Source organism: Bos taurus, chromosome 23 (assembly GCF_002263795.3).
Source record: "Bos taurus isolate L1 Dominette 01449 registration number 42190680 breed Hereford chromosome 23, ARS-UCD2.0, whole genome shotgun sequence".
NCBI classification, from domain to species: Eukaryota; Metazoa; Chordata; class Mammalia; order Artiodactyla; family Bovidae; genus Bos; species Bos taurus.
The window spans coordinates 25,785,782-25,926,267 of NC_037350.1; the positions used below are offsets into that span (position 1 = coordinate 25,785,782).

The window sequence follows — 140,486 nt, forward strand, 5'->3', positions numbered from 1 at the left end:
CTGACTCGATGTGAGTCTGAGTGAACTCCGGGAGATGGTGATGGACAGGGAGGCCTGGTGTGCTGCGATTCATGGGGTTGCAAAGAGTCGAACACGACTGAGCAACTGAACTGAACTGAAGATAAACTCTATTCAACCCTGAGGTTACAACTTTATTTTCACATTGTTCTCTGAGAAGAAATGAGGTGTTATTTTATTTAATACCTTTGCTATGAAATTATAAGGTAGAATTAAAGTATATGGTATGAACATATCACTGAAGATGATTTTTGCCACTAGTAAAAGAAAATCCAATCTACTTTACTTTTCTTTATTGTCTCACATAACAGATTTGAGGTAAGGAATATCCAGAGATGGTTATCACCAACAATGTTAAATAAAGCTGGGAAAGAGAATTGCATCTTCTCCTGTGCTTTTAAAGGGAGCAACTGGGCTTTTACTAGAGTGTTCCCAGTAGACCCATTTCCCCATATACTGGGAGGACCCTGGATCACAATGGCAGCTCAGACAAGCTGTGATTTACCATTTGTCATGTGACCCTGTCTCCCCTGATACACATGGGAAGAGCAGGAGCAAAGCCATTTGTGTTAGAAAGAAAAGAATGGTAGATGGGGTAGGGAAAAATGATTTTAGGGTAAGAAAACTATAGTATCTGGTCCTTTTAGAGTGTATTTTTAATTATTTCCTCATGAAAGATGGTAGATTCTTTTTTCTAATTTTCATTTTAATTTATTTAAGATGATAGATTCTTGATAGACCACATCAATTCAAAGTTTTTTTTTTTAAACACTCAGTATTAAATTCCAGCCATACTCAAACCCCCAACTTCAAAAGCAAAAGGGTTATTATTTGTTTGTTTTAGAACTTAATATACTGACCCTAACCCTAATCCTAACCCTGCTTATTTAACTTATATGCAGAGTACATCATGAGAAATACTGAGCTGGATGAAGCACAAGCTGGAATCAAGATTGCCGGGAGAAACATCAATTACCTCAAATATGCAGATGACACCACCCTTATGGCAGAAAATGAAGAAGAACTAAAGAGCCTCTTGATGAAAGTGAGAGGAGAGTGAAAAAGTTGGCTTAAAGCTCAACATTCAGAAAATAAAGATCATGACATCCAGTCCCATCACTTCATGGGAAATAGATGGGGAAACAGTGGAAACAGTGGCTGACTTTATTTTTTGGGGCTCCAAAATCAGTACAGATGGTGATTGCAGCCATGAAATTAAACGACACTTAAGCTGTGGTGCTTTTGAGCTTTTGAGCTTAAGCTGTGTGTGCTTTTGAGCTGTGGTGTTGGAGAAGACTCTTGAGAGTCCCTTGGACTGCAAGGAGATCCAACCAGTCCATTCTAAAGAAGATCGGTCCTGGGTGTTCTTTGGAGGAATGATGCTAAAGCTGAAACTCCAGTAGGCCACCTCATGCGAAGAGTTGACTCATTGGAATGCTGGGAGGGATTGGGGGCAGGAGGAGAAGGGGACGACAGAGGATGAGATGGCTTGATGGCATCACTGACTCGATGGACGTGAGTCTGAGTGAACTCCAGGAGTTGGTGATGGACAGGGAGGCCTGGCGTGCTGCGATTCATGGGGTTGCAAAGAGTCGGACATGACTGAGCGACTGAACTGAACTGAACTGAAAATCACTGCAGCCATGAAATTAAAAGACCCTTGCTCCTTGGAAGGAAAGTTATGACCAACCTAGACAGCATATTAAAAAGCAGAGACAGTACTTTGCCAACAAAGATCCGTCTAGTCCAGGCTATGGTTTTTCCAGTTGTCATGTATGGATGTGAGAGTGGGACTGTAAAGAAAGCTGAGCGCCGAAGAATTGATGCTTTTGAACTGTGTTGTTGGAGAAGACTCTTGAGAGTCCCCTGGACTGTGAGGAGATCCAACCAGTCCATCCTAAAGGAGATCAGTCCTGAGTGTTCATTGGAAGGACTGATGTTGAAGCTGAAACTCCAATACTCTGGCTACCTGATGCGAAGAACTGACTCATTTAAAAAGGTGCTGATGCTGAGAAAGATTGAAGGCAGGAGGAGAAGGGGACAACAGAGGATGAGATGGTTGGATATTATCACTGATTTAATGGACATGAGTTTGGGTGAATTCTGCGAGTTGGTGATGGACAGGGAGGCCTGGCATGCTGCAGTCCATGGGATCACAAAGTGTCAGACACGACGGAGCGACTTAACTGAACTGAACTGAATCTTTATGAGGAAAGATGTATTTCCCAGAGAAATTTTTGAAAAAAGATACATAATGAGAAGTGACTAGCTTTTTTTTTTTTGTTTAGCTGCTAAGTCGTGTCTGACTCTTCTGCGACCTCATGGATGGTAGCCTGCCAAGCTCCTCTGTCCATGAGATCTCCCAGGTAAGAATACTGGAGTGGGTTGCCATTTCCTCCTCCAGGGTTCTTCCCTACCCAGTGATCAAGTCCATATCTTCTGCATTGGCAGGTGGATTCTTTACCACAGAGCCACCTGGGAAGCATGATTAGCTTTATGAGATGCTAAAACTTACTATATATCTATAGTAAGATGTATTTTCTTTTGCATTGATTCATTATTTCATTATATACACCAGTAATACAGAATCCAGATTATACCGCTGACCAACTGAGGTTTAGTTTAGTACAGAGAGCTTCAAGTTGTTGGTAATATATATCCCAAGCTCATTCCTTTCAACAAAATTGTTCCCTGATAAATAAAAATTGAGAAAGCAAAGAAAAAAAAAAAGAAAAATGAGAAAGAAAGAAAAAATTAATAAAATAATGGTTACTATTATTTCCATTACTTTCATTGTCATAATTCTGTTTGAAGCATCTAAGTCTTTATAATTCCTGATGGGTAGCTGCTGAGAATGTATAATATTGCAACTACTTTGAAAGACACTTTGACAATTTCTTGAAAAGTTAAAAGTTATATTTACCATATGATTGAGCAGTTCTTCTCCTTGGAATATCCTCAAGAGATATGAAAATATATGTCCTCACAGATAGATGTGTGCAAAAATTCATAGCCATATTACTCATAATCATCAAAACTGGAAACAATCCAAATATCCATCAGTTAGTGAGTGGATAAACAAAATGTGCCACATTCATTCGATGGAATAATTCAGCCATGAAGGAGAATAAATTATGTGAAATGACAATATTTAGAAGAAATGATGATACATGTTACAAAATGAATGAGCTTAGAGAATACTGTACTAAGTGAAATAAGCCAGGCACAAAAATCTATATGTCACATAATTCCATTTACATGAAGCATCTAGAAAAAGGTAAATTTATAGGCAGAGAAGTCAGATGAGGGAGGTATAAGGCTTTAAATATTTACTCTTACAATCTCCAAATGTGTAGTCTCATCATTTATATAAGACCCTTGATTTTTCCCAATAATGTGTTCCAGTTTTCAGTATAGAAGCCTTATTTATCTTTTTGGTGTATTCATTACTAGATACCCGTTATTCTTGGTTATTATTGTGAATGGTAGCATTATCTTGACTTTGATTTTGATTTGTTTCTGGTAAAGCAGAATATAATTGGTTTTATGTATCCAGATATATTGGTAGTTATTAATCTACAAAATTACCTATTATTTTTATAATCAAGATAATGGTAACTTTAATTCCTTTGCCACATCCTTGTATCTTTTTTTTTTTTTTTGACATTTTTTATTGTCAAATGATTCCCTGGTGGCTCACACGGTAAAGCATCTACCTGCAATGCAGGATACCTGGATTTGATCCCTGGGTAGGGAAGATCCCCTGGAGAAGGAAATGGCAACCCACTCCAGTACTCTTGCCTAGAAAATTCCGTGGATGGAGGAGCTTAGTGGGCTACAGTCCATGGGGTAACAAAGAGTCGGACACGACTGAGCGACTTCACTTTCTAACATCTCAAGTACTCTAGATATCATGGGGAAATTTTAAAATATTTCCCCATTGAGTCTGATATGTGCAATGGGGTAGCTATCCTTTCTTAGATTGAAAAAAATCACTCTTTGTTCTAGTTTTTAATGGAGTAAAAAATTAAATGCAAGTGTTGAATTCTGCCAATTGATATTTTATAATTTAATCAAAATGGTCATATGTCTTTTCTCCTTCTTTCAGTTAATATAGTGAATTACATTAATTTTCAATTGTTAAAGGAACCTTCATTCCTGGAATAGGCTCCATATGACATTGATGCATTTTGCTTTTAATAAAGCACCTGATTTAATTTGCTAATATCCTCTTAAAGTTTGACATCTATGGTTATAAGAATGATGAATCTGTAAATTTCTTTTTGTTTAGGTCCTTGCCAGTTTTTGACATAAAGACTATACAGGTTTCATAAAAGTATTTGAAGTGTCTTTTCTTTAGATGTTTGCATTAAATTAGCATGGTTTCTTTCTTAAATATTTAAAAAAATTTACTGAAGAACAGGCCATTTAAAAAATTATACAAAGAGAGACACCCAAGAGCACTATAAATAAATCAATGTATTCTAAAAAACATTCTAGTAACTCATAGGAGGCAGAGAAAAGAAAAAATACATATAAAATATAGAAGGAACAAATAGAAAACAATGATAAAATGGCAGATTTAAACCTCAGCTAACAACTACAATAAATGTAAATGTTTACCACAGTAGAGATAGTCCCCTACCACTTAATGATGGTTCAGCTTATGATTTTCTGACTTTTACAATGGTGCAAAAGTGATATACATTCATAGAAATTGTGGATTGAATTTTGATCTTTTTCTGGGTTATCAATATGCAGTATGATACTCTCTCAAAATGCTGGGCAGTGGCAGTGAGCTCCAGCTCCCAGTCAGCCACACTATCTTGAGGATAAACAATCAACACATTTACAACCATTCTACACCCATAAAACCATTCTGTTTCCACATTCAGTACAGGGCTCAATATATTACAAGAGGTATTAAACAACTGTTATAAAACAGGTTGTATGTTAGATGATTATACACAACTGGGGGCCAATATAACTGTCACATTTAAGTTCAGTTCAGTTGTTCGGTCGTGTCCAACTCTTTGCTACCCCATGGACTGTAGCACGCCAGGCCTCCCTGTCCATCACCAACTCCCAGAGCTTGCTCATACTCATGTCCATTGAGCTGGTGATGCCATCCAACCATCTCATCCTCTGTCGTCCCCTTCTCCTGCCTTCAATCTTTCCCAGCATCAGGGTCTTTTCCAATGAGTCAGTTCTCATCAGGTGGCCAAAGTATTAGAGTTTCAGCTTCAGCTTAACATTTAACATTTAAATTAGTTTAGGGTAAGCGATGATGTTTAGTCGGTTAGGTGTATTAAACACATTTTTGACATTTTCAACTTTTTTAAAATTGTTTTTGTTTTTGGTGTTTTGATATTTTCAACTAATCAGTAAATAACACTATCATAAATAGAGGAAAATCTGTAATCAAACTGCTAGGTGGATAAGATAATGACCCACTAATTAATGTCTATGAGAAGTTCACTTCAATTACAGCAATATAAGTATGTTGAATGAGAGGGCAATGGCACCCCGCTCCAGTGTTCTTGCCTGGAAAATCCCATGGATGGAGGAGCCTGGTGGGCTGCAGTCCATGGGGTCGCTAAGGGTTGGACACGACTGAGAAACTTCACTTTCACTTTTCACTTTCATGCATTGGAAATGGAAATGGCAACCCACTCCAGTTTCTTGGCTTGGAGAATCCCAGGGACCGGGGAGCCTGGTGGGCTGCCGTCTATGGGGTCACACAGAGTCGGACACGACTGAAGTGACTTAGCAGCAGCAATGCAAAAAAAAAAAAAAAAAAGGGTACAATGTGCAAATATTATCAAAACAGAGCAGAAGAGTCTGTATTAATATAAGATAAAGTAGATTTTAGAACAAATAAAATTACCAGGAACAGAGGAGGAACATTACATAAAGATAAAAATATTCTCCACCACGTAAACAATGCAATCCTGAATGTGTTGCACCCAACAACGGAGCTGAAAAATAGCTGAAGAAAAAACTGATCAAACTAAAATGAGAAAAAAACATATTCACAATTATAGCTGGAGATTTCACTATTCCTCTCAAAACAACTAAACAGAAACTCAAGAAGGATGGAAAAGAACTGAACACTATAAACAAATAGGATCTAATCAGTATTTAGAGAACAATATTTACAGACTGATGTTTATAACTAATCCAAAGATCTAAGTGGAGGTTTTATATTCCCAATAAAAATGTAAAAACAACACACCAAAATTTGTGAGATACAGCTAAAACAGTGCTTAGCAAGAAATTTACAGCACTAAATGTTGACTGTAGAGAAGCTGAGAAATCTTGTATTAATAAAGTAAGTTCCCACCTAAAGGAACTAAAATAAGAAAAGCAAAAAATTCAAGGCAGGCAGAAGGAAGGATTGAGATTCAGACATGTGCAGAAATTAGTGATATTGAAAACAGAACAATATAAAATATCAATAAAATGAAAATTGACCTTTTGAAAAGATCAGTAAAAATGACAAGCTTTTAGCAAGGCTGATAAAGAAAATAGTATTTGCAAGTATCAGGAAGAAAACAAGAGATACCCACAGACCCTACAGATACCAAAAAATAATAAAGTGATACTATAAACAACTTTATACACACAAATTTGATAACTTCTGCAAAATGAGCCAACTCCTCAAGAAGTATAAATATAAAAATTCTCACAAGATGGACTGGATAATCTGAACACCTCTACAACTATTTTAAAATTTTAATTCTTTATATTTAAACTCAAGAAAAAGAAATCTCCAGAGCCAGGTGGTTTCATAAAATGGATAGTTCTATAAAATGTTTAAAGACTTAAAAATATTTCTAAAATAACAACTGAGTTTAGCAGGGTCTCGGGATGCAAAATAAACCTACACACATCAATTCTATTTCTATATACTTGCAGTGAATACATGGAGTCAAATTTAACAGTAAAATATTATGACCAATCATTCAAAAATGGGATAAATACATAAAAACCTAACAAACATGTATAGAACTTGTATGCTTAAAGTGTTTTAAACACTTGCTTAAATAATCAAAAGTTGTAAGTATTTGGAGAGACATACTATGTTCTTGTATTGGTAGATTCAACATAGTAAACACACTAATTCTCCCCCTTCCCCAATGATCTTTAGGTTTAATGCAATTCCTATAGGTTTGTTTGACAACATTAGAAAGAGATGTCAAGACAAGGGGAGTAGCTCCTTTTCCTACCTGGTGAGAATGACTAGTAAATTTGTGATTTGAAGGTATAAACTTGTTTGTCTATGGTAACGAACTAATGGCAAAAGAACTGCTAAAATAATTCATTATTTATTTTGAAATAGACAACATTTCAGATGTACACCTGGGATCACTGGGCAGTTGCTAGTGGAAAACCAAGGTGGAGTTTTGAAAAATTATGTGGCCAGTAATTATAATGGATAAAGAGGTGTATATTTTGCTCTAGCACAATGAACACAAGATCTAGACCAAAGAGAGAGAAAAAAAAAACAAAAAACCGTCTTTCTACATATGACATTAATGGACAAGTCTATGAGAATTCTAGCTGATCTCTCTGTGACTACTTAATAGAAAATGTTTTGGTTCTACAGCTTCCCTGGTGGCTCAGACAGTAAAGAATCCACTTGCAATGTGGGAGACCTGGGTTCGATCCCTGGGTTGGGAAGATCCCTTGGAGAAGGGAATGGTTACCCACTCCAGCATTCTGGCCTAGAGAATTCTGTGGACAGAGGAGCCTAGAAGGTTATAGTCCATGAGGTCACAAAGAGTCAGACACAACTGAGCGACTTTCACTTCACTTCACTCACGATCCAATATTTGAACTTGTGTTATTTGGAGTCACATATATCTTGGTTCAGTCTGAAATGTGCCATTTTCTACTCCTGTATCCTTGCAAAGGTTATTTAACCTCCAACCATAATTTTACTCTTTTGTAGGATTAGAAAGAGTACTAAAATAACTGAAATGATGTGAGAATTATATTTCAGAAAGATGTATAAAAAGGTCCTTGTATAATTCTGGGTACAAGGTAAAGAGAGCAAAAATTGCTCAATTAATTATAGTCATTTTTATTGCCAAATGGTGAGTACTATCACTAGAACTATTAATGCACATAAAGGATAAATGCTTATCAGAACTGGGTTGGAGTGTAAATTAATGCTGAACTTTAGACAGATAGTTGGCCTCTAAAGTCCATTCTAAATCTGAGATATTACATTTATTCTAAAATAATGTGCAAGAATTATCTAATATAGATTTATTATTTTTTTTTTAAATTTTATTTTATTTTTAAACTTTACATAATTGTATTAGTTTTGCCAAATATCAAAATGAATCCATCACAGGTATACATGTGCTCCCCTTCCTGAACCTTCCTCCCTCCTCCCTCCCCATACCATCCCTCTGGGTCGTCCCAGTGCACTAGCCCCAAGCATCCAGTATCGTGCATTGAACCTGGACTGGCATCTCGTTTCATACATGATATTTTACATGTTTCAATGCCATTCTCCCAAATCTTCCCACCCTCTCCCTCTCCCACAGAGTCCATAAGACTGTTCCATACATCAGTGTCTCTTTTGCTGTCTTGTACACAGGGTTATTGTTATTATCTTTCTAAATTCCATATATATGCGTTAGTATACTGTATTGGTGTTTTTCCTTCTGGCTTACTTCACTCTGTATAATAGGCTCCAGTTTCATCCACCTCATTAGAACTCATTCAAATGAATTCTTTTTAATGGCTGAGTAATACTCCATTGTGTATATGTACCACAGCTTTCTTATCCATTCATCTGCTGATGGACATCTAGGTTGCTTCCATGTCCTGGCTATTATAAACAGTGCTGTGATGAACATTGGGGTACACGTGTCTCTTTCCCTTCTGGTTTCCTCAGTATGTATGCCCAGCAGTGGGATTGCTGGATCATAAGGCAGTTCTATTTCCAGTTTTTTAAGGAATCTCCACACTGTTCTCCATAGTGGCTGTACTAGATTTATATGTTTAAAATTATGTGATTATATCAGAAGATATAATTCATAGTTTTCCCATAGTGTTCTCTTTCCTAAACAGTCTGTAATGTTTTCATTAGCAAAGTCTTCTTTTCTTAGGATAAAGCAAGGGAAGTTGATAAATAAGGGACATATCCCCAGTAAAATGAGCAAATCCTAATGGGAAACAGGAATAAGGAACTCAACACTTTTTTAGGTAAGATATTACATTTTAAAGCTGAGTTATTGTGCCAATGGCTGACTTGAAGTCCTTTATCCATCTCTCAGTCTCTTGCATACTATGATGTGGGCAGTTGGTTTTATTACCTTGTTAGATAACATGCTATAAAAAACACCTTTAAGACCCTCCATTCTACATAGGTCACATCATATAAGTCCCCCTTTCTCTCTGTGTTTTCTGGAGGTGCCACTAAAGTCAATCATATTATCAGGGACAAACCTGAAGACATTTTCATTTACATTAAATTATTGACTAATATTTAATTTCCTGTAGTTTATCAGAGACAATCTTATCTGTAAGGAGGTACAGTCTATACTCTCCATACAACAGTTATAATTCTGTTACTAGGGACACTGTTCTTTCAGTTGTCCACAGAATTACAGCATTTTTCAGAATTGAAATACTTGAAAAATCAAAGTGCTTTGTTTTCAACAAGTTCAGTAATTTCCCCAAATCTACAACACTAAGTTATGATGCACAAAGGATGAGATCATAGGACTCTTAAAATGCAACAATTTTCTCTCCACTTCCTCAATTCCTCATACACTCACACCTACATTTGTGAAAGTATCTCAAGTAAGAGGAAAGATTTCCTAAAAGGCTCAAACTAGTGACACATCAGTGACCAGCACAGACTGGTGCCCAAGAGGGGCCCAATTAAAATATCTCAGATACAACTGGACCAAACCTTTAAAGTACTAAGTTAAAATAATCTTTTTAATGGAGAGAATTCTAAGTTTCAGAAGAGGACCTTCCTACTGAATCTCTGACCAGCAAATGATGATGCTATCCACCTCTGATGCTGATTGGTTTTTCTAACACTGAGATCACCCAATCCAGGAAGAAAGAGTTCATTGGTTAGTATTGTTTGGCCACGTGGGTTGAAGAGGGTCCTAGTCCTCACTGAGTGACTCTCAGCTGCTCCCTCACGCTCTGTGTTCTCCTGTATGATGTGTCTGTGGTTCACTGGATGGCAGCTTTGGCAGTGCTACTGATGGTGCTCAGCCTTCCCTTCTCTTGGGCCAGGGAAACCCAACGTAAGTGCACACCTTTGAGGGGAGGGTGAGCTATTATGGGTGGGAGAAGAAAGGGAGTTACCATTGTCTCTATGTCCAGACTACATCTCTTAAAAAACTGTGACATTCTCTTCAGTCATCACCAGTCCTTATCACATGGAGCCTTCGTTCCTTCCACAAGAAAAGGGCCTTGGATGCCTGCCTTCTGAATGCTGCTTAAGGTAACTCCATATACATGGGATAAGTCTTCTCAATTCTCCTCCAATAAAACCTCTCTAGTCTTACAACCCATTCCTCTAAGGATCTTAAGAGGATTGAGTCGCAAAGATACCCTGGAGGAGGAAATGGCAATCCACTCCAGTATTCTTGCCTGGAGAATTCCACGGACAGAGGACCCTGGTGAGCTACAGTCCATGGTATCACAAAGAGTTGGACACGAAAGAACACACACTCAACACACATATCAGAAAAAAGAAAACTTTCTCTGAAAATTTACAGGGACTCTCATGGAATTAGAACAGTCTCTCCTAGGAAGATGCTATGTTTGTCCTTAACAGAGTCTATGATGTTGCTGTCTCTCCCCAATATGTGAGAATGTATCAAAGAACACCCCTCACTATATCTTTTCCTATCTCCCTGAACCACAATGTTTAAAATGCCTATATCCCTGCCCTGGAGCTTCTCTGACAGAAGTTGGCGTTAATTTTCTCTCTTTCTCCTGGGTAAAGCATCTTGGAGCTAAACCAGGGATCTTTAACTACTTGGAATGACTCTGTAGATAAGGAGCATCCATAGGGTGTTCTTTAGTGCCTTAAAGAATTTATGGCATCTTCTGAAAACCTGATACAGGTTAGTGTTCTTTATAAATCTATTTTGAATCTTTCTACATGATTAGTTTCTCCTCTATCTCCCCATTCTCTGGTCTGAGCACATGCAAAGGGATTCAGCTAATAAAGGATAAATTACATGAAATTCTGTTTTTGTAAGTTACAAGTAGTCAAATATCAGCATTTTCATATGGCAAACCATAAACTCTGAGAAGAGTCCTGAGAATGTGAGGTTGTTTCCATCCTACTGGGTTGAAAGTCAAGAAGTAAGTCAAGGGAACTCATTGGCCTATCAGATATTGGCCCCAAACTTCGTAGGTTCACTAATAATGCCATTTAATTTCTTTAATTAGTCATGTTTGGTGTCCTCTCCTTTCTGGTTCTTCCCTATTCTTTCCTCAAGCTATGCCATGACCATTAGAAAAAATCCCCATTAGAGAAAAAAGTTTGCACAAACCCTCAGCACTATAACAGATCAATTGGATGAGATGAAACTTAATGAAAGTTTCCCTGAATCTTAAAATCACCTTTTCCTCTCTTGTGAATGTTTCTTCCAACTAGTAGGAGGAGCAAAAGGAAGTTTGCCTGAATTCCTCACAGGAAATGGAAAGGATATCATATGCCTACAGAATAAAAGAGTTTTAGAGCTGAGCTCTTTCTTGCCTTCCAGGAGTCACACAAAGACCCATTTCCAGAACACTGGGTGTATTCATTTTGAACTCACATGTCTTTTTCTGAGCAACTATTATATACTGGGTTCTGTTCTTGGCTCAGAGAATTCTATTTCAGCAACTTAGGAAAGTCCCTTGCAGTCATCAGCTTACCTAATGGCGGGAGAGGAAGACAACTCAGTAAACACTTAACAGGGAAAATCATTTCAGAGAGCAATAAATGTGCTGAAAGAACACTTCAGGGTTGTAGAACAGAGAGAACTGTATTCACCTGACTTCAGTTCAAGCGTCTAGGAAGCTCTCCCTGAGAAGGTGACAGTCGACTGAGACATAAACGATGAGAAGAAGCCAGACACGTGAGGGATCTTAAGGGACAAGTGCCCCAGGGAGACGGAGCAGAGGAGAGGCTGAAATGTGAGAAGGTGTTTGCTGTGTTTAAGGGACAGAATGAAGATTAGAGCGGCTGAAGCAAAGCAAGCTGGTTGGACAGTGAAATAAGATGAGATTGGAGAGGAAACTAGGAGCCAAATCGTATTAGGCTCTGGCGGTTGTGATGAGAACTTTAAAAAAAAAAAATTATTCATGTATTTATCTTTGGCTATGCTGGGTCTTTGTTGCCAAGCACGTTTTTCTCTAGCTGTGGTGCACAGGCTGCTCATTGCGGTGGGTTTTCCTGTTGCCGAGCGCAGGCTCTAGGGCAAACGGGTTTCAGTAGTTGTGGCTTCTGGGCTCTGGAGGACAGGCTCAATAGTTGTGGCGCACGGGCTTCATTGCTCCACAACACGTGGGATCCTCCCTGATCAGGGATTGAACCCATGTCTCCTGCGTTGGCAGGCAAATTCTTCACCACTGAGCCAACAGGAAAGCCCCCATGGTCCAAACTTTGACTTTTATTTATGGAGATATGTGAAACTACTGAGAGATTATAAGGAGAGTCAGTTTGTTTATTTTAAAAAATAATCTAGCTACCACGCGGAGACCGGACTCCAGAGGTTCACAAGTGGAGTGGAGGACACCATTTAAGAACATGGCAGAATTCTACAGGGCAGGTATACTGTGGCTTCACTTAGAGTGGTGGTGACAAAGACAATAGTAAAGATAAAGTGAACAGATTTGGGGAGATTGTTGTGTGACTTGCTCTTTTCAAACTTTATCATGTGACAAGAAGGTATTAGAGAATTCCTGAATAGTAAGTGGACCTAGTCTGACCCAGAGAACACTCCTCTCATTTCTAAGTGAAGGCCTGTATTCAAAGTCTGGGGACCTGTTCTTTTTTCTATAAGCTGTCTATATGAGAATGTTATTTTTTCTAACCTTCTCCTTTTCTAAGGGTTCAGTTCAGGTCAGTCGCTCAGTCGTGTCCGACTCTTTGCGACCCCATGAACCGTAGCATGCCAGGCCTCCCTGTCTATCACCAACTCCTGGAGTCTACCTAAACCCATGTCCATCGAGTCGGTGATGCCATCCAACCATCTCATCCTCTGTCATCCACTTCTCCTCCTGCCCTCAGTCTTTCCCAGCATCAGAGTCTTTTCAAATGAGTCAACTCTTCGCATGAGGTGGCCAAGTATTGGAGTTTCAGCTTCAACATCAGTCCTTCCAATGAACACCCAGGATTGATCTCCTTTAGGATGGACTGCTTGGATCTCCTTGCAGTCCAAAGGACTCTCAAGAGTCTTCTCCAACAACACAGTTCAAAGCATCAATTCTTCGGTGCTCAGCTTTCTTCACAGTCCCACTCTCACATCCATACATGACCACTGGAAAAACCATAGCCTTGGCTAGACAAACCTTTGTTGAAAAATTAATGTCTCTGCTTTTTAATATGCTGTCTAGGTTGGTCATAACTTTCCTTCCAAGGAGTAAGCGTCTTTTAATTTCATGGCTGCAATCACCATCTGCAGTGATTTTGGAGCCCAGAAAAATAAAGTCAGCCATTGTTTCCACTGTTTCCCCATCTATTTGCCATGAACTGATGGGACCAGATGCCATGATCTTCGTTTTCTGAATGTTGAGCTTTAAGCCAACTTTTTCACTCTCCTCTTTCACTTTCATCAAGAGGCTCTTTAGTTCTTCTTCACTTTCTGCCATAAGGGTGGTGTCATCTGCCTATCTGAGGTTATTGATATTTCTCCCGGCAATCTTGATTCCAGCTTGTGCTTCTTCCAGTCCAGGGTTTCTCAAGATGTACTCTGCATATAAGTTAAATAAGCAGGGTGACAATATACAGCCTTGACGTACTCCTTTTCCTATTTGGAACCAGTCTGTTGTTCCATGTCCAGTTCTAACTGTGGCTTCTTGACCTGCATAGAGGTTTCTCAAGAGGCAGGTCAGGTGGTCTGGTATCCCATCTCTTTCAGAATTTTCCACAGTTTATTGTGATCCACACAGTCAAAGGCTTTGGCATAGTCAATAAAGCAGAAATAGATGTTTTTCTGGAACTCTCTTGCTTTTTTGATGATCCAGCTAGTAATTCAATATTATTAATACCAATAATACTGGTATTATTGGGTGTACCAGGCAAAGTTAGAAATGAGTTATCTGGGGTTTTGAATAGGACTGAAATATCTGTAGTTGTAGTTTACTAATATAGATAAGTAGTGGACAAATGGCAGGGAAATTAAGAAGGAAGATGAATAAATTACATGTCTTTTTAATTGGCTGGTGAGGCAAAGAAATAAGTAAGTCATACTCAAATTTATTTTGCTGGAAAAATATCTCTTCATTGGGAGTGGATTCTTTAAAAACAGAAATTTCATATAGGAACAAGATTTTCAACAGATAAAATATTGGCAAAACTTTTAATGTAATTCTCAGTACTCCAAAATTAACCGTGGCTATTGACCACATATTTTCAGATGATTTATACTAGTTGAACTCATCCAGTGACAGATCACCAACACTTCCCCCAACTCCTTAACCCCGAGTATTTGGCAATATCTAGAGCCAGAAGCAGAAGCAGGAGATATTAAGAAGAGGTGGCAAGAATACACAGAACTATACAAAAAAGATCTTCATGACCCAGATAACCATGATGGTAATGATCACTCACCTAGATCCCGACATCCTGGAATGTGAAGTCAAGTGGGCCTTAGGAAGCATCACTACAAACAAAGCTAGTGGAGGTGATGGAATTCCAGTTGAGCTATTTCAAATCCTAAAACATGATGCTATGAAAGTGCTGCACTCAATATGCCAGCATATTGGGAAAACTCAGCAGTGGCCATAGGACTGGAAAAGGTCAGTTTTCATTCCAATCCCAAAGAAAGCTAATGCCAAAGAATGTTCAAACTACTGCACAATTGCACTCATCTCACATACCAGCAAAGTAATGCTCACAATTCTCCAAGCCAGGCTTCAACAGTACATGAACTGTGTAGTTCCAGATGTTTAAGCTGGGTTTAGAAAAGGCAGAGGAACCAGAGATCAAATTGCCAACATTCGTTGGATCATCAAAAAAGCAAGAGAGTTCCACAAAAACATCTGCTTTATTGACTACGCCAAAGCCTTTGACAGTGTGAATCACAACAAACTGTGGAAAATTCTGAAAGAGATGGGAATACCAGACCACCTGACCTGCCTCCTGAGAAACCTGTATACAGGTCAAGAAGCCACAGTTAGAACTGGACGTGGAACAACAGACTGGTTCCAAATCAGGAAAGGAGTATATCAAGGCTGTATATTGTCACCCTACTTATTTAAGTTATATGCAGAGTACATCATGTGAAATGCTGGGCTGGATGAAGCACAGTCTGGAATCAAGATTGCTGGGAGAAATATCAATAACCTCAGATATGCAGATGACACCACCCTTTATGGCAGAAAGTGAAGAAAAAGTAAAGAAAGAGCCTTTTGATGAAAGTGAAAGAGGAGAGTGAAAAAGTTAGCTTAAAATTCAACATTCAGAGAAGGAAATGGCAACTCACTCCAGTGTTCTTGCCTGGAGAATCCCAGGGATGGGGGAGCCTGGTAGGTGCCATCTATGGGGTCCTGTAGAGTCAGACATGACTGAAGCGACTTAGCAGCAGGAGCAGCAACATTCATAAAATGAAGATCATGGCATTTGGTCCCATCACTTCATGGCAAATAGATGGGGAAACAGTGGCAGACTTTATTTTTGGGGGCTCCAAAATCACTGCAGATGGTGACTGCAGCCATGAAATGACAAGATGCTTGCTCCTTGGAAGAAAAGCTCCAACCAACATAGACAGTATATTAAATAGCAGAGACATTACTGTGCCGACAAAGGTCCATCTAGTCAAAGCTATGGTTTTTCCAGTAGTCATGTATGGATGTGAGAGTTGGACTATAAAGAAAGCTGAGTGCCTAAGAATTGATGCCTAAGAATTGATGTTGGAGAAGACTCTTGAGAGTCCCTTGGACTGCATGGAGGTCCAACCAGTCCATCCTAATGGATATCAGTCCTGAATATTCATTGGAAGGGTTGATCCTGAAGCTGAAACTCCAATCCTTTGGCCACCTAATGGGAAGAACTGACTCATTTGAAAACACCCTGATGCTGGGAAAGATCGAAGGCAGGAGAAGAAGGGGATGACAAAGGATGAGATGGTTGGATGGCATCACCGACTTGATGGACATGAGTTTGAGCAAGTTCCAGGAGTTGGTGATGGACAGGAAGGCCTGGTGTGGGGCAGTCCATGGCATCACAAAGAGTCGGACCTGACTGAGTGACTGAACTGAACTGAGAGCCATTTTTGGTTGTTACACTGAGGGTTTCTTCTGACATCAAGTGAGTAGAGGCCAGAGATGCTGGTAGACAGCCTACAATGTTTAGAATAGCCACCCTCACCTAAGAGACATATTTGATCTCTTACCTAATCAGGTCAAATTTGAAAAGAGTTCTGTCACCAAATTTAAAAAATAAATTGGTTTTTCGAGCTATCCGGATTTGGAAATTCCAAAAAGGAAAGGTAGAAGTATACTGGGATCATGGTTTTAATTTCCTTAAAACTCTTCAAAAGTTTCCCATTTATCATAAATTCAAAACCCTAACATCAACTATAAGACTTTTAAAAACTGGCTTCTGTGATTTTTCTAGTGAAAAATTTCACCCTGCTTCCTCACTCTCTGTGCAAGTGAGAAGTTTTCCTCTGGATTCCTGCAGAAATTCATCATCTCTTTCAAGCCTTTACACATGCTACTACCTTTACCTGAAACATGCCTCCTTTTTCTCCCAGACATACACACACTTCTTGTCTTCAGCCATCTAAAGCTAACTTTCATGTCACATCTTTAAAAAACAAAAAACAAAAAACTGAAGTATAGTTGATTATGAACTTCCCCGGTGGTTCAGCTGGTGAAGAATCTGTCTGTAATGTGGGAGACCTGGGTTCGATCCCTAGGTGGGGAAGATCTCCTGGAGAAGGGAACAACTACCCATTCCAATATTCTTGCCTAGAGAATTCCATGGACAGAGGAGCCTGGTGGGCTACAGTCCATAGAATCGCAAAGAATAGGATAGGACTGAAATGACTGAGCTCACACACATTGTATCAAATGTTTGTTTTTATATTCCGAAAGAGGTTAGGCTACAGTCCTTGGGGTTGCAAAGAGTTGGACACGACTGAGTGACTTTCACTTTCATAGTTGATTTACAAATTTGTGTCATGTCATGTCTTAAATATCTTTTGAGACAACTTCTCTGCCACCCTAATGTAATTATTCTCTCTTCCTGAACTCCTAACTTTTCTTCTGATATTTCTGACTCTTGTGTAATTAACTCTTGCATGGTTGGGTTTCGTCCATCAGTCTCACTAAATGTTATACTCCTAGATAAGGTAGGGGAGAGGTCTGTTTTTCCTTCTTTGGATTCCCAGGGGCAGCAGCACAGGCCTGGCACAAGGTCAGCACCAGGTAAGGAAGTGTTTCAGGAACTGATGAAGGGCTGTGGGATGAGAGGAAGGAGCAGTGAGTGTTTTTCTGGTGAAAGCATTCAGGAGGTGGAAGCGATGGGGTAAATCCTGGCCCAGCTCAGGCTTGGAGGTCTCCAGCCAAGTGCAGAGCTGACTGCATCCCACATGGCTTAGAATCAGAGAGGCCTTCCCCGACCACCATGGTCTGGATTGATCCTGCAGATGAAAGATGAACCATGAGTGCTGGTAATTAGGGGTGCCAGTGGAGCCAATGAAGGAGTTCCTAGTGCTCCCTTCTCTCCTAGCGACCCCCTTCTCCCTCGCCCATTGGTGGGCGTTGCAGTCAGTCATTTCCAGGAGCCCGCCCAGTGATCAGATCTTTCACGTCTTCACAGCGCATTTCATCCATCAGTTTAAGGGTGAGTGTCGTTTCTCCAACGGGTTGGAGCGGATGCGGTTCTTTGCCAGATACATCTACAACACGCAGGAGGATGTGCATTTCGACAGCGATGTGGGGGAGTTCACGGCCCTGACGGAGCTGGGGAGGCTGGACGCCGAGTACTGGAACCAGCAAAAGGACTTCATGGAGCAGATGCGGGCCAAGGTGGACACGTTGTGCAGATCCAACTACCAGGGCATTGGTAGCTTCCTGAGGCAGCGCCGAGGTGAGCGAGGCCAGTGGGTGGCCTCGGGGAGGTTGTGTGTGTGTGCGTGCACGTGTGCAGGAATGTGTGTGTGAGAGAGAGACAGAGAGACAGAGAGACAGGAGGACACAGACAGAGGCTACGTCCAGGTGAGTGTTGGATTGTGAGCAAGTTCAAGTTAGGAAAGTTGCTGTGAGAAGATGAGACTGGGAGTCTCACATGCTGTCGGGGAGACAGTGTGTGATTGTGAGAGGGGAGAGAGCATGTGGCGGGGGAAGGGGCTGGGGGTCTGAGAGGACCGGAGAGGGTAAGAGGTATGGAGGACGGATGCAGGAAGGAAAGATGGTGGCAGACTGTGGGAGAGGTGAGGTGGCAGAAAGGGGAAGGGGATATGGAGGAATACTGACTGGGAGGGGCGGTTAGGCTCTCCTGGCTGCTCAGACATAAAGAATCTGCCTACAGTGCAGGAGACCTGAGTTTGATTCCCTGGCTGGGGAAGATCCCCTGGAGAAGAGAATGGCTACCCACTCAAGTATTCTTGCCTGTAGAATTCCATGGACAGAGAAGCCTGGCGGGCTACAGTCCATGGGGTCGCAAAAAGTTGAACGTGACTGAGTGACTAACCCTCTAGGTGGTTAGAGAGGAGAAGAGGGCATTGAGGTGTCTGTGATTGTGCTACCCAACAAAGGGCTGTGGAACTTGGACATTCATGGTCAGCTGTGGTACAGGAGCTTCAGCACATCTTCCTGGATGATGGACCCTTTGCTTCACATCTGCATCTTTTGCTTCTGTGGTCAGGGAGAAACTGGTTCTGGGTCCAGATTTTCACCTTTGCTCGTGCTTCAGCTGCACGACTCATGGTTTTGTTCTTTCGTCTCTGAAAAGCAACTCAGTATCTTGCTTGAAACAGAATAGGGCCAGATTGGAGCTGGTTCTGGGGTTATACAATTATAAGAAATTTTAAGTTTTGTACTCTTTTAAGATTAATTAATTTTTGACTGTGCTGGGTTTTCCTTTCTGCGTGCAGGCTTTCTCTAGTTGCAGCGAGCAAAGACTGCTTTCTGGTTGCAGTGCATGGGCTTCTCACTGCAGTGAGTTCTCTTGTTGCAGAGCATGGGCTCTAGGATGTGGGAGCTTCAGCAGTTGCAGCATGTGGGCTCAGTAGTTGTGGCACGGGTTTAGTTTCCTTGGAGCACGTGAGATCTTCCCAGATCAGGAACTGAACTTGCGTCCCCTGAACCAGTGGGTGGATTGGCAGGTGGATTCTTAACCGCTGGACCACCAGGAAAGTCAAAGACTTTTTTCTTTTTAATTAGTGACTTTGCTTCCTGCTTTACCTCTCCTTCAGGACTCAAGTTTTTCTTGGGATTCAACTCATAGACTTAGAGAATCACCCGTGTCTTTCCTTCTTCCCAGGGTGGAACCATTCTGAGATGTTCTAAGGTGTGAGTGCCTGGAGACAGCTTTCCCAGGATGTCATGTTCTATATCCACACCTACCCCACTGCTGTTCCCTAATTTATCGACACTTTGATTCATATTTTCTCTTCAGTTAAACAAGGATAACAATAGCTAACATATATTGAAGACTAAGTTCCAGTTATTGTTTTACATACTTCACATGGAATAATCCTCACATAGTGCTGAGAGGTAAATTAGGATAATAATACCCTTTTATAGATAGAAAGCTGAGGCACGTGGAAATGTAAAAGTTCTCCCAGTCACTAAGAGGAAGAGCCTGGATGTGAATCCAGTCTGTCTGGCTTCAGAAATCAGTACACTGTATGCCTTGAAAGATTTGTAAATGCTTCAGTTCAACAATGAATTATTTTTCATGCTATGAAACACACACACACATATTTTTTCAACATCTTTTAAATGTAATGGGCCAGTGCTGTAAGAATTAAAGTCAAGGCTCACAGTACTAGCTCCTAAAGTTGGGCCAAATGGCCTGTCTGGCCTACCTGAGACTGCAGTCTGCTCTGGTGATTGGTTTAGAAAGGCAGCCAATCAAGGAGACTCACTTTGTCTTGCTCACTGATTCCCTCCACTTTTTCTCTCCCAGTGGAGCCTACAGTGACTGTGTATCCTGCAAAGACCCAGCCCCTGCAGCACCACAACCTCCTGGTCTGCTCTGTGAACGGTTTCTACCCAGGCCACATTGAAGTCAGGTGGTTCTGGAACAGCCATGAAGAGGAGGCTGGGGTGATCTCCACAGGCCTGATCCAGAATGGAGACTGGACCTTCCAGACCATGGTGATGCTTGAAACAGTTCCTCAGAGTGGAGAGGTCTACACCTGCCAAGTGGAGCACCCCAGCCGGACGAGCCCTCTCACAGTGGAATGGAGTGAGAAGCTCTCTATCTCATATGTCCCTCACCCACCGTGGAGGGGGCTTGCTTTCCCCTGAATTTCAGGTGTCTCCTCTCCCTACAACATGTGTTCATTTGCTCCTTGTTCTCCTGTCCTTCAGCTGAGGTTATTGGGGGAGTCCTTTATCCTGTGATAGAAATCCTCTGATACTTTACGGATATCTTGGCATAGTTTCTCCAAATACCTACACCCCCTGGGGAGGCATTTCTTCCTGACAAGGAGAAAAGAGGTATCCCTGGTCTGAGCCTCCATGAAATCTCAAGTCACGGTCACCCTGTAACCTGGGCACTAGTCCCCTGCCTCCAGCTGGGCTTGTACTTCCGACACTGTTGCTCTGAGTTGTTCACTGTGATCTGAGAAAAGGTGCAGCCTTTACAGCATACAAACCTTCCTGACGTGAGTGGAGTTCAACCTCAGCTATGCCCTTTATTGGCTCTGTCACCACACACAAGCTAATTAACCTCATTCTGTCCCAGGTTCCTCACCTACTAAATATTGAAGTCCTGTGGCCTTATATCAGGACTGCAATGTTTAAATGAGTTCAGTGCCTGAATCTTGAAGCTACTCTGTGTGATTTTTAAGACAAATTTTTGTAGGAATTGCCAGTTATTCTGGTTCTTCCAGGGCAGCCTTCTTTCCTTCTTCTCAAAACTCTCTGTCTTATAATAGGTCTGCCCAATGTTATGTAGCAGCCTGGATGGGAGGGGAGTTTAGGGGAGAATTGTTATTGTTTAGTCGCTAAGTCATGTCCAACTCTTTGTGACCCCATGGACTGTAGCCCACCAGGCTCCTCCATCCATGGGATTTCCCGGATAAGAATACTGGAATGGGGAGTCATTTCCTTCTCCCTTGGGGGAGAATGGATACATGTATATGTCTGGCTTAGTTCCTTTGCTGTCTGCCTGAAACTGTCACAATATTGTTAATTGGCCATACTCCAATACAAAATAAAAAGTTTAATAAAAATTTCTCAATCTTATGCAGCCACTTTGGAAGGTGGTATGGAGATTCCTTAAAAAACTAGGAATAAAATCACCCTATGACCCAGCAATCCCACTACTAGGCATATACCCTGAAGAAACCAAAATTAAAGACACATGTACCCCAATGTTCATTGCAGCACTATTTACAATAGCTAGAACATGGAAACAACCTAGATGTCCATCAACAGATGAATGGATAAAATGAATGGTACCTATATACAATGTACGTATATACAAATTGACATTTGGCAGAAACTTAATCATATAAAGGGACACATTTGAGTCAGTTCTAATGAGGTGGATGAACCAAGAACCTAGTATACAGAGTGAAGTAGGTAAGAAAGAGAAAGATAAATATCATGCACTAACACATATATATGCAATCTAGACAGATGGTACTGTTGAAAGTTTCTGCAGGGCAGCAGTAGAGATACACACATAGAGAACAGACTTATATGCACACGGGACGGGGAAAGGAAGGAGAGAGTGAGTTGTATGGAGAGCGTAACATGGAAACTTACATCACCATATGTAAAACAGATACCTGTATGACTCAGGGAACTCAAACAGGGGCTCTGTAACCTAGAGGGGTGGGATGGGGAGGGAGATGGGCCGGAGGTTCAAGGGGGAGGGGACATATGTATACCTTGGCTGATTCATGTTGACATTTGGCAGAAACCATCACAATTCTGTAAAGCAATTATCCTTCAACCAAAAAAAAAAATACACTAAAAAATTCTCAGTCTTGGAGATTGAAATAGAGAAGTTGTATTTGGGATAAAAATGACTAAAATTAGCTTCTTTTCTCAGGAGCACAGTCTGACTCTGCTCAGAGGAAGCTGATGAGTGGAATCGGAGGCTTTGTTCTGGGTCTGCTCTTCCTTGGCGTGGGACTGTTCATCCACCTCAGGAGTAAGAAAGGTGAGGAACCAGTTGGCAGATGATATTCCTCGCAGGCTTTTGGGAGAAGAAATGTGACTTTGCTCGGGTGGTTCGGTGACCCTGTACAAAGTCTGTCATTACCTAGTTACCTCAAATTTCCTGAAAATCCAGACACTGACAGTCCATGATTAGCCATGGTTGAAACATGAAAGGTGATGGCCCATAACAATCAGAAAATGGTTAACACACATGAAATTTGGGGTGGAGATCCTGGGGCAAATGCGGGAAGAGACACTAAGGCTGATGAAATTACAATGGGTTTGTGTGAGAGAAGCTTCAGTTTCTCTCTATCCTGGCATCCAGTGATGTGGGCTGTGGTGTGAGAGAAATCTTAGGAGAGTGCTCTGGGTCTGGGAACATTGTGTTTGGGGATGGATTTACCTCCATCTTTTAACTATATGTCTTTCTTCCTCTTTTCCAGGACACCCTGCACTTCAGCCTATAGGTAATGCTTCTTAACTCTCTTTTAGAATCATATTTAGTCTCCTAGAGCAGATGGTAGAGGGGACAAGACAGGAGACAGAAATAATGAGAAAGACTGTGGATCTGACTTCTGATCATGCAGTTTACACTGAAGCTTCTTCTGTCCACTAAACAGAAGGTTTGAACTGTAAAGTGGCTTTGGCCCAAGGAGACTTAAGAAAATTTCCCCTTCTTACTGCAATGCTTTAACAGAAGGCTCTGAGAGGCAGAGACAAGGGGAAGTGCTGCTTGTAAAGTAAGACTGGAAATGACACTGTCCTCTGCTTCCTGAAGGACCCCTGAGCTGAAGTGAAGATGGTAACACTCAAAGAAGAACCTTCTGTCCCAGCTTATTCACGGCCTGAAAAGGTCTCCTGCTTGGCTCCTATTCCTCCACAAGAGTGCTTCTCAGGATCTCGATTGCTCCTGGTTGAGTGACCCTGCAGAAAATGTCCTTCTTGCTGGTTTCCTTGGCCCCCATGTTTGACCTGGATGTTCTCAGTATTGATCACCATACCTTATCTTCATTCTTTCCTGGTCCCCTTTGTTTTCAACCTTTAGTGCCTCCTGTGCCTCGGATCTTCTGTCCATATTATTATATAACTTTTTATCTCAAATAAATATGGACTGGCAATCATCTGCTTTATACAGTTTCAAGGAAAGAAGTAGAAAGAAAACAGAAGTGGAGAGTGGCATCATAAAACAATAATGGTTATTATTTCTTATATATTCCTAAATTTGGTCATTTGTGGATCTGGAGGTTTCCTTGCTCCCTTCCCTGTTTTTTCCTTGAGTTTTCTACATTCTGTCGTCAGGCATGTTTTCCAGGGCTAGATGAAAGGCCTTAATTCCCTCTATCATGGTGGTTTCCCACATCTTTGCAACCTCAAAGATAAACACACTTTATAGTAATCTGCTATTATTTAAAAGTTACAAAATGTATATTCCTGTTTTTTTTTTTTTTTTCTCCTTTGCCATGATTTTAAAACAAAGTATCTAATCCTGGGTTAGTTCACTCCTTGAACTCCTCTTTAATTAGACTAATAGTGGGCTTCAATATTTAAATCTTTTTCTGTCTCTAAGATAAACATCAGTGACAGGCTGATGCTGTGGCTGGGGTGTATTCTTCCCCATAAGTAGGTTTCAGAAGGCCACTAAGACAAAGCCACAACTCTAGTGGAAAATATGCATTTCTGAGTCCCCCCAGAGTGTGTGATAAACTACTGTCTGTTACAGGAAAATCCAGTATGGATCTTATCTTAGCAGAAATCAGAAACAATTCGGAAAAACAAAGGAAAATTTATGAATACAGGGATGTTCATCCAAACAAAAAAATATCCTACAACTGGAAGAAAAATGAGATTTTCTACTCTAGAATAATCCCCAAAATGTACTTTCAGTAGGTTTAGATTTGTACAGTCTATAACATTTTAAAAACTAAGATAGAGGAGGAGAATATCTATCTATCATCTACTTACATTTGTAAATAGAAACAATGGCAGAACTATTTTTAAAAAATTGTTATCTTTTGGGCAAATGAGAGAATAGATTAAAGGGGACAAATATGAAAGTCAGACTTTTTTGAATTTATTTCATTTAATAGTTTTAACTAGAGGAACGTTCAAATATTCTATGTAATAAAAATAATTTTAAATTAAAAGATTAACAAAGTGATGCTTAAAAACTAAAAGCAAACTGGAATGATTCAAACAAATTTGACCAAAAGTATATGATAGAAAACAAGCTAGAAAAGTAAATCAAAAATTTTTTGACCCTTGCATAAACGATTGTTGAACTATAATGGTAAGTAAGTATATAGTTTTAAGTTCCAAAGACTTTAATAACATAAAAGAGTTGGATAGGCTCAGAAACCATGGTGATTTCTCCTAGCTCAAGAAGCCACCATGATAGAAGGAATTAAGGCCTTTCTCCTAGCTCAGGCTTAGGCAATTAAATTGCTGACAAAGTTGGTGTATTCTGCTATTGTATTCCCTCTGAAGTCAATGTGCATGCTCACTCGTGTCCAACTCTTTGTGACCCCATGGACTGTAGCCTGCCAGGCTCCTCTGTCCATGTTTTCCAGGCAAGAATACTGGAGCGGGTTGCCATTTCCTCCACCAGCGGATCTTCCCGATCCAGGGATTAAACCCACGTCTCCTGTGTCTCCTGCCTTGCAGGCGGGTTCTTTACTCATTGAGCCATCAGGGAAGCCCATTTCATCTGAAGAGTCAATTTCAAATGCAAACTAAATTGAAACAGTAGGTAATACTGTTCAGAAGTTTATTACAAAGTAATTGTTGAATTCTTCACAGTCCTGCACATCTATTATTTTCAAGCAAATTCAAAGTTTGTTTTTGTGTATGTTAATTATACTATGTGTTATTTGTGTGAAACAGGTTATCATCCTGTAGAGATTTGATAAATCATGTCTGCCGTGTGCATACAGTTGGGATAAGTTTTATTTGATCCCAAGGTTGCAACTTTACTGTCATTTTATTCTCTGATTTGAATAAATAAGTGTTTCATTTTGTTTGAGACCTGTGGTGTGAAATTACAAGGTAGAACTGAGGTCTATAGTATGAATATATCTATGAAGACACTTTCTGCTACTAATAGCAGAAGAATCCAATCTAATTAGCTTTACTTTCCTTTAACTTATCTCACATAATGGATAGACCAAGATAGGGAATTTCCAGAGTTGGTCGATTTATAAGGCCAATGGCATCACCAATGATCTGAAAGGCAGGAAAAGAGAACTGTTGCTTCTCATGTGGTTTTATGAGAAGCAACCAAACTTTTCCCTTAGTGTTCCCAGCAGACCCACTTCCTCACAATTAGGAGGATCATAGATGACGACGGCAGTTCACATAAATCACGTTTCACCCTTGGTGACATGGGCCTGCCTCCTCTGATGCACAAGGGAAGGAGAGGTTTAAAATCATCTTTCTCTTTTAAGAGAAAGAAATGGTCCATGAGGTAAGGAGGATGATTTTACAGCATGGAAATACAGTGTCTGGTACTATTCGATTGTATTTTTGTAACTGCCTCATGAAGGATGATAGGTATTTAAATAACAGTGTCATTTCAGGGATTTTTTTTTTTAGCACTGAGACTTAAGTACCAGCCATAAGCCACTTCCTTCCACCTCAAAAGCAAATAAGCAGGAGGATTATTTGTTTGATTTTAGAATATATGCTGGCTCTTAATTTTATGAGGAAAACTATATTTTTCAGGGAATTGTTTTTTTAAAGGACATGTAATCAGGAATTACTCACTTCTTAAAATGCTAAAATCTATTATACATCTATTTTACCAAGCACTTTTTTGCATTGACTTATTATTTGTTATGCGTGTGTGCTCAGTTGCTCAGTCATGTCTGACTCCTTGCGACCCCAGGGACTCTAGCCCACCAGGCTCCTCTGTCCATGAAATTTTCCAAGCAAGAGTACTGGAGTAGGTTGCCATTTCCTACTCTAGGGTATCTTCTTGAGGAGGATTAAGAGATTGAACACCCATCTCTTGCATCTCCTGCATTGGCAGGCAGATTCTTTACCACTGTGCCACCTTGGAAGCCCTATTACTTGCTATATGAGTCCAGAATTAGATCCCTGGACATTTGAGGTTTAGAGTAATACAGAGAGTTTCAAGTTGTTTGTCAAGAATAACCCAAACTCATTCTTTTAAGCAAAATGGCTACTTCACACACACACACATATGAAAATGTTCATAGCAATATTAGTCTTTATAACACAAAACTGGAAACAATCTTAATATCCATCAGTTAGTGAATGGAAAAGCAAAATGCATTGTATCTATGCAATGGAAAACTATTTAGCAATAAAAAAAGAACAAGTGAAAAACATCTAAAAGTATTTGTGATACATGCTGCAAAGTGGATGACCTTAAAAAATAGCCTAAGGGAAATAAGTGAACGGTGCTCAGTTGTGTCCAACTCTTTGTGACCCCATGGACTGTATAGTCCATGGAATTCTCCAGGACAGGATACTGGAGTGGGTAGACTTTCCCTTCTCCAGGGGATCTTCCTGACCCAGGAATCGAACCAGGGTCTGCTATATTGCAGGAGGATTCTATACCAACTGAGCTATTATCAGAGAAATAAGTCAAACACAAAAGACTACTTTTCATAGGATTCTATATACATGAACCATCTATAAAAAGCAAATTTACAGACTGAAAGCAAGTCATTGGGTCTCTAGAGCTTGGAATGGAGTAAAAACTACCTGTAAACAGGAAACCTTTGGGGGTGTTAGAAATGTTCTAAAACTGGATTGTGGTGGTATTTGCACATATGTATAAAATTACTAGAAATTTTCCAGTTGAGTATGAAGTAAACTGTGGATGTGCTGTATAGATAGCCTTTATTATGCTCAGCTCTGTTCCTTCTAGATCCATCATAAATCAGTGTTGAATCTTGTCAAGTGCTTTTCATGCAGTTCTTTAAATGACCATGTAAGTTTTATCCTTCAGTTTTTAATGTGGTGTATCACGTTGATTGATCTGCAGATGTTGAAACATCCTTGCATCCCTGCAATAAATCCCACATCACAGTGTATGATCCTTTTAATGTATTGTTGTATTTGGTTTGTTAATATTTTGTGGAGGATTTTTACTTGTATGCTCATCACAGAAATTGGCCTATAATTTTGTTTGTGTGTGTGTGTGTTTTGTGTGTATCAAACCTGGTTTTTCTCTCAGGGTAGTGTTGGGTCATATAATGAGTTGGAGGCATTCCTTCCTCTTCAGTGTTTTGGAATAATTTGAGAAGAATAGGTATTAAATCATTGAATGTTTGGTAGAGTTCACCTCTGTAGCCATCTGCTCTTAGATATTTGTTTTCTGAGATGTTTTTAATTACTCTTTCAATCTCTATACTAGTAGTTGGTCTATCAGATTTTCTATTTCTCCGTGATTCAATCTTGGAAGGTCGTATGAGTCTAGGAATTTATTTTCGAGGTTGTCCAATTTGTTGGAGTACAGTGTTCACAGTATTCTATTATAATCCTTTGTATTTCTGTGGTATCTGATGTTATTTCTCCTCCTTCATTTTGGATTTTATTTATAAAATCCTTTTCTCTTTTTTCTTAGTAAGTCTAGCTAAAGATTTGTCAATTACAAAAAAAGATTTGTCAATTTTATTTATCTTCTCAGTGAACCAGCTCTCAGTTTCATTAATCCTTTCTATTGCCTATTTAGTCTCTATTTCATTTATTTCCACTCAGATCTTTAGTATTTGCTTCCTACTGTCTTTGGGATTCATTTATTCTTTTTTCTAGTTCCTTAAAAAAAAAGAAAATTTACTTATTTATTTGACTGCACAGGGTCTTAGTTGTGGCATGTGGGATCTAGATTCATGACCAAGAACAGAACCTTGGCCTCCTGCATTGGGAGCACAGAGTCTTAGCCGCTGGACCACCAGGGAAGTCCTTTTTCTAGTTCCTTTAAGTGTAATGTTAGATTATTTAGTTGAGATTTTTCTTGTTTCTTGAGTTAGGCCTGTATTATTATAAGTGTCCCTCAGTATTTCTTTAACTGCATCCAAAGATTTTGGTATTTCATTTTTTAATTTTCATTTATCTTTAAGTATTTTAAAAATTTCTTCTTTGATTTCTTCATTGACCTATCTGCTATTCTTAGCATGTTGTTCAGTCTCTGCATATTGATGACTTCTCTAGATTTCTTCTTGTAATTGATTTCTATTTTCACACCATCGTTAGTCACTTCAGTCATGTCCGACTCTGTGCCCCACGGTGGACTGTATAGCTCTCCAGGCTCCTCTGTCCATGGGATTCTCCAGGCAAGAATACTGGAGTGGGTTGCCATGCTTTCCTCCAGGGAATCTTCCTGACCCAGGGATAGAACCAGTGTCTCCTACCTCTTCTGAATTGGCAGGTGGGTTCTTTACCACTAGTGTCACCTGGAAAGCCCCATATTTGCTATAATTTGAATCTTCTTAAATTTATTGAGACTCTTTTTTGGTCTCAACATATGGTCTATTCTTGAAAATTTTCCATGTGCACTTGAGAAGAATGTGTATTCTTCTGCATTTGGATGGAATGTCTTTACATCTAGCCTAATATTTTACTTAAAGCCACTATTTCTTTGTTGACTTTCTGTCTAGATGATCTGTCCACTGATATAAGTGGGGTGTTAAAATCCCCTACCATTATTGTATTGCTGTCAATCCCTTCCTTTAGACAGGTTAACATTTGGTTTATGCATTTGGGTACTTCTGTGTTATTGTGTGGGCTTCGCTGGTAGCTCAGTGGTAAAGAATCCAGTTGCCAATGCAGAAGACGTGGGCTCAATCCCTGGGTTGGGAAGATTCCCTGGAGAAGGAACTAGAGCCAACTTCAGTACTCTTGCCTAGGAAAGCCCGTGGACAGAGAAGCCTGGTGGGCTACAAACCATGGGGTCACAAAAAAGTCAGATGCGACTTAGTGACTAAACAGCAACAATGTTATGTGCACATGTATCATTAACTGTTATGCCTTCTTAGTGAATTGTTCCCCTTACCATTCTAAAATGTCCATCTTTGTCTCTTGTCATCTTTCTGGCTTGAAGTCTATTTTATCTGATATGAGTGAGGCTACACCACTGTCTTCTGGCTGACATTTCCTTGGAGCCTCACCTTCCATCCCTTCACTTTGAGCCTACATTTGTCTTCAGAGCTGAGGTGCATCTCTTAGAGACAGCACATCATTGGGTCTTGTTCATTACTCCATCCAACCATCATGTGTGTTTGGTGAATTCCTATCATTGACATTTAGTGTGATTATCGAGAAATGAAAAATGGCAACCCACTCCAGTATTCTTGCCTGGAGAATCCCTCGGACAGAGGAGCCCGGTGGGCTCCAGTCCGTGGGGTCGCACGGAGTAGGACACGACTGAGCGACTGAGCAGAGTACCAACATTCGATCTTTCCTGGCTGCTCTGTACTTCCTTTTCCTTGTGCTTCTGTCTGCCACTTTAGTTTGTTGATTTTGCATAATGTTTTTCTGTTTCCTCTTTTTTGTTTCATATCTCTGCTCTAGATTTACAGCATATGGTTACCATGAGGTTTATATAAAATGTCTTACAGATAAAATAGTCCTTTTTCTGCTGACATCATCGTATCTCCATTTGTCCAGGCAGGTTCCATCCTTCTCCTCATCCTCGCTTCTGTTTCTGTTGTCTCAAAACCCCTTTCCATGTTGTGAACTTGTTACCAAATTGAGGCAGTTATAGCTGTTTTTACTACTTTTTTTCTCAATTTCCCCTTCATACTATAAATAAGTGTTTAAAAATCTGTTGTGATAAAGAGTTGCAATTTTCCGATTCTGTCTGTCAATATATCACTTCCTTAAGTTTTGTGTACTTTTGCTTTTTTGTCTCAGGTAGAAGGGCACTTTTAACGTTTCTTATAAGGATTATGTTGATGGCCTTGTTCAGCTTTTGTTCTCCTGGGAAGGCCTTTATTTCTCCTTCTTACTTGAATGATAATGTTGCTGGTTAGACTATTCTTGACTGACAGTTTTTACCTTTCAGAATTTTGAGTTTGTCATTTCACCTTTCTGTGGAGTATCTGCTGAGAAATCTGCTGAGAGTCTAATGAGGGTTCCTTTGGCATATACCATCCTTTTTCCTTGGCCTCCTTTAAAATTCTCTTAGTCATTAATTTTTTGGAGGCTTAATATAATGTGTCTTGGAGAGGTGATTTTGCATTGAGATAGTTAGGTTTGTTCTTAGATTTGTGAACCTGCATATCCAGTTCCTTTCCCAAGTTTAAGAATTTCTCAGCTATTATTTCTTTGAGCAAACTCTCTACTTTCTTCTCCCTCTTTTCTTTTTCTGTAATACCCATTATCCTAATTTTTCCTTTGCAAAAGAGTCAGATAGTTCTTATAGAATTTCCTCATTTGTTTTTAGATCTTGATTCTCTTTCCTCTTCTACTTGTATCATTTCTAGATTTCTCTCTTTAAACTCACTAATTCTCTCTTCCATGTGCTCCGCTCTATTTCCAATGCTTCTAATGCATTCTTCATCTAATTTATTGATTTCTTCAGCTGTAGAATTTCGGTTTATCTCTTTTTTTAGAGTTTCTACCTCTTTTGTACATATTGCTTCTGCTCATCACTTTTATTCCTGAGCTCACTGAACTGCCTTTCTGGGTTTTCTTGTAGCTTGCTATTTTGAATACTCTTATCAGATCACAATAGTGCATGACTTTACGTTTGGTTCCTGGAGAACTGTCATTTTCTCTTTGTGATACCATGTAACAGTGGTGCTTCATGGTGATTGATGGGTTGTTCCTTTACTGGTACATCTGAAGGAACACCTTTCTTCTTTAGGTAAAACTTAGAAAAAAAATTAAAACCTTAATTCTAATGATTCTCCCTTTAGAAATTAGAGTTCTTTCTATGTGTTCCAGTAGGTGGCGCTATATCGCAGCTGTTTGGTTTCTTCTACCTGCCCTACCTCCAGTTGTATCTGAGATTTGGCAAGTTCACTGCCTCTGTCAGAAGTGTTGGCCATCTGTACCTCCTGGGTCGCTGGTGCCTCGCTGCTGCCAGTGTCCCTAGCAGTGTCACCTGGGGGCACTTCTGAATGGAGCGTGGGGATCTCCTGAGTCACAGGACCTGTTGCTATGGAGAGGGGAGGAAGAGGGTGGGGGATGGAAGGCCAGAGTCGAGGGCTTTTCCGCTGTAAAAGCTGAGGGAGAAGCAGTCCTGTTCAACTTCTGCTGTGTAAAGTTAAAGTGTTAGTTTCTCGGTTTTGTCTGACTCTTTGCAACCCCATGGATTATTATATGACTACATCAAAGGATATATAACTGATAGTTTTTTCATAGGATTCTATTTACTAATTAGCAACATATTCTTGTATATTTTCTTGATATAAAGCAAGAGAAGGTGAATAATAAAAGGACGTGTTCCCAATAAAATAAGAAAAATCCTAATGGGGAGCCAGGAATAAGGAATTGAACATATTTTTGTTTTTTTGTTTTTATATAAAACATTAACAGGCTTCCCTGGTGGCTCAGATGGTAAAGAATCTGCCTGCAACGCAGGAGACATGGGTTTGATCCCTGGTCTGATCCCTGGGTCAGGAAGATCCCCTGGAGAAGGGAATGGCTATCCACTCCAGTAATCTTTCCTGGGGAATTCCATAAACAGAGGAGCCTGGTGGGCTATAGTGCATGTGGTGGGACCATAGAGTAGGACATGGTTGAATGACTAACATGGTGTTTCTATTCTCTATTAATTCTTCTAAAGCAAAAGTGCGCCAACAGCTGACTTTGACTTTTCTTGATCTTTCAGCCTCTTGCAAACTTTGATCAGGACAGTTGGCCTTAGCATATTCTTAGATTAAATGCTACAAAGATACCTTCAAGATCCTCCATTCCACACAGATCACCTACACTAAACCTCTTTTTCCATGTATATTTTGGGGGTGCCACTAAACTTGGACAGTATCAGGAGAAAAACCTGGGAATTTTTTTCACTAGAGTTAAGTTACTGACTAAATTTCCATTTCCTTTAGTTTATGAACGACATCGCTTCCTGTCAGGAAGTACAGACTATACTCTAATCAGTGGCTGTAATTCTGTAACATCACCAGTTACCGGGGGATGGTGTTCCTTAAAGGGTCAACAGAATCATAGCATTTTTTAGTATTGAGAAAGGTACCTTCATGTCAATTGTAATTTCCCCAAATCTACAACAAGTGTAAAAAGGATCAAAGTTCTCCTAAATTGCAATCATCTGCTCTCTAGCACTTCAGCTTGTAAACACACTCTCACATACTTTTGGTGAAATGTCTATATCTTTAAGCAAGAGAGATGAATGTTTTTTAGGCTCAAACATGGAGCACACTGGCTCTCAATACAGGCCCAGATAAAATGTGTCAGACACAACCAGATCAAACATTTACAACACTAAATTAAGAACAATCTTTTAAAAACAATATGTATTTATTGAGCTGCCCTGGGTCTTAGTTGCGGCATGCAGGATCTTGGATCTTTGTTGTGAGTTCTTTCATTTGTAGCGTGGGAACTCTCAGTTGCAGCACATGGGATCTAGTTCCCTGACCAGGAATCAAACCTGGGCCCTGTGTATTGGAAGTGTGGAGTCTTAGCCACTGGACCACAAGGGAAGTCCCCCCCACCTTTTTTTATTGGAGTATAATTGCTTTACAATGTTTTGTTAATTTCTGCTGCACAATGAAGTGAATCAGCTATATCTATATATATATATATCCCCTCTCTCATGGCCCACCCTCCCACCACCATGCCCCCCATCCCATCCATCTAGGTCATCACAGAGGACTGATGATGTCTGTTCTTTACAACTGCATCTCTATTCCTGCCCTGCAGACACCAAAACAGGACAGGCTTAGAAAAGTCTAAGTTTCAGAGAAGGACATTCATACTGAATTTATGACCAGCAACTGATGATGTCATAGATCACTGATGCTGATTAGGTCCAACACTGAGATCACCCAATCCAGGAACAAAGAAATGAGTTTCTTGATTGGTGTTACTTGGGATACAGGTCGGGGGAGGGTTCTTGTCCTCACTGAATGACACTCACATGCTCTCCTCTCCCTTTCCTTTCCTGTTCGCCAGCACGGTATGTCTGTATTTCTCCAAAGGCTCCTGGATGGCAGCTCTGTTAGTGATGATGGGGCTGAGCCCTCTCTTGACTTGGGCCAGGGAGACCCAATATAAGCGCACACCTTGGGTGGTGAGCTATTGTAGTGTGGGAGAAGAAAGAGTACTTTAGTCTCTATGTCCAGACCACGTCCCTTAGAGATTGTGACTCCAACCTACAACAAACAGTTCCTGAATACTTGCCGTCTCTATGACAGTCACATACGCAGCCACCATATCTATATTCTATTTCTCCTCAACTCCTTCCCAATGAAGGAGTCTTGCATTTCCAGCCTTGCATCCCGTCCCTTTAGGTATTTGAGAAAATTCAGAAATAATTGTGTTAAAATAATTTTTCATTCAATAGTTCTCTTTATTATATTGAATTGTGCAAGAAAAAAGGAAAGTTTTCCTGAAGATTTTATGGCAGATCTAAAGAATTAGGGAGTGCTGTGCTGTGCTTAGTTGCTCAGTCATGTCTAACTCTTTGTGACCCCATGGACTGTAGCCAGGCAGGCTCCTCCATCCATTGGGATCCTCCAGGCAAGAATACTGGAGTGGGTTACTGTGCCCTCCTCCAGGGGATCTTCCCAACCCAGAGATCGAACCTAAGTCTCCCACATTTCAAGTGTATTATTTACCATCTGAGCCACCAGGAAGCCCAAGAATACTGGAGTGGGTAGCCTATCCCTTTTCCAGGGCATCTTCCTGATCCAGAAATCAAACCAGGGTCTCCTGTATTGCAGGCAGATTTCTTTACCAGCTGAGCTACCAGGGAGACTTGTTCTAAAAGATCATGTTATGTCCTCAACAGGATCTGTGCTGATGCCATCTCTCCCAGTGGGAGGATATATCAAGGGACCTTCCCCATCATCCTCTTTCCTTTTCCCTCAAACCCCAATGTTTATAAAAATTTGAATCCTTGTACTAGATGTTCTTTGACAGAGTTAATTTTCTCTTTATTTATCTTGGGTAAAGTACCCTGGAGCTGAAGCAGGGTTTATTAGTACTTGGAATGACCAGGTAGAAAAGGAATAAATATGGGGTGTTTTTTGATGCCTTAAAGAACTGAAGGCATCTTCTGAAAACCCAGCACAGGTTAGTAACCAGCATGAATCCATTTTGAGCCTTTCTATGCTATCAGTTTCTCCTATAACTCCCCTTTCTCTGACCTGAGCATACAAGTATCCAATAATTCAAGGAGTATAGAATAAATTATATGAAATTCTGATTGTGTAGGTCATAGATAGTCAAATATCAGCCATTTCACATGGCAAGCCATGTGCCCTGAACGGGTACAGAGAGTGTGATGGTTGTTTCCATCCCATTGGGCTGAAAGCCAATAGGCAAGTTGCGGGAACTCATTAGCCTCTTGGAGTCTCAGGCCCACAGTTCATAAGATCGGACATCATGTCCTCTGTTTCCTTTAATCAGTAATGTTTGCTTATATCAACTTTTAACTCCTTCCAGTTCTTTTTCGAACCATGCCATCACCAGATTTGAAAATCCCCAAAGCTGGCACAGACCCTCAGCCATAATAGATTCATTGAACTATTTAAACAGTGAACTCTCCCTCTTTCTAAATGACCGTTTCCTCCCTGTGAATGTTCATTCCAACTAGTAGGTGGAGAAAGAAGAAATTTGTCTGAATTTCTCACAGGGAGTAGAAGGGATGCAATGTGCCATTAGAATAAAAGAGTGCTGGCCCTGAGCCTTTTCTTGCTTTCCAGGATTCTAGCAAAGATCAGTTCCTACAATCCTGGGTTTATTCATTTTGACCAAAAATATTTTTCTGAGCAGCTGCTCTATTCTGGACTCTATTCTTTGCTCAGACAATTCTATTTGAATAAGATATGAAAATCCTCTATCATCAGTAGAACTTATCTAATGATAGGAGAGAAAGACAACAATCCAATAAGTATTCAACACAAAGCAAATATAAGAACATTTCAGTGAGAATGGGGCTCTGACAAACACAATCTGTGCTATGGGACAGAGAAAATGGGATTCATCCAACTTTAGTTCAGGTGTCTAGGGGGCTCTGTCTGATAAAGAGACATTCTGTTGAGATGTGAATGAGAAGAAGCCAGTCACGTGAAGCAGTTAAGGGACAAGTGTTCCAGAAAAGGGAACATGAGAAAGGCCACATGTGGGAAGATGCTTGTTGTGTCTAAGGGACAGAAAGAAAGTTAGAGTGGCTGAAGCAGAGCAAGCAGGTTGAGGGGTGAAATAAGTTGAGGTCAGAGAGGAAGTCAAATGATGATGAAGATATTATTCACTTCAGGAAGTTAAAAAATAAGAATATCTTCTGAGCCTGCATTCTTAAGGGTTATAAAATTAAAATTTCAGTATATTTATTGAATATTTACTTGATCAGCACTAGGAAGAGCCACCGTTTATTAATAATTTCACACTTAAAAATAGCCTATGAGGAACATACTATTGTTAAATCCATTAGGCTGCTGGATATTTTAACTTAGGTTAAAAACCCAAGTGGACGAGCTCGTGTTCCAAATTACACTTCCTAATTCTATAGCTTGGGCTTCTCGACTCAATGGACATGAGTTTGAATAAACTCTGGGAGTTGGTGAGGGACAGGGAGGCCTCGTGTGCTGTGGTTCATGGGGTTGCAAAGAGTTGGACACAACTGAGCAACTGAACTGAACTGAACTGAACTGTGATTAGTAAATAGTGGCTTAGTTAAGTCTGAATTACTGTTAAAATTTCTGAGGTTCACATGTACTAGTGTGTGAGGAGTATGCAAGGAATGCTAGTTCCAATATATACGATCATTTTGCATTTATTTGAAAAATTCCATCAGGGTTCACACTATGTGCAGACTGTCCTGGGTTTGTGTTGAAGAATACAGAAAAGCACTCAATATGGTCCTTCTGAGATTTTATTAGTAAGTTGGGCTAGGGTTGACAAATAAAATACAGGATGCCCAGTTAAATCTGAATTCCAGCTAAACAATGATAGTTCATCTGAAATACAAATTTCACTGGACATTCTGTATTTGTATTTGCTAAATCTGGCAACCTTAAGTTGGACACCTGAGCTGGACTAACAGTGCTACAGTGAACAGCAACTTCAGCCATTAAAAAGAAAATCTAACTTTCTTATCTGTAAAGAAGGCACTTGGGGAATTTCTGCATGGTAAAATGTACCTGTTCTGATCCAGTGTGTCCTTCTCTCTGCCATTGTTTCTAAGTGAAGGTCTTTTTTTAAAATTTATTTATTTTAATTGGAGGCTAATTACTTTACAATATTGTATTGGTTTTGCCATACATCAACATGAATCCGCCACAGGTGTACACGTGTTCCCCATCCTGAACCCCCCTCCCACCTCCCTCCCCGTACCATCCCTCTGGGTCATCCCAATGCACCAGCCCTAAGCATCCTGTATCCTGCATCGAACATGGACTGGCGATTCGTTTCATATATGATATTATACATGGTTCAATGTCATTCTCCCAAATCATCCCACCCTCTCCCTCTCCCACAGAGTCCAAAAGACTGTTCTATACATCTGTAAGTGAGGGTCTTAAAATCTGGGGACTTGAATTTTTTTTGTGTGTGTGTGTAAACTGTCTAAATGAGAATGTCATCTTCTTAGTTTCCCCCTTTCTGAGAGGACTTGACTACAAAGAGTTCTACATCTGTCCAAGACTGGTAATCTGATGCACTTTCATTATTGGGACTAGGAGACCAAATTAGAAAATGAATTAGTTGGAACATTGAACAGGAATAAAATGCCTGTGGCTATAATAATTTGCCACTATGGATAAGTAGTGGACAGTGGCAGAGAAATTAAGAGAGAATATGATGTGAAGGATAAATTATATGACTTGGTAATTGCTTGGCAAGGCAAAGAAATTGGTAAAACTTTGTTCTTAACAAATTTATTTTGTGGAAAAATCAGTTTTCCAGCAGGATAGGATTCCTAAAAAAATAGAAATTTCACATAGGGTCAAGATTTTCAACAGATAAAATATTGTCAGATTTTTAAATGTAATTCTCTGCTGAACCATAATCAACAGTGGCTTTTTTTTTTACCACAGATTTTTTTCTGGTGGGTTCATTTACACCAGTTGTGGTCAGTGGCCTCTCCTCCCTCCCTTTCCCCACCTGTTTCCCTTCCTTTCCTATCAGAACCATTGGCAATACCTGGGTCCATTTTTGGCTGTCATACTAGAGGTTTATTCTAACATCTAGTTGGTAGAGCCAGGGATGATGGTAGACATCCTACAGTGTGCAGAACAGCCCTCACTCCCACAGTCACAAAAAATTATCTGGTCCAAATGACAGTGGTGTAGAGATTGAAAATACACTTTACTTACATTGTGCTGCTTCTAAAAATTCTAGACTCATACTCATCTTTTAATACAGTTATTTATGGTTTGGTTTGGTTTCATTACCCAAACAAAACAAAAGCAAGACAGCTGCATAAATTCACCACTTTCTTGTTGAATCCACTCAATGAGCTCAAGTTCAAGATCTTCATTTTCATCTCTTGCCTTATGCAATGTTTTTCAAAATTTCATGAGTCTTTGATCATCACAACTTCTTAACTTTCAGCAACTTGACTTTACAAGTCACATTTTCAGAAAAATGCCTCAAATTTCTGCAGTAATTCTACTTTTCGTTCTTTTGATGCTATCAGAGGGCTTCATTTAGTTATCGCACTTTTAACAAGTTGTTTAACTCTTCCTGATATTTTCACAATTCAGTTAAACATAAAGACAAAACATAAAATATGTGTATATATTTACACATATATGTATATTTAACAAGTGTATATAAAACTACAGAAGTGCATGTAACCTCTAAGAGCTCTGAGACGTATTTGACTTCTCCCAGATGGTGCAAGTGATAAAGAACCCACCTGCCAATGCAGGAGACACAAGAGAGAAGGTTCCATCCCTGAGGTGGGACGATCCCCTGGAGGAGGGCATGGCAACCCACTCCAGTATTCTTGCCTGGAGAATCCCATGGACAGAGGAGCCTGGGAGGTTGTGGTCCATATGGTTACAAAGAATTGGACACGACTGAAATGACATAGTATGCACCCCAGCAGGTCAGATTTGCTAAACAAGTTCTGGCACAAAGTACTTTTGTTTTGTTGTTTTAAGAAAAATATGGTTTTCTCAATTTGGAAATGCAGAAAAGGTAGAAGTGCATTGAGATCATGGTTTTAATCTCCTTGAAACTATTCAGAAGCTTCCCATTACATTTAGCATAAATTCAAATTTCTAACATCACCTACAAGCTTTTAAGCACTCGGTTCCTGTGATTTTTCTAGTGGAATCTTTCAGTCTCCATCCTCAATCTCTGAGCTTCAGTGAACTGCTTTTATTTTTATTTTTTCTGGTTTCATAGAGAAGTACATCTCTTTTAAGCTTCTACACATGCTATTACCTTTACCTAAAATATGCCTCCCTTTGCCCCCAGACATACACACACCTCCTCTTCCTCTAGCTCATATCAACATAACCTTTTAGCTCACATCTTAAATGTCATTCTTCAGGAACTTCTGACAATCTAACGTAAGTATTCTTTGTTTTAGAACTCCACACTTTTCTTCTGACATTTCTGATTCCCGTGTAAAATTAATCCTCTTTTGGTTGGTTTTGTCCATCACTTTCATTAAATTTTATGCTCTTAGAAGGTAGGAGCTTCCTTGGTTGCTCAGGGGTAAAGAATTGCCTGCCAATCTTTCTGAAACGTCTTTTAGGTCTAACTTTATTCATTTTTTGGTTTTCTTAGGATGTATTATTTTTACATGGTTGAAATGATTTTGAAATCACCTTCCAAAATTATAATTTTTTTTACTTATGGCAGAAAGTGAGTAAGTAAAGAGCGTCTTGATAAAAGTGAAAGAGAAGAGTGAAAAAGTTGGCTTAAAACTCAACATTCAGAAAACTAAGATCATGGCATCCAGTCCCATCACTTCATGGTGAATAATTGGGGAAACAGTGAGAGATGTTATTTTTGGGGGGCTCCAAAATCACTGCAGATGGTGACTGCAGCCATGAAATTAAAAGATGCTTGTTCCTTGGAAGAAAAGCCCTGACCAACCTAGACAGCAAATTAAAAATCAGAGACATTACTTTGCAGAAAAAGGGCTGTCTAGTCAAAGCTATGGTTTTTCTAGTAGTCATGTATGGATGTGAGAGTTGGACTGTAAAGAAAACTGAGCTCCAAAGAATTGATGCTTTTGAACTGTGGTGTTGGAGAAGACTCTTGAGCATCCCTTGGACAGGAAGGAGATCCAATCAGTCCATCCTAAAGGAAATCAGTCCTGAATATTCATTGGAAGAACTGATGTTGAAGCTGAAACTCCAATCCTTTGGACACCTGATGCGAAGAGCTGACTCATTTGAAAAGACCCGAATGTTGGGAAAGATTGAAGACAGGAGGATAAGGGAACAACAGAGAATGAGATGGTTGGATGGCATCACCCACTCGATGGACATGAGTTTGAGCAAGCTTTGGGAATGCTTCCCTGGTGGCTCAGAGGATAAAGCATCTGCCTGCAATGCAGGAGACCTGGGTATCCCTGGGTTGGGAAGATGCCCTGGAGAAGGAAATGGCAACCCACTCCAGTATTCTTGCCTGGAGAATCCCATGGACAGAGGAGCCTGGCAGGCTACAGTCCACAGGGTTGCAAAGAGTTGGAAATGACTGAGCGACTTCAGTTTCTTCTTTTCTTAGGGAGGCCTGGCATGCTGCAGTCCATGGAGTCACAAAGAGTCAGACACAACTGAGTGACTGAACTGACTGACTTAACATACTGATGTTACTATTTTTATAATGCTAGTTGTATTTAAGTAGTTTAATGTTACTTCTTTTTATAGTGGGAACATTTTACCTCACATTTCCCTTTGTTAGATCTTTTTCAGTATTGCCAAATAGTTGACATTTTATATCATTTTGTTTTTATTTTATGTCTTTAATTTTTAAGGTTCCTGAATATTTTCACATATTTATTGGCAAACATCTATTACAACTTTAAGAATTATCTAAAGTTTATTATCTCTTAGATCTTTGTGTTTTTCTCAGTGGCTTTATGGATTCTCTGTGCATTATAATAAACACTTTTCTGGTATTCGATTCAGTATTTTATCTTGTTTATAGTTTATATTTTGATTCTGTTTGTTATTTTCCATGTTAGAAATTTAAACATTTATATTTAATAAAATTACTGCAAAATTGTTATTGAAAATTTTCTGTCAGTCTTACATTTGACATTTTGTGTTATTATAAAAATGCTTTTCCAACAGTTTTCACCTTAAAAAAAAATAATTGTATTTACTGTCGCTGGTGGTGTGGGGGTCATCTTGGGCACTAAGCACACATATTAATGAATCTCGGACTCTACCCTTAGCTCAAATGTCAGCTTAAAAAAAGAGAGACTGTTAATAAAATGATAAGTTCAGTAAAAAGACTGCTTATTTTGCAAAGGGGGCCTCGTTGGTGGCTTATACAGCAAAGAATGTGCCTGCAATGCAGGGGACCCAGGTTCAAACTCTGGGTTGGGAAGATCCCCTGGAGAAGCGAATGGCTACCCTCTCCAGTATTCTTGTCTGGAGAATTCCATGGACAGATCTGCTGTCCGTTGGGTTGCAAAGAGTTGGACACAACTGAGTGACTAACACTTTTACTTTCACTTAATTTTGCAAAGGAGAGAACTTGATTAACTGAGTGTAATTGCAGGTGGCTTTTTTTTTTTTTTAAATAAATGACTATTTGCTCCTTTCCTTCTCCTTCAGAGCTCAGGCTTTTCTTGGGACTCAACTCATAAAGCTTCAGAATCACCTTTGTCTATTCCTGTTTCCCAGAGTTAGATCACTTTCTTGAGTGTTCTAATGCTAATGAGTGTAGCATTGTTAGGAATTTTTTTTCTCCATCTTCCCATCTACCTCAAGCTGTTCCCCAATTATCCACACTGCTTTGAATCACGTTTTCTCTCCAAGTAAAAGAAGATAGCAAATATCTAAAGTATTTTGAAAACTAAGTTCCAGCCATTGTTTTAGGTGCATTAATCCTCACACAGCCCTAATACACATATTAGTATTATTATCCCATTTATAGTTGGGCAAAGCAGTGCAAGTATTTGAACTAAGGCACTCTAGCTCCAGAAATCATGCATTAAGTAATAAGTTATTGTTAAATGAAATATTTCCTGCCACATGAGTGGGCAAGAAATGTCACAGCTATCTGCAATTCAGGCCCTTCAAATGTGGATTTCTGAGCCACGCTGACAAGCAGTGCCACTCTCTACACAAGGAACTTAAGGATGTCACAGTCATCAGCGATTTCAGCTCTCCAGTGTGAGTGGGAAGGCTCAAAGGGAATTTAAGAAACAAAACTATCTTTGTAAATATGCAGGATACTGGCCTCAGATAGCGGAGATGCATATGAAAGGAATGACTTCAATAATCCCAGATTCTTGCATCTTCCCATACATAGAATAACACTAAATTTTTGGTGTTTAGACTGCCTGTCCTCTTCGTTGCAAACTTGTATATAGCCTGACTCCCTCTCCCACCTCCTCGGAACAGTTTTCTCAGGGCCACTGAGATTCCATCTCCCAGGCTCAGATACCTTATCATTTCCACCAAATAAAATAGCTCTCTACTTACAGGTTGTGACTAATTTTTTAGTCAACCCTAAATACCTTGCAAAGATTGGTAAACACATCAGTTCAATAATGAATAATTCTTTGGGGCTATGAAAAAACAAAACAAAATAAATTTCCTCCACATCTCTGAAATCTAACAGTCTCGTGTTGTTAAGAATTAAAGTCTAGGCTCATGGTTCTAATTCCTGTTGGGTCACATGGCCAGTTTTCAGAAAGGTCTGCCAAGACTGGAGCATGGGACTAGAGACTGGGGGCAGAAAGGCAGCCAGGGGGATTTACTCTGCCTTCCTCACTTATTCCCTCTGCCTTTTCTCTCCTAGTGGAGCCTACAGTGACTGTATATCCTGCAAAGACCCAGCCCCTGCAGCACAACCACCTCCTGGTCTGCTCTGTGAATGGTTTCTATCTGGGCCATGTTGAAGTCAGGTGGTTCTGGAAAGGCCAGGAAGAGGAGGCTGGGGTGATCTCCACAGGCCTGATCCAGAATGGAGACTGGACTTTCGAGACTATTGTGATGCTTGAAACAGTTCTTCAGAGTGGAGAGGTCTACACCTGCCAACTGGAGCACCCCAGCTGGAGAAGCCCTATCGCAGAGGAATGGAGTGAGAAGCTCTCTATCTCATATGTTCCTCACCCACCATGGATGGGGCTTCTTTACCCCTGAGTGTCAGGTGTCTCCTCTCCCCACATCATGTGTTCATTTGCTCATGTGCTCCTGTCCTTCAGCTGAGGTTACTGGGGGAGCCGTGTGATATCCTGTGATAGAAATCCTCTAATAGTTTATCCTGCGATAGTTTCTCCAAATCCCTGTACCCTTAGGGGAGACAATTCTGCCTGACAAGGAGAAAAGAGGTGTTCCCAATCTGAAGCTCTGTGAAATCTCAAGTCATGGTAACTGCATGGCCCTGGGCACCCGTCCCCTGCCTTAGATTGGGCTTGTACTTCTGATACTGTTGCTCTGAGTTCATTGTTGTTTGAAGGGCACATCCTCTCTAATGTAGGAACATTTCCTGACTTGAGAGGAGTCCAACCTTACTGTCATCTAAGAGAAGATACTTAACTTCATTCAATCCCTGACTTCTCATCCATCATGGCATTGAAGTCATGGGGCCTTATGTCTGGGCTGTGATATTGAAGTGAGTCAGTACCTGAACCTTGTAGCTACTCAGTGTGATTTTTAAATTTTGTCTCTAGCAGTGGTCAGTTATTTTAGTTCTTCCAGCTGCCCTCCCTCATTCCTGAAGCTCTCAGTCTCAGAGTCTCAACTAGAGAAGTTGGATTTCAGATAAAAATCACTAAAACTAGCTTCTTTTCTTAGGGGCACAGTCTGACTCTGCTCAGAGTAAGATGATGAGTGGAACTGGGGGCTTTGCTCTGGGTCTGCTCTTCCTTGTGGTGGGGCTGTTCACCCACTTCAGGAATCAGAAAGGTAAGGAGCCTGTTTGCAGCTGAGGCCCCACCCACAGGCTTTTTTTTTTTGAAAAGAAGGAAGATGGCTTTGCTCAGTTCTCTGTCTCAATGACACTGTATAAAACCTTTATTTCCTCTATTGATTTCTGGATTTCCTGGAAATCCAGAAATCAGTAGTCCTTGATTACTTATAGTTGAAACATAAGAGGTTATGACCTGTAGAGATAAGGGAAAGCTTGGTGATTAGGGATGGAGATCCTGGGACAAATGCAGGAAGAGACCCAGGGTGATGAAATTATACTGGATTTGTGTGGCAGAAGCTTCATGGGTCACAAGTTCTCAGTGTCGCTCTCCTTTCTGCCCTGGCATCATGTGCTGTGGGTTGCAGTGTAGAGAAATTTTAGAATTTGTCCTCTGGGTTTGAGGACATTGAATCTAACAGAATTGCCTCCATATCTTGTAAATACGTATACCTTCCCTTCTGTTTCCCAGGACACTCTGGACTTCAGCCAACAGGTAATGCCCTTTAATCTTCTTTTAGAGATAGATTTGGTCTCTGGCTCAGTGGTAAAGAATCTACCTGCCAATGCAGGAGACACAAGAGACACAGGTTTGATCCCTGAGTCAGGAAGATTCCTTGGAATAGGAAATAGCAACACACTCCAGTATTCTTGTCTGGAAAATTTCATGGACAGAGGAGCCTGGGGACTACACTCCCTAGGGTTGGAAAGAGTCAGACACGACTGAGCAAGTGCATGGGCACAAGCACACACGTGCACACACACACACACACACACACACACTTGGTCTCCTAGAACTGATCGTAGAGATGACAAGACAGGAGACAGACATAATGAGAAAGATTTTGAATTCTAAACTTCTTCTTGACACTTAGTAAAAGGCCAGCTCTCTCAAGTAGCTTTGGCTCAGGGATTTTTAGGAATTTTTTCTCACTTCTTACAGTACTGCTTTGATCCTTTGTACTGCATGAGATCCTTTGGAGGAGGGGAAAAGAAGCTGCTTGTAGAATTAATAAAACAACGCTCTCTGTCTCCTGCAGGACTCCTAAACTGAAGTGCATATAATGACACTCATAAGAAGAAAAACCATCTGTTTCAGCTGTTCTCCAGCATGGAAGTGTTACCTGCACTTTTAATCCACAAAGAGATTCTGCAGGTTTGCTCCTGCAGAAAATACCTTTCTTGGTAGCTTCCTCAGCCCCTGATCCTTGGCCTGGAAATTCCCAGTACTGAAGGCAGTCAGTCCTGGGTGTTCATTGGAAGGACTGAGGCTAAAGCTGAAACTCCAGTACTTTGGCCACTGCATGTGAAGAGTTGACTCATTGGAAAAGACCCTGATGGTGGGAAGGATTGGTGGCAGGAGGAGAAGGGGACGACAGAGGATGAGATGGCTGGATGGCATCACCAACTCAATGGACATGAGTTTGAGTGAACTCTGGGAGTTGGTGATGGACAGGGAGGCCTGATGTGCTGTGATTCATGGGGTCGCTAAGAGTCAGACACAACTGAGCAACTGAACTGAACTGAACTGAAGGCAGTACTTTATCTTCATTCTTTCCTGGTCCCTTTTGTATTCAACCTTAAGAGCCTCCCTTGCATCTGAATACCTTTTACCAACATTTCTTTACAAAGTTTTTCTCAAATAAACCTGGAATAAGAGGCAACTGCTTTCAAGGAAAAAAAGTAGAAAAAAGTGGGGGTGGGAATTTCCCTTTCTATCTGTCTTTAGCTTTTTTTGGCAGAGCTAATAATAAAATTAACCCAAGACAGATTAACAGGAGAAAAAGAAACTAATTTTAACTCATGTGCATGGAAGTCTCATAGAAACAGGATCTAAGAGATGGCCAGAGCAGGTGGCTTTTATGCTTTTTAGACAAAGAAACACATTTGTGAGTAATTGAAAGGACAAAGAAACTTAGGTTTGGAGCACTGCAATAGTGAAGAATCTAAACAGAATTTGGGCTTGAGGTGGTAAATTACAGAAGCAACAGAGTTTGTTTATACAGACTTCTTGGTTGAATTCCTGTCTCTGGTGCTAAGTGTGTCTTCCAGAAGCAGGGTGTCCATCTGAACCGATTGTTGTCATTTCAGAGGGCTCCAAAGAGCTCCGGTACCATAGTCCTTTATGCCTCAGTGCAGAGAAGAATTCAGTGAGAGAGCGAAGTGGTAGATAAGAAGTGATTTACTAGAATAGGACACCTGTGAGGTTTACAGGCGGGTGAGCCTGACATGCCCAGACCGACCCAAGAACTTCCTGAGCTACAATTTCATAATCAAAGGAAAAGTGGGGAGGGGGAGAAGACCATCTTTGTCTTTCTTGAGTAGACATGTTGTTTTCATCATTAGCTCCTCCTCCAGGTTGAGTGGGGGAGTTTTCTTGTCCCTAAGTAGTCAAGCTGGTTTACAATTGAATGTTTTATATGTGTGCAGAGAGCATGTCCTAGGGATCATTAACTTCCTGAGCTCACTGGGCAGGATGTGGGTCTTATGACACCACTGTTTTATTGTCTGGGGGCATGTCTTAGGTTACTGTTGCATGGTTTTGCTACTAAGCAAGCCTGTTTGGTTTTGTGGTTAAGTGAACCTGCTTTCTCAAGTCATCATTAATTTACAGGGGTCTCTCATATTTTTTACTTACAATCCCCTACTGGGATTAACTATTTAATCATCTATTTTTTCCCCATCACATCTTTTGCATGAGAGATTATTTCTTGCTTTTAGGGAGACAGAAAGGAGGGTCAGAGCGTCTCTCTTGCATTAGCCACTTCATAAGTAACATTAATTCAAAATAATCAATATACCATGGTGCCATATTTGGGGACAGACTTCCCTGAGCCCCAACAAGAGAATTTCATCAAGATTCAATCACAGTTTTAATTTTTATTCCTGAATTTTAGTCATGTGTGTGTCTGGTAGATCTCTTTACTTCATTTCTTTGTTTTATCTTGAGTTTTCTGTATTCTGTAATTAGGAATATTTAGTTGAGATAATAGCCAACTTTTTGGAAGTGAAGTAATACACTTCTAAATAATCCATAGCTTATCAAAGAATAAATTCGATGAGAAATTAGAAAACTATTGGAATGTTAAAATAGACTTTCAAAATTTGTGATATACAACCAAAGCAATCTCCAGAGGGAAATTTATAGGTTTAAAATATAAATATATATATTTATATGAAAATAAAAACATATAAAATTCAGAGATCTAAGCTTTTAACTGAAGAATCTAGGAAAAGTAAACTTAACTGAAAAAATAGAAGAAATGAAATAATAAAAAGAAAATAAATGCAATTGAAACTAAATGCATGATAAAGAAAATGAACAGAACTAGAAGGTCTCCTTCCTTTCTTTCATTTTTTAAATAAATCACCTATAATGCTGCTAAAAATAGGGCAAAAATCTAAATTACAAATGATTAATATCCAGAATGCAAAAATATTCCTAAAGAGCCTTCATACATTAAAAAGATACTCATCAGTTCAGTTCAGTTGCTCAGTCGTGTCCAACTCTCTGCAACCCCATGAACCACAGCATGCCAGGCCTCCCTGTCCATCACCAACTCCTGGAGTCCACCCAAACCCATGTCCATTGAGTTGGTGATGCCATCCAAACATATCATCCTCTGTCGTCCCCTTCTCTCCTGCCCTCAATCTTTCCCAGCATCAGGGTCTTTTCAAATGAGTCAGCTCTTCGTATCAGGTGGCCAAAGTATTGGAGTTTCAGCTTCAACATCAGTCCTACCAGTGAATACCCAGGACTAACCTCTTTTAGGATGGACTGGTTGGATATCCTTGCAGTCCAAGGGACTCTCAAGAGTCTTCTCCAAAACCACAGTTCAAAAGCATCAATTCTTCGGTGCTTAGCTTTCTTTATAGTCTAATGCTCACATCCATACATGATCACTGGGAAAACCATAGCCTTGACTAGATGGACCTTTGTTGACAAAGTAATGTCTCTGCTTTTTAATATGCTGTCTAGGTTGGTCATAACTTTCCTTCCAAGGAATAAGCATCTTTTAATTTAATGGCTGCGGTCACCATCTGCAGTGATTTTGGAGCCCCCCAAAATAAAGTCTGACACTGTTTCCACTGTTTCCCCATCTATTTCCCATGAAGTGATGGGACCAGATGCCATGATCTTCGTTTTCTGAATGTTGAGCTTTAAGCCAACTTTTCCACTCTCTTTCACTTTTATCAAGAAGCTCTTTAGTTCTTCTTCACTTTCTGCCATAAAGGTGGTGTCATCTGCATATTTGAGGTTATTGATATTTCTCCCGGCAATCTTGATTCTAGCTTGTGCTTCTTCCAGTCCAGCATTTCTCATGATGTACTCTGCATATAAGTTAAATAAACAGGGTGACAATATACAGCCTTGATGTACTCCATTTCCTATTTGGAACTAGTCTGTTGTTCCATGTACGGGGCAATATAAAGAATTTTGTGCCAGTAGATTTGATATTTTAGGTGAAATTCACTGAAAAACATTACATTTTATGATCTATTTCTGTGTAACAAATCATCCCAAACTTAGTGACTTAAAACTAGAGCTGTTTGAGGATTGTTCTCTGTTCAGGGAGCCGACTGGGCTTAGTGGGTGGTTTTCACGGAAAGTGTCTTGCGTGGCTACAATCAGACAGTGACTGGGGCTGGGGTCCTCTGGAGGCTCTTCTGGGACACTGGACACACTCTCCTGCATGGAATCCCATGTGGCCCCATCAGCAATGAAGACAAATGTCTTACCTGATGGCTCAGGACTCCCAAGAGAGGAAAGTAAAACTTAGCCTCAAAATTTGTGTGGAGTCTTTTCCATCACATTCTAATGATCTAAGGGAGTACAGGTCAGTCCAGATTTATGGGGAAGGGATATATAATCTATGTCTTCATGAGGTAAATGCCAAAGAATTTGTAGTCTTCTTTAATCTACCGCATGAAAGTGTGTTAGTCACTTAGTGGTGTCCGACTCTTTGTGACCCCATAGACTGTAACCTACCAGGCTCCTTGGTCCATGGGATTCTCCAGGCAAGAATAGTGGAGTGGGTTGCCATTTCCTTCTGCAGGGGATCTTCCCAATCCTGGGATCAAACCCGGGTCTCCCACATTGCAGGCAGATTCTTTATCTTCTGAGCCACCAGGAAAGCCCATATGATTTACCTATATGATTTACCAAAGCTGACTCAAAATAGACAATCTGTGTAGCCGTACATATGATAAATAAATTTAGATTATCCAGCAATTGAAATCCAAGGCCTGGTTTGCTTCAATGTTAAATTTTACTAAATTTGTTCAATCCATCTGAAATTGGTTTTTATTGACATTTGAGTATGTGTCACAGTAACTTTTCTTAAATAGACATTCAAATGACCTAGTGGCTTTGATTGAAAAGACCCTCTTTCCCCCATTGCTCTGCAGTCTCACTATGGACCAGAGCATTGTGTTTGTGAGGGGCTCTGTTTCTAGAATTTTTTTGTTCTGTTGTGCAGTTTGTCTATACTTGAGCCAACACCACCCTAGATTAATATATAACAACATTAACTCATATAGCTTTCATTATCTTGTATTTATTTCTCCTAGCTTTTTTCCTAATTTTTCAAAATTTTATTGGCCAATCTAAGACTATAGTATTTACATGTAAACTTTTAATATCAGCTTGGCAGTCCTCCCACACCACCACTACCACCACCAAAAACCCCAAAACACTGAAGAAATAAAACTAGCAAGGAATCAAGCAAACAAAATCCCTTGCCATGATGTTAATGAGATTTTTCATTTCAGTTCAGTTCCTCGGTCATGTCCGACTCTTTGCGACCCCATGGACTGCAGCACTCCAGGCTTCCCTGTCCATCACCAACTCCCAGAGTTTGCTCAAACTCATGTACATCGAGTTGGTGATGCCATCCAACCATCTCATCCTCTGTCATCCCCTTCTCCTCCTGCCTTCAATCTTTCCCAGCATCAGGGTCTTTTCAAATGAGTCAGTTATTCACACCAATTGGCCAAAGGATTGGAGTTTCATCTTCAGCATTAGTCCTTCCAATGAATATTCAGGACTGATTTCCTTTAGGATGGATTAGTTGGATCTCCTTGCAGTCCAAGTGACACTCAAGAGTCTTCTCCAACACCACAGTTCAAAAGCATCAATTCTTTGGTGCTCAGCTTTCTTTATAGTCCAACTCTCACATCCATACATGACCACTGGAAAAACCATAGCTTTGACTAGACAAACCTTTGTTGGCAAAGTAATGTCTCTGCTTTTTAATATGCTGTCTAGGTTGGTCATAGCTTTTCTTCCAAGGAGCAAGCGTCATATAATTTCATGGTTGCAATCACCATCTGCAGTGATTTTGGAGCCCCCCAAAATAAAGTTTCTCACTGTCTCCATTGTTTTCCCATTTATTTTTTATTGAATATAGATTTAGAGACAACTGGTTATCTTTAAAATACTCTTACTTTCTCCAAACTTTATATTCAAATCATTTATGTAGATCCATTAATTTCTCCTAATGATGATTTGTCATTTTAACTATAGAAATCTTACTCATTTTTATCAGATTTATTCCTTGATAATTGTCATCTTTTGGATGCTACCATGAATAGTATCACTTTGATTCCAAGGTATGCTCCCCACCCTCAAAAAACCCTGCTACAAATATCAAGAAAATTCATCAAAGCTGAAGAATTCAAAACCAACCAAAAAATCTACTTTGCGATGAAGGCATTAAACAAAAATTAAATATACAACATCATTTATAATCAGATAAGCTGAGGCCCATCAAAATGTTTTCAAGAGTTGATTTGAGGGAACATGAACTCAAATCCAGCAGTGCCAAATTAAAAGTGGTTAGGAGCACGCCACGAACACAAGTTGGGGAAAAAACTTTTATAGAACCGAGGCAGAAGGAAAGAAAGAAAATTATTTGACTAGCTATAACTTAAGTGGCTGCCTGAGTTGAAAAAGCGTTAAGTGGGTGTTTGTGATTGGTTGTTCATAAATTCGTTTTCTGGGATATGAGTGCATTAACAGGTATTAGAACTGACTTGGGTTTAGGCTTGCTTATGTCGGTTACCAAGGCATTTGAGCCACCTCAGTCTAATGGCCTCCTTGTGTAATCACTTTAACAGTCTCTCCCCTTTCGGGCATCCTCTCACGTTTTGATATTTGTTACTAGCACACTCTCAGTCATCATTAGGGTAACTCATTTCACTGTGAAATTAAGAGGTTATGAAATCACATTTGAAGAAGTTTTTTCTGCTGTTCATCCTATTGTTCATGTTCCTGTTTCTCAAAGCACAATGAGATCTCCGATGTATTACTGCATTAGAGTTCCCGTGAATACCTGTAAGACCCTTGAGAGAACACAGCTCATCAGGGGGACAACTGATAACTATCAGAAGGAAAATACCCAGAGACTGAAATATGCATCTAATTAGGGCTGTGAAGAACCAAACCATTTGGTACCAAATAAAATACTTTATGGGAAGAGGGATTAATCTCTTTTAGCCAAGTGGCTTAATTTTTTGTATTTGAGTTTCTACTAAACCAGAAGTATTTACTATAGTAGACTCCTATAGGCAACAAATAATTTAAGTTCTATTATTTAAAATCACCTATTGGCTCAAAATAATCTTTATGCCAAAGAGGCATATTTTGTGATGGCATATTCTGCTATCCTTTTGAGGTCATGCTGCCTTGATTTGGCTTGCTTTTGTTTTGCTTCTCTTAAAATTTTGAAGAAAAATAGTGGAATTTATAATATATGGAATATTACTATCACTAAGCATGATATCTAAATTTGCTTGCATTTTTATTTATTTATTTATTTTCATAATAATTCAATGTGATACAAATTAGCTTCAGTCTATGTTAAGAAAAGATAAAGTTTATGTTAAAAAAAGGTAAAGAGTCTGCCTGCAATGCTGGAGATCTGGGTTTGATCCCTGATTTGGGAAGATCCCCTGGCGAAGGAAATGGCAACCCACTCCAGTAATCTTGCCTGGAGAATCCCATGGACACAGGAGCCTGGCAGGCTACTGTCCATGGGGTTGCAAGAGTTGGACACAACTTAGCAACAAAACCACCACCACCACATGTTAAGAAAAGGGCTTCCCAGGTGGTGCTAGTGATAAAGAATCCACCTGCCAGTGCAGGAGACATAAAAGACAAAAGACGTAGGTTTGATCCCTGGGTCAGGAAGATCTTCTGAAGGAGGGCATGGCAACCCACTTCAGTATTCTTGCCTGGAGAATCCCCATGGACAGAAGAACCTGGGGGGCTACAGTCCACGGAGTTGCACAGAGTTGGACATGATTGAAGCAACTTAGCACACACACATGCATGTTGAGAAAATAGTCAATGCCAATCCTCAGTGTCCAATCTCATCCTTCCTTAAGCCTAAAATGCACGGTGCTAATATGCCAACCCTCTTACGTATATGGATGAGCTTCTGTTGTGCTCACCACTCCACCACCATCTGTTCCCCACCATCTGTGTCCTCCATTATCAGAATCTGCCTTAAGGTTTGAGATTCACTCTATTCATGATCCAAATATCTCATTGATTCAGAGGCATAAGAATCCAAACCAGACTATGAACCTGTTGTTAAGTCATCTCTCAACAAATAAACCTTACTCTAGTGTTTTCCAGATGAGGACCAGACCATGAGAACTGGATTGCTGGCAGATCCTCCAAATGAGACTAGAGTTCTAATGAACTAGGATATTTCTGATTAACGAGAAAGCCTATAAGATACATTCACCATTTAGACTTTTGAAGATGAAAGGATCACCTATATTCCCCAGCCTCCATGAAGAACTGACTCAGACACCAAAAACTTCAACCTGAGACCCACTTGAAGTTTACTGTATTCAGAAAAATGACAATCACAGTTAGAAGAAACTCCAAGTAATAAGTGTACAAGAGATGCACCCATAGAACTTTCCAAAGGTTCTGTAGCAGGAAAAAAAAGGATCCTATGGGGTCCATTCCAAAGGCATTACATGGTGATAATAAGAAGACAGTGGAAAATGGAGGGAAAACCAATACAAGAAGGAGCAGTAGACAGGGAATAACTAGAGATTAGAGTCTGGAGATTGTGGAAGGCATCTTACTCTTAGGGTAAGTAAAGGACTGGGAAGTGCTGAAGCATGGTGGTCTTCAGTGAGGTGAACAATTGGAGAATTGCCGGGTTTGTAAAGCTCTTAAGGCAGAAATATCTTCATTGATCTTCTCTGTAACAAAGTCCATTACCTGTAGCAGAACACACATAGTTACTATAGAGTTTAAAATGAATATTTTGAGCTCTTATCTTCAGATTCCTTACTCTTACTCCTTAACCCCTGACTTTGGAAAAGTCTCTTAATATTTGTGTGACCTCTCATAAATGCAACCTTTTCAACATGAACTGCTATTTCCTACCTTCCGTGAAAGAATGAAGCAGCAGGCCATGTTTCATTTTCTCTTAGATCTTCTGACACCATTTTTTTTTTTCCAGAACGGAGGGGCAAAAGCAGGCATGGGTCTCCAAGACATTTCCACTTCATACAGTTACCCTAAACCCCCAAAAAGTGACACTCTGGAAATGCTTCAAAGCTGATGTCTTATCTCAGGAAATATAAAGCCAGGAAGTGTTGTAATCTTGAGGTTGGCTTTCCCAGATCATTGGACTCACTATTTTAATGTGAAACAACTATTTTGGGTACTGGAGATAGTTTCCAAGACTGAAGGCATGATCTTTGGTGACATGTATGGAATGGGGTGTAGGAATGCAGGGCTTTGGAATATCAGATGATGACAATGTCTGATTCTGTCCATTGTGATAAATCAGGAGCCATGACTTTTGGAATGGTTTTCCTTTAAAGGCATCGCATGTCCTTTTCCTCACTCTTTTCCTCTGCTTGAATCATTCCAGAGATGTCATCCTCTGACCACAGCAGACTCACCTGCAGGCGCCTCACAGAGGCCCTCGGCGTTCAACGGTGTTGGCTTTGCGCACGCCCTTGATGATGAAGATGGTCCCTGCAATGATGCCCACCAGAGCCACAATCAGGCCCAGGGCACACACTGCATTCTCTGTGGTCTCTGGGAGGGGGGCTGGAGCTTCATACTCTGGGGAAAAATAAGTCAGAGTACATAAGAAATGCATGTGGTAGGGAGCAGCACTTAGCACAAAATATATGATACTTAGTCAAAAGATTTTTTTTTTTTCATCAATTAAATGAGAGGAAGACAGGACGATGTCAGGGAATTATAGACGAGAAGAGCGGAAAGCAGAGCAATGGGAGAAGACCAGAAACCAGAACTGGAGCAGTCGTGAAGCAGATCCTCGGGGTCCCTAAGGACCAGACACACGCATCACAGGAGGAACAATGAAGTAAAGGAGACTGAAGGACGGTACTCACCCCAGTGCTTGAGAAGAGGCTCATTCAAACCCAAGTGCTCCACCTTGCAGTCATAGACATCCTCTGTTGTGGGCAGGAAGGGGAGGTAGTGGAACTTGCGGAAAAGGTGGTCATTCCTGGGCAGGAAGACCGTCTGTGACACTCCATCAGTGACAGGTTTGCCATTTCGAAGCCATGTGACACTGATCACGGGTGGGGAGAACTTGTCAATGAAGCAGATGAGTGTGTTGGGCTCTCCCAGTTCCACAGGCTTGTTTGGGAGCAGAGTCACTTCTGGAGGAACTGGGAGACAAGCAACAGAAATTAGCCTTCCCTGCTTAGCCCTGCCCCTCTTCGTCCCATCGAGGCTGACATAGCAGCTAAAACTGTCTTGGGAATATATGCCATGGTCTCAGATACCCAGCTGTTATTCCCTCCCCCATGAAAACGGAACCGGTACTGGGCATAACATATTCAAGGACCTCATTCCTGGCTCCCCCAGCATGGACTCAGGGCAAAGGCTTTATGACAGACTGTGGTTGCCAAAGACAAGATCTTAGCACATCAAGAAAGGAGAAAACTCCTGAAGTTCTTGGGCTGGTGGCATAAGAATGTGGGGTTTGCATACGACAATAATAGGTCCTGAGGGGAAAGTCTCAGTAACAAAACACAAAGAGCTCAAGCATCTGTTTAAAGCTACAATTCCCAAGTCTAGGAGGACTGGAGCAGAGGTACCATTGGTGTTTGGGGTGTTGTTGGAGCGCTTTATCATGATGTCCAGGTTAGCTTTCATCACAGCCATATTGGCCAGGGCACCCTGAGCCTCAAAGCTGGCAAAATGTCCAAATTCTGGAAGCCGCCACACCGTCTCCTTCTTCCCCATATCCACGTGGAAAATCTCATCACCATCAAAGTCAAACATAAACTCGGCTGATTCCTCAGGTTTCAGATAGAACTCAGCTTGGATGATCACATGATTCTCTGAAAAGACAAGAAAGGGGGTCAGGGTGGGAACCAGGAGAGGAAGATGGAGAAGAACCCAGGATGTGTGAGATGCACATATGTGGGCTGGGGTGGTAGAAAGAGAGGGCCATGTGGGAAGGAGTGATGGAGAGTAGGGATAAGTTGGAAGACAAGGCCTGCGTGGAGGACATTCGTGTTGAGCAGAGCTAGGGGTGGAGAAGCAAAGGGACAGTGTGAGGGCTGAAGGAAATGAGGGCTGAAAACCCGGAGTTCCATGAAGCTTTTGTTTGAATCCATGTTACTGACTGAGAAATGATTCCCTCTTTAGAAATCAGTAGCAGCGCTTATAAGAGAAATGTTCCCTCACACTCTTGACTTAGAAATTAAATCTCCTTAAGCCAGAATCCCAGGGCATGTCTCAGAGCACTGCAACTCTAAGAAGAAACACTGTTTAAAAAGTTGTATATGAACTTGGAATGAAATTAAATCGCAAATTCTCATTCAGCCACCTAGTGATCTTGAGTATATCACTTTATCTACTTGTATGTAGGTTTTCTATTATATTGTACTGTGGTTTTGTTTCTTTGCTGGGTTTGTTTTTAAGATGAAATGAGACTAGTTTAAGTAATTTCTTAGTATATCATCAGGACTACAGCAAGCACTTTAGCATCAGAAATAGCTTTGTGTTTAAGGACCAGAGCCATGAAATGTATGAATGGAGATGATGGTACCCAAATAATTAAGTGTGAGACCTTGTAGCATTGTAGAGCACTGACTTTTCTGTATCCATACCCACATCCTGCATCCCTCTGAGGGGATGATTATATTTGGATTGACCTCATCACCATTCCCTTATGTCTTAAAGATCTTTAAATTAGACTGTCATTAAGGGACACATTCTATTATGGTTGACAGGGAGAATAATCTGTACTAAAGGAATAGTTGATTTCAAATAAGAAAGCTACAATTGAATAGTATGTTGCCTTTGTGGTGTATGCAAATGAGAGGTGGGTTTTAAACTCCAACTGTACATTGATAAACGTAGGGATTTATTTCGCATTTGCAGCTATAAACACACACACACACACACACACACACACATTCTAACTTCCTCTTTTCACTCCAGGGGAAGTTATCTTTTATGGTAGGCATCCTCATATATGGCTCTTTCTGGGCAATAGAAACCTACATCTGTCATCACGAGTCTTTACTTATTTCCAGCCTATCTGCCACCTTGCCACCCTCTTTGGGGGTCACTCCAGGTGAGGAATATTTTTCCATAATAAACCCACACAATATTTGCTCTGAAGATGGGAGAGAATAACATCAGATTCTTCACTTTTTACTCATTTTTCCACTCTCTGGGAAATATTACTAAGCAATAGTGACCAAAGAGCCCTGTAAGTTCCATTCTAATTGGGGCTGTTACTGTCCCAAGAGGCTGTCCATTAAATGTGACTCATATCAGCATATCTGCCCTTCCCCCTCCCTTGGGTGGATGGTTGCCTTTTGATGGCTTTCCTTTATAATGGTCTTCAATATAATATTGTGCTCCAAATAGGCTGATGGGATTCATAGGCCAAAAAATAGCTACCAAGGTAAAAATAGCTTAGAACAGGTGCCAAGAAATTCTGATATTTTTTCTGATTTAATCCTCACAAAATTACAGGGATGTTTTAACTTTTACTAATTTTCCAGGAATGAAAAATGAAAGTACAGAAAGTTAACTTGTTAATGCCTGTCAGAAAATATCTCCCTGCAAGTTTGGTTTATATCAAAGTCAATAGCATGAATCAGTACACAGCTCAATTTTGCTCCTCTAATTTTAGTTGTACTTCTTGGTTTTACTTACTCCAATTCATGGTGAGGAGAGAACTCTTCCAATTACAATTTATTATAATTCTAGAGTTAGACCCACATAACACCTATCACACTTCTCTTTCATTCTAAAGACTGTCTTGCAAATGTCCACAGTTCATTTCTCCGAAGCTCTCAGAACTTATTTATTCCTAGTTTTGAACTCTCTCAGCACTTACCTTTAATAGCCCACGATTCCTGTAGGCCGATCAGGACAGTGATGAAAAGTCCTAATATTGGGACCCTGGTTATGGCCATTTTCTTCTTCGGTGTCTCGATGAGAGTCAGTGTCTTGATGAGAGCTCAAGGTGGATTAGAACAGACAGGAATATGAGAAAAGAGAATGTAGGGTGTCATAGAATCTGACTGATTAAAAATTTAAAATCAGTTGAGCTGCAGCCAATCAGAAAAATCTTTTGAGATGACACTGCTGCTGCTAAGGGAAACACTCTGGCAAAGGGTCCAGGAAAGGAGAAGCTGTGTGCTTTAAATGAAAAGGAACTTCTTAATTAACCAAACAAACTCACAACCAAACAAAAAGAATGAAAAACTGAGTTTTCAAGAATAGTGGGCAATCATCCACAGACTCTTCCAACTCAAGCCAAGTTCTAGAAAGGGATCTACCTGAAGCACATTAGTGAGAATAGAATCAATGGGAGTATCCTAAGGTGAGAGTTAATGGCAAATCACGGTTCTGTGCTGTGACAGCTGGGGAATTTATTTAAGGGACAACAGATCATATAAAGACAAGGTACAGTGTCAGGCTATGAGGAATGCCTGAATCTTGGCAGTGCCGAGTGACAGAGCTTCACTTAAGATGCCACTTTTTACTTGAGGATTCTCCTCAAGTGTCTTAAACTCCAAGGTGGCCAATTCTGTCCAAGAGCTTGGGATCCTTGGCTCTTTAGTATATAGAGAACATTGGAGGAGAAACTGGGTTCCAACACACCCAAAGCTGGAGAGAGATGGAAAGCTGTACCTTGGAACATAGGTTGTGGTTACTGGAGACAGTAGATAGGAAAGAGAGAGCCTATTCCTAATTCTTATTACTCACATATCACTCGAGATTGGAGAAGACTGTTGGGCACACATCTATTTTTGAAGACTCAGATAGATGAATATATATACAGGGCAGAGCTTATTTTAACTGGAAGATTAAAGATAATAACCTGCAGGAATGCTTTACCATTCTTTCCTCGTGATGAAAGTTCTGATTCAAAGAATTTATTTTGATGCTCACCATTGAGAGTACAGAAAGTTATGTCATGTTGATAGACCTTCATGTTTTTGAAAATATAGCAAAGTAGAAAACTTGTTAAACCACCCAGAAAAGGCTGGGATCCAGATACTTCCAAGGAGGAGAGACCTGGCAGTGCCACGGCTCATGAGATGGTGAGTTCACAGCTTAAGATTCAGTACATATACTTAGGGTGGATAGTTCATACTCTTTTCTACACTGTTGAGGCCTTACCCTGCCCTACAACTCTCCTCACAATTCGTAAGAGTCAACACTATACATGGTTGAGTGTAACTAAGAGTTTTGAACATCCTCTGATAGGGACTTCTATATCACTGGGAGGATGCACGAACAGTTCTGCCTTAACATTGTTGAGGACTGTGCTTCCTAAAGATAGTGGAATGAGCCAGATGAGAGTTCTACAGAGTAAGCTGCGCTGCTTATCATGTGGTCTTATACTGCAGGCTCATCATCAACTCTATCCCAACCTCCTGTAATCACACTTAATCAAGAATGACCTTTCCATGCCTTCCCTTTGCTGGCTGGCATAATGGCTTGTTCTTACAAGATGCTCAATAAATGCATAGTAAACTCAGAGACTACACATCTTTGCATTTTTCATCTTATAATAGCACCTTCAACCCAAGTGTTGCCCAGCAACATATGATGTCATTTAGTCCTAAGGCACTGATTGGTTATTCTCCTGAGATTACTAAATAGGGGAGTCTTTAGAACAGACTTTCAGTTCCCTTTCTATGTGATGAGAAAGAAGTTTCTATTTGGACATTAATCACGGTTCCCTGTTTTTTCCTGACCTCTAACTTCCTGTGCATTTGAGGGAATTTCTGAGGGTACCTGAATGAGGTTGTCTCTGACATTAAAAGGTGAGGAGCTTCTGTACTAGTCAGAATTCATTCAGGAAATAGAAATCCCTGAGGACACCCTACACAGAGTTATTTATTACAATTCTACTCTATTATAGAGAATTATATCTTCAAACTGTTAGGAAGCCTGGGGGAGCTCAGGTCAGTGCAGACCCCTGACTCTGAGAGGGAGGGACCTGTAGTAGCCACTGCTGACATCATGGCTCCTCTAGAACCCAAGAGGAAGGAATGTCTTGGGAACCCAAGGATGCTGCCAAGATTTTCGTCTGTGAACCCTTGTGTCCACTACCTGAGAAACTCAGCCTGTCTGTGCTTCCCGAATCTCACGATACTAAGTTTCACTGGCAGAATGCAGGCCACATTCAGAAGCCGGGGGCCAGGGAGATCCTGGGAGATGCAATATTCTTAATTTTATTCCTTACCATATAGACAAGGGGCTTCCCAGGTGGCTCAGTGGGAAAAGAATCTGCCTGCCAATGCAAGAGATGCTAGTTCAATCCCTGGGTTGGGAGGATCCCCTAGAAAAGGAAATGGCAACCCACTCCAGTATTCTTGCCAGGATAATTCCATGGACAGAGGAGCCTGGTGGACTACATCCATGGGGTTGAAAAGAGGCGGACACAACTGAAGTGCTGAGCCATATGCCCTGTGCCACCCTGGGAAGATGAGAGTCAGAGAGTTTGATCCATTTTCTCTTTACCCCATTTAACATCTGATGTTTCAAAGACCTGAGCTTGTATAGGCTCTCAGGTGTTCGAAATCACTTTTTTTTGTGTAGTTTTTGTAAATAAGAAGTTACACACACACACACACACACACACACACACTTATGTCAGGGGAGGAGTTGGAAACTTCAGATCCACCTCTCAGAATATTTTCATAGGCTCCACTGCTATGATTTGAGCATCGAGGGCCAGTTTGTTCTTCTCAATTTCTTTGTCTGTTCTAACAGGTGCAGACTGAACCTGGTAATTGAGAGACTGTGAAGAAAAGATTAGTTTGGAAAAAAACCCAGTGAGGCCTGAGAGCTGCTGCCTTCAACAGCTGCCTCCTTGTGCCCAATCAGTGACTGATTCACTCCTTTGGCACCGCTTCCTGTTCCCTCCATATTTTGGCAAATCATTTTCAGCACCATTTCTAATTCCACATGTTGTATTTGCCAATGTGTGGCAAAGTGAAGTGTGAGGAATGACTTCTTAGGCCTGCTGACTGACTGGCTTAGAATGAGGAAGGTGGTAAAGAAAATGATTTTTTAAAAAGTATTTTATATTCAGTTTTCAAGTCTGAATGTTATGATAAATGAAAGGCATTTTCCAAAAAAATGGAGGTCATGACAAGAAGGTGGCTCTTCTTCGCATTAGCACAGCATGGGTAAAGCACAGAGTGAAAGGGAGAAGTGTGTCAGGTGATCACAGTAGAACCAGGGAGACCATGAGTGGAAGAATAGGATCTATCACACAGGTCATTTCAAGACTTAGATAGGATGATACATGAGAAATGTCCCGTGCTGGAAAATGTTTTATAATGTCAACACCAATGTTTTTTATCAAATCATGAGAGTCTTTTTTGGTGCACTCTTTCTCCCTTACCAATTAAAATACTTTAATTTTAATTGTGATGGTGGTGTAGTCTCTAAGGCTTCTGTGACCCCATGGACTGTAGCCCACCAGGCTCCTCTGTCCGTGGGATTCTCCAGGCAAAAATACTGGAGTGGGTCGCCATTTCCTTTCCCAGGGGATCTTCCCAACCCAGGGATAGAACCCGGGTCTCCTGCCTTGCAGGTGGAGCCTTACTACTGAGCCACTAGGGAAGCCCAATAAGATAATAAATATCATATTAAATATTACCATTATATTTTCTACCATTATTTTTCCAATTTATTCTGAGGAAACCGAGATTTACAGAAGTCTGGTCTTTCCGTCCATGTTCTCACTTAGAAAGTGGGACGGTAGTTTTGTAAATCACGTCTCTAACTCTGTAGCCCGTAATACGTGGAGTCAAAGATCAAGTCCATTGGAAACACCAAAACCACGCCAACCACAAATGCAAGCCTCAGGTGGGGATGACAGTTGCTTTGTCTTATACACTGTGTTTATTGGTGAATATTTTAAGGGTTCTCAGGAAGCATCGCTTTCCTTACCGCCCCCGCCCCAACCCCAAAGCATAGTACAAACGAGCCTATGCTTCCCTCTTGTGGTCAATAGTATTTAATTCTTCACGTCAGTTTTTTTTTTTTTTTTTTGACATTGAGCATTCAGAAGGTCTGTGAACGATCCGAAATTTTTAAAATCAGGATGCTTTAACTAATTTTTTCCCTCATGTACATATTCAAAAATTCCAGGTGTGTTTGATCTAATTAGGTTGCTTAAATGATCTGCAATTTAAAAACCTTGAAAGTCTTTCTATACTTAGCATCACAATGTGTTTTTTGGATAACAAAACACAGAATGTGCTTCTTTTAAATAATCTGAAAAAAAAAGTGATGCTTGGTATAGTAAAGGAAGAAATAATGGTAAATCATTTTCATTCTTGTGGGTAAAAGTGTAAAACCCTTTCTACTTCTCCAGGACAAGCTTAATCTTAGGCTAATTTCCCAGCTCTTTTCAGGAAACCAAAGAAAGGAAGAATGTCAGCTAAATTTCTAGACAAAATTGACTATGGTAAAAATGATCTCCGCTTGATAAGTTGTATCTTGGCTAGGAGGGATTTCTGATGAACTATAACAATGTGGAAACCCGTAGCATGGACATCTCTGAATGCAGTGATCCTTGTAATTGGCCATGTGCTTAGCAGGGGTCTGGAAGCGAGGCTCATGAACTTGATACAAGAGGCACTGATTCCAAATGGATGAGGACTCTACTCTAGGGGAGATGCCACTTTCACGGGTGTAAATTCATCTCACACCTAAGCTGCCCCTTGCAGGGGGCAGGTGGGCAGAGACTAGGACCTGGTCTGCATCACAGGTTGTTCCAAGAACTTCTCCCATTGAACAGAATTATCAGATGCTGCCTGCTTGAAATGCTTTAATCCTGTTATCCTTCTGAGTGACTCTGAGAGCGAAATGAGCCTGCATATTTGATCAAAGCTAAGAAGATGCCCTGGTCCCTCATTTTATTCATTTTTTACATATATATGTGTATGTGAGACATCATCAGTGTTATTAGAAATCCCCCTCTAATAATTGTCTGCTGCTACATTTACACAGATAAAGGGGTTAATAATGCCCCATCTGGCTTTGATCGCTCTCCCCCACTTTTATACAGTAAGACCTCAGCCCTAAATGAGTCTCCTTATCGACACCACTCTGAGATTTATCAAAGTGGCAGAAAGTTTGGGGCAGATAGTTCCCCTACATGTTCATGATTAAGTCTAATAACCAGTGGGCTTAACTTTCACATGACATTTAATATTTGTATTTCTTTGTGATTTCTTTCAACCTACATCACATGATAACACTATGAAATTTTTTTAAAAAACAATTTTGGAATCACTATTTGAATATCCTTAAGATGCTATTTCTATTCTTTAGACATATTATCTTTTCTTTTTTGGCATAAAGTCACTCTTGCTGTCTATCAATACTGCTTTTGAAATAAATAAATTCTACCACTTCTCTTTGTGAACTGCTTTTCTTCTACCTAATGGACGTCTTAGGTTTTTAACATATGTAGATTGCAGCCAACACATTTCTATCTACTCTGAAAACACTCACAGCAGAGGAAAGCACCTCTTCTTCTGGGGTTAGCCTGTCTGGGATTGTCCTGATGCTCAGTGCCCGGGAAATGTAACATCATCACAGCCTCCTCCCTAGTACAGAGCTGAGACTTTCCTTAGCTCGCTTTCTAGAACCCCCATAGGAAGGATAGGCAAAGGGCCCTCCATCCCTCACATGGATTGATGCTCACCCGGACTCTGCAGATATCCCTGGGATTCTGGGATAAGTGTTGGGGAATACAGTGAACTGGAAGTCTCCTATGAGTGAGATAAGAGTTAGCATCATCAAAGCTTTAGGTGTGTAAAGTCCATGATCTGGAAAACCTAGTCTTGGGTAGGAGCTTTGATCACCCTTGGGGTGGGTCCCCGACAGTGACCCTGCATGAACGGTGGAAGCACGTTCCATCCATATCTACTTGCACTGGGCCACGCATGGTCATGCTCCAGTGTACTCACTCTGCATCATTAAGCCACCAGGCACTGGATGACGTTGTCCCCACGTGTCCCCTCATCAGGCTGGTTTCAGTGGCACTCTCACTGCACTTGGGTAGAACTTCCGTCAAGCTTCTGTGAAACTGATGTCACATGTGGGGAAATAACACAACATATTCAGCTGCAGCGTGGGCTGTTCAGCCCTGGGCGAAGCAGCAACGGAACTGCTGATAATGGTCAGCAGCCAGAGACCCATACTTGCATATGCTTAGCCTTGTAGGCTTGTCTGGAGGCCAAGAGAAAAAACCAAGAGCGATGATCAGACCCTTAATCACACTGCACAAGGAACCGGAGCTTCTGCTTTATACTGGTTCCCACTCAGAGAAGGTGGAAGGATACCGTTTCGAGCAGGAAAGCCCGTGCAGTGCTGGGCAGGGAGATAAGGGTGGAGGGGAGCTGTATGGCTGCCAATGACCCCTATACCCACTCAGCCTGTTCAGACTCCATATCTGAAATCACAAAAATGGTCTCACCAAAGGTCCAGTACACAGCACAGAAGATCCTGGAGAAAAAGTGGGGGCCCTAGAAATATGCTTTTCTTTTTTTCTTTTATGAAAGGTCTGTTTTGTGAAACATACATTGTTGTGAGTTGCTCTGAGAAAGAGGCCTGGTTCTTTGGATCATATTCAAGTTCTGGAGGCATCTCTCACCCTTGATAGTCTGACTACATGCTCAGCAGGCCTTAAGGTGATGGCTCTGGGAAGTTGGAGCAAGTTTGGTGCAGAAGTCAGGGTCCATAAACCCATAAAACTTGTCTCTCAGATTGGCTCTGATGCACTGGGTTCAGGCCAGGGCTGCAGGGGGCTCTGGTACTTTCCTGACAACATTCTTTTTTGCCATTCCTCTTCTCTGTTTAGATTTATTGCTCCTCCGTCCCTACCAGTCTTACTCTTCCCTAGGGAAAACTGCGCAAGGGACATGTGAGTCTATTTATTTAAAATTACATGCAATAGGAAAGACAGTCCAGGAAACAGGCCAGGTGTCCATTACAAGTGACAGGTGGAAAAAATAAAGTACAGCCTCACCACGCAGTGCAGTGAAGCTGTTAAAAGTAATCATGAGGCTGCAGGGGGTGGGGAGGGGGGTGGCGGGGGACAAGCAGAGAGGCCCTAGAATAAGGGACTTTTGGCCTGGGATTTGCAGGTACCAGTAACTGGAGCAACAGAAGCTATAACTGAAAGGCAGAAGCTGAAATTAGTTCCCAGAAGAAATAATGTCACTGGACCCTAGAGCCAAACACACAGCTTTCCATGGAGAGCTGTCTAATTGCACCAACCGTTCTTGGATTTCCCCTCCCTCTTCTCCTCTGTTGAGGTAGCTGTTTCTTCATGATAAAAAGATAAGAATGGTTTCTCACACCTTATTTATCAGGGTCAGAGGAAAAAAAAAATCTAACCATCTGAGCAGCTGTAGACAGTGTTCTCCCCACATGGACATGATCCTCCTTGGTGATGTTTCCTGCTTTTATATCTTCTGATTATGTCAGCTACACACCAGTCATCATGGACCAGAAATTAATTTCAAGCTGATTTTATTTAGGCAAGAAGTGAGGACTGTGGGACTGCTGAGTTCTTCCGAGAGCTGGTCACCTCCATCAGGGGATTATGGTTATCGTGCTGCTCACAGGGCCTGGTCAGCAGAGAACACTGTCAGAAAGTGACTGGTTACAACATGAGAGTGGCTCTAACGTCCTCCACAGTGGCCAGCAAGAGAAAGACAGCGCTGAATATGCCTCACTCCAAAAATCTAGGTGAGGGCCAAAAGGGCACGTATGTTTGTGAATTTAGCTATACTTTATATTAAGATATATAAAGGTATTTATCCATTCAATGGTTAGCAAATGTTTTGCTCTTATGAATAATGTTATTATGAACTTGCAGCAGTTTTGTTAGGTGTGTATTTAAGAGTAGAATGCAGAATTATAATGCATGTACATATTTTCAATGTTACTATGTAATTTTGACTCTGAAATGACTGTAACAACTTATACTCCTATCAGTTGTATATTGGCAGAAACATTGTTCCACACCCTTGCTTATGACTGCTATGTTTTAACATTTTTATTATTTTTTCAGGATGTTTTGGTTTGCATTCCTCTGATTAGTACTGAGGAGGTTGAATGACTTCTCATGTTTATATATAATTTAGATGTGTCTGTAGAATGTTTCTTCTTGCCTTTGCCACTTTGTTTTTCTTGCACATTATAAATTTTACAATTGTCTATTTCTACAGAGCAAACCCGCTAGGAGCATTGATGAGGATCGTGTTGAAGAGAATTGGTGTTTCAACAACACCCCATTTATCCAAAACCAAGCATCTTCTATCTCTCCATGTATTTGAGATTTCACTAGTCTCTGGCATCAGATAGGCTTCAAAATCACTGCAGATGGTGATTGCAGCCATGAAATTAAAAGACACTTACTCCTTGGAAGGAAAGTTATGACCAACCTAGACAGCATATTAAAAAGCAGAGACATTACTTTGTCAACAAAGGTCCGTCTAGTCAAGGCTATGGTTTTTCCAGTGGTCATGTATGGATGTGAGAGTTGGACTGTGAAGAAAGCTGAGCGTCAAAGAATTGATGCTTTTGAACTGTGGTGTTGGAGAAAACTCTTGAGAGTCCCTTGGACTGCAAGGAGATCCAACCAGTCCATCCTAAAGGAGATCAGTCCTGGGTGTTCATTGGAAGGACTGATGTTGAAGCTGAAACTCCAATACTTTGGCCACCTGATGTGAAGAGTTGATTAATTGGAAAAGACCCTGCTGCTGGGAAAGACTGACGGCAAGAGGAGAAGGGGACGACAGAGGATGAGATGGTTGGATGACATCACCGACTCAGTGGACGTGGGTTCAGGTGGACTCTGGGAGTTGGTGATGGACAGGGAGGCCTGGCATGCTGCGGTTCATGGGAACACAAAGAGTCAGACATGACTGAGCAAGTGAACTGAACTGAACTGGCATCAGAACTTTGTAGTTTTCCCTGTTGAGACATCATATATATTTTGGTTAAACTCATAACTATTTTATGCTTTTATTGCTATCGGAATTACTTTTAAATTTTATATGCAGTGTTCTTCTGCTAGCATAGCAGATCACAATTGTTTTTTCTTTTTATATTGCCATCACTAAACTCATTTTAGACATTTTAATAACTTTCTTAGGGTTTTCTATGAAGGTGTATAAAATGCTTCCCAGGTTGCAATGTTCATTATTTGTCAAAAAGAGTCTGAAATGAGGACTTCCTTAGCAGTCCAGTGGTTAAGACTCCATACTTATACTTCAGCATCAAACCAGGTTTGATCCCTGGTTGGGGAACTAAGATCCTGCATGCCATGTGGCATGGCCAAAAATAAATAAAAATAAAAACTGATGCAAAAAAATCCATGCTGAACATAAAATCAAAATAAAAAAGTCTGAAATTATGTGAAATCTGCTTGGCTCATATTAATTTGTAAAGTAATATTATTTTAAACATAAAGCCTGATTGATTTTTAAAATTGAAGAATATTTGAAAGATAGCTTTGGATACCCAACTTTATGTTAAATTACAGTCAGATATAGTCAATTAAATATCTTGGACATGATCGTGGAACTAGTCACCAACTGTGTCCCTGTTCTGGTTTAAATCATTTTCATGGCCTTCAGGGTGTAGGTTTCCTTTCTCTGCCAATATCTAGAATACTCTTCATTCTCACATGTGTCCACAAGTAGATATTTCCCTGGTATTGAAAGCTCCATGTGCCTATTAGACACTCAGCCTCCACCAACTCCTGCACTGGTGGCTCACAGCACCCAGTGAAGTATGAATCGTTCCATCAGTTTTTATTTCATGAAGCATCTTCTCCATAAAAGATTTTCCTAACTCCCTCATACACTGGACTACCATAATTTAGTGCCTGTGTTCTCTTCTTTTAAAGCTGTAAATGGCCTTGAGAGCTGGATTTATAATTTTTTCAGTGTTGCTTCTTTAATAGTGCTTGATAATAAAACATAGTAACAATGAATGTAAGATAAAGGAAGCAGCCTCTCTCTCAAGGAACCTTCTCTTTTTTCTTTCGCTTCTCCTTCACTCTCTCTCTCCTCTTCTGTTCCCATCCCATCCATGTTTCCAGGGTGGTCCAGTTAAGAAATTCTAGAGCCCCAGAAGACGGGAGCAGGTTCAGCAGCAGCAATTTTCCTAGCTCTGCTCCCATTTCGTACAATTTATGAAAGGAAGAGATTGGAAGTTGAGATCTGGGCCATTTTAGGACCAGCTGTCTCAGCCTTTCCCACCTCACGCGGAAGACTTCACGCATGCTCAGTCCTTTCAGTCATCTCCGACTCTTTGCGACGCTGTGGACTGTAGTTCACCAGGCTCCTGGGTCCATGGGATTCTTCAGGCAAAAATACTTGAGTAGGTTGCCATTTCTTCCCCGCCTCGATATCTTCCCGACCCAGGGTTGGAACCCACGTTTTGTCACCATTTCCTGCATTGCCGGCGATTTTTACCTACTGAGCCACCTGGGAAAGCCCCTGAAATCTGGTGCATATTCTTGGACAAACATGCCATCTACTGGTCATACGCGGAACTGCAGTAGCCTGGGTGGACGCTAGGAGAAGAACCCAGTGTTTCAAGGACTGATGCTCAAGTTGAAGCTCCAATACTTTGGCCACCTGATGGGTAGATTCGACTCATTGGGAAAACCCCTGATGCTGGGAAATATTGAAGTCAAAATGAGAAGGGGGTGGCAGAGGATGAGATGGTTAGGTAGCGTCATCGACTCAATGAATACCAATTTCGGCAAACTCCGGGAGATAGTGAAGGACAGGGGAAACCTGGTGTGCTGCAGTCCATGGAGGTCACAAAAAGTCGGACACAACTTAATGACTGAACAACAGCAACATGTGAAAGAAAGAAGTATGGCAGGATACAAGGGTGCAGAGGCAGGAAGCTTGCTCAGTTAGTATGCTTTTCTTTAAACTCCCCACCCCCCTGCCCCCCAACATTCAGAAGATTCTCCTATTTCCAGTTTGAGATGCCTGGCTATCTTTGTGAGTGCATTCTCTGGGATCCTGGGAAGAGTCTACAAGTATTGACACGCATCCTGTGGTCCTTTTAATTCCTGGACTGCGTCATCCATGCTAGTTTGCTAGTCAGTTTGTATAAGCTTCACCAATTCTTCCCATGAGTTTTATCACTGCAAGATAAAACCTGCAGCAGAGTCAACTGCATATGATTTCATCACTTTCAAAAAAACCACGGATGGCAGTTTGTGATTGCTTTAACACTTTTGTAACTTTTTCACAAAAGTAAATTTTGAAGTAAAAATTTAAATATAAAAGTACATTTTAAAATGTAAACACTTCAGAGGAGTTGGTTTGTCACACACTCTTTGGATTCTAAGACAGGGATGGCTCTAACAACACAAGAAGCTCTTCAGCTTGGACTGTAGGACCCTCAGAACTAGGATTTATCTCAGCTCCCATTCCTAAATGTTTGGGTATTTTAAGCGCCATGATGCAGAAGATCCACTGCTTTTTAATTTTTATACTGACTTCTGGAGGAAAATCTGTAAGAAGGAGAGATTTTTGTTAAGAAAGCTGAATCTGAATGAGAGTCTTTGGGGCCAAGTGCAGTGTTACAGTTACTCTATTTTTGTGGCATGGACTTTAGAAATCACCATATTCTTCCTCCCCTTTAAATGATTCCTCTGTAGGATCTCACTTTGTCACTGATTCTTTTTCTTCCTGGGTTTTGGCCATGTGGTAATGCAATGCTTCCCTTTGATTTGAAGGAGCACAGTCATGGCCCTAAGCCCTGGAGGTCTTGGGAAGGGAAGTCCAATGCCATGTCCATTGTGTCTCCTGCTGAGGCCAAGGTGACATGGATCGGGTGGAGTAGGAGGAGGATTCATACATATCGAGGAGCTTTTAGAGCTGTTTCCCAAGCATTTATAACCACATCACCTCCATCTCTATGGACCTGAGATATCACAGAGGGGCCTCCAATGCAGTCACAGACACAGAATAACTTGCCTCTGTCCCCTCAGAATTTGGACTAATCTTCAGACTTTTTATCCCCTTTTGTGTTCCCAAAAAAGGAACACAAGACCCTTTTTTGGGGGCACAGCCTTCCAAGAGGTCAGGGTTGCTGACTTGCTTCTGTTTAGTCAACTTCCTCCTGCACACGAAGCCCCCTGGTGGGTTCACTTCCACCCCCTACTGTCCCTGTAACAGGCAGATTGAACCCCTTATTTTAGGCTCAAATATTACCTTAACGGGAAGGAATCATTCCCCTCTCTCAAATCTAATGATCTTTTAAATTGTGTCAAAAAAAAAAAAAAAAAGGGCACATTTGCAAGTGGAACAAATCCAAGAAATACTATTTTAAACAATATTTCAAAGCTTCAAGTTCCTTCCAAATAGCAGTGAGAGTCAGACGTTCTTGTCTGTAGTTTGTTCCAGAGCATCAAGGCTGATGGAGGAAGAAGGAATAGAAGGACTAAGTTAGCCTTCCTTAGGTGCCAACTGCACCGTGGTCATACTTATGAAGAAAGGTCATCATCCAGCTCTGAGCGTTTGGGGAACATTAGACCCATGATTCAGCATTTGGGTGGGCATCTCAGAACTCTATCAGTGCTTTAAGTCAGAAAACAAACCAAGCAGACAGTAGAATGACAGACAGACAGTTCAGCCACCAGGATATGAGAGTTGACTTTTTTTTTTTTTTCCTTTTGCTGGAGAGAACTCTACATTTTAAGACCCATTGCTAAGGGATTCCATGAAATAATTATTATCTTTCTGGCGAGTTCACCTGACAACTCTCGACACAGATTTCTTACCAGGTCCCCTGAATAGAAACTGGCACTGATCACCTGAATTTCTCTGAATTCATAGCAAGACTGATGTCCTCTCACAATAATCCTTTTCCTTTTTCCTGATTTTCATTTATCTCCTTTATTGCTTTAGTCGCCCTTCTTTCCAAGACTCCATACTCCCAGTAATGAAGCCTAAGACCTAAATAGGAATTTTTTTTCACAGTTATATTCTCATCCTACACTTTTAGGATTATTTTAATGTGAGTAGTGTATAACTAAAGAAGCTTGCCCTACTTTATAGCAAACCTAGAATTTAAATCTCAGGCATCCTAAGCTCAGGGTTCCTTTTGTTATCTACTAGCTGAGAAAGTCATGAATGTGTATCATACAAGACAGCAGCATCTGGGGGAGAAAGGGTCTGGAGTGAGTTAGATTTTGAACAGAAGCCCTTGGAGGCGGACAGTGAACAGGTTTCTGCTGCCCTCTCGTGGTCATATTCATGAATTACACCATTTCCTTGTATTCTTCCGCCTTCTCTGAATCCTCACTTTTCCTGCTTTCCTTAGTGTTATGAGCAGTTTGTCATGCCCTTCTCTTTCAAATACCAGCATGTCCCTACACAAAATGAACAACATAATCACAGCATAATTGACGGCACAGTTCTTATTTCAAAACTGGTGTCCCCTTGAGAAAGCATACGTAAGGGTTTTTTGTGAAGAGATGCATACAATTTTAAGCAGAGTTTATTTTAAGTGGTCAGTGGGTACTAATGTGTCTGATCTCTAACACAATGCAAAGACAAGTCCTAAAGTCCTGGGAAAGTCCCAGCACTTTACATACCATCAAGATGATACAGAATGTGTGTAACAAATAGCTTTTGATACCGCAAAATTGAGTGTGAAAAAATAAAGTTCTGTTTTCCTATTACCGATCCGAATTTTTGTGTCAAGCCCTATCATGTCTTAGAGCAAAGGGGTCAATCTAGTAATTTCCAGAATACTCCATGACTTTCTTGACCATTAATAATTTAAAAGCAGCCCTCTCTGCCCAGGCTTATTTCTAAGTCCCCAGGCAGGAGGTGGTGCAGGACTGCTGGAGAAGGCAGTCCTCATATTTACATGATGACTCCAACTGTATGTCATGGTCACACTGCCCCTGGTTGTCCCTGTCCTTCCCGAATGGGTGACGATGACTGTTATATCCATACCATCACTCTCCTCTTCCTGTATCATCCATGCCAACATTCGAGGCAGTGATCTTTCGTTCTAAGAGTTGAATCTTCCAGGGTCCACCTCTTCTTGCTTCGAGTAGCTTTCCCTTTGCTGCTGCTCTTTGGGGCTGTTGTTGCAGAGACACGCCTATGGCATCACTGCCATTCTGGGAACCAGAGGTAAAGTGGGGCAGCGTCCCCTCCACCCTCATCGAGAGAGAGAAATGGGGTAAAGGAGTTTTCACCAAGGTTTAATTACTTTTTTTCTCCTCTTCAAACCCATCATTCACCATGAGAAAGGTCTTTATCTGCACTAAAGATTGCAGGGGAAAAATTCTTCATTAAGAATAGCAATCTCAAGTTAGCTAGCCCAAATGTGGGCAGACCTTATCAGGGGAGAGGGAGAAACTTCAGGAAAAAAATTCGTTTAAATGCTTTCACATAGTAATGTTGCATATGCTTACATTTTATATTGAAATGAATATTTACAGTTGAATTGTCTTGGAGAACTTTTTAATTCTTGAGAAGCCATACCTCAGGGATACTGTGGGTGTGGTTCCAGACCACCACAATAAAGCGAATATGGCAACAAAGTGAGTCACACAAAGTTTTTGGCTTCCCAGAACTTATAAAAATTAACATTTATATTCTGCTGTAGTGTATTCAGTGTGCAATAGCATTATGTCTAAAAAGCTATATATCTTAATTAAAAATACTTTATTACTAAAAAATGCTAACTATCACCTGTGCCTTCTGTGAGTGGTAGGAGTACCATCAAGGCTCACTGACCACAGATCACCACCCAAATATAATAATAATTAAAAAGAAATACTGGAAGAATTGCCAAGCTGTGACATGGAGACATGAAGTGAGCAAACGCTGTTGGGAAAATGGCGCCATTAGACTTGTTTGGCTTATGGTTGCCACAAACCTTCAATTAGTTTAAAAAATGCAACACCTGGGAAGCACGATTAAAGCAAGTACGCAGATCCCAGCGATACTTGCCCTCTGATTCAAGGAATGGACTTAAGGGGAACTTAAAGGAAAATCTAAGTTAAACCAATGTGCGCGTACACGTGCGCGCACGCACACACACACAATGAATGTGATATAGTTCCCTCATTATAATTTTTGTGCCTAAACATAGTATTGAAAAGCTTTTTAAATTTCTTTGGTTCAGTGTCTGTAACAATTAAGCTCTTTATTACCCATCAAAGGGAGATAAAGAACCAACGTTAAAAGAGCAATAAACTAGCAGGGAGAGACCTTGGCCTGGCGCTCTGTTCCTGGAGAAGGTAGCTCCTGTCTCTGGGCCTCGGGCTTCTCATCATTAGAAGAGGGGAAGGATACTTGATACTCAGTCTTGCGTCCAACTTTAAGCCCCGTGGAGACCTGACAATACGCGGGAGTCCTTAACGTGTGGGGAGGTAGTGGGGCTGTTTAGACAGGCGGCCAGCCTGAGGTGCTGTGAGGATCTGCCAAGGCGCCCCAGGCCGGATGTGAGGTGGGGCCTGGCTTTCTGGGAAGAGATGAAAGTGTAAACGTTACCTTTTGGTCTGCAGGTCTGAAGAACTCATACTAAACCCAGTCAAAGTTCACTTGCCACCCGCGTTTCACTTTTCAAAGGATTACAGCTAGGAGGTGAAGATGTGATTCTGACTGCAGTTTCATCTTCAGGGATTTGGCTTTTCCTTCAGTTTGGGGGAGGCGGCTTGACACCTCCTTCACCCACAGCCCAGGGGACCTGGGGGGCCTCCCCCGCTTTGACTGTGCCTCCATTCTTGCTCCAGGCAGCACTTCAGGCTCTGACCTGTCGGTGGAACCTGCTCTGTGGACGAAGGGTACACCGGGGACCAGGTGAGGAGAAACCCCAGCAGCCCCCTGCCTTCACCCTGAGGGAAAGAGGGAGACGTGAGTGGACTGGAGAGTCCCTGGTGAGGGAGGATGAGGACGGGGGAGTTGACTAAGATGAGGAAGCGGGGCGCAGAGACACCTGGCAGGGAAGCTCTGCCGCTTGTTGTAACACTCCTACTGGTATTTCGTACTCACTCCACCCTGTGTTTTTCAAAGTGCTGCCGTAGCGTATTTGAGCCTCACAATATTGCAATGAAGCAGGCTGGATGAAGAAGGGGCTCTAGATTAAGCCTTAGAAAACCAGGATCATATTACTCATTTGTCTTGTCTGAAGCTGTGCTTGGGCCCTGAGCCTTGCTTCCTTGTCTGTCAAGTGGTGATGATACAGCCAGAAAAATCTTTTTTTTTTAAATTTTTATTTTTTTTTAAATTTAATTTTATTTTTTAACTTTACAATATTGTATTGGTTTTGCTAAATATCGAAATGAATCTGCCACAGGTATACATGTGTTCCCCACCCTGAACCCTCCTCCCTCCCCATACCATCCCTCTGGGTCGTCCCAGTGCACCAGCCCCAAGCATCCAGTATCGTGCATTGAACCTGGACTGGCGACTCGTTCCATATATGATATTATACATGTTTCAATGCCATTCTCCCAAATGATCCCACTGTCTCCCTCTCCCACAGAGTCCAAAAGACTGTTCTATACATCAGCATCACTTTTGCCTGTACCATACTGTCTTGATGACTGTGGCTTTGTAGTAGAGCCTGAAGTCAGGTAGGTTGATTCCTCCAGTTCCATTCTTCTTTCTCAAGATAGCTTTGGCTATTCAAGGTTTTTTGTATTTCCATACAAATTGTGAAATTATTTGTTCTAGCTCTGTGAAGAATACCCTTGGTAGCTTGATAGGGATTGCATTGAATCTATACATTGTTTGGGTAGTATACTCATTTTCACTATATTGATTCTTCCAATCCAGGAACATGGTATATTTCTCCATCTTTTAGTGTCCTTTTTGATTTCTTTCACCAGTGTTTTATAGTTTTCTATATATAGGTCTTTAGTTTCTTTAGGTAGATATATTCCTATTTTATTCTTTCCATTGCAATGGTGAATGGAATTGTTTCCTTAATTTCTCTTTCTGTTTTCTCATTATTAGTGTATAGGAATGCAAAGGATTTCTGTGTGTTGATTTTATATCCTGCAACTTTACTATATTCATTGATTAGCTCTAGTAATTTTCTGGTGGAGTCTTTAGGGTTTTCTATGTAGAGGATCATGTGATCTGCAAACAGTGAGAGTTTTACTTCTTTTCCAATTTGGATTCCTTTTATTTCTTTTTCTGCTCTGATTGCTGTGGCCAAAACTTCCAAAACTATGTTGAATAGTAATGGTGAAAGTGGGCACCCTTGTCTTGTTCCTGACTTTAGGGGAAATGCTTTCAACTTTTCCCCATTGAGGATAATGTTTGCTGTGGGTTTGTCATATATAGCTTTTATTATGTTGAGGTATGTTCCTTCTATTCCTGCTCTGGAGAGTTTTTTTTTTTTTTATCATAAATGGATGTTGAATTTTGTCAAAGGCTTTCTCTGCATCTATTGAGATAATCATATGGTTTTTACTTTTCAATTTGTTAATGTGGTGTATTACATTGATTTATTTGCGGATATTGAAGAATCCTTGCATCCCTGGGATAAAGCCCACTTGGTCATGGTGTATGATCTTTTTAATGTGTTGTTGGATTCTCATTGCTAGAATTTTGTTAAGGATTTTTACATCTATGTTCATCAGTGATACTGGCCTGTAGTTTTCTTTTTTTGTGGCATCTTTGTCAGGTTTTGGTATTAGGGTGATGGTGGCCTCATAGAATGAGTTTGGAAGTTTACCTTCCTTGCAATTTTCTGGAAGAGTTTGAGTAGGATAGGTGTTAGCTCTTCTCTAAATTTTTGGTAGAATTCAGCTGTGAAGCCGTCTGGACCTGGGGTTTTGTTTGCTGGAAGATTTCTGATTACAGTTTCAATTTCCGTGCTTGTGATGGGTCTGTTAAGATTTTCTATTTCTTCCTGGTCCAGTTTTGGAAAGTTGTACTTTTCTAAGAATTTGTCCATTTCTTCCACGTTGTCCATTTTATTGGTATATAATTTTTGATAGTAGTCTCTTATGATCCTTTGTATTTCTGTGTTGTCTGTTGTGATCTCTCCATTTTCATTTCTAATTTTATGGATTTGATTTTTCTCCCTTTGTTTCTTGATAAGTCTGGCTAATGGTTTGTCAATTTTATTTATCCTTTCAAAGAACCAGCTTTTGGTTTTGTTGATTTTTGCTATGGTCTCTTTTGTTTCTTTTGCATTTATTTCTGCCCTAATTTTTAAGATTTCTTTCCTTCTACTAACCCTGGGGTTCTTCATTTCTTCCTTTTCTAGTTGCTTTAGGTGTAGAGTTAGGTTATTTATTTGACTTTTTTCTTGTTTCTTGAGGTATGCCTGTATTGCTATGAACTTTCCCCTTAGGACTGCTTTTACAGTGTCCCACAGGTTTTGGGTTGTTGTGTTTTCATTTTCATTCGTTTCTATGCAAATTTTGATTTCTTTTTTGATCTGTGATTTGTTGGTTATTCAGCAGCGTGTTGTTCAGCCTCCATATTTTGGAATTTTTAATAGTTTTTCTCCTGTAATTGAGATCTAATCTTACTGCATTGTGGTCAGAAAAGATGCTTGGAATGATTTCATTTTTTTTGAATTTACCAAGGCTAGATTTATGGCCCAGGATGTGATCTGTCCTGGAGAAGGTTCCATGTACACTTGAGAAAAAGGTGAAATTCATTCTTTTGGGATGAAATGTCCTATAGATATCAATTATGTCTAACTGGTCTATTGTATCATTTAAAGTTTGTGTTTCCTTGTTAATTTTCTGTTTAGTTGATCTATCCATAGGTGTGAGTGGGGTATTAAAGTCTCCCACTATTATTGTGTTATTGTTAATTTCTCCTTTGATACTTGTTGGCATTGTCTTACATATTGTGGTGCTCCCGTGCTGGGTGCATATATATTTATAATTGTTATATCTTCTTCTTGGATTGATCCTTTTATCATTATGTAGTGACCTTCTTTGTCTCTTTTCAGAGCCTTTGTTTTAAAGTCTATTTTATCTGATATGAGTATTGTTACTCCTGCTTTCTTTTGGTCTCTATTTGCATGGAAAATCTTTTTCTAGCCCTTCACTTTCAGTCTGTATGTGTCCCCTGTTTTGAGGTGGGTCTCTTGTAGGCAGCATATGTAGGGGTCTTGTTTTTGTATCCATTCAGCCAGTCTTTGTCTTTTGGTTGGGTCATTCAACTCATTTACATTTAAGGTAATTATTGATAAGTATGATCCCGTTGCCATTTACTTTATTGTTTTGGGTTTGAATTTATACACCGTTTTTGTGTTTCCTGTCTAGAGAATATCCTTTAGTATTTGTTGGAGAGCTGGTTTGGTGGTGCTGAATTCTCTGAGCTTTTGCTTGTCTGTAAAGCTTTTGATTTCTCCTTCATATTTGAATGAGGTCCTTGCTAGGTACAATAATCTGGGCTGTAGGTTATTTTCTTTAATCATTTTAAGTATGTCTTGCCATTCCCTCCTGGCTTGAAGAGTTTCTATTGAAAGATCACCTGTTATCCTTATGGGAATTCGCTTGTGTGTTATTTGTTGTTTTCCCCTTGCTGCTTTTAATATTTGTTCTTTGTGTTTGATCTTTGTTAATTTGATTAATATGTGTCTTGGGGTGTTTTGCCTTGGGTTTATCCTGTTTGGGACTCTCTGGGTTTCTTGGACTTGAGTGATTATTTCCTTCGCCATTTTAGGGAAGTTTTCAACTATTATCTCCTCAAGTATTTTCTCATGGTCTTTCTTTTTGTCTTCTTCTTCTGGGACTCCTATGATTCGAACGTTGTAGTGTTTAATATTGTCCTGGAAGTCTCTGAGATTGTCCTCATTTCTTTTAATTAGTTTTTCTTTTTTCCTCTCTGATTCATTTATTTCTACCATTCTATCTTCTAATTCACTAATCCTATCTTCTGCCTCTGTTATTCTACTATTTTTTGCCTCCAGAGTGTTTTTGATTTCATTTATTGCATTTTTCATTATATATTGACTCTTTTATTTCTTCTAGGTCCTTGTTAAACCTTTCTTGCATCTTCTCAATCCTTGTCTCCAGGCTATTTATCTGTGATTCCATTTTGATTTCAAGATTTTGGATCAATTTCACTATCATTATTCGGAATTCTTTATCAGGTAGATTCCCTATCTCTTCCTCTTTTGTTTGGTTTGGTGGGCATTTATCCTGTTCTTTACCTGCTGGGTATTCCTCTGTCTCTTCATCTTGTTTAAATTGCTGAGTTTGGGGTGTCCTTTCTGTATTCTGGCAGTTTGTGGAGTTCTCTTTATTGTGGAGTTTGCTTGCTGTGTGTGGGTTTGTACAGGTGGCTTGTCAAGGTTTCTTGGTTAGGGAAGCTTGTGTCGGTGTTCTGGTGGGTGGAGCTGGATTTCTTCTCTTGGGAGTGGAATGAAGTGTCCAGTAATGAGTTATGAGATGTCTATGGTTTTGGGGTGACTTTGGGCAACCTGTATATTGGAGCTCAATACACAATATACACAACCTGTATATTGTGTTCCTGTGTTGCTGGAGAATTTGCTTGGTATGTCTTGCCCTGGAACTTGTTGGCCCTTGTGTGGTGCTTGGTTTCAGTGTAGGTATGGAGGCGTTTGATGAGCTCGTGTCAATTAATGGCCCCTGGAGTCAGGAGTTCCCTGGAGTCAGGGTTTGGACTTAAGCCTCCTGCTTCCAGTTATTGGTCTTATTTTTACAGTAGTTTCAAAACTTCTCCTTCTATACAGCACCATTGATAAAACATCTATGTTAAAGATGAAAAGTTTCTCCACCGTGAGGGTCACCCAGAGAAGTTCACAGCGTTACATGGAGAAGAGAAGAGGGAGGAGGGAGTTAGAGGTGACCCAAATGAGATGAGGTGGAATCAATAGAGGAGAGAGTGGGCTAGCCAGTAATCACTTCCTTATGTGCACTCCACAACTGGACCGCTCAGAGATGTTCACGGAGTTATACAGAGAAGAGAAGGAGGAGGAAGGAGACAGAGGTGGCCAGGAGGATAAAAGGGGGAAATGAAAAGGAGGGAGACAGATCCAGCCAGTAATCAGTTCCCTAAGTGTTTTCCACCATCTGGAACACACAGAAATTCACAGAGTTGGGTAGAGTAGAGAGGGGTTAGGGAGGAGACACAGGCGACCTGGTGGAGAAAAAGGAGAGTCCAAAGGGAGAGAGAGCAGTCAAGCCAGTAATCTCTCTCCCTAGTGAAAAATGGGTACTGAAGATTGGGTTCTTAAAGGTACAAAATTGGTAACAAGTACCTAAAAGCAAAAATTAAAAATCTAGAGTAGAGTTTGGAATTTCAAAAATATAATGTTAAAGAAAAGAAGAAGGAAAAGAAAGAGAGAAAAAAAAACAAACAAAAACAAAGTTGCAAAAATTATAAAGAAAATATAGGTACAAAATTGATAACAAATACCAAAAAGCAAAAGTTAAAAATCTAGAGTAGAGTTTGGAATTTCAAAAATACAATTTAAAAAAAAAAGAAAGAGAGAAAAACAAACAAACAAAAACAAATAAAGTCGCAAAAATTATAAAGAAAATATAGGTACAAAATTGATAACAAATACCAAAAAGCATAAATTAAAAATCTAGAGTAGAGTTTGGAATTTCATATATACAATGTTATATAAAAGAAGAAGAGAAAGAAAGAGAGAGGAAAAAAAGTCACAAAAATTATAAAAAAATATAGGTACAAAATTGATAACAAATACCAAAAAGCTAAAATTAAAAATCTAAGATTGGAATTTCAAAAATACAATGCTAAAGAAAAGAAGAAAAAATAAAAAACAAGGTCACAAAAATTATAAAAAATATATATATGAAGTTTGCTTTTAAAAAATAGGGTCTTTTTTTTTTTTGCAAAGTAATAGCAGGTTATAAAAGTGAAAATTAAAGGAACAATAGAGGACTTAAAATTTTTTAAAAAATTTTAAAAAAAAGAAAGAAAGAATGATCATAAAAATAGTAAAAATATATCTAGGACTTTCTCTGGTTTTGTTGTGGGTATTGTGGGGTCAGTTCATTTTCGGCTAGTTCCTTGGTCCGACTTATATTTCTCATGATCTATAGGCCCCTTCCTATGTAGTCAGTACTAACCACAGGGTTTTAATCTATTGCCTGTAGCTTCCAAGGCGGTTCCCTCTGTTATAGCTACTTCTGTTTGCTGGTCTCTTCAGTGTCTGTTTTCTGCCCTGACAAAAAGGGGACGGTGGAGGACACTTTTTTTTTTTTTTTTTAAGGCTCACTTGTTCAGTTGCGCTGTGGGGAGGGAGGGACGCTGCAAACAAATAACACTGGCATGTGCTTGCAGTGCCTCAGCCACACTGGGCCTGCCCCCGCTCACAGTGTGTGTAGCCTCCCTGCCCACACTGCTCAGGCTCTAGGTTGCTCCACTGGGAACCATCCGTGGCTGGCCCTGGGCTGCTTGCATCTCCCGGGTCCAAGCTGCTCAGGTTCAGGCACTCGGGTAGTCCTCAGAGGCGCAGACTCTGTTGGGCCTGCGTTTTGTGCCCTTCCCAGGTCCCAGCAGCTCAGGTGATGAGGTGTTGGGCGAGCGCGATTGCTGCGACTTATTGCCTCCCCGCCGCTTGGTTATCTAGGTGTACAACTGGCGCACCTTCTCAGGTGGATGTTGACCGTCCAGACCCCCAAGAAGTTTTAGTTAGCAAAAAAGCCTGCTTACAGTTTTATAGATAATGTCTCTCTGGGGCTGTGATTGCCCCCTTCCGGTTCTGGGTGCCTGTCACCAGAGGGGGAAGGTCTGCAGCCCGCTATCTCTGTTCAGTCCTTTGTTCCATGTGCGGGCCTGGTGGTGTCTTAGGTTAGGGCTGGCTTTTCACGTGGTAGATATCCCACAGTCTGCTTTGCTAGCCCAAATTATTTCGCTCAGATAGCGCTCGGGGTATTCAGGCCAGATCCTTATTCTAAGCAATGCAGCCCGCGCCGCGCCTCCCTGTCCAGCCCCCGCTTGCTAGTGGTGTGTGCAGGCATCTGCGCTGCTTCTCCGCTGGGACAGTTACCGTAGGGCTCGCAATCTGCGGGTTTTAATTGTTTATTTATTTTTCCTCCCTGTTATGTTGCCCTCTGTGCTTCCAAGGCTTGGCACAGATTTGGCAGTGAGAAGGTTTCCTGGTGTTTGGAAACTTCTCTCTTTTTAAGACTCCCTTCCTGGGATGGAACTCCATCCCTCCCTCTTTTGTCTCTTTTTTTGTCTTTTATATTTTTTCCTACTTCCTTTTCAAGACTTGGGTTGCTTTTCTGGGTGCCTGATGTCCTCTGCTAGCATTTAGAAGTTGTTTTGTGGAATTTGCTTGGCGTTTAAATGTTATTTTGATGAATTTGTGGGGGAGAAAGTATTCTCCCTGTCCTACTCCTCCACCATCTTAGCTCCTCCTTCACTCCTCTGCCATCTTAGCTCCTCCTTCTGGAAAAATCTTATGAATGATTGTCCCCTTCAGAGCAGAGAAAGGAGAGGTTCAAGGAGTAAAGTAAGATTCTCAAGGTCATGGAGGTAAACACAAAGTCACCTTGTTTCCGAGAAATCTCATGTTACTTTACTTTATAAAAAGTCACTGTATTTAAGTTTGTGTAGATAAATAGGCTTCAAACTTCATGAACTGATTTAATTCATTATTACCAGTTGATTACTATGGTTACATGGCATTTTGAGAATTTAACTTTTGAGGCTTTTTACTGAAAAAAGAAAATCTTCTAACAACCCCTACTGTGTGGCAATTTGTAATTTTGTTTGGCACGAATTTGAACAGTGCATATGTAGATCTTGAAATTTGGAATTGCTATTTACCCATCGCCTAAGTACAAACTACCACTTATCATCTCATCCTAATAGTTGCACTTTATCCAGAAAATGAAATGAAATATGGAATTTTAAGAATTTGATGAAACACATGCATACCCTATCATATCACTTGACAATATCCAAGTTTACCACATTTAATATCAATGGTGGTTTCAGAAGAATCTTGGCTTACATTCAAATGGTAATACAGAGATGTCAAAAGCTTACAATTAAAATGCTTTGATTTAAAGCTTACAATGTAAGTCCAGTTATTCATTTACAAAAAACAAAAAAAAAATGTGTCAAATATTTTCAGCATGCTGATAGCAGATGGTCTATGGCAGCTCTTTTCCTTGCCACTAGGATTCCCTGGTAGCTCAGCTGATGAAGAATCCACCTGCAATGAAGGAGACCCTGGTTGGATTGCTGGGTCAGGAAGATCCCCTGGAGAAGGGATAGGCTACCCACTCCAGTATCCTTAGGCTTCCCTGGTGGTTCAGTTGGTAAAAAATCTGCCTGCAATGTGGGAAACCTTGGTTTGATCTCTGGGTTGGGAAGATCCCTTGGAGAAGAAAGGCTACCCACTCCAGTATTCTTGCCTGGAGAATCCCATGGACTGTAAAGAGTTGGACACGACTGAGCAGCTTTCACTCTTTTTTCGTTGACATTTGGGACTGGGTGATTCTGTAGGGGTTTTCCTGTGCATGGTAGGATGTTTAGCAGCAGTGGTGGCTGGTACTCATTATATGTCACCCTCCCCTTAGGTGTGACAACCAAAAATATCTGCAGACATTGTCGAATGCCTTCCAAGGGCAAACCCTCCTCCCTCCCCACTGAGAACCCTGGTTTAAGGCATTTATTCTCCCTGTTTATACTCTCTCACCAATCTCTTTCTGAGCCTCATTGAAGGTTAATATGCATTTTCACAGCTTTCTTTGAAAGCTTCCTGGTTTGGACAGCCTTTTCCTAGAGTACTTTTGCCAGTTTTCTCTCTGCTTTCCATAAAGAGTCTAAAGGAACATAAACTTACCAACTGATTTGTAGCAAGTGTGGGTCCTTCTTAGTCTGCCTCAGTGAGTGATGGTACTTTGGCATGGACTTTGCAGGTTTTCTTAGCTTTTACTTGCTGGAACAACATGTTTCTGAGAAGGAGTTAAGAAGTCAAGATGGTAATTTCCTTCCAGCTGAGGGGACGTGACTGATCCTTTTCAAGCAGCAAACTACTACTATTCCATGCTGTCTTCTAACCCTCAGGCTCATTTTCCGAAAATATTTAACCACTCTTTCAGGTATTGTGGTTTTGTGGCTGGGCTTGAATCACATTTTCTGGAGATATTTTAGTTGAAAGGGGATTCCCTGAAAGTTCAGGGATAAAGAATCCACCTGCAATGGAGGAGACGCAGAAGACACATGTTCAAATCCCTGGGTTGGGGAGATCCCCTGGAAAAAGAAATGGTAACCCACTCCAGTACTTTTGTCTGGAAAATCCCATGGACAGAGGAGCCCGGCAGGCTACAGTCCATGGGGTCACAAAAGAGTTGGATACAACAACAAACAACAACAGTGTATCACTTTAGAACATAAACAGTCATAATACAGAAAACACAATCTCCTGGACCATTTGGTTCATCATCTCCATTTAAGATGAGTGTTGATTTTCCCTCCTGCTCTATAAAATCGTATTGGTGTTAGTTTTGGCGGACGGGGTGGGGGTGGGGGGAAGCAATAACTTATTGCCCTTGTGCAAGTTCTTATATTTGGTGTGAAGTTTTTCTTTCCATAAGATTCTTAACACAGCTGATAGACTAAAATCTTAGATACCTTTCAGCCTGAGTGTTTCATTTTCCAAAACTAAATCTAGCATTTTAATCTTGGTAGTTTTAAAATATTTTAACTGTGTGGAAGTATTTTTATGTTGTTGGTTACAATGGGCATGTTGAGTTTGCCCATCTCTACCAATTAGGCTTTTTCTTTTATTCACTTCTATGTGTCTTCAGTATGATACAGAAAGATGATACTGAAAGGTTATTGAAGGTCATTTCCTTGGTCATCTTCTTCTGTATCACCGTTTCCACTATTATTTTCTTTACTTTACAAGGCATCCCCTTGCCCCTGTGTTCTCCTGGTGAGAGTCCTGCTTATGATGCCTTCTTGCTCTTTCCTTTACACCCAGGAGACTGTAGAGATGAAGGACTTTGCAGGACAAACTGAAAGGGGAGGGGTGAGAAAAAGTAATTGAATGCTCTCTAATTCTGCATGCTCAGAATAGATGGACCTAAGGAGACTTTTTGTAATCAAAGCATCATTGTCCCTTTAGCCCCAAAGATCTTTTCATTTCAATCAGAAGTCTACCTTAAGTGCCCCAAATAGCATAAAGTACAACAGTGTAAGTAAGAGGTTGGAAATGATGGATAAAAGCAGAGAAAGGGAGCCAAGCCCATTTCATCATTTGATTGTGGAAGATGTTGATGTTGCTTCCCTGTTATGTCTCCATAACCACTGGAAACCACAGAAGCGCTTGTGTATTACAGCCACACTTAGGTACAGTTGTATTTTCTCTTGTGTTTACCCCAGGGAGGATGGTGGAGCTTCCTGGATACAGCCTGTCTGGTGTGTTTGCCTCCTTCTTCTTTATGCTTCTTAGCATGAAGCAATCAGGTAGGATGCTCTTCTTCCCTTTACCATATATTCCAGCGTCTCAGAGGTCCAGTCTGGGTGATGACTTCCAAATTCAAAAGAGCTAGTATAATATTAAGAGTGGGGATCCAGGGGTCAAAGCCCTTGTGTTCCACAAAGACCTCTTTCTCCTCCAGCTGTGTTATGTTTGGAAAGTTACTTGAATACCTTCTGCCTTAGTTTTCTCATCCTTAAGATAAGAATAACAACCTAACTGTATCTCATAGGCTCACATGGGCTTTAAGATTAAATGAGGCTGTACATGAAAAACACTTGAATCAGCACCTGGAACATGGTGAGTCATTCATTCTCCTGCTTCTATTCAGGATAACTCTTGCAGGGCAAGAAAGGGGGCTGCTTCTTACCGTAAATTAAACAGTGTGAAAATACATGGAAATAAACTTGAAGGAGAGTTTCGTGAAATGGGCTTGGAAATCTCGGTAGCTGAATTTTCTTGGTTGAAATATTGTAACTTGAAAACAGATTGTGAAAAGTCAAAGTCAGTGGGTAGCATCAGAACCCCCAATAAAATGCAGGATGACAAGGTGGGAAAAAATCATGGCACAGGACATCAGAATCACTTTTCACTTTCATGATTGGAGAAGGAAATGGCAACCCACTCCAGTGTTCTTGCCTGGAGAATCCCAGGGACAGAGGAGCCTGTTGGGCTGCTGTCTATGGGGTTGCACAGAGTTGGACACGACTGATGCGACTTAGCAGCAGCAGCAGCAGCAGACAGAGGCTGCCAGGAGCTATATGATGTGGTGAGGCTGCCCTCCTCTTTAGTGATGCACTTTCCTAAGCTGTAAAATTCACCCAGATGGCACAACTTGCATTCTAGTGTTATGTTCAGATTTCATCAACACAGAATAGCAGCAGATATCCACCTGTGTTCCATAGTGAGCACCATCAACTTGATGCTGAACAACAACTCAACAAGATGAAGTTCCTTCTTAGGAGTTTTGGATCTGCACAGAGAAAGTGCAACTGGCCCTGGAATATTTTAGGATGAGAAAAAAACATAATATACATGACATGAAATTAGGAAGTATAGGAACATGCAGAATTATGAAACATCTCTTCAATTTGTAGATAACAAAGAAGTCAAACATGACTTAAAATTTTATCAAAAGGCTCGAACTCTTTATACTAATCACTGCCTTAAATCTGCCAAAAATATCCTTGCAAAAGCTGCATTTTACATAGCCCTAGTAATTGGAATCTTGCCTATTTCAGAGAAAAACAAAACAAAACAAATCCAGTTCATTACTTAGGACAAGACAAGAACAATTCTGAAAAGCCTAAAAATCTATTGAATAAATCTATTACCTAAAATTTAGGAAAAGTGATTACAATGTCAGTCACTGAAGTGAAATTGTTATTGTTCAGTCACTAAGTCATGTCTGACTCTTTACATCCTCCTGAACTGCAACATGCCAGGCTTCCCTGTCCTCCACTATCTCCCTGAGTCTGCTCAAACTCATGTCCATTGAGTCAGTGATACCATCCAACTGTCTCATCCTCTGTGAAATTACTAACTATAAAATAAATCACTGTAAAATATAAAATAAGCCACTAACTAATAAAGTTTTCAACTAGAAAATCAGTTTACACTTTAACTTATTTGAGAATAAAAGCAGTGTAGAGGTGGTAATTGTTAATCTTAAAGATGAAGAAATTGAGATTGCAAATCAATTTCTCGAGAACAATGGGTTTCTCTCCAAATCACACATCTGGTAAGTGATTGATTCAGCACTCGTACTCAGGTTTTTTAATTACATGCTATTTTCAGTACACAAGATTGTCTCTGTAACCACCAAACATACATATCATAATGGCTGGATTTCTTTAAAACATTGAAAATAAAACCTCCCCTCCTCCAGGTGCCTCTGTTTTGATACAGGAGACATCCCAAAGCAATCGTATTGCTCCTTCAGGTGACATCTCCCGATTCCTCTGTGTCACTCTTTTGTAGATGACTTCAGAGTGACGGGTTCTGCCCATCCTATCCTGGCCATGGTCGGGGAAGATGCCCTCCTCACTTGTCAACTCCTTCCCAAGAGGACCGCAATGCACATGGAAGTGAGGTGGTACCGCTCGGAGCCTAGCACTCCTGTGTTTTTGTATCGGGATGGAGATGAAGTAACGGAGATACAGATGGAGGAGTACAGAGGCCGGGTAGAGTGGATAGAAGACGGCATCACTGAGGGAAGCGTGTCTCTGAAGATTCACAGCCTCCAGCCATCTGATCATGGGCAGTACTGGTGTCGTGTCAAAGATGACAACTACCTTGCAGAAACAAGCCTGCTACTCCAAGTAGCCAGTGAGTATATGGGGAAAGACACAGGCTCTCAGAAGGCGAGGTATATTAACTTGCATTAAGCTCATTTCCAGTTGAACAATTCTCTTTTAATCATGGAGGCAATTGCTGATGTCCAGTCTTCTGATTCTTTTGGAGGCAAGTGGTTCTGTAGGCTTTAAAGTGAGCTCAGTTATAAACAATTTCCCCAAGTTTAACTTAGACAATTTTGGCTATTCTTGAGGATTATTTAAAATTGATGACACGTAGTCATTAGCAATTTTGCTGAGGCAAGAATTCATGCCATACGGGTTAGTGTGCAAAGGCAAGTCAGCTGCTGTGTGAGCGAGTCTAGTTGACAAGCCCTGCATCTCTGTTCTCTGCTGCTGCTGCTAAGTCGCTTCAGTCGTGTCCGACTCTGTGCTCAGCCTCAAATACACAGTCACTGAGATGTGAACTCACTGTCTGAGTAACGCTGCCTTCAGTTAAAAAGCTAATGATGAGACAGCAGAGGTTAAGAACATTGTGCTTTTATGGAGATTATGGATACTAGTGTTCAGTGAAATTGGGGCTCACAGACGGTTTGGAGACATACCCATTGTGAGTGGCAAGGACCTGCATGATGCTTTTGTGTTAGCAAAGCAGGAAGGGGTTGGAAGAAATAAATCGCACTGAAGAAAGGATCACTCTGTGGAAAAACAAATATCTGAAAGTAATGGATCATATGGCTCCCTGGCAGGAGTAACTACTTCATGTGCTAAAGAGAAAATTACTGTTGTCGTTTAGTTTCTAAGTCGTGTCTGACTCTTTTGTGACCCCGTGGACTGTAGCCTGCCGGGTTCCTCTATCCATGGGATTTCCCAGACAAGAATACTGGAGTGGGTTGCCATTTCCTTCTCCAGGGGATCTTCCCAGCCTAGGGATTGAACCCACATCTCCTGTATTGGCAGGCAGATTTACCTTTACCACTGAGCCGCCAGGGAAGCCCAGAAGAAAAAATTAGGCAAATCCATTTACCTTATCAGGAAAATTGTTCTAAGGAGAATTTAACCTCTCTAACTGATGCTGTTCTCTTCTTTGCTCCCCTACGAGGTTGATCTCCAACACCTTCTTTTTCTCAACACCTATGTGTGATTATTACTGTTATTAAGTTCAAGTTGACTCAAGATAGATGAAAAGAATCCACAAACTTCTGAGATATGGAGTGGGGAGGGCCCGTACCAAGGCATTTCACTTTCAGGTACATCTGAAAAGAAGCTATGCATTTTCTAAGGCTCTGGGTGAAGAAAATGGGTCTCTGTTCTCAACAAGTGGTAGAAACAAAATTGTCATCTATGGAAAATAGAATCCCCTTTGTTTGGGTTTGAGAGTTGTGTTGAATAGAGAAAGAACTTCATGATTATATAAAACTTGGATTCTCAAAAACATTTCCCATGGAATGGAATGCTTAGATACAGAAAGTCCTCATGAGACTTCCCATTTTGCATACCCCAGGTTATCTGTTTTCTCCCCCAGGTCACAACCACCAACAAAAGGAATGGGAAGAATATTCTCTCTGGAGAAGAGTTCTCACTTTACAGTAAATATTCTATTTAAATTGGAGTCAAGATATCATCCAACATGTCCAAGTGCCTGACATAATAATATTAAGATGAAAAAGGCAAAGTCTGTCTCACAAGGGAGTTCATGAGTAAATTGTAACAAATCTTAGTTTGCAGTGCTAGAGACAGAAGCAAAATGTCATTATGTAACTCTTATTTTCCTGTCTGAGTCTGAATGAAAATACTGCTCATATGCTAGAATTTAAAGATCCAGACTAAGGTATAAAGTGTATGTGAGTTCCAGTTTGAATGGGAGGAGGACTTTGGGCCACCTTTTGCTCAGCAGAGCCTTGAAGTTCTGCTCTCTCCCTATGAGCAAGGTCACTGGACCCCCAGCTCTGTGATTTGTGCCTCCATGGGCTCCGGGACTCAGGGCTGTGTCTTTCTACCGCAGGTCTGGGGTCTGACCCTTACATCCACATGGACGGATCTGTGGAAAGTGGACTCCAGCTTGTGTGCACTGCAAAGGGCTGGTTCCCGGAACCTCAGGTTTCCTGGCAAGACATCAAGGGAGAAAAGTTGCTGACTTTCTCTAATTATAACTTCCAAGATGAAGATGGCTTGTTTTATGTAGAAAGCACTCTTGTGGTCAGGGATGCCTCTACAGAGGCTGTGTCCTGCTTCATCCACAACCCCTCACTCACCGAGGAGAAGGGCTCAGACGTCTCCATCCCAGGTCAGTGCTCTGCATCTAGGATCAAGATGCTCCCATTAGTAGGAAAGGTTGAAGGGACTGTTCTGTAGCACCTAATATTTTTTAGTCAAGAAGAATATCTAATATTTAGTAATATGCATTGTGTGTGTGTTAGTTGCTCAGTCATGTCTGACTCTTTGCAACCCCATGGACTGTAGCCCTCCAAGCTCCTCTGTCCATGGAATTCTCCAGACAAGAATACTGGAGTGGGTTGCCATTTTCCTTCTTCAGGAGATCTTCCTGACCCCGAGTCTCCTGCATTGCAGGTGGATTCTTTACCATCTGAGCCACCAGGGAAGCACCAATATGCATTAAAAACTATAAAACATTTATGGCTGGAGATATACATACACTATATAGCTATATTGTTAATGGCATTCCATTTATTTTTGGATTCTGCCTTTTCTTCTTTATTAATTTTCTTTTCTCACAAGTATGTGTTACACTGTGAAGGAAATACAACTATTCATTCAACTGAAATGTTTTCTTGTGCTGTATTTTTGCCAGTTACATCTAGGAACTTATCATCTAAAGATAATCAGAGATGGAGACAACTATTTACACAGTAATGCATCTTTATTATAGCCTCATTTATAAATAGCAGCAAAAATAGCAGCCAGAAACCCAATACAACAGTGGAGTGTTAAGTGTCTTATGTTACTATACATTATAGCATTGATGAAAAACAGTATTTAAAATACTATTTAAATTTAAATACTATTTAATATTTAAATAGTATTTAAAACAGTATTTAAAAGATTATTGGCTTTAAATAACTTAAAATTGCACTAAGACTTTTGGGACACCCTCTACATTTAGATATAAAGATGTAAGTACATAGCTATTTACATAAATGGTTATAGGGAAAAAGTTAAATGTTATATGTTGCTGTTAAAAGGAGTCAAATATATATACATATGTATATATAATTACAAAGCATATATTAATATACCTCTCAGTTTGTAATTATGGGTGATAATTGTCTTTGTCCACATATGATAAAGGTATAAAAATACACTTTTCATATATATGAAATGGAGAGGGAGTATCTAGGGGAAGGCACAGGACAGCTAGTGTGAGTTTCTAGTGTGAGTAAGCAGTGCCATCGTGATAACTGGCCTCACCCACCAGCTGCACCCTCTCACCCTGCTATGATTTCTGCACCTGCTCTTTGTCCCAAGGGGCCTGCATTTATTAAAAATAATATTATTGTTTCAATACAATAGTTAAATATGTTAAAGATAAGCAGAAACAAGCAGAACCATGGGGTGGTAGAATTGAGAACATTCTTGTGCAGAGAAAGGGAAAAATAGCTGGACTACCAGGCGAAAAAAAAATGTCATTATTTTTCTACATTTTATTTCTTTCTTATGAATCAACTGTTTTGAGAAAATGTAGACCTTGCGTTTTTTGGGAGGGGGAGGAAATATTTTCTCTCCTTTCTCTTAGAACAAATTCCTTGATATGTTATTCTCATTCTTTTTCCAGAAAAACTCCAAACAGAGATGGGTAAGCAGAGATGGTTGGTGTGCATGAGTGTACATGAGCCTCTGCCCTCCCTCCACCCCTGAGGAAGGCGATGCTCCCTGGACAAAGCACACACAGCGAAGGTGACACCTCGTGACCCAGATGAGAACCTGGGGCATGATCTTCCCAAGTCTCACCTTAGTACTGGAGGGACCAGGAAAGCGCAGTCTCACGAGGCACCTTCACACTGCGTAACCTGCCACCTTCCGTGTCCGTGGGGACCCCCGTGAGCCCCAGACGGATGCCTAAAACGGGTGCAGACAGAAGCTCTGCCCCACTGGGCGGGAGGAGGGGGAGTGTGTAGGGGATGGCATGGGACCGCTGGTGTGAGTTTCTGGCGTGAGTAAGCAGTGCTGTCGTGATACTGGAGGTCCTCACCCCCCCACGCCTGCACCCTCTCGCCCTGCTATGGTTTCTGCACCTGCTCTTCACCCCTGGGGGCCTGACCTCATCACTGTTGGGAGGAAGCTGTGACTTTCCTGGATGCAGCCTGGGACCCTGTGCTCCAGGTGGTCATTTTCCTGTTTTTCTTTACTTACTAGGTGGACTGCAGGTATTTTATGGTACCTAAGATAAGTGGTTTAAACAATAACCAACGGATTTTTAAGCCTCTTTCAGTTTCTCCTTTGATTTCTTGTATCTTCCCCCCTCTCCTCCTTTCTGTGACCTCTTCTCTGAGCCCATAAAAACCAGTCTGCTACCCACCTGCTCATTTTCTCCTTCCGTTGATACCCTGCTCTCCTTTAAGTCACCTGGTACAGGAATATGTGTGAAGGTGTGTGTGGGTGCCTGTGTGCACGTTAGGTTTCAGCCCATACAGGAGTTTTCAAGGAAAATTAAGGTGGAGAGCACACTCCAGTCTCTGCCAGAGTCTAGTGTGATACTTTGGACCCCTTTGGGCCATAAAGATAAAGAGAAGGACCTTGGAACAGTCAACGGTAACTCTGTAGACTGAGGAGATAAGATAACTCTGTAGACTGTGCCCTGATAAGCCTTACCCTCCAACTGAAATCCCTTCCCTCCTGGGGCGGACAGAAAGCTTGACTGGCAAAGCTTGTCAGTTACAGCTCAGAAAACCCAGCCAGTGTTGGGCAGGCTGGCCTACATGTCTGTCCCTTAGGAAGATCCTCTTATTTCTCTGAGTTATTTGAATCAAAATGACATGCTCCTTGGAGACCCAGCACACAAAGTACAGTCTGATGTCCTGTTGTTTCTAAGTGGTGCATGCCTTCTGGGACCAAAGGTAAATAAGATGAAAAGACCAGAACTTCCCTTGGCTCTGCCCTCAGGAGCCTTGAGGATGAGCTGGTAATAGAGAGGAGATCAGGGAGTTCAAAGCTGCCACTGTGTTGTTAGAGCTTGTGACTTAGAGCTCAGAGGCTGCTGGCAAACCAAGATTTCTATAGAAGTCCTGAAACTGAAATCCTAGTTCCTGCTCTGGAAAATGTTATTGGTTATAAAAATAATAACTAATTTTTTGAAATGATAATCACATGCCCAGCATGATGCTAAATGATTTTGGGGAGTTATTTTCTTTTTTTCCAATAATTTAAAAGGTGAATAGATTTATCATCATTTTACAGTTGGGGAATAATCAATTTTAGCTCTTAATTATCAATCTCTGGTAGGGCAAATCTAGTTTGAGATTTAATATGTACCACAGCCTGGATTTCTATTATAAATTATCTTTTTGTTGTTTAGTTGCTAAGTAGTGTCCAACTAATTGGAGAAGGAAATGGCAACCCACTCCAGTATTCTTGCCTGGAGAATCCCATAGACAGATGAGCCTGGCAGGCTACAGTCCATGGGGTCGCAAGAGTCGGACACGACTTAGTGCACTGTCTCTCACTGTCTCTCACAGCCCATGGATAGGAGAAAAGAAAAAAAACCTCATATAGATAACAGAGATGAGGAAATAGTCTGCTTTATTACCCTAAGACACATGGATGAAGAAATAGCAGCAAACTCCTAGCTCTTTTTTATCCTGACTCCTACATTTGTGTTTAGATTTTAACAGGTACATATAAAGTAGAAATAATATGTTTTAAGTAAAATTGCAAAACAAAGCAAACAGCATGCTGGAAATAACTGGGAGACAAATTTTATCAAGAATAGAACAGAATAATCTGAAAATTAGAATTATGTTTCTAGAGAAGTACCTAGAAGATTACCTATGAAATACATAATGAGGACATTTTGCCTTTGATCTCCGATTCCTCACACAAACAAGTGACACATTTATGCCTGGATTTCTATTATAAATTATCTTTTTGTTGTTTAGTCGCTAAGTAGTGTCCAACTCTTTGCAGCCCCATGGACTGTGGCCCACCAGACTCCTCTGTCCATGGGATTTTCCAGGCAAGAATACTGGGCAAGATTCTAGGCAAAAATAGCATTATAAGATCATTATAACATTTTTCAAGATCACCTGAGAACACTGACTAGTGTGTGTTTAGAGGCTCACGTATGTGGGACCTTGAGGCACTGAAATATGATGACTGGATCTGACTTATAAGGTATTATAAAACAAGCTAGAGGCATTTCTTCATACTTCATTACTAAAAAGCCACCTCATTTTCATTTCGTTGCCATTATCAAGGTCTATAATGGGATTGGCTCCAATAACCTCAGGTCGTGAATCTCTTGCCTCACTCACACTGCATTGCTATCATTGTAATCCTTTATATATGGATTATTTTTTTTGAAAGTGAAAGTTGCTCAGTCACGTCCGACTCTTTGTAACCTCATGGACTATACAGTCCATGGAATTCTCTACGCCAGAATACTGGAGTGGGTAGCCATTCTCTTCTTCAGTGGATCTTCCCAACCCAGGGATCAAACCCAGGTCTTGCAAATTGCAGGTGAATTGTTTACCAGCTGAGCCACAAGGGATGTCCAAGAATACTGGAGTGGGTAGCCTATTCCTTCTCCAGGGGATCTTCCTAACCCAGGAATTGAACTGGGGTCTCCTCCACTGCAGGAGGATTCTTTACCAACTGAGCTATCAGGGAAGGTTTAACTCCAGGCAAACCTTTTTATTTTGATAGTGACATATATGTCTTGTAGTATAAGAAACTGAAGCACACACAGATTAAGAAGTAGTTTAAGGTCATGCAAATTTGAAATGATAAAATGTTAATTTGATTTTAATTGCAATATTATTTTCTTATGGGTCTATAAACTAAATGAGATTATAGGAAATGGCTGCAGGTGTGGGTTTAATAAGTGATAATCTTCAGATGCAACCAGGGGTGGTTCTGCCTTGCACAGGGGCAACTTCTATCCTGATTCCACCAAATCTCCACCTCTGTAAAGAATACCTTTGAACCTCAGGCCCCCCTCTGCTGGATGTCCCGAGTCCTAAACACTATTTGAGATGTTCTTGCAGATGACACTATTTGCTCCAGTTTGAATCTTCCATTGTGCTTTGTCTGCTGTATTTAACAGCTTCCTTAAAAGTGATTGGACCTTCCCAGCCCATCCTTGTTAGAGTGGGAGAAGACATACAGTTAACCTGCTCCCTGGCCCCAAAGACTGATGCACAGAGCATGGAGGTGCGGTGGGTCCGATCCCACCGTCATCCTGCTGTTTACGTCTATACGGATGGGGCCCGTGTGGCTGGAGAGCAGATGGCAGAGTATCGGGGGAGGACTGCACTGCTGAGTGATGCTATCAGTGAGGGGAGGCTGACCCTGCAGATAAATGACGCCAGGACTTCAGATGATGGGAAGTATCAGTGCCTTTTTGAAAAAGACGGGGTCTACCAAGAGGCCGATTTGGATCTGAAGATCATAGGTAAGGATTTTAGACAGATGTTCTGAATTCAATGTCTGTTCCTACTGCTTTTAACTTGCTGGGTCCTGGAAAATTTCTCTGGCACCTGAAATTTTCTTAATGTCCATTCACTCACCAAATGTACAGTAAATTCTCCCACATGCTGGAGCTATCTTAGATATATAACGTCCACAAACTCAAATGGACCAGACCTAATTCTTTGTGTGTAGAATTTGTATCCTTCCCAGGATCTCCATAAAGTGACCATACCTCTAGTGAAATGTGAGATTCTTATTCCATAATGACACAGGACTCATTATTTCAGTGTGTTACTAAAATATTGGGAAAGATGTAGTTATTAGGAAATATGGTAATTTGAAGGTTAAACTGTTGGGTTGGCCAAAAGTTTGCTCAAGTTTTTCCATCATGTCTTAAAAATAAACTTTTTGGCCAACCCAACAGATCTACCATATAGGAAAAAAATAAAAATGTCGACAGTATTGGCAGGGACCGAGGAGGGACAAGATCACCCCCTGCATCATGATTTCCCTCTGTCTATGTTTGTGGGTGAAAACTGATTTTTCTAAGGTTGGCAACTACTATGAGGACATTGCCTAACTCACAGATAATCTGTTTCTCCCACAGGTGGTGTATCCAAATTAATAAATATGTTTAGAAAACTTCCATGGGAGCACAAGTTAACAAGTTTAATGAACTTCATAATTTTCTACCATTGGAAACATGTATTTATAAGATTTTGTTCTTTGAGAATATTCTCTTATCTGTTTTTCTGGCCATGTTGATTCATGACCTTATCAGAGTTAATTTTTGGGGTATAGAAGAATAAAAATTGGATTTGAAATTTATTGCATCCTTTAATCTGTCCCAGAATGATTTTAGGAATACAAAACATAAAAACATGCAAACAAAAGGAAACAAAGGCTCCAGCTAGTCTCATTCCTAAGTGGCGTATAAACTTCGCTTACCCCTGTAAGCTTCGCTTTCTGCTCCAAGCCTCTGAACCCCTCTCTCCCCTTGCAGTGAAATCACTGACTATGTAACCACTTGCAGAGGCTCTCAGTTGCCTTCCTTGATCTTTATTCCCAGGTCTGGGTTCTTCCCCTCAAATCTCCATGGAGGGACCAAAGGATGGAGAAGTAAAGCTAAAGTGCACTTCAGAAGGCTGGTTCCCACAGCCCCAAGTGCAATGGAGGGACATGGAAGGAAACACAATACCATCATCTTCCCAGGACCTAACTCAAGGCAGCCAGGGGCTATTTCAAGTGGAGGCATTTCTACTGGTCACAAACAGCTCTATTGTGAATGTGACCTGCTCCATCAGCAGCCCCCTTCTCGGCGAGGAGAAAAAGACAACTTTTTATGCTTCAGGTTAGTGATTCCATGTGCTCATCTCAGCTTTGTGAATTAAATACGAAGACCAACCAAGACTTACTCATTTTACTGCTTTTCTATTTTTTTTGCTTTTCTGATGAAGTCTATTGCTATCTCTTGCAAAGCTGGTCTTCAAGACATCTATAGATTCTACTCTTTTAAGCTTCTCCCTGAAATCCCCCTCTAAAGCCATAAGGTTATATGGTTATATCATCAGCTACTAAATTCCAAGAATTGACTGTATCATCACTGTATCTTTTTCAACGCAAAAACATTGACATCACTTCCCCCTGCCCCTCATGACAGGTTTTCTTCCAGATTAGAAATTAATTTTCCATAGCACCATTTTCATGGCTGCAGATTCGGTAAATTTATCTTTTTGCCACCTTTGCTGTTCCAGTGTTTGTGGTGATGATAGAGTTGGAAAAGAGAAAGGGGAGAAATGTGTGTGTTTCTGAGAGGGGCTAATGGGAAAGCTAGCATGAACCTCTAGTCTCTCCTCGGCTTGTGCAGAGTAGGGAGCAACAGACCAACTTTCTTCTGGACAGGACCAATTCTCATCCTCCTCTGCAGCCTAGGAGCCGCTCAGATGAGAAGAAAAATCCTGAAATTCTCCCAGTTTCAGGATTTAATGTGATTCTGGGGTTTCCTTTTCAGAGTCAAGGATGATTTATTCATGGAACATACTGCTGATTTGGGGATTGCTTCTTCTTCTTCTTGTTGGAGTTGTAGGCTTGATCTGGAGGAAAAACTGCAGAAAAGGTGAGTTAGGAGAACAGAAACAGTGTGGAACAGGCTTTGCAGTGGGAACCTTTTCAGCAGACACTGAAGCAGAAAGGCATCCAGTGGATATTCAGTAATTAATGAAACATGAGTGTCCATGGCTTACATGCATGTAATTGAGGATCAGTGTTGAATGAGATCAATTTACAGTAATAACAGAAGCAAAAGGAATAAAAGATAATAATTTAATCTCCCAGTGCACATTCCCAGGTGATCTAGTGGAGGGAGAGGAAGAAAAAAAATGGCATAGACATCCTTGCTCTGAAGCTGAGACTTAACTGGATTCTGTCAGCATGAACTGATTTCACTGAGATCATTAAAATACGATGATTTACTTATCAGTTTTCCTTGCTCTGAAGGAAGGGCTTCTCATATACTGGTGATTTTGTGAGCCCTAAAAAGTTCTTCCACTTTAACTTTCTTAAGTCATAGTATCTTTTTTCCCTGTTTGGATGTTAATATCATGAAATTAATATTTTAAAGTATTCCTATGTTGCTTATTATCAGAATGGATTTTCTTTCTCTGTAGTGAATAAGACATTGGATTCAAAAACAGCTCACCCAGAACGAATCCTTTCTGAGGGAAACAAGCTTGTGACCTACAGAGAGTCACGCAGCCAGATGTCCTGCAACAATTTGATGGCCTCCTTCGCAAGCTGGGACGGGAGGGGCTTGTCTCAGGAGGGTGGTACTGAGAGGCGGAGGTTAGGGATAGGACAGGATAGGCCTTGAGTGTTGCCAAGGACAGCATTCTGAAGAAGTTGTCTGTGTATTATCTGAGAATGAGTTGGGATAAGGGGTTGCTATGGAAATGAGTACTGGGCCATTTCCTCTCCTCTAGGCCTCCACTGCCTGAAGATGTCTCTAGGGCGTTAGAATCTCCCTTGACTACACCTCTGGAGGCCTCTCCTTTGATAACTTGAACAAGTGCCCTATTTATGGTGCGTGAGTGCTCAGTTGTAAATTTTAGCACTGTGCCACCTAGGAAGCCTTATCTATACTTTCCCCCAATATTCTTATCTGAAATTCTGCACCCCCTTCTTTCTTTGGTCTCCTAGTGTAGGTTCTTCTGAATCTTTCCTGCACCCAAAGGAGTCTCAGCAGCATCTCCAAGGAGAACATAAAGATTTGGAAAAAGTCTTAAAGTCTTCTGAAGTGAGACTGAGGGACACCTCCGAATGACAGACTGCACTTTCTAAGAAGGCAGACATTACGGTTTTCACTGTCCTTTGAAGATTATTCATCTGTGACATTCTGGAATTTTCTCTTTTGGATCATGGTTTTTTTTTTCCCATACTTAAATTTATATTTGAAGTTATGTACTGTAATATTCTAGTATGTAATATTATTCTTTCACAAGTGTATTCACGCTTATTTTATTTAGCTTAAAATTTTTCCAATTGTGGTAAAATACACACAAAATTCATCATTTTAGTCATTTTAGAGTGTCTAATTCTTGTTGTTTTTACTAAAAGGGAACCAAAAACCATAAACAGTTTTTAGGGCTTTATTCAGACTCTGATTTTACAGTTTCTTGAAGAGAGACATCTCAATGGCAGAATGCAAAACGGGAAAGATGCTATTACTAAGATGAGAAAGATATGTAATTGCTGAAATGATGTCTCAAATCTGAATTCAATTAAGATTAGGAAGGAATATAATCAAAGTGTATTTAATTTTCCTATCCATTAAAGTTTTAAGGAAAAGAATAAAGTGTCCAAGACATCGGTATTTTTCCCATTCACAATACGTGCAACCATCATTAGTATTCAGTTCCAGAATATTTTCATCCAAAAGGAAACTCCATCACCATTAAGCAGTCATACCCATTTGCCCCTCCCTCCAGCCTGTAGTCCATCTTGTTTCTATAAATTTGCCTGTACTGGATATTTCATATAATTGGAGTCATAAAATACTTTGCATAGACTTTTGGTGTGTCTGTAATTTTTTTTTTTTTTTTTTTTTACTTAGTATGGTGTTTTTAAAGTTCATCCACGTTGTCAAATATTCCAGTACTTCATTCCCACCTTTTTTTCATTAAAAGATTTTATTTTTTAAGAGTTTTTTTTCCAGGTTTACAGCAAAATTGAATGGAAAATCCAGAGTATTCCCATATCCCTCCCCTCTCACCCTTTAGTTTCCTCTATTATCAACAATTTGCATTGGTGTGGTGCATATGTTACAACATACTTTCAACATACAACAGTACTTTCAACTAAAGTCTAGGGTTTGCTTATGTGTCATACACACACACACACGCACACACACACTCACACACACACACATAGGCTTTCCCGGTAGCTCAGAGGTAAAAGAATCTGCCTACAATGTAGGAGCCGCAGAGGATGAGGGTTCAGTCCCTGGGTGGGGAAGATCCCCTGGAGGAGGGCATGGCAACCTACTCTAGTATTCTTGCCTGGAGAATCCCATGGACACAGGAGCCTGGTGGGCTACAGTCCATAGGGTCTCAGAGTCAGATACAACTGAAGTGACTTAGCGCACAGACACACACACAAATATGTGTGTGTGTGTGTGTGTGTGTGTGACAACAGTAAAATATCCCAAACTGAACCCATTGTCCTTCCTGTTCCATGCCACACTTTCAATATCATTGTACTCGTTCTGTTGCTACCCCCACGTATCTTCATCCAGCACAACCATTTGACTATGCCTATTAATATATTCCCCACCTTTCCTTTGCCTCTGTCTTGCTTGTTATTCAAGCCCTTCTTTTTTTGTAAGTAAAGTTAATATTCTGGGCTCTGAGTTTATTCTTCTTAGATTCAAATACTGACTGCCACTTAGTGGCTGTGTGTTAGGGAAATTTTGCTGTGGAGATGTACCTTCCAAGAGAGACTGTTAAAGGGACTTGCCACTTAAAGATCTACTGTAAGGGCAGAAAAATTTAAGGGGTCTAAGTTGATCTCTTCTACTGTCAGAAAGAGAATGTTCATTTGACAGGAGAAGCTTGTATTTTGTATTCTTAAAGAAGTAGACTTTGTAATAAATAGCTGGAGAAGGCTTAGGTTCATTAAAGGTAAAGGGAAAACCCTCAAAAGTAGGAAGAACTGTGTCAGAAAGAAACAAAAAAGCCAGTATTAACAATAACTTTTTCTTCATGAAGGCTGAAGATGTTTCTTCATTCCTTTGACAATTTTTTTTTCTCTGAAAATAATAAATTGCAACATTCATTTCTTTTTTATTCACATACAATTCTGAACTTGCTGATCAGTAAGAACTTGTTTAAAGGAGGGGAGAGGGACTTTTCTTCATTCCTTTGACAATTTTTTTTTCTCTGAAAATAATAAATTGCAACATTCATTTCTTTTTTATTCACATACAATTCTGAACTTGCCGATCAGTAAGAATTTGTTTAAAGGAGGGGAGAGGGACTCTTCCTTCCCAGAAGGCTTGGTCTCCTGTTGAAATTGTTTTACAGCTGTTTATCAATCTTCTCCACACCTTGGCAAAGTCCAACTTTAGGAGCTGATGGACACTAAAGCCTAAAGAAAGGACAAGCTGAGCCAATACCTATAAAAGATTTGAGTAGATTTCTGTATCTCCAACAGTAATATTCAACTGGTACCCTCCCCTTTAAACATCACTTCCAACTCCTTGGCTTCCCAGATGGCTCAGTGGTCAAGAATCTGCCTGCCAATGCAGAAGATGCAGGAGATGTCAGTTTGATACCTGGGTCAGAAAGATCCCCTAGAGAAGGGAATGGCAACCCACTCCAGTATTCTTGCCTGTGAAATTCCATGGCAAAGAAGTCTGGTTGCCTGCAGTCCCTGTGGTCACAAAAGAGCTGGACATGACTTAACAACTAAAGAGCAACAACAACCCTCCTCCATATTTGATAACAAAAATAGTGACAACAGAGATTTTCACTTTAAATGTAGCTTTAAACATCTTTACTTCAAAACACAATAAGTACTAGAACTTAAGAAAGGCCCATATGTTTGCTTGGAGTTTCCTTGTAACAAATCATTGCTGCCCACATCAAGTACTTCCCCAAAGATAACACTAGAGGAAATTCCCCCAGACATTTTAGCTGTCCATTTCTCTTTCTCCCTCTATCTCTCTTTGAAAGGGGGTAGTTTATACCTAATGAGAATGACCTACTCTTCAAGAAGGACAGCTTTCTTGGACAACATACCTGTAAGAAGCCTGAGCAGAGGCAGCGGAGGTGCTGACATTCACTTCTTATAACAGAGAGTTAGCTTCTTGGGGGACACTACTGCTTAAATGAGTTAGAGAGGTCTTTGGAGAAGAGTCAGGACAATGCTCAGGGTGATCTGAAGTTGAGCAGATGGTTAAAGATGCACCAGTACCCCGAAGGCTAAAATAAGGAAAAAGCGTCCCACAGAAGGTGACGCCAGTAAAAGAATAGATGTGGGACCCATCGGCCATGTTATAAAAGGACAGGTTCCCAACTTCCCAGTCCAGGAAAACTCCTATCCTGCGGGGCTGCTGCCTAAGTGATGGAGAGTTTTTCTGGGAGTTGGGAAATACGACTTTTCCTTCCTCGTGTACCAAAACCCAAAAATTCTTATCTGGACTTTCTACAAACCAGCCCTCTCTCTTCACTGTCTCTGAGCAAATGCCCAGAGCACATCGAGTTGTGGATCCAGCTTCTGTCCTCGTATTTACTTCTACCTCCCAGTATTGTCTCTCCGTGTCCCCCTGGGTGAAGGACTTATCTCCTAGAACACTGAAGATGGCTTCAGAAACTGCTTGATCTTCGTGTGTTGAGGCATCACCATTCTGGGAAACATTATTTTTTAAAGAAATGTGTTGCTTGTTCTCAGATAAGACGAGGTTGGGGTGAGCTGTTTTCGGATCCAGAGTGAAAGCCGCTGCAGGTATGGAGAGGAAAATAAAGGTCATTCCACAGTGGAGACTGGTTGGCTTTAGGAAAGATGCAAATTACGGGAAAGGGAGGATGGATAAAAATGAGAAAAATGGAAGATTAGGTAAAACAACATATGTTCTCTCCTATGTTCATTTACAGGAGACATGTGATGTGTAGATCATAGAAGGCCAGGAATGAATGGGACCTTGGGTAACCATGTGTTCCAGACAGGCTGAGAATGCTTAACCAAGAAAATCCCCAGGGTCATGTATTTCAAGTTGGGGCTTCTCTAACCTCCTGCTAATGCCAGTTGCTTTACTGCTTGCTCTTAATAATTAAGACATGTCTTATTTCCAATCACAATGTACTCACCTTCATTTAAGTTTCTTTGGGGTCATTTTTCTGTGAGATTAGGTAATAACTGGGCCATCTATAGTACTTATCTTACACTCTTATTATACTTTAAATGGTTGAAATCCCAGGCTCTGTGGTCAGAAAGATCTGAATTTTATAATTACTCTGCTTTTAGTATTGGCGATCTTGAAGTTACTTTGCTTCTCTCGGCCCCACTTTAATCTCATGAAGGTGTACATAATTATGATGCCTCAGCACAGAACTACTGTGAGAAGACAATGAGATAATATGCAGAGAACTTAGTACTATATTTTGTCCACTTGGTAAATTTTAGCTTCTGATGGTTATAGTAACACTATAGTAATAGTATTAATAGTGTAATTCTAGTAGTAAGGAGTCTGCTTCTGGTCAAACCAAACATCTTCAATAATTAAAATTTTTCTCATAAGAATGTATATGGGAATGATTAGAATATATTTTAATTTTTGGAGGATTAAATTAACTAGGCAATGTTTGTGGATACAGGGATATTCAGAGTGAATAGCAAGCAGTAGAAGTAGAGAGTTGTGATTTTGGGAAGATTCTAAGATGGTCAGGGCCCATTTTCCACTTGCACTGAGATGCAACAAGCCCTTCTCTGTCTCAGACGGAGTACACAGCAGGCTTCCTTCTGATTGAACTACTCTCTTTGACATGAATAGATCAATAGCAGCACTTAAGTCTCAGAATAAATATAAATTCCTCAAGGGAATTCCTTGAATCCACCATTTTTTCTCATGGCAATCTCTTATTCCTTCATAATGCATCACAGTTTGTACGTGCACTTTCCCATAAAGTCAGAGACCAAATCCACTTTATTTACTAGGCACTAAATGAATAGTTGTATAATTTAATGCTGAATGAGTGAATAATGTCAGAATGGTAAGAAATCTGGTAACATTTCTGTGTTAGATTGAAGTGAGAGCCATGAAATGAATAACCAGTTAAGTATTGTTGGGAGTTTATACAAATACTTTCTCAATTGTATAGAAGAGGTTAAGTGAGACAAATAATAGTAAAGTAACTCACCTGCTTTGAACTGTTCCTTCCTCCAGTCTGAAAAGGAAAAACAAAATTCAGATGGAAGAATATGCCAAGTTCATGTCCTCTGAACTAGTGAGAAGCTTCTCCCTTTATCCCCTTGTGTCTTTTTGGACTCCTAGATTCAAAATAAAATCTCCCGAGGATAGCTCCTACCTGAAAAATGCTCTGAAAATGCCTCACGAAGTACCTGAAGTACCCGAAGTACCTGAAGCCCCAAGACAATATCAGTTACTCACCAGCATATAACTCAGCTTTTCTCCAGTCTGAAATAAAACAAAGGCATTAGAGTCTCCCATTTATAGCAATGTCACTTCAGAAAGTGAAAATCTGAGGGTTTACCATAGTACAGTATATTGTGTTCATGATCTCAATGACAATTCTGATGTACTTATCTTCTTTTACATCTCCAGTTTAATTTCTCACATTTTTCACATTCTACATCTATGATAAAATACACAGGTTCATTTTTTTTTTAGTTGGGGAGAAAGAAAAGGTAGGCTTAAGTTTTGAGAATATATTGGAAAGCCTAAAATTTTGTGTGCTGCCTTGATACTCTTGAGCTTTACAGGGTTCCAAATGCCTAACTGTGAGTTCTCCTGCTCTAGCTCAGATGGTAAAGAATCTGCCTACAGTGCAGGAAACCCAGGTTTGATTCCTGGATCAGAAAGATCCTCTGGAGAAGGAAATGGCAACCAACTCCAGCATTCTTGCCTGGGAAATCCCGTGGACAGAGGAGCATGGCTGGCTACAGTCCATGGGATCACAGAGTCAGACACAACTTAGCGACTAAACAAGAAATGACAACCTGCTCTCAGTAGACAGGTCCTCTAGCCATCAGGAAAGTCTCCCCTCTCAGCTAATTTCCCTGTTGGCCAAAACAGCTGAACCCCACCTGATCTTCAACCTAATGAATTTTACCTCACTGTCAGCCTGCACAATTAATCAAACAAGCCAATTACATACTTCCACAGAAACAGGATCACCTCATCCTCTTGTGACTACAAAACCTGCCTCCCACAGACCTTGCTGTACTCGTTCCGCTCTCAACTGCGACCTCCAGGTGCTCCGGCATGGCACATGGTGTCTTTCTCTCCCAGGATGCGAATATATATGTGAGGATATACGTGCTTAAAAACCTGCTGTTATTTGTCAAGTGTTGGATATCATGTGGTTGACCATTTTATACTGTTTAGGGAAGCAGGTCCCTCTCTCACTAACAAGGTAAATAGAAGGCAACCAGAAGAAAAGGGTCGACGAGAGGGTTTCCCCAACTGTAACAACAGTATAACTCACCTTGCTGATATAACTCTTTCCTTCTGGCTGAAAAGGAATAATAGTCTGTGAGATGCCAGACATACAGCATACAGTAAGGACTCTATCTCCTACTTTAGAGCAATGAAGATGGAAAACTTACCAAGCTCTCTCTTAAATGATTCTAAAAAGGAAAAAAAAATGGGTTTAACAGAAAATATTTTTTAGACTATGTTATTAAGCCCAGATTCTAAATGCTACTTCCATGTATCTAGAACAAAAAAAATCCTTTGAGAATTATCATTATGACCATTAAAAAAAATAAGCTCTATCTATGCCTATACCAGTGATCTTTCCTTCTCCAATGGACTCAATTATAATATTTTTTTCCTCAGGAAGTTCTTGAGCTCCATGTTTTGTTGGAGGTCTTGGGGCTCTGACTCATTCTTACACATATCTCTGCATTCCCCAAGGATGCCATCCACGTGCACAGCCATGCTAACAGATATATAAAGTCACACATCCCCACCAAGTCTGATGCCCAGTTTTACCTTTAGATGTACTTTCTTTCTTCTTTTCTTCCTCGACTTTTGATAGCTTCTTCTTCCCCTGTCGTTCTTTCCAGGCCAAATATACAATAGCACCAGCTGAAACCCCAAGTATCACCAAAGTCACAGCAAATGCTGCCTTCCAAGGAGAGGGCCTAGGGAAGAAGGATTCTGACACAGGATCCCCAAAACCTGGTTAAAAACATACACCAAGCAAGCCTATCCCATCCCATGTGCTAAATATCGCTTCCTTGTGTGTGTGAGTGTGTTTAGACACTCAGTCATGTCTGACTCTTTGCAACCCTATGGTCTGGAGCCCCGAGGCTCCTCTGTCCATGGGATTTCTCAGGCAAGAATACTAGAGTGGGTTGCCATTTCCTCCCTCCAGGGAATCTTCCCAATCCAGGGATCAAACACACATCTCCCGTGTCTCCGATTTGCAGGTGATTTTTTACCCACTGAACCATCAGGGAAGCCCATATCCCTTCCTTACTCCTCTTCTATCTCCCAAATGAGCAGCACGGACCTGGGATAAAAATGGTTTCCGCTTGCTCTTGTCCAAAGAAGGGGTTCTTCATGGAACAGGACATTTGTGTCGTTGAGCTGTCTCTCACAATGAGGGATGCCTCAATCTGAAACAAGCCATCATCATCTTGTGTCTCGTCCTCAGAGACAGATGGGATCTTCTTTCCCTTCACATCTTCCCATTGTACTTCAGGCTGGGGAAACCATCCCTTGCCTGTGCACTTCAACCTTATTCCTCCATCTTCTGGACCCACCAAGAAAACACGAGGACCAGAACCTATACCTGGAGAGGAGAGTCATTCATCTGAGACTTGGAGAGTTTTTGTCCAGATGTCCCTCATATTTCACAGCTACACCAGTGGAGAAAGATGGACAAAGCACTATAGTTCTCAGTGGATGGAAGGGGGTTCTTTTCTTTTCCCATGAGATCAATGGTTATCTGAAGCTTAAAAGGTAAAAGAGCATTGAAGCTGATTCTGGGACTTATACCAATGTCTGTCATATCTCCTCTATACAAGCATATCTGCAATTGGCCATAGAAGGATAATAGGGAAGGAGCAGAGTAAGATCCATTGATGTTAAATTCTTTCAGAAAAAGATTACTGTATCTATATCACATGTCTATTTCATCTGCTGCTTAAATTGAGACTTCTCATAGTCACTTCCTTAAATAATTTCCTTTCCTTTCTTTCTTCCTCTGAGTAAGGCTTACCTAAAAGATGAAGTTAACAAGGTAAAGTGAGTCCATGAAAGAGTCAAGATGTTTTAACTTTTCCATTCTCAGTCCTTTCTTTTCTTTCCACTCCTCCTCCTCTTCTTCAGTTCTGCATGGGCAGGGTCTACTAGTAGGTTCACATAACCAACACCCGTGTTAAAATATAACACTACCAGAATACTAGATGAATCCACCATGTCTTTGATAATGATGACTGTCCTGACTTTTAAGACTATGTATTATTTTTCTTTATAAAACTTGATATCATAAAATATGGCTCCACCGTGGCTGGCTCAGTCCTATTCAACAAACTGCTTCTAAAAGATTGGACCTGTCTTCATACCCAGAAGTCAATAAACTAACAGGAAAGGTACTGAAAAATGCTGTCATTTGCATGAGGTTACTTCTGTAACTATGAAAGCTTTGACCTCTTACTGGGCGGATATTAAAGTGAGATCCCAGTAACACGGCTCAGGAGAGTTTGTCACCCTTTCCTTCAAGACCTAATGGATTAGACTTTTCCACTAAAGTTATACACAAAGAAGAGGATAAAACGCGTGTATAGATAGTTTGACAAGTAGTATTAAATGAGAGTATTAATTTAAGGTAAACCTAACATATTCAAAGAATGAGAAAAACTTTACAACCAGAAAGACACTATGTTTGTCTTGGCAGAGAGTATAAAGCTTTAGAGATGGAAATACCAAAGAAATAGACAGATAAATCATTATAACCAGATAGAAAATTTAGACTTACACTAGTTACCCATAAGAAGTTTATGGGAAGCAATGTACTGTACATCTGGATGGAGATTTCATACACTGTTCACTATTGGTATGGAGATAAGTGAATAGATACATTACAAAAAAATATTTTGAACTTATCATGAAATTTTATATCAAAAATATCTTTCTACAGATGTGAGATCTAAATGTAAAAGCAAAACAAACAAAAAAGAGAGAAATGAACTACTACAACTACATTCAATGAGCTAGATAGGAAGATCTCAAACATAATGGTGAACAAAAAACAAAACAACCACAACAAAGCAGACATAAAAGAGTCCATGTATATGAAATTAAAAAACAAGCACGACGAAGCAGCCTCTCAATCTACTCTGTCAAACCCTCATTTCCTCCAAACAGTGCTAGCGGGACTGGACCACTAACATTTCCAGTTAAGCCTCTGTCCTTCACAGTAGCCAGCTGGGATTCTCATCTCTGGGAGTAATGGTACATTTTGCTAATCACGGTGCTTTACCTCAAAATATGTGAGGAGAGACATAGAGGGAAGTAAATGATATATTTTTATGATAGATATTTATGGAAATCATTTATTTTTAAAGTACATCTTAATAAATGCATAAATAGATTAAGATGACTTGAGGTTTAAATTCAGTGCCTAGGATGTTGACACCTCCAAGGATACCTACTTGTTGCCTTTTGTTCACCATCCTCCTCCCCTAATCACATACAGAACACTTACATTTCCCTTACAGTGATCTGTATTTTCTGATAATTACTCACCTATCACCTTTAGCTCCAAAACGGCTTCTTCGAAATCAGTTCCTTTTTTAAAAAAGCACTTGTACATTCCATTGTCTGAGACCCGGAGGCTGTGGATTCTCACAGCTACTCTTCCCTCGGTGATGTAGTCTTTCACCAACTCGGCTCTCCCTTTGAAATCTACTAGTTGTTCTCCCACCTGCTCCATTCCATTCTGATACACAAAGACAGCCTCTGAGAACTGATTGCGAAACCACCGGATCTCCATATTCTCCACATTCATGGCTGGGTACACACGGCAGGGCAGCACTGTGTCTGCACCCAGCATGGCCACGATGGGTTCTGAGGGGCCAGTCACTGAAAAGGAATCTGTGGAATGGAGTCACAAGTGAAAAGAATATTGCAATACCCTGCCTGTGCCTTTTAGAGCACAGCATCATCGCAGGTCCCAGAGACCCATGGGCATTCTCTCTCTCATTAACACAGCAATAATTTGTCACACATATTCAGGCTGAAGATGGCAGTGAACAAGACAAGGAAGATTTCCACCCTTGTGGAGCTCACAGTCAACAGAGCGATTGTGTATTAAACAGATTATTTTTAAATTGCAATGGTAGTAATGGAGGAAGGTGAAGGAGTGCTGGAAAATCATGAAGCTAGAGTTTTGGCAGATCTTGGGCATCAGAAATGCGTTCCTCCAGAAATTGAGATCCAAATGAATTAGAAGGCAACAGAAAAGAAATTCTACCTGGTCCTAATCTCTAAAATAATAGTGATTTATCTGCCCTTATGTATGGGCAAATGCATTATTGTATCAAAGTAAAAGATTTGGAATTAACCTAGGTCTATAGAAGACACAGCAGAGTGGTTTAATGATTCTACTCAGAGGGTAAGAGAATCCAGGTATATAAAATATTCTCACCTGAGCCCCTCATGGACATCTGGAAAAGCAGGATCAGAAAGAGGTCTCTTAGCAGAGAGAAGACCGGGGAGCACACCATCTTCTCCAGAGTAGAGAACAGTATAACATTGACGGGGTCCTGAAAATAGCTGGAGTAAAGATAAAAATGGGACCCACGAGGTAAAAAAGATTACAGCTAAGTGGTTCACAGGACTTCTAAGAAATGGCCTCCTGAAACCCTAGTGTCTCTCTCAGGGACCATCAGGGAAGCCTTTGACGTTCACAAAAGAGGGCCTTTTGTTTCCCCTTTTCCCAGAAAACAGTCTTTACTTCAACTGCCATGCTCTGATGTGATAAATCTGACCACAGTCTCTCTAAACCCCTCTGAAGAAGAATCAGAGGGGTTTAGAGAGATGGAAAGACAGAGAAAAAGCAGTGAGCAACCACTGAGAGAGATGGCTTGAGCATAAACATTGCTCTGGCCTCGACAGATTTTCTCACCATACATTCCTATATGATGAAAGAGCAGATACAACTTGGCTTGTCCCCTGTCTACCCCCAGGGTCTTTGACCAGATTCTCTCACTTCCCTCCCTCTCGCCCATCACCAAGAAAATGTACTACTCACACAGACTGTTCACGTCTTCTAAGTTCTTCTTAGGGGGATGAAGGCATCCTGGAAGTTCTCACTGACGCTGCCACAGGCACCAGGAATCCATGCTCTTTGTCGTCCCTCCAGGTGCCCCTCTGTGGGCTGCCTGCAGGTGTGTCCTGTGATACTTGCTCCAAGATGCCAGGGGAAGACCAGACGTTAGAAACCTTGGGGTCCTGAAGGAAGCCTTAGGTTTTTTTTTTAAAAGGTTTCAGAGAACTAGAAGAAAGATGGCCCCTGCTCAGGAAATTCTCAGCAGTGCGATTCTCCTCTATCTTGCCAACATATTCAAAACTGAAAGCCAAATAAGATAAGAAAAGAGAACTTTGACCTTGCATGAAATAAATCCATCTAATAATTGCACACTTCCAAGGAAAGGGTCAAAATCCAGAGATTTCTTTTTCTCTAAGAGTGTATTTATTCAGGCTGCTGCTGCTGCTGCTGCTGCAAGTCGCTTCAGTCGTGTCCGACTCTGTATGACCCCATAGACGGCAGCCCATCAGGCTCCCCCGTCTCTGGGATTCTCCAGGCAAGAACACTGGAGTGGGTTGCCATTTCCTTCTCCGATGCATGAAAGTGAAAAGTGAAAGTGAAGTCATTCAGTCGTGTCCAACTCTTAGCGACCCCAGGGACTGCAGCCTACCAGGCTCCTCCATCCATGGGATTTTCCAGGCAAGAGTACTGGAGTGGGGTGCCATTGCCTTCAAAACATAAATATTAGAACTTGACTGGCTGAGTTAAAATCTTGGTAAGGTCACATACAAGATCATGGTTTTGATCAAGTTACATAAGCTTTCTGTGTGCCTCAGTTTTCTCATCTGAAAATGGGTTTAATAATAGTACCTACCCTAAGCTGTCATGAGGATTACATGAATTAATATATGTAAACCACTTAGAAGAGGATCAGTAACTTTTACGTTCTGCTGTGTGGCTACATAATTGATTTGTGTTTTGAAGATCCTTCAAATCCTACAAGTTTTAGAATAATTGCCTTTCTTGCCTAGAATGACAGACATTCTGAGTTAGAGTCTGAAAAAAATTTAAAAACTCTAAATTACATTTTTGATATTCTGGATATAAGATTGAACATCTCTGTATGGATTGTAAGAGATATAGTAACACGAAATAAACAAGTATAAACCAGACATGGGGCTTCCCTGATAGCTCAGCTGGTAAAGAATCTGCCTGCAATGCAGGGGACCTGGGTTCGACCCCTGGGTTGGGAAGAGCCCCTGGAGAAGAGAAAGGCTACCCCTCCATTATTCTGGTTTGAAGAATTTCGTGGACTCTCTAGTCCATATGTTCACAAAGAGTCAGACACCACTGAGCGAATTTCACTTTCCCTTTCACAAACCAGACATAGCCTAACAAAGTTTTAAATATGGCAATATTAATTTTAAAATAAAAATAAAGTTCAGAGAGAAATCATTCGGAGAAATGAGATGACCCCTTCAAATAGTGACATTCATCATGAGCACATAACTTCCAAGGACTGCATGGTGCTAACAGCCTACAGCAGAATTAAAAAATGCAAAATCAGTTTGGAACTCAAAATAGTTTATAACCACAATTAATCAGAAATGAACAGAACCATTCCAGAACATATAAATGAAGTTAGAGAGGTTTTACATACTATAACAACTATGCCACATAAAATCTTTTACTTTTTGACTTGGTGAGATTTAATAATTTCTTTCAGTTTTTAATGAATAGAAATCCATTAGTAGAACGACCCAGTATGACACTCACCTAACTCCGTCTTCCACTGTGCTTAGAGTGCCAAGCCGCCCCCAGATCTATCTATAAAATTAATACCAAATTATCTGCTTCTCCCAAGTATTCTCTTTGAAACTTGCTTAAGTATCTAATCTCACTAGAGATTTGGATTTGCATTTCCTAAATAGGCAGGGGTTTGACATGAGTATGAATAATGCTATCATACTTTTGGAACACGATTAAAATGTATAAAGGCACTGCTGCAGGAAAACCATGCAGTCATCATGGAGGCAAATACTCTATTGGAAGAAAGTATCAGAAAAAGGAGATTAAGTCACCCCATGATTCCTCCATTTCTACGTGACTAATGTCAGGACATGCATGTGTGCTCAGTCTTGAAGTTGTGCCCAACTTTTGTGACCCTGTGGACTGTAGCCCCCAGGCTCTTCTGTCCATGGGATTTTCCAGGCAAGAACATTGGAGTGGGTTGCCATTCCTCCTCCAGGGGACTTTCCCCACCCAGGGATCAAATCCAAGTCTCCTGAGTCTCTTGCATCGGCAGGAGGATACTTTACCACTGAGCCACCTAGGAAGCCCATACTGCCAGAACACATTTGCTAAATCTCCTATCTTTCACTTTACTCCAAGTCAGATAACAAAGAGTGGGAGTAAACAACTACGGGATGTCGCCCAGCAGTATTTGTACCTTTTCCCCTCTCCAAGCCCTTGTGTTCAACCTGCAACCTTCACTTCTCTTATATAAGAGAAGTTTTATAAGAAAAAAGAAGCAACTTCTGATTCCTTGCTTGTCCAGAATTTTCTTTTACACTTAATGCTAGTTTTGTTGTTTAGAAAATTCTAGTTTCTACTCAGGAAAGTGATGAAATAAAATTTATATTTTAAAGCAGGACAAGGAAATTTAAGCACAAAATTCTCTATTTGTCTGTTTGGGTCTCTTTCCTGCCCCTGTAATATGTACTGTGCTTCTGCATTGTACATTAACAAGACCTCCTCAAAGGTGAGAATGCTGGCTTGACTATATGATAATTTTTTTCCTTTCTTCTAATACTAGCAATGTAACTTCTTAAAAGAACAGCATTCTTTCCTGACTCTGTAAGGAATCGTGGAGACTTGCTACTTGCTTTGTACATGCTTACCTGGACTAGCTCTGGTGAACTTTCATGTAAGATGTCAGTATGTCATTTTGATGACAATATTTTGTCTTAAAAATGTGTGCGGTGGTGCCTCCAATTAAAATAAATAAATTTATATTAAAAAAAAAGCACATGGGGGAAAAAAAAATGTGTACGGTGTACTTTCAACTTCTAACAGGTGGGAGAGTTCTCAGAGCTTCTGAATCTGTCTCTGAATTATAATCCTCAGTTGACTTGAATGAAATTCTCCCTTTGTTTTTTTCACTTGATTGTTAATTGAATTTCTGTTGACAAAAATGAAGACTCCATTCAACTGTTTTCTAGTAATTACTATTGAATGACATGTATGATGGAATCTGATTTTTTTTTTCTTTTGTACATAACAAATTTTTCTGCACCCTGGAACTTTGAGGTTTTGTGTTTTGTTTAGTTGTTTGTTTGTAACTCTAAAACATTACAAGAATTCATGTATAAATGACTCTTCTTCTCTAGTAGTCAGCTTTTTGTGAAGTACCCTTCCTTCTGATTCTTGCCCCTTATCTTTTCATCTTGGGAAACATTCTGGGTGAATGCTGAAGTTCTGGGTGGATTTGCTCAACCTAAATTTCCTAATTTTTAAATCTTTTTGATTTTAAGTACCACATAATAACTCCCTTTTTCTAACCCAATATTTTGATCTTCAGCAGTGTCTACGGGGTCACACAGAGTCAGACAAGACTGAAGCGACTTAGCAGCAGCAGCAGCAGCAGCAGCAGTGTCTACTCAGAACTGACACCTCCATTTGTTTTCTATTTAAAGACAATTTTTCATTCCCAAGAATGCTGATTGTTTCTCTAATACTTTATCTCCTATGAATGAATCTTCCTAATATGCTTCATATTTGCATTAAAGATTTTTATATACACACATTATTCTTTAGCTTTTTAAGTTAGAGAAACCTGAAAATTAGAAAGAACCAAAATTATAGACAGAAACACTTTTATTTGCTCCACTCAGAAATACATATATCTGAGTGGAAATATTATTATTTTGCTGTGATTTTTCTATTTTTTGCAAACAAGCAAGATCATACTGTTCACACTGTTTTAAAAACTTCTCTTTAAAATTAATAATGCCTTGTAGCTCTTTCCCTCTCTCTCCCTTTTCACCTTTCTCTCTTAAACACACAAATGCTGGTATGTATTCAATGTAATTCCCTCTAAATATTCTTCACAGATTAATTGGCTCAAACAATTCTCTATAATTGGGAAAAATGCCTAAATATGTATGTGAATTTTTAAAATTTACTTTTTTCTAACTGTTGGAAATGTATATTAGTCTATCTACATTTTGAGATAGAATATATACACAAAGACGTATCATACATTTCAGAGTAAACAAAAGAGGCAAATAATATTTTCAGATAGTTCCTTTTCTCCTTTAGTTTTCCCTTCCCGTTCTTTAGTGTTTCAGACCTAAACCATAAGGTAGGTATCAGACCCCAAATAAGACAGGATAGTTTTATGGAGGAGTGCTGCTTAGAGTGGCGTGAAAGAATTTGAGTGGAAGGAGATGGGCCTGTATGAGGAAGGGAGACAGCCCCAAAGGAAATTCAGAATATATGGTCCTATATTCAAACAGTGTAATAATATGTGGCAAGAAAAAATTTTAAATGCACTGATACACACAATGTGGTTGAACCTCAAAAAAACATTTTGTTTAGCCAAAAAACCAAGCACAAAAGGGTGTATACTGTATGACTCCGTTTTGGTGAAGTTTCTAAGAGTAGGTAAGATTAAGCTATCACAATTTACATCAGAATACTGTTTTTTATTTTCCCCTTTGGAAAGGATTGATGGACAGTGGACATGAGGAAAATTTCAACAGACAAAAATGTTCCATTGTTCAATGAAGTGGTAGTTACATGAGTGTAAGCATTTGTGAAACCTCATTGAAATGCATGTTCTAAAGCCATGCATTCCATTGTAGGCAAATTATATCTCAGTACATTTGATTTCTTAAAAAAGGCAAATGTACCTATCTCCAGAGAATATTTATTTAGGATTTTGGTATTCATTTGTCCAGAATTACATATTAATATTTACTCAATTGCCTCTTTTGTCCCTGATTATCTGTAAATCTTATGTGACATGAAAAGAACATGAATTACACTTGGAAAGACTGTGAAGTGGGAAGAAAACTCTGTGTGAGCATTTTGTATCTGGCACTCTATTACTGTGTTTTTACATCTATTCTATGTTGGGGAACCCTAAGGTTTTTTTGGAAACAGAGCCCTAATATTTTCAGAGCACAGAGTCCTCCATTCCTGATGTCTTATTGTCCCCCATGCAGTTCTGCACATGGCTTCCAATGTCAGCTATGGTGTGGTAGGAGGAAGTGTGCTGCTATTGGGTTTATCCTCTCAATCATCTAAATTTGTGAATCAAGAATTTGGATGACCAACTGACTTGGATATTATACAGGAAGATGATTCTTTCTCCCCAGCTAATGCAATTTCTGTCCTTTGCAGGTGGGAGCAGGGAGCCATAATGAACACTGTCGATCAAAGCAACTTTAGAGTTTCTATCATTCTATGGCTCAGCCCAGTCCAAAGTCCTCTGGGATGAACTATTACTTCCACTTTCAAAGTTAGTAGCAGTGCTGGAGGCAGGCTGAGACTTTCTCATTAAACCCATTCCAGAAGAGGCATTCAAATACCCATTCTTCTTGGCAGCATTATTTGTCCTCCTTACTAAGAATGTTCTCCTAATTGAGGAATGGGTTAGAAACCTGCCGTTTTCATCGCCTGCAGCCACACCCTTGGATGCTGACCACGAGAACAACCAGGTGCACATTGTGTCTGGAGCCAGATCTTGTAGGTGCACTAAGGAGACCCGGAGCTTGGTCCAGAAACCCCCTTGGTTCAACCTGGATGGTGAGAAAAACATGTGGGGATGTGCAGGTGTGTCTGTGGGACATGTGGGTCCTGAGAAAAGAAGGGCTTGAGCTCTGGGCTCATGTGGTGAGAAAACTCCCTTCCCTTTCAGGAATTAAGCTACAAGAGTATTTGTGGTCAAAATAAATTAATATATGAATGAATGAATGAACAAGTGAATGGAGGGGAGAAATAGTTTGACTGAGGAAAGTGGATGAATTTTGAGTCTGACTTCATTTCTCAACGTTGAACTCAAGGTTTTCAATTTCAAGAGAGCCCTGGTGAGGTGGTGAATCCATAGATAAGCAGGCAAGCCCACAGGACACAAGAGAACGGTTTACCGTTTCCTACACCTGCTGGGGAAAACAAAAGAGGGAAGGAAAAAAAAAACAAAACCCCATGGGAACGGTTGGGAGTTGGTGGTGTTTGTCTCAAGGTCTGTAAGGGAAAACAGCCAAAATCCTGTGTATAAAAGTAAGTCTTTGCACATGGGATTTGTTTTCTTTCCTTCTGAGAACTTTCACTCGGATGGCTTCTCACCACCTTCTCAGCATCCTCGGAATGAATGTTTTGTGCTTCCAGCGTGCTCCATGTTCTGCTCTGAAGATGGCAGGTTTTCCTGGCCTCTTTCCTGCTGGTGTTCTCCCCGCTCTCCTTCTCTGGGTGTCCATGTGGGGCTCCCCAGGTCAGTGTTTTCCCTCATACCTTTCATTTGTTGGTTTGTTTTCAGTGGCTCTTCTTATACAGTAGGTCCACCAGTCCCAACTCTGCTCCCTCTCAAAGGCAGTTATATCTGGGAAAATTATGGCTCTGTCTGCTGCCAACAGAAGGCTTGACGAGTCAGGTGAAGGGTGGGCGATCTCCTTCACATCAACATCCTTTGAGCAGACCTCATAAAAATCACAGCTATAATATTTATCTAAATCTTTACTGAATGTGAGTGATCTTAGTGATCTGTTTAAATTTGATGTAACTGTTTGTTAAAATATACTTTGTAATGTTTACACTGCCACGAAAACCCAAATTTGAAAACAAAGAATTTGGACTCAGGATCCCTGAGCTGGTTATGATCTTGGACAAACCGTTAATTCTTTCTGGGACATGAATCTGTCTTTCATAAAGTAAAAAGGGCCCCTCAAGTTGAAATTTTCAGACTCCAGGTTTGAAGATAACCAGCCATGAGGTCTCAATAATGACATTTTCTGATACTGTCTCTTTAATTGGATATCAAAAAACACAAATAAGAAAAATACATTTGGGTCTCACATTAAGAAATGCAGGTGGGTCTACCATCTCATCTCCTCCCCTACTGCTTCCCCTAATCTGTCTCTGATTTTCATGCAGCGTCTGGGTTTTCTGTGATGGGACCAGCTCAGCCCATCAAGGTCTCATTAGGAGCAGATGCCACTCTGCCCTGCCAGTTGTCCTCCGAGCAGAGTGCAGCCCACATGCAGATCCGGTGGTACCGAACCCAGCTCTCCCCAGCGGTGCTCGTGTACCAGGATGGGCAGGAACAAGACGGGGAGCAAATGCTGGAGTACCGTGGTAGGACAGAGTTGGTGGAAGACTCCATCGGAAGAGGGGCTGTGGCCCTGCTGATCCAACACGTTCGTGCCTCTGATGATGGCCAGTATTGGTGTCATTTTAATGATGGTCACATCTCCCGGGAAGCTGTTGTGGAGCTGCATGTGATAGGTATGTTAACTTAGCATACCTATGTTGAGAACATCTGGATCCCTAGACTGGTATTTCTCAGGATCTTCCATATGTTGCCTTGCAGAATGTCAGCTTCCTAAACTGTACAATGAGGACAGAATCACATGCTCTGCTTTTAAACACCAAAGGAGGCAATCTTCCTGTAGATATTTTGGTATCCAAAAAGATCTCAAAAGTTTATTAATTTGTATTAATTCAGATGGGTACTGGCACCTTCAAATATTTTTTTACCCAGTCAGAAGACAACTTGTAGAATTAAACTCACTTTTTCTTTGATTGTCCCCATGCTTTTTTCTTCTTGGAATGACCCCAAAGCTCTCTCAGTCCTAGTACAGTGCGAAAGCATTAAGTTGATTTCAGAATCAACTTAATATTGATTTCAGAATCAGAGGTAAGCCTAATGCTGACTGTGAGCAGTTTTGAACTCTGAACTTCAGTTTACTTATCAGCCTGCTGCTGCTGCTGCTGCTGCTGCTGCTGCTAAGTGGCTTCAGTCCTGTCCGACTCTGTGTGACCCCATAGATGGCAGCCAACCAGGCTCCCCTGTCCCTGGGATTCTCCAGGCAAGAACACTGGAGTGGGTTGCCATTTCCTTCTCCAATGCATGAAAGTGAAAAGTGAAAGTGAAGTCGCTCAGTCATGTCCAACTCTTAGCGACCCCATGAACTGCAGCCGATTAGACTCCTCGATCCATGGGATTTTCCAGGCAAGAGTACTGGAGTGGGATGCCATTGCCTTCTTCAACTTATCAGCCTAGTGATGGACAATTAGACCTTCAGCCTGAGGGACTCCTGAGCCCCAAGGGACCACAGGCCTCAGGGACATGTTTTCTTTCCTCAGGCTTGGGCTCTGCCCCTCACGTTCGCATGATGGGGCCTGAGGATCACGGGATCCAAGTTCTGTGCTCCTCAGGTGGCTGGTTCCCCAAACCCAGGGTGCAGTGGAGTGACACGGCGGGAGAGAAGCTACTATCCCTCTCTGAATATCAGACTCAAGATGGAGATGGGCTCTTCCATGTAGAGGCATCTCTTGTGGTCACAGACAGCTCTCTTGGCAATGTGACCTGCTCTATCCAGAACCCTGTCTCTGGCCAGGAGAAAGCGTCAGCCATCTTCCTTCCAGGTCAGTCAGGCACAAACCCCGAGGCAGAGCTGGGTGTCTTCCAGGCAGGGAGGAGTGAAGGGCTGAAGGGAGCCTTGGAGAGAGGGCGGGGCTTCCTCCAGGTTGGTCTCTCACTGTGTCTCCACTTGCCTGTGTCAGAGCCCTTCTTCCCCAGAACGTCTCCATGGAAGATAGCCCTGGCTGGGACACTCCCTGTGCTGGTGCTTCTCCTCATCGGGATCAGCTACATTGGCTGGAAAGAACATAAAGCCAAAAATGGAGAAGTAGAGAAAAAGAAGAAAGCATCTCATGAAAGAGACAAGGTGGCGAGAGAGAAGGAAGAGGCACATTCATTAAAAAGTAAATCGGGCAGCAAGTCAAATCAGAGGTTCCTGGAAAAGCTGCAGATGCTGTGTGTGCAGGGTAGATGGGGAAATTGTTGAAGAATCCTGAGGAAAACACAGGGTGCCAAGAATTCCACAGAACTGGGAGTTCTATGCAAAGGAGAAAACCACATGGGAAGTTAGGAGATCTGTGGGCAGTGGTCATAAGCCTCCAATCCACACCATGCCCTTTCAAGCCTCTGTACCCCAACCTGTTTCTCTTTGCAGAAATGTCTTCCTTTATTGTCTCTTCCTTTTTATCCTTCAAGAATAAGCTCCAGAAACACCTAAGAAATCGAACTCCCGGGAAGCACGGACTTGCCTTCCTGTGTGACCCCAGTATTCTTCCCACATAACTTTTCTTAGAGCTTGCCGTTTTATATTTGACAAAGATATTCGTTAATCTTTCTCACCTGCTTAATGATGGGCTCCTTAAGAGAAGGTCAAATTGAGTTCACTTAGCTACTCACTGGGCTCAGGAGCAACTAAAACTCAATTTGATGGATTTTCTATCTCTTTCTCTTTCAGGGAAGCTTGAGGAAGATCTCGGTGAGTCTTACCTCTTCTCATGCCCTGTATAGAATTTTTACCCCTTTTCACACCTGTTCTGGGTCTCTCACTGAATGTTGTTTCTTTCAGAACAACGAAAGGCATTATACAATAAAGGTAAGCAACTCAGTCATGTCAATTGATGCCCTGACGTCCAACAAGTTCTCAGTTCCCTATTCTCAGAGAAAAGACTAAAGGATTCATGATGATTAGTGGAAGAGAAATTATGGAAAGGAAGACAAATTTGAGGTTGCAGATTAATGTCTCATCTTGTCTTTCCTGTATTTGTTCTGTTTTAGACTGGAAGAAGGCCCTGATATATCCTGGTATGTAAACCTCTGGTCCTCGTCTTGCCAAATGCCTCTGGTATTCTGAGCATAATAAGCAGAATGATAAATATAAACACACATACACACACTTGAAAGTTGTGAAATTTTTATTTGGTATCACTCTGTAGTATTTTGTATTTGGAGACTCAAATAACCAATTGTTTTCCAGAGCTGATAATGAAGGAGAAATAACTGCTGACTAGTCAATTCCACTACATGACTGGGGTAGGACACAGCATGAATGTGAATTGTTAGCCCTTCCCCTATGGAGAAGAGAAAGATGGAACTCAGGGTGACTTTGAGGAGATCTGGGAAGAATAAAGAATATATTATGCCAGCATTTTTACTCTGCAAAAAAAGTTTAAAAGATCAGAAAATATATTTTATATTCAGAAAAGTATATTAACTATGATTTTACTTATTTTACCTATTTGAAATAAAGTAAAATTCAATATATAGGGAGAAGGTTTATGTATGAAAAAGTTGAAAAACAGTTTTTCAAAATATTTTAATATCTTCTGCATAAATATGTTTATCTGGAGGTAGGGGGAATTGGCTATTTTTATACCTTCCACTCCAGTGTTCTTGCCTGGAGAATCCCAGGGATGGCAGAGCCTGGTGGGCTACCATCTATGGGGTCGCACAGAGTCGGACACGACTGAAGCGACTTAGCAGCAGAAGCAGCATACCTTCTGAAATCTGAGTCTACATATTCTGTAGGCTTATAACTCATTTGTTTCTGTTTGTGTGTGTGTGGAATATGGTATTGGATCTCAAAAACACACTAGGGCATTCCTTGAATATATATCTATGCAAGTTTTATATGCCAGGCATGCTAGATGTTGGTGGCACAAGTTATTATCTCTGACCTTGTGGAACTTAAAGTCCACTGGGGGAAGGAAATCAGGAAAAGGCAACTACACACAGCCTGATGAGTGCTCTGATAAGAGAAGGTGAGAGGAACTCCTCCCAAGGATTAAAGCTGATTAAGCAGTTTTGTTAAGAGTTTTCTTTTATGAGATACTGAGAAATGTTCCTGTGTTTCTAAAGGAGTGAACAAAGTACTAAGGACAACTTTTGACACTTTTAATTCCAAATCTGTCAATTACAACTGGGAAGTTGGGTTATTTTATATTTCTTGACCTCAGTGTCTTTATCTCTTTAAATGAAGAGACTGGAATACATGATCTCTGATGTCCTCCTTGACTCATACATTTATAGATTCCATGTATCTGAGTGCTACACTTCTGATGGGAGGGCAGTTTAGTGAGAAACCACAGAGCTGCTCCAGCCAAGAATTATGGATGGGTCCTTATCTACCTATTGTCTCAAGATTCAGTGAGAAAACCCAATCTTCAAATAAAATCACAAGGCCTGTTATAAGAGAATTGGCCACAGGCATAAGCAGATGCAATTCTTTTTCCCACTAGGAATCTGTCTCTGGAGAAAAATACAAGCTATCCGATTACAATCTGGGTCAAAGTAATAAGGGCTCATTTAAATGCTTTGGTCATAAACTTAAACTCTAAGGAGATCATAGGCCAGAAAAACTGTAAATAGATGGAGGGGTTTAGAGGAGGAATAGAATAGAATTAAATTAAAAATATGTTTTATAGTTATCATCATCAATGAGGAGGCCCACAGAGGCCTGGAGAGCACAGTAGAGTGGCATGTAGAGGATCAGACCCTACTCCTGGGGTCTCCAAATGTGGCTTCAGTTGGAGAACAGCCCCAGCTACTGGCTGAATTATGTGATGGTTTCTAATCTGAGAGCACAGAAAGAATACTACTTGTCCTGTAGTTTCTGGACACTACCAGAGTTTGAGGAGTTTTGAGGAGGAAGGGAATGTCACCACGAGAAGGTGATGAGTCAGGAAAGTCATCTTATCTCCTTTTCATCCCCTGGGTATACTTTGGTCTGGTTTCAGTTCATGTTGCTCTTTTTCAGACTGGAGGAAGGAACAGTTTGAACGTGGTAAGTGGTTCTTTATTTATCTTTTTGACCCCCTTCTAACCTGCCCTCTGAGATCTCCTCTGAGACCCTGCTTATCCTTCCTAACATCCTCTCCTAGTTGAAGAGACAGGCACTACTGTTCTGGTAAAGAGAAGGAGGACATGAAAAGCATTCAATGTTAGCCTGAACTGACAACTGCTGCTAGGATTAGCTACTCTGGTCGTGCCTCCCCTTTCAAATGCTGACAAAGCTTCCCTGTCTGTGGGGTCCACTTGGTTCTGAAACAGAAATTAACATAGCCCCTCAGCTGAGGAGACCCCACACTAAGTAAAAAGGGCTCAAAATAGCAATTCGGCTGTTCTTTGTAGAGAGGTCAGCTCACAGGGAGCCTGTGACTGAGGAAAATAGGACTAATTTGCAGAGAACATGGCAGGAACACCGTTCTTCAGTAAACATTTCAAGATCCTGCACACACTGGCACTTTGTCAAAACACTGACCATGGCAAAGATAAGACAAGTAGCATAGAATGGGTAGCAAGAATAAGTAGCAAGAGAACACATCAAACCCTCCTCCCGCCCAGCTCCACCTCCCCCAACACACACACCTTCAGAGGAGAGGTGTTCTTTTCACCACTCCTTACACATTTGCTCTGTTTTGTTAAAGTTTCCCCTGTACAACAGTTTTCTGAAATATACAGTCTTGGCTTTATCCTTTCCTTTTTATTTCTTCCAGTTCTTGTGATTGAAAATCATGAAAATGTTCATCAGAACAATTCTGACTTCAGAAAGGAACCTCAGGCAGTATTATGTAAAGAGCAAGGAGGTGGCAACCTTCTCAAACTTGATCAGAAAGGATTCACTAAGGGGAGACATTACTGGGAGGTGGACATTGAGGACACTGATGAATGGACTCTAGGCATTTATGAGGAGCCCACAGAGAAGAGTGAGCTACTCAGTGATCTACAGAAGATGAAGTTCAACGTCTTAGAGAAGAAGGGATGTGAATACAGGGCTCTCATTTGTTCTCGCCAAGGCATTTTCCACAAAGAGTCTCTCCCGATTGAAAAGTGTCCACTAAAGATTGTGATTTTCTTGGATTATGAGGATAGTGACATTTCTTTCTATAACATGACTGATGAAACCCACATCTTCTCCTTCACCCACACCAACTTCTCTGGGTCAGTCTATCCTTACTTCAAACTGAAATCCATGGAGTTCTCCCCATCTGCATGATACTGAGTGGCTTAGAATAAGAACCTATAAGTTGTGAAGATAGTAGCCCATTTTTTGTAAACCCAAGGATTCCCGTCTTGACGGGTGTCCTCAGGACCACCGATTATGAGGCCTCTTGATTTAAGTCTCCATGAATCTGCATTACCAAAGTTTCCAGCCACATCAAGCAGTGTTTCTCAAATAATTTGCAGAGAAGAATATTTTCCACATCTTGTGGTTGTTGTAAATATTTTTTGCATTATATATTATATATCACAGACATACTTTTCTGAATAAACTACTGGAAATGATGAAGTGAGTACAAAGACATGTGATTGGAAATTTTATTATTAAATATCATATACCTAATATTTTCTATCAATTCACTCCAAATGTTGTAATACTTTATTTCTATATTTGTTTCATGAAGAATTAGTAAGAAACAGTTTACAAATATGCACTGATCTATGGATCACACTTTTGGGGCTTCCCAGGTGGCACTAGTGGTAAAGAATCCATCTGTAATGCAGGATTTTCAGGAGATGTGGGTTTGACCCCTAAGTCAGGAAGACCCCTGGAGGAGGGCATGACAACCCTCTCCAGTATCCTTACCCAGAGAATCCCATGGACAGAGGAGTCTGGCAGGCTACCATCCATGGGGGTCACAAAAAGCTGGCCATGACTGAAGTGACTTATCATACATGCACACATGGATCACACTTTAGTAGCACTGCTTAAACAAAAATTAGATGCACAACAGCACTGAATAAAAATGGCAGAAGAATTTTATTTTCAATTGTTGAAGGAGAAAAGTTAAACTATAATTTGATGAGCAGCTAAACTGTATCTTAAATGCAAGGATAATTTGATAAAGAAAAAATAAATATCAATAACAATCCAGTTCTAACAAATGTGATGATGGCAAGATGATGAGGTCTGGGGAAACCAGAGTCAAATGAGAGCACATCAAGGTATAAACAGTGAAGGGAAAGTAAACATCTACAGGCAAAAGAATGAAGCTGCCCTCTATCTCACATCATATGTGGAGCATTAACTCAAGATGGATTATAGATCTAAATGTAAGCATAGGTATAAATCTTGGGTTAGGCGCTTGGTTTAGGTTTCTTAGTTATGATACCAAAAGTGCAACCAAACAAAGAAAAACATAAATTTGACTTTGTTAAAAGTTTTGTGCACCAAAAGACACTATCAAAAAAGTGAAGAGGCAACTCATAGAAAGAGAGAAAATATTTACAAATTATTCATCAGAGTTTAGTATGAACAATATATAAAGAATTTGTAATACTAAATAATAAAAAGAAAAGCAATTCAAGTTTTTAAATGAACAAATGATTTGAACAGATATTTATCTGAAGAAGACGTGCAAATGGTCAACAAACACCTGAAAAAATGTGCAGCACAATTAGTTACTTGGGAAATGTAAACCACAATATGGGCTTCTCAGGTGGCTCAGCCGGTAAAGAATTTGCCTGCAATGCAGGAGACCTGCGCTGGATCCCTGGGTTGGGAAGATCCCCTGGAGAAGGGAAGAGCTCCCCACTCCAGCATTCTGGCCTGGAGAACTCCATGGGCTATAGAATCCATGGGGTTGCAAAGAGTCAGACACATCATGCCCTCTAAGACGGATATTCTATGTCCTCCCTACATTCCCCCCTCACCAAGTGGAAAATAACAAGTGTTGGAAAGAATGTGGAGAAATGTAAAACAACACAGTCACTGTGGAAAACAGTTTAGAAGTTTCTCAATAAGTTAAATGTAGAATTACCATTGTTGTTGTTCAGTCGCCCAGTTTTTTTTTGGACTCTGTAACCCCATGGACTACAGCACACCAGCCCTTCTGGTCCTTCACCATCTCCTGGACTTTGCCCAAGTTCATGTTCATTGCATCAGTGATGCTGTCCAGCCATCTCATCTTTTGACACCCTCTTCTCCTTCTGCCCTCAATTTTTCCCAGCACCAGGGACTTTTCCAATGAGTCATCATTTCCCATCAGATGACCAAAATACTAGCGCTTCAGCTTCAGCATCAGTCCTTCCAGTGAATATTCAGGGTTGATCTCCCTTAAGATTGACTGGTTTGATCTCCTTGCTGTCCAAGGGACTTTCAGGAGTCTTCTCCAGCCCACAGTTCAAAGGTATCAATTCTTTGGCATTCTGCCTTCTTTACAGCCCAACTCTCACAATCGTACATGACCACTGGGAAGACCATAGCCTTAACTATACACACCTTTGTCAGCAGAGTAGTATCTCTGCTTTTCAATGCACCATATAGGTTCATCATCGCTTTCCTGACAAGAAGCAATTGTCTTCTGATTTCACGACTGCAGTCACCATTCACAGTGATTTTGGAGCTTCCAAGAAGAGGAAATCTGTTACTACTTTTGCTTTTCCCCCTACCATTTGCCGTGCAGTAATAGGGATAGATGCCATGATCTTAGTTTTTTTAATATTTACTTCTTAAGCCAGCTCTTTCACTCTCCTTCTTCACCCTCATCAAGAGGCTCTTTAGTTCCTCTTCACTTTTTGCCATTAGAGTGATGTCATCTGCGTATCTGAGGTTGTTGATGTTTCTCCCATCTGTCTTGATTCCAGCTTGTAACTCATCCAATCCAACATTTCTCATGATGTCCTCAGCGAATTGGTTTAACAAGCAAAGTAACAGCTGAAGGCCCTATTGTACTCCTTTCTCCACCTTGAACCAATCAATTGTTCCATACAGGTTTCTAACTATTGCTTCTTGACCTGCATACAGGTTTCTCAGGAGACAAGTAAGATGGTCTGGTATTCCTATCTCTTTAAGAGCTTTCCAAAAAAAAAAAAAAAAGAGCTTTCCACAGTTTGTAATGATCCACATAGTTAAAGGTTTAGCATAGTTGATGAAACAGAGATAGATGTTTTTCTGAAATTTCCTTTCTTTCTCTAGAATACAGTGAATGTTGGCAATTTGATCTGTAGTTCCTCTTCCTTTTCTGAACCAACCTTGGACATCTGGAAGTTCTTGGTTCCCATAATGCTGAAGCCTAGCATGCAAGATTTTAAGCATGACCTTACTAGTATGGGAGATGAGTGCAATTGTCTGGTGGTTAGTATATTCTTTGATACTACCCTTCTTGGCAATTGGGATGAGGATTGATCTTTTTCAGTCCCGTGACCACTCCTGGATCTTCCAGATTTGCTGACATAATGAATGCAAAACCTTGATGGCATCCTCCTTTAGGGATGTGGATAGTTCTGCTGGAATTTCATTGCATCCACTAGCTTTCTTAGCAGGAGTGCTGCTTAAAACCTACTGGACTTCACATTCTAGAATGTCTGGCTACTACACTATCATAGTAATCCAGTTCATTTTTTATACAGTTCTTCCTTGTAATCTTTCCATCTCTTCTTGATCTCTTCAGCATCTAGTAGGCCTTCACCATTTTTATGCTTTATTGTGCCCATCTTTGGGTGGAATGCTCCCTTAATGTTTCCAATTTTCCTGAAGAGATCTCTAGTCTTTCCCTTTTTGTTGTTTTCTTCTCTTATTAAGCACTGTTCATTGAAGAAGGACTCGTTATCTCTTCTAGCTATTCTTTGAAACTCTGCGTTTAATTGGATGTACTTTTCCCACTCTCCCTTGCTTTTCCTTTCTTTTCATTCTTCTGCTTTTTGTAAAGCTTCCTCAGATAATCACTTTGGCTTCTTGCTTTTCTTTTCTTGGGAGGGTGCTTTTGTTCACTGCCTCCTGTACAGTGTTACAGACCTCTGTCCATAGTTCTTCTGGCACACTGTTAACTAGATCTAGTTCCTTGAGTCTGTTCATTACCTCTACTGTGAATTCATATGGGATTTAAGTCATACCTGGCTGGCCTAGTGTTTTTCCCAGTTTTCTTTAGATGAACCCCGAATTTTGCTATGAGAAGCTGATGATCTGAGCCATAGTAAGCTCCAGGTCTTGTTTTTGCTGACTGTGTACAGCTTCTCCATCTTTGGCTACAAAGAATGTAATCAATTTGATTTCAGTATTGACCATTTCATGCAAAGATGGGCTCGATAAAGGACAGAAATGGTATGGACCTAATAGAAGCAGAAGATATTAAGAAGAGGTGGCAAGAATATACAGAAGAACTGTACAAAAAAGATCTTAATGACCCAGATAATCCCGATGGTGTTGTCACTCACCTAGAGCCAGACATCCTGGAATGTGAAGTCAAGTGGGCCTTAGAAAGCATCACTACGAACAAAGCTAGTGGAGGTGATGGAATTCCAGTTGCGCTATTTCAAATTCTGAAAGATGATGCTGTGAAAGTGCTGCACTCAATATGCCAGCAAATTTGGAAAACTCAGCAGTGGCCACAGGACTGGAAAATGTTAGTTTTTGTTTCAATCCCAAAGAAAGGCAATACCAAAGAATGCTCAGACTACCACACAATTGCACTCATCTCACATGCTAGTTTTTTTTGGAGAAGGAAATGGCAAACCACTCCAGTGTTCTTGTCTGGAGAATCCCAGGGATGGGGGAGCCTTGGTGGGCTGCTGTCTATGGGGTCACACAGAGTCGGACACCAGTGAAGTGACTTAGCAGTAGCAGCACATGCTAGTAAAGTAATGCTCAAAATTCTCCAAGCCAGGCTTCAGCAATACGTCAACCGTGAACTTGCAGATGTTTAAGCTGGTTTTAGAAAAGGCAGAGGAACCAGAAATCAAATTGCCAACATTTGCCAGATCATCGAAAAAGCAAGGGAGTTCCAGAAAAACATCTATTTCTGCTTTATTGACTACAGTGAAGCCTTTGACTGTGTGGATCACAATAAACTGGGGAAAATTCTTAAACAGATGGGAATACCAGACCATCTGACCTGCCTCTTGAGAAACCTGTATGCAGGTCAGGAAGCAACAGTTATGGAACAACAGACTGGTTCTAAATACGAAAAGGAATACGTCAAGGCTGTATATTGTCACCCTACTTATTTAACTTATATGCAGAGTACATCATGAGAAACACTGGGCTGGAAGAAGCACAAGCTGGAATCAAGATTGCTGGGAAAAATATCAATAACCTCAGATATGCAGATGACACCATCCTTATGGCAGAAAGTGAAGAGGAACTAAAAAGCCTCTTGATGAAAGTGAAAGAGGAGAATGAAAAAGTTGGCTTAAAGCTCAACATTCAGAAAACTAAGATCATGGCATCTGGTTCCATCATTTCATGGGAAATAGATGGGGAAATAGGGGAAACAGTATCAGACTTTATTTTTGGGGGCTCCAAAATCACTGCAGATGGTAATTGCAGTTATAAAATTAAAAGACGCTTACTCCTTGGAAGAAAAGTTATGACCAACCTACACAGCATGTTAAAAAGCAGAGACATTACTTTGCCAACAAAGGTCCATCTAGTCAAGGCTATGGTTTTTCCAGTGGTCATGTATGGATGTGAGAGTTGAACTGTGAAGAAAGCTGAGGGCTGAAGAATTGATGCTTTTGAACTGTGGTGTTGGAGAAGACTCTTGAGAGTCCCTTGGACTGCAAGGAGATCCAAACAGTACATCTTAAAGGAGATCAGTCCTGGGTGTTCATTGGAAGGACTGATGCTGAAGCTGAAACTCTGATACTTTGGCCACCTCATGTGAAGAGTTGACTCATTGGAAAAGACCCTGATGCTGGGAGGGATTAGGGGCAGGAGGAGAAGGGGACGACAGAGGATGAGATGGCTGGATGGCATCACCCACTCAATGCACATGAGTTTGAGTGAACTCCGGGAGTTGGTGACAGACAGGGAGGCCTGGCATGCTGCACTTCATGGGGTTGCAAAGAGTTGGACATGACTGAGTGACTGAACTGACTGACTGATTGACCGTTTGGTAATGTCCACGAGTAACGTTGTGTCTTGTGTTGTTGCAAAGGGTATTTGCTATGACTAGTGCATTCTCTTGGCAGAATTCAGTTAGTCTTTGCCCTGCTTCATTTTGTTCTCCAACGCCAAATTTGTCTGTTACTCAGTATATCTGACTTCCTACTTTTGCATTCTAATCCCTGATGATGAATAGAATATCTTTTCTAGATGTTAGTTCAAGGAGGTCTTCTAGGTCTTCATGGAACTGATCAGCTTCTTTGGTATTAGTGGTAGGGGCATAGACTTTGATGACTGTGATGTTGAATTGCTTGCCTTGGAAACAAACTGAGATCATTCTGTCATTTTTGAGGCTGCACCCAGGTACTGCATTTCGGACTCTTCTGTTGATTATGAGGGCTACTCCATTTCTTCTATGGGCTTCTTGCCACATTAGTAGATATAATGGTCATCTGGATTAAACTCGCCCATTCTCATCCATTTTAGTTTGCTGATTTCTAGGATGTTGATGTTTATTCTTACTATCTCCTACTTGAACATGTCTAATTTTCTTTGATTCGTGGACCTAACATTCCAGGTCCTTATAACTGTATAGTTCCACCCCAAGAGAAATTGAAGTATATATTCACTCACACACACAAATGTGTACGCAAGTGTTTGCAACAGCATTTTTGATAATGGCCAAAAAAGTGAACCCAAAGTGGTACAGCCACACAATGGCATATTTTTTCACCATAAAAGGAATGTGGACCCATGTAAGGATTAGAAAGATACAAAGAAGACTCCATAGCAGAATCTAGGTTTACACGAGTAGGCAGAGTTCAGAAGTTCACTGAATTTGAGAAGAATAAAGGCTAATACTAAATTTGGACTGCAGAAGGGAAAATGGAAAGGTACATGGAATCATTGCCCTCTCTGTAACAACCCTGGCTTAAATTTAATTGGTTTTCACAAATTGTTAAGTGAACATAAAATAACTTCCTTTTCCAGTACTAGGCAGTCTCATTGTGCTTTATTTGCACAAAGGAAATAAGAAAGCCACTTAATAATCGAACTTTGTGTATATATGTGATCATTTGTGTGTGCATTCAAGTGAGGAAATGGACACCTGCAACTAGAATATTGCTTTATCATCCTACAAAGACAAAAGTCCAGAGTCTCCTTCTTGCTTCTGAGACAACTCCATTCTCTACCCAGCTAGAGCACTTGGGAGCAAAAGACCTGGTTCACATGACTGACGTGCTCCATCACAAGGATATAGCCCTGAGTAGTACAGTCCCTTTCTTCTGTACTGTTATAGGGAGCACAGAGCACACATTTCAAGCTCTGGCAATCCAGATCAGAAAAAATCTGGGAAATTACTGTGGACCAACAGATGTGAATCAAACTCCCTTCTGAGTTGGTGACTCAGACAATGAGTTGGTTTGTAAAACTCTTTGAATGTAAAACTATTTGAATGGACATTTTCTTCCATAATTTCAATTTCAACCTGTGTGTATTTGTGTCTAAAATTAGTCACTTTTAGACAGAGTATGATTGTATATTTTTTAAGTCTATGCATCCAATCTATGTACTTTGATTGAATTTAGTCTATTTACATTTGAAATAATTAATGATTGAGAAAGACTTTTACCTTCTTGCTCCTTGATTTCTGTCTTTAGGATTTTTGTCTTTCATCACTACCTTTCTCTGAATTAATTATCCTTTTATTGTGACACATTGAGATTACTTAATCACTTCCTTTTGTGTATATTCCATGGATATTTTGTTTGTTCAGAGCATGGAGTAGTATCTAATATCCAAAAGTTTGAACAATGTATTTTGAATTGACAGCAACTTAACTTCAATTGGGTCAAAAGTACTCTACTTATATGCAGCTTTATCTCCTCTCTCTTGTAATTGATGTCAAAAATGATATCTTTCTATATTGTGTACTCATTGACATGGATTTATAATTATTTTGAACATTTGCCTTGTGTAACTATTATAAAATGAAGTTACAAACAAAAATTACAAATAATACTAGATGGTATATTTTCCCTTATGCTAATTTTTACTGAATATATATATATATTCATATGGCTATGAAATACTTCTAGCATCTTTTCATTGTTAAATATATTAATAATTTTCTCTACCTTAGAGAAAATAACCAATCATAACTTATAATTTATTCTTTTGTATTTTATTGACACAGTTATCAAATTGGCAAATTTTATTCCTTTTAAATATTTGTAGATGGACTAAGTCTTAATGGAAGTTCAGATATAATATGGCTCTGCTACCGCTGCTAAGTCACTTCAGTCGTGTCCGACTCTGTGTGACCCCAGAGACGGCCTCCTACCAGGCTCCCCTGTCCCTGGGATTCTCCAGGCAAGAACACTGGAGTGGCTTGCCATTTCCTTCTCCAATGCATGAAAGTGAAAAGTGAAAGTGAAGTCACTCAGTCGTGTCCGACTCTTAGCGACCTCATGGACTGCAGCCTACCAGGCTCCTCCGTCCATGGGATTTTCCAGGCAAGAGTACTGGAGTGGGGTGCCATTGCCTTCTCCAAATATGGCTCTAGATTTTTTGAAAATTTTATATGATGAACACATGTAACTATTGTCCTGAGATATTTCCAAAAGAAAACTGAATATCATCATAAATTTTAGCATTCTGTTTTTCTAAAGACATTTTAAAATTATATTCTTGTTTTCATAGAGAATATAATTTAATAATATATCTTTGCAGTGTACATTAGAGGTTTTATATAACTACTGCTACATGTACAGTTTTAGACAGATGGGTACCTTTACTGTGCACCTCCTTATCACTTTTTGTGTCATACCTGTGTCATGTGTGTGTGCATGTTAGTCTGAAAAAACTCAATGAAAGATGAATGATGGACATCATTTAATGCAGTGGAAGTCCTGTCGTTCCTCTTCTTATTTTTCATTGCTTATCTTAACTCTTCTTGCACCAACCAACATGTGGGGTAATGCAAAAAGCAAACAAAACATAAAACAGTGTGGAGTGTTGAAATGTCCTTTAGAACTTTAATGAACCAGTTCTCACAAATATGAGTCAATATGTTGTTGTTCTTTAGTCAATAAGTTGTGTTTGGCTCTTTTGGGACCCCATGGACTGTAGACCAACAGGCTTCTCTGTCCTTGAGATTTCCCAGGCAAGATCTGGAGTTGGTTGCTATTTTCATCTCCAGGGAATCTGCCCGACCAAGGGATCAAACCTGGATCTCCTGCTTGGCAGGCAGATTCTTTCTCTTCCTCACGAGGGAAGCCCTAAGTCAATATACTTCAAAGAGTAAATTATAAAAGGGCTTTGAATTTTGTCCTTCTCTGTTCCTGACAAAACGCATTTATTTGGAATGAACTGTTTCTTCCTTCCTTCTACTTTTTAGAGAACAGGCAATATGAAAAAGGTAAGTACCAAAAATGAATTTCACTGGGGACCTTGCCATTATTTCATCTGTTTCTTGTACCCTTGCCTCAACAAGCAAGGATCAACTTCCTCAACTCACATAAACACATATTTTTATCTGATGTTTGTCTTGTTAGCTTATCTTTCCAACTGAGTTTACTCATTTCATTTGCCATTTAGTTTTCCCAATCATTACTTCTTTGGTCTTCTTGTTGCAATCAAGAGAACAGGTAGTTTTTTTCATAAATTTTATCAAGATGTCTTTGAAATGTCAACATATTCAAGGTTTATAACATTTAAGATTACTCCAAGAAAAAATTTGTTCATTTGATCTAAACATCCTTTACCATCACTTAGTGCTTTCCCTCCCTTTGCTCCATATGATGTAGTGAAAATCAGCTTTTTTCAGGCTGGGTAAAAATAGAAACTCAAATTCAATAAAATTCCATAGTAACTGGTGGACAGAATCTTTGAGCATAGACACACCCATAAACCTGATTCCATACTAGGCATTTATAGAGCAGTGATTCTGTTTTCTCTAATATGAAGTTTGAGATGACTTTACATAATGTAGCTATGACAATATGAGAAATGACTGTGTTTAACAGCAGTCTAGGACCAAATAAAAGAAAACAAACCAAATAATAAGTGAGTTCTGCTTCCCTGTGTGTTTCTTTGTGTGTGTGAATGTGAGTAGTTTTCTGCATCCTAATAGTGTAAATTTTAAATAAAAATATTTCATTAAGTTTGAATTTCATATCTTGGGCCTATCTTATGAAATTGACATTGATCTTTGCATTTATATTTTTCAGAAGATCTTCAGAAAAAAGTTGATAAGTTCTCTGATATCCTTTTCTCCTGAAGCTCTTTAATACAACTGGCTTCTGTATGTCTCTATGATTCCCTGTCTTTTAAAATATCTATAAGCCATTTATTGGCCCCCTCTGCTCCTGGATATCTGTTTTTCACATCAAAAATTCTGATGTTGTACTTCTCCATATTTAAATTCTTCTCATTTCTGTCTCCCTACCTTCCATATATTCCCATTCATCTATTTTCATTTTATGTCATTTGTTCTATATAGACATTGGCTCCTTCTATCTTGTGGTGGCCCTATTCTGGTAAAACAAGCCTCTACATTTGTTTGTTTTAAAAAATAGTTTATACCTCCTTAATTTTGAAGGGTATATCACTAACTTTAGAATTCTAGTTTTTCTTTTCTTTTTTCCTTTTTCCTTTTCAGACTTTAAAGTTGTGATTTGATAGTCTTCTGGTTTGCATATTTAATGACAAATAACTATAAGAAATTCATTCTTATTTATTTTATGGTAAAATGTCTTTTTTCTCAGACTGTTTTCCAGATTTTAAGAAATGTGCCTTGGTGAGTAGCTCTTTTTGTTTACCCAGCTTGGGGCCAGCTGTGACTTTCTAGTTTTATAAAATTTGGGGACATTTAGACAATTACTTCTTCTTCACTCTCCCTGCTCATTACAATGCTTCTAAGGATCTAAAACACATGTGCATCAATTCAGTTGATGCCATTTACCTCTGTGCTTTAGTGTGGTTATATTTTATTTCTGTCTTAATTTTTAGTTATTTACTTCTGCAGTGTCTGATATATGCAGTATTGAGTAAAATTTCTAACATTGTATTTTTTATTCTAAAGCATTCTACTTGTTTCCTTTTTGTACTTTTTGCTTTCTTTCATAATGTTTCATGTTTTTTAAATTAGTGAACATATTAATAATACAGACAAAAATATGGCATTTAAACCATTATTTAATTCCCTCATCTATTATTCCAGGTCTTTTTCTTTTGTGTTCTTCTGTCCTAATTATAGATTGTATTTTTCTCCTCCATCTAGCTAGTAAATTTTCTGTAGGATGTTGGCTATTTAAACTTAATTCATTGACTTCTGGAGCCTGTGTTTTGTTTTGTGAGTACTGAATTTCTCTGGCACAGAGTTAAGTTACTCAAGAATGGGCTTGAATCTTCAAAGGTTTGTTTTCAGTTCAGTTCAGTCACTCAGTCATGTCTGACTCTTTGCAACCCCATGGACTGTAGCCCTCCAGGCTCCTCTGTCCATGGAATTATCCCCACATGATACTGGAGTGGGCATGTCCTTCTCCAGGGTATCTTCCCACTCAGTGATCGGACCAACATCTCCTGCATTGGCAGGCAGATTCTTCACTACTGAGCTGCCTGGAAAGCTGATCTGTCCCCAACATGTGTATATATCTGAATTTCATTGTAAAAAAAGGGTGGCCCAACCAAAGTAAAACGATTAATATTGTGCATCCCCAAAGAATTCCTGCCCTATCTTATCTTAGGGTTTTATTTCCCAATTTGGCTTCCCTGGTGGCTCAGCTGGCAAAGAATCCGCCCACAATGCAGGAGACCTGGGTTGGGAAGATCCCCTGAAAAAGAGAATGGCTGCCCACTCCAGTATTCTGGCCTGGAGAATTCCATGGACTGTTCCATAGGGTCACAAAGAGTAGGATGCAACTGAGCGACTTTCACTTTCTTTCATTTTTAGTTCCTTTAGCAGAAAGGGGTGGAGGGATGTAAGACAACCCAGCCTTTGATTGGTGAGATGTCCTTTGGAAATTTATGGCTCCAGTTTTCACAAATGTACATCAGGTTGCACCACGCAGTACCCTATGAAAGGAGTCCTAATTTTGGTTCTCCTTCTTTTTTAACATTAGGTTTTTATATGGAATCAATTGCTCATTTCTTCCTTTTACTTCTCAAAGGAAGGTAACCAAGAAAAAGACAAGTACCAATAACGTATTCCACTGTGTACATTGTCATTCTCTCATCTATTTCTTATGCTCTTGCCTTCAACTCTTAAAGATCATCTCCCTTAGATGCAGAGACATACTTTTACATGATTTTATATAGTACCATATTCTTCCAACTCAAGCTATCCATCTTCATCTGCTATTAAATTTACAGCATTATTACCTCTCTTGTATTTCTAGTCATTGCCATCAAGGAGAGAAAGCCTTTCCACTAACAGAATTTCATCACTAAGATACATGCCAAGTTTGGATATTCTAAACTTCTGACTTACCGGTTTTCTCCAAGAAAGTCTCATTTGATGTAGATCCCTCTTCACTGCCATGTAACATCATCTTTCTATTCCTTTGTTGCTGTTTAGTTGCTAAGTCATGTTATAATCTTTGCAACCATTTGGACTGTAGCCCACTAGACTTTTCTGTACATGGGATTTCCCAGGCACGAATATTGCAATGGGTTGCCATTTCATTCTCCAGAGCATCTTTCCAACCCAGGGATTAAACCTGGGTCTCCTACAGTATGGGCTTCCCTGGTGGCTCAGCTGGTAAAGAATTTGCCTGCAATGCGGGAGACCTGGGTTCAATCCCTGGGCTGGGAAGAACCCTGGAGAAGGGAAAGGCTACCCACTCCAGTATTCTGGCCTGGAGAATTCCATTGTCTGTATAGTTCATGGGGTCACAAAGGGTCAGACACAACTGAGCGATTTTCACTCACTCACTCCTACAGTATAGCAGGTGAATACTTTACCAGTGAGCTACCAGGGAAGCCCCAACTCATTATGAATCAGAAAATAAGTTATAAAAGTGTTTTTCATTTTGTCTTTCTTTCTTCATGACAAAATGCAATCATTTGGAATGGATTGTTTCTTCCTTCATTCTTTTTAGAGAAGAGTAAACAAGGCAAAGGCAATTACCAATAATGTATTCCACTGGGGACCTTGTTATTATTTCTTCTGTTTCCTGTATACCTTCAACAAGCACAGATAATCTTCTTGAACTAACACAGAAACAACATTTTTATTTGATTTTTGTCTTGTTAGCTTATCTTTCCAAATGAACTTAGGCACTTCATTTGCCATTCAAGTTTCTCAATCATTACTTCTTTGATTGGTCTTGTTGCAATCAAGAGAATGGGTAGTTTTTTTTCTCATAAATTCTGTCAAGATGTCTTTGAAATGTAAGCCTATTTAAGGTTTATGACATGTCAGATTTCTCCAAGAAAAGTTCAGGTCATTGTATTTAAACCTCCTTTACAGCCATTTAGTACTTTCCCTCCTTTTTCTCCATGTGATGTAGTGAACATCAGCTTTCTTCAGGCTGTGTTAAAACAGAAACTCAAATTCAATAAAATTCCATAGTAACTGGTGGACAAAATCTTTGAGCATAGAAGCACCTAGAAACCTAACTCTGTATTAGACATCTATAGAGCAGTGATTCTATTTTCTCCAATACAATGTTTGAGGTGACTTTACACAATGTAGGTACCACATTATGAGACATGACTGTATATTTATCAGCAGTCAAAGAACAAATAAAATAAACCAAATAATAAGTGAGCTCTGATTCCCTGTTTGTTTCTCTGTGTGGGTGAATGTGAGTATTCTGCATCCTGACAGCATAAATTCTAAGTATAAAATATTTCAGCCAGTTTGAATTTCATATCCTGTGTCTATCTCATGAAATTGATATTGGTCTTTGCATTTATGTTTTTTAGAGGCTCTTCAGGAAAAAGTTGGTAAGTTCTCAGCTATCCTTTACTCCTGAAGCCCTTTAATACAACTGGTTTCTGGATGTCTTTAGGATTCCTTTCCTTTTAAAAAATCTATAAGCCATTTATTAGCCCCCTCTGGTCCTGGATATCTGTTTTTCACATCTAAATATTTTGATGTTGGACTTCTCCCTATTTAAGTTCTGTTCATTTCTGTCTCCCTACCTTTCATACATTCCTATTTTTCTATTTTCATTTTATGTCATTCGTTCTCTATAAACACTGGCTTCCTCTGTCTTGTATTGGTACTATTCTGGTGATATAAGCCTCTACATTTGTTTGTTTTAAAACATAATTTATACCTCCTTAATTTTGAAGGATATATCACTAGCTTTAAGTTCTAGTTTTTCTTTTTTTCCTTTTATCCTTTTCAGACTTTCAAGTTGTGATTTGATAGTCTCCTGGTTTGTATACTTAACGACAAAGAACTGTAAGAAATTCATTCTTACATGTTTTTGTTTTGCTAAAAGGTCTTTTTCTCTTACTGTTTTCAGGTTTTAAAATATGTGCCTTAGTGGGGAATGCTTTTTATTCACTCAACTTGGGGCCAGCTGTGACTTTCTAGTTTTATAAAATTGGGAGAAATTTAGATAATTATTTCTTCTTCACTCTCCCTGCTCTTTACAATGCTTCTAGGATCTAAAACACATGTGTGTAAACTCAGATGATGCTATTTTTCATTTTTCCTTTGCACTTTAGTTTGGTTATAATTATTTTCTCAATTTTTGGTATTTTTTCTTCTGCAGCATCTAATATATAGCAATATTAAGTAAATTAAAGTTTCAAATACTGTATTTTTAAATTTTTTTGTCTTTTATATCTTTTTTTTTTTCCAATTTACATCTTGTTTATTTGTTACAAGATAAGCTCTCCATGGTGTGAACTATAACTTACTTTTATATACTCAAACTTATGGCTCCCAATAAATAATTGTGGATAAAACTACCATCACAACAATGTGAATACTCCTAATGCTACTGAATTGTGCACTTGAAAATGGTTAAAATGGGCTGGAGGAGCCAAGATGGCGGAGGAGTAGGACGGGGAGAACACTTTCTCCCCCACAAATTCATCAAAAGAGCATTTAAACGTCGAGTAAATTCCACAAAACAACTTCTGAATGCCGGCAGAGGACATCAGGCACCCAGAAAAGCAACCCAACTCTTCGAAAGGAGGTAGGAAAAAATATTAAAAACAAAAAAAAAGAGACAAAAGAGGGAGGGACGGAGTTCCGTCCCGGGAAGGGAATCTTAAAAAGAGAGAAGTTTCCAAACATCAGGAAACCTTCTCACTGCCGAATCTGTGCCGAGCTTTGGAAGCACAGAGGGCAACATAACAGGGAGAAAAAATAAATAAACAATTTAAAACTCGCAGATTGCGAGCCCTACGGTAACTCCCCCAGCAGAGAAGCAGCGCAGACGCCTGCATCCGCCATTAGCGAATCGGGGCTGGGCAGGGAGGCGCGGCGTGGGCTGCATCGCTGAGAGTAAGAATCTGGCCTGAATACCCTGAGCGCTATCTGAGCGAAATAATTTGGGCTAGCAAACCAGACTGTGGGATACCTACCACGCGAAAAGCCAGCCCTAACCTAAGACCGCCAGGCCCGCACACGGAACAAAGGACTGAACAGAGATAGCCGGCTGCAGATCTTCCCCCTCCGGTGACAGGCAGCCAGAGCCGGAAGGGGGCAATCGCAGCCCCAGAGAGACATTATCTATAAAATTGTAAGCAGGCTTCTTTGCTAACTAAAACTTCTTGGGGGTCTGGACGGTCAACATCTGCCTGAGAAGGTGCGCCGGTTTTACATCCAGATAACCGAGTGGCGGGGAGGCGATAAGTCGCAGCATTGGCGCTCGCCTGGGAAGAGCAAATTGGCGCTCGGACCTGGGAAGAGTACAAAACGCAGGCCCAACTGAGTCTGCGCCTCTGAGGACTACCCGAGTGCCTGAACCTGAGCGGCTTGGACCTGGGAGGTGCATGCAGCCCAGGGCCAGCCTCGGATTGTTCCCGGCGGAACAACCTAGAGTCCGAGCAGTGTGGACAGGGAGGCTACACGCGCCGTGAGCGGGGGCAGACCCAGGGTGGCTGAGGCATTGCGAGCCCACGCCAGTGTTATTTGTTTGCACCCTCCCTCCCTCCCTCCCCACAGCGCGACTGAACAAGTCAGCCTAAAAAAAAAAAAAAAAAAAAAAGTGTCCTCCACCGTGCCCTTTGAGTCAGGGCGGAAACCAGATACTGAAGAGACTAGCAAACAGAAGAAGATATAACAGAGGGAAACGCCTTGGAAGCTACAGGCAATAGATCAAAACCCTGTGGTTACTACGGACTACATAGGAAGGGGCCTATAGATCTTGAGAAATATAAATCTGACCAAGGAACTAGCCAAAAATGAACTGAACACACAACACCCACAAAAAAAGAAACAAAAAAGTCCTAGATATATTTTTATTATTTTTACGATCATTCTTTCTTTTTTTTTTTAATTAAAAAAAAAAATTTTAAGTCCTCTATTGTTCCTTTAATTTTCACTTTTATAACCTATTACTTTGCAAAAAAAAAAAAAAAAAAAAGACCCTATTTTTTTCTTCTTCAGCAAACTTCATATATATATATTTTATAATTTTTTGACCTTGTTGGTTTTTTTTGTTGTTGTTGGTTTTTGTTTTTTTCTTCTTTTCTTTAACATTGTATTTTTGAAATTCCAAACTCTACTCTAGATTTTTAATTTTCGTTTTTTGGTATATGTTATCAATTTTGTACCTATAGTTTTTTTTATATAATTTCTGTGATTTTTTTCTTCTTCTTCTTCTCTGTTTCTTTCTCTTCTTCTTTTATATAACATTGTATATCTGAAATTCCAAACTTTACTCTAGATTTTCAATTTATGCTTTTTGGTATTTGATATCAATTTTGTACCTGTATTTTCTTTATAATTTTTGTGACATTGTTCGTATTTGTTTGTTTGTTTTCTCTCTTTATTTTTCTTCTTCTTTTTTTTCTTTTTTTTTTAACATTGTATTTTTGAAATTCCAAACTCTACTCTAGATTTTTAATTTTTGCTTTCTGGTATTAGTTATCAATTTTGTACCTGTACTTTCTTTATAATTTTCGCGACCTTGTTTGTTTTTGTTTGTTCGTTCTTTCTCTCTTTCTTTTCCTTCTTCTTTTCTTTAACATTGTATTTTTGAAATTCCAAACTCTACTCTAGATTTTTAATTTTCGCTTTCTGGTATTAGTTATCAATTTTGTACCTGTACTTTCTTTATAATTTTCGCGACCTTGTTTGTTTTTGTTTGTTTGTTCTTTCTCTCTTTCTTTTCCTTCTTCTTTTCTTTAACATCGTATTTTTGAAATTCCAAACTCTACTCTAGATTTTTAATTTTTGCTTTTATGTATTTGTTACCAATTTTGTACCTTTAAGGACCCAATCTTCAGGACCCATTTTTCACTAGGGAGTGAGATTACTGGCTTGACTGCTCTCTCTCCCTTTGGACCCTCCTTTTTCTCCACCAGGTCGCCTGTGTCTCCTCCCTAACCCCTCTCTACTCTACCCAACTCTGTGAATTTCTGTGTGTTCCAGACGGTGGAGAACACTTAGGGAACTGATTACTGGCTGGATCTGTCTCCCTCCTTTTCATTCCCCCTTTTATCCTTCTGGCCACCTCTGTTACCTTCCTCCTTCTTCTCTTCTCTGTATAACCCCATGAACATCTCTGAGTGGTCCAGTTGTGGAGTGCACATAAGGAAGTGACTACTGGCTAGCCCACTCTCTCCACTATTGATTCACCTCATCTCATTTGGGTCACCTCTAACTCCCTCCTCCCTCTTCTCTTCTCCATGTAACCCTGTGAACCTCTCTGAGTGACCCTCACTGTAGAGAAACTTATCATCTTTAATGTAGATGTTTTATCAATGGTGCTGTATAGAAGGAGAAGTTTTGAAACTACTGTAAAAATAAGACCGATAATCGGAAGCAGGAGACTTAAGTCCAAACCCTGACTCCAGGGAACTCCTGACTCCAAGGAACATTCATTGACAGGAGCTCATCAAATGCCTCCATACTGACACTGAAACCAAGCACCACACAAGGGCCAATAAGTTCCAGGGCAAGACATACCAAGCAAATTCTCCAGCAACAAAGGAACACAGTCCTGAGCTTCAAGATACAGGCTGCCCAAAGTCACCCCCAAAACTATAGACATCTCATAACTCATTACTGGACATTTCATTGCACTCCAGAGAGAAGAAATACAGCTCCACCCACCAGAACACCGACACAAGCTTCCCTAACCAGGAAACCTTGACAAGCCACCTGTACAAACCCACACACAGTGAGGAAACGCCATAATAAAGAGAACTCCACAAACTGCCAGAATACAGAAAGGACACCCCAAACTCAGCAATTTAAACAAGATGAAGAGACAGAGGAATACTTAGCAGATAAAGGAACAGGATAAATGCCCACCAAACCAAACAAAAGAGGAAGAGATAGGGAATCTACCTGATAAAGAATTCCGAATAATGATAGTGAAATTGATCCAAAATCTTGAAACTAAAATGGAATCACAGATAAATAGCCTGGAGACAAGGATTGAGAAGATGCAAGAAAGGTTTAACAAGGACCTAGAAGAAATAAAAAAGAGTCAATATATAATGAATAATGCAATAAGTGAAATTAAAAACACTCTGGAGGCAACAAATAGTAGAATAACAGAGGCAGAAGACAGGATTAGTGAATTAGAAGATAGAATGGTAGAAATAAATGAATCAGAGAGGATAAAAGAAAAACGAATTAAAAGAAATGAGGACAATCTCAGAGACCTCCAGGACAATATTAAACGCTACAACATTCGAATCATAGGGGTTCCAGAAGAAGAAGACAAAAAGAAAGACCATGAGAAAATACTTGAGGAGATAATAGTGGAAAACTTCCCTAAAATGGGGAAGGAAATAATCACCCAAGTCCAAGAAACCCAGAGAGTACCAAACAGGATAAACCCAAGAAGAAACACCCCAAGACACATATTAATCAAATTAACAAAGATCAAACACAAAGAACAAATATTAAAAGCAGCAAGGGAAAAACAACAAATAACACACAAGGGAATTCCCATAAGGATAACAGCTGATCTTTCAATAGAAACTCTTCAAGCCAGGAGGGAATGGCAAGACATACTTAAAATGATGAAAGAAAATAACCTACAGCCCAGATTATTGTACCCAGCAAGGATCTCATTCAAGTATGAAGGAGAAATCAAAAGCTTTACAGACAAGCAAAAGCTGAGAGGAATTCTGCCCTCACCAAACCAGCTTCTCCAACAAATACTAAAGTGATATTCTCATAGACAGGAAACACAAAAACGGTGTAGAAATTCCGAATGCTAGTGTT

At 40.4% G+C, this 140,486-nt stretch overlaps 6 protein-coding genes across 17 annotated transcripts in view; 4 read left to right on the forward strand and 2 right to left on the reverse strand.

Moving 5' to 3' along the window:
• Nucleotides 1-10,010: 10,010 nt before the first annotated feature.
• BOLA-DRB2 (histocompatibility complex, class II, DR beta 2) lies at nucleotides 10,011-43,025 on the forward strand. Of its 5 annotated transcripts, none has more exons than XM_059880594.1 (7): nucleotides 10,011-10,121; nucleotides 10,242-10,301; nucleotides 18,047-18,316; nucleotides 20,360-20,641; nucleotides 22,460-22,570; nucleotides 23,013-23,036; nucleotides 42,667-43,025. In XM_059880594.1, the coding sequence occupies exons 1-7, from the start codon at nucleotides 10,064-10,066 to the stop codon at nucleotides 43,008-43,010; spliced, it is 1,149 nt and encodes a 382-aa protein (XP_059736577.1). In that variant the 5' UTR covers nucleotides 10,011-10,063; the 3' UTR covers nucleotides 43,011-43,025. The 5 variants fall into 5 exon arrangements, with proteins under 5 accessions (XP_059736577.1, XP_024839853.1, XP_024839854.1 ...); XM_024984086.2 differs by lacking the exon at nucleotides 10,011-10,121 and adding an exon at nucleotides 10,417-10,501 and having other exon boundaries at nucleotides 10,211-10,301; XM_024984085.2 differs by lacking the exon at nucleotides 10,011-10,121 and having other exon boundaries at nucleotides 10,174-10,301.
• Nucleotides 43,026-52,609: 9,584 nt separating this feature from the next.
• Nucleotides 52,610-57,311, reverse strand: BOLA-DRA (major histocompatibility complex, class II, DR alpha). Its single transcript, NM_001012677.1, is given in 5 exon segments — nucleotides 52,610-53,020; nucleotides 53,713-53,878; nucleotides 54,172-54,453; nucleotides 54,886-55,131; nucleotides 57,150-57,311. Coding segments are annotated over 4 exon segments (762 nt in total). The 5' UTR covers nucleotides 57,229-57,311; the 3' UTR covers nucleotides 52,610-53,020; nucleotides 53,713-53,723.
• A 15,261-nt stretch (nucleotides 57,312-72,572) lies between these two features.
• Nucleotides 72,573-97,774, forward strand: BTNL2 (butyrophilin like 2). Of its 7 annotated transcripts, XM_024983781.1 has the most exons (12): nucleotides 72,584-72,599; nucleotides 72,867-72,945; nucleotides 73,095-73,161; nucleotides 73,847-73,937; nucleotides 83,677-83,760; nucleotides 85,754-86,101; nucleotides 88,073-88,354; nucleotides 89,861-89,881; nucleotides 93,347-93,694; nucleotides 94,781-95,062; nucleotides 95,723-95,827; nucleotides 96,907-97,774. In XM_024983781.1, the coding sequence occupies exons 5-12, from the start codon at nucleotides 83,682-83,684 to the stop codon at nucleotides 96,909-96,911; spliced, it is 1,470 nt and encodes a 489-aa protein (XP_024839549.1). In that variant the 5' UTR covers nucleotides 72,584-72,599; nucleotides 72,867-72,945; nucleotides 73,095-73,161; nucleotides 73,847-73,937; nucleotides 83,677-83,681; the 3' UTR covers nucleotides 96,912-97,774. The 7 variants fall into 7 exon arrangements, with proteins under 7 accessions (XP_024839548.1, XP_024839549.1, XP_010816596.1 ...); XM_024983780.1 differs by having other exon boundaries at nucleotides 72,573-72,599; nucleotides 72,867-73,161; XM_010818294.4 differs by lacking the exon at nucleotides 72,584-72,599 and having other exon boundaries at nucleotides 72,606-72,945; nucleotides 96,912-97,774.
• A 1,962-nt stretch (nucleotides 97,775-99,736) lies between these two features.
• Nucleotides 99,737-108,479, reverse strand: LOC525599 (butyrophilin family member). Its single transcript, NM_001081723.1, has 10 exons — nucleotides 108,210-108,479; nucleotides 107,604-107,731; nucleotides 106,703-107,050; nucleotides 104,463-104,744; nucleotides 103,940-104,107; nucleotides 103,552-103,572; nucleotides 103,431-103,457; nucleotides 102,374-102,400; nucleotides 102,123-102,149; nucleotides 99,737-100,704 (listed from the first exon to the last, which is right to left on the reverse strand). Exons 2-10 carry the CDS (start codon nucleotides 107,680-107,682, stop codon nucleotides 100,052-100,054), a joined length of 1,632 nt encoding a protein of 543 aa, NP_001075192.1. The 5' UTR covers nucleotides 107,683-107,731; nucleotides 108,210-108,479; the 3' UTR covers nucleotides 99,737-100,051.
• A 5,317-nt stretch (nucleotides 108,480-113,796) lies between these two features.
• Nucleotides 113,797-121,587, forward strand: LOC504295 (butyrophilin-like protein 1-like; the record flags this gene model as incomplete). The annotated part of the gene is given in 10 exon segments (NM_001034207.1): nucleotides 113,797-114,017; nucleotides 114,600-114,702; nucleotides 115,362-115,712; nucleotides 116,574-116,855; nucleotides 116,994-117,194; nucleotides 117,746-117,766; nucleotides 117,857-117,883; nucleotides 118,066-118,092; nucleotides 120,044-120,070; nucleotides 120,783-121,587. Coding segments are annotated over 9 exon segments (1,514 nt in total), but the record flags the coding sequence as incomplete, so codon positions are not given.
• Nucleotides 121,588-136,113: 14,526 nt separating this feature from the next.
• The window catches only part of LOC783151 (butyrophilin subfamily 1 member A1), a 53,484-nt gene continuing 49,111 nt past the window's right edge, over nucleotides 136,114-140,486 (forward strand). For both annotated transcript variants that reach the window (XM_059880596.1, XM_059880597.1), the window contains exon 1: nucleotides 136,114-136,272. The gene's annotated coding sequence lies outside the window, so the exon portion shown is untranslated. The remainder of the gene's footprint in view (nucleotides 136,273-140,486) is intronic.

What these genes read in the sequence shown, in the direction of transcription:
- BOLA-DRB2 (XM_059880593.1), top strand. Translation starts at nt 17,923, where the DNA reads ATGAAGGAGTTCCTAGTGCTCCCTTCTCTCCTAGCGACCCCCTTCTCC. An exon ending in CTTCCTGAGGCAGCGCCGAG is followed by an intron (nt 18,317 to 20,359) that starts GTGAGCGAGGCC and finishes TTTCTCTCCCAG; the next exon opens with TGGAGCCTACAGTGACTGTG. An exon ending in CCACCTCAGGAGTAAGAAAG is followed by an intron (nt 22,571 to 23,012) that starts GTGAGGAACCAG and finishes CCTCTTTTCCAG; the next exon opens with GACACCCTGCACTTCAGCCT.
- BTNL2 (XM_010818292.4), top strand. Translation starts at nt 83,682, where the DNA reads ATGGTGGAGCTTCCTGGATACAGCCTGTCTGGTGTGTTTGCCTCCTTC. An exon ending in CCTGCTACTCCAAGTAGCCA is followed by an intron (nt 86,102 to 88,072) that starts GTGAGTATATGG and finishes TTTCTACCGCAG; the next exon opens with GTCTGGGGTCTGACCCTTAC. An exon ending in CTCAGACGTCTCCATCCCAG is followed by an intron (nt 88,355 to 89,860) that starts GTCAGTGCTCTG and finishes TTCTTTTTCCAG; the next exon opens with AAAAACTCCAAACAGAGATG.
- LOC525599 (NM_001081723.1), bottom strand. Translation starts at nt 107,682, where the DNA reads ATGGTGTGCTCCCCGGTCTTCTCTCTGCTAAGAGACCTCTTTCTGATC. An exon ending in ATCATTTAAGAGAGAGCTTG is followed by an intron (nt 103,458 to 103,551) that starts GTAAGTTTTCCA and finishes ATTCCTTTTCAG; the next exon opens with CCAGAAGGAAAGAGTTATAT. An exon ending in GAAGGAACAGTTCAAAGCAG is followed by an intron (nt 100,705 to 102,122) that starts GTGAGTTACTTT and finishes CCATACCTGCAG; the next exon opens with CGGCTTTCACTCTGGATCCG.